Source organism: Haliotis cracherodii, unplaced genomic scaffold (genome assembly GCF_022045235.1).
Source record: "Haliotis cracherodii isolate W230 unplaced genomic scaffold, xgHalCrac1.p SCAF_5, whole genome shotgun sequence".
Classification (NCBI taxonomy): domain Eukaryota; kingdom Metazoa; phylum Mollusca; class Gastropoda; order Lepetellida; family Haliotidae; genus Haliotis; species Haliotis cracherodii.
In genome coordinates this window covers 11,286,708-11,407,452 of record NW_027266308.1, presented here as the reverse complement: position 1 = coordinate 11,407,452, position 120,745 = coordinate 11,286,708, and the positions used below count along the sequence as shown (strand labels likewise).

Here is a 120,745-nt window from a genome sequence, read left to right as displayed (position 1 = left end):
GGGTCATAAGAAATGATAGTGCTTTCTTTCGCGTTTTGTTTTTTCAGCGGGATTCATGCAAAAAATGCACCCTACCCCCTCTTATCCGACCCTCCCCGGGTACCCGCACTGAAGGTCTCAAGCGTTGGGAACAAGATGTCTGATTCGGAATTGTTTTACCGCAGCCCTGGGATAAAAATTATTTAGACCCGAGTACCCGAGTTACCCGTCCCAGCCCTAACTGTATCCCCAGGAGAGTTGGGCGTTGTTTATAATATCAATCACTTGTTTGTCCAGTCTCAATTACTTTTCAGGCCGTCGTGATAAAGATGGAATATTGCTGGCTAAGGCGTTAAACAACAAACAAAAGACACTCGCTCACTTTCGAGCCTGACCAGCCGATCCTGTTAGTCGCCTCTTACGACAAGTATAGCCTTTTATGGCATGTATATGGGTTGCTGAAGACCCCGGATCTTCATGGGTCTTACACTTTGGTACTAAAGTCGCCTTATTAACATATACCCACTCACTTATTCTTCAATAATTTCACCCCAAATAGCTACCTAGATGTTTTGACAAGTAAATGAGATTTTCTGCAGTTTATCCGCCATTATCATAAATAGGAGGGCCTGTATTATTGTTATCGTGAAATCGCGAACACTATCATTCATAAAAAACATACTTGAAGCCCCTCGCGAAATCAGTGTTATACCACGTCAAATAGTGACCTTTTTCTATGTCACCCAACGTGTATCATTCAACCAGGGACCGAGTCTATCCAATATATAGTCTTCTTTGATAGGCATTTAGAAGTTGGAGTACTAAGTAAGGATAAGAATTTATGGATGAACAACTTCTTTATTACAATTAAGAGCGACGTTTCGGTGTAGGTTCTAATACTTGCTTGATAACGGTGTTAGAACCTACACCGAAACGTCGCTCTTAATTGTAATAAAGAAGATGTTCATCCATAAATTCTTATCCTTACTCAATATATAGTCCTTGATTAAGCAACAACGCCTACAATTTACCCACAGGTCGTTACTTCATTCATAAAGAGATGTAGACCAGAGACCATAGGTATATGGTATATGGTAGACTAAACGAGGTTATCCACCCATACACGCCTGACTGCATGCGCCGGGGGTTCTTCTATTGTTGACCATAAGTCCCCCTTAATCTACCGCAGCTGCTTAAATTGTCACTTGCTACAGGAATAGTTTTACACAAGTGACAGGAAAAATGGGAATACAATTTTTGTATGACTACTTCTTGAAATGAATAATTGTTATAAATACACATCAGATAATAAGTTTGTACATCTACATTTTGAGATATCGTCTGTATATACTCACCGTCAAAAGAAACACGAAGCATAGAAACATATAGTGAGTGAGTTTGGTTTTACGAGCATTTAGCGATATTCCTGCAATATCACGGCGGGGGCACCAGAAATGGGCATCACGCATTGTACCCATGTCGGGAATGGAACCCGGATCTTCGGCGTCACGAGCGAATTTTTAACGCTTCAACCACTAGGCTACCCGACCGCCCCTGAAACATATTGAGAAGTATGTACGTTAAGAAGAGATGTTTCCAATGTGTACCAATAAATGACAAAACTAGCAATCAGTCAAGTATTACCACAGCGTGTCTTTATTCTTATCACGATATGCTGCACGTGATTTCCAAACTTTACACGCTAATCTGAACGAGGCAAAATGGTCATGGATCTATGACGTCACATGTGACGCGTTTATGGGCATCGGTTTTAAGCAACATGACAATATGTTCGTTTATGCATCGAACCAATCTAATATCTCTTGAATATGAGTAATTCTTTATATATTAACCAACAGGTGTGGTATTCGCGTTTCTTTTGGCGGTGAGTATAGTTCACGAGTTTGTATACACTCCGTTCCTTTTTGCGTGAAGTATTGACAATGTCTTGGAACACACACTCGCCGATATGAGAGCCTTGGAGATATAGAGGATGACTGACTTCACCCGCCTCTGTCTCTCCAGACGGACACCCCAAGTTAGCCTGTGTCAGTTCCTCGGGAACTTCCAAAATGCTACTCCTCTGGGTAAGGGCGGAGTTGCACCCGACTCGCCTAAAATCCGACTCGCCTAAAAAAATCTGACCCGACACGCATAATAATATTTTGGTATGCGTTTGGCAATATAACTTAGGTTAGGCCTTATGATCACAATTACTAGTATATTCATACACAAGTATGGAAATAATATTTTAAAAAACAACGTGTCATCGATAGAATTTGTCTTCTGTCATATTTACATCTGCACTTCATGTTGAGTCAGTGAGTCAGAGCCCAGTCGTTTACGCTATTGGGACCGAGACTACAACACTACCATTTAGGTTCATTATGTGTATAAAATGCATTACTATGTATTTCTGATAGTTACATACTTATTCTAAAATACAAAAACCGACAGTTGTTCGCTCAAAAAAAAATTAGGCGAGTCGGGTCAAAATCATTTTAGGCGAGTCGGATTTTAGGCCAGTTGGGTGTATCCTTAAGGGCGCTGTTACGAAGCCCTATTCACCACCTGCATGTAATAACATCTTGACAATACTCCACACTTTGGGCACATGGATGGTCAGTAAGTGGTCCAACTTAACCGGTCAGTGACCCCGATCATCCATAAAATGACCAGTTTGACAGCCCAGTTAGGCAAAATGCAAGATGTGTCTATCTATGGTGGCCGGGAGAGGACATCGCTTTCTCGCCTGCAATTATGGCCGCGAGAAAGCGATAACGCGAGATGAGAAAGCGATAACGCGAGACGAGAAAGCTATAACGCGAGACGAGAAAGCAATATGGCGAGGAGAGAAAGCAATAACGCAGACGAGAAATCAGTAGCACGAACTATATAGACTTGAAAGTGTTATCGCTCTATCGCTTTCTCGCGGCAAAGCGATGTCCCCTCTCGGTTACCATACCCATCTCTTAGGAGCTCGCCGAAACAGTAGATGTGTCATTGAGCAATTGGTATGACATCTCTTAACCCTCTAGAAATTCCTCCACATCTGGAACCAGCCACATTAAGTATCATATTACTATAACTAAGCAAGGTTTTCCCCAGTGCTTGACCATACCACACTGCTCGTGGCTAAAGCACAGAATCACATGCAGACTGAGGATGGAGAGGTCACTGTAATGGTATAAAAGTCATAGGGGATTTGGGTGGGGGTTGGGGTGGGGGGTGGGGGGAGAGGGTCCTTTTTAAAGATCATGGATTCGTCTGTGAAAATTATAAAAAAAAGGTAAATTACATCAAATATATAGTTGCTATATTAGTACATTTTGTATATTAACACTACAAACGACCATTTAAAGAATATTACAAAAGAATTTGGGGAAAAACATAGAAACATTTCAAAGTCGTGACATCCTGTTTATTGCGTCATTTTATATATTAAACACTACAAACGACCATTTAAAGAATATTACAATAAAAATAGGGAAACTGGCAAATCTAACAAATACTGTGTTGGAACCAGAGACTGTTAATATCCAAATAGACCACTGTGAAATAAGCCAGATTTTAACCCAAGAATGTTTTTTTTCACAGTTACGTTTATCCTTTAAAGTGAATTTGTTTTTCGCGCGCTTTTTAACGCCGGACTCAGCAATGTTGCTGATATACGTAGGCGGCCAGTAAATAATTGTGTCTGGAAACTCGGGATCAGATTATCCAGTGATAGATATAGTGAGCAACGAAATACGCCGTCGGGGTACGATGGCACAGAGCAGTAAAGATATACAGACATTTCTGGTAAACTTAGAGCTATAAAATATATAAAGATGATGTATAACTGAAATCACATCTGCATCTCTGCACTGACAACGCTAAAGCCCCATCTCACATTCACGAATCTGAACACTATTTAACGTTTTTCCTTAAATCGTGTTAGAACGATGAGTGAGTGAGTGAGTATGGTTTTATGCCGCTTTTAGCAATATTCCAGCAATATCACGGCAGGGGACACCAGAAATGGGCTTCACACAATGTACCCATGTCGGAAATCGAACCCGGATCTTCGGCGTGACGAGCGAACGCTTTAACCACTAGGCTACCCGACCGCCCCGCTATAGAACGATGAAGGTCGCGCACTCATTCGTGTTCATTCGTAGTCGTGGTCGGTCGCGCGCGGTCGTATGGACGTCGCAGGTCGGCTTAAATCCTGTTATAAAATTTTGCATTGCAAAGTTGAAAAGTCGTGTTCAGTCGTATGAGGGTCGTGTTTGGTTAAGAAATTTGCATAAACCACAAGGTCGAGCACGAATCAACACGATTTTTCAACTTTTCTTAAATCGTGTTCGCAATTTCTTAAATCGTGTATGTGAGATAGGGGCTTAACTCACTGTACAGGTGAGATTCAGAGTTGACCACGTGGTCTAATGGAGAGTGACAGGCACTTGAGCTCTGCACGGTCTAAATATGCGGTGTGGATGATATGCCTGTTTAGGGCCGGGATATCATATTACGTGATTTTGCCCAGGGGTAGACTCTTGTATAGTATTCGGTTAACTGGACATTATAATTAACTAGAACTGCCCAAAGGCCGATCTACTTTGGGAAAATAAATTGGTATATGTATGTATGCAGTTAAACCAAATATACGTCACAATTGATCGAATATTTGAAGATAGTCGCCTTTTACGGCAAGCATGGGTTGCTGAAGACCAATTTTACCCTGAATCTTCACGGGTCTAACGTATAAATATAGTAAATGTTCAATACATTTTGACCATGTGTGAGTAAATTTCAGTTTGTTTTCTTCATGGTTGATGTGCAAGTGTCAAATCGTGGTTAAAATTGAAGTATCGTATCGGTGTAAAAGATCTGACTGTTTATAAAATTCATACCTTACCATATCTCAAATTGTCGATCTATCAGAGGCGCACATAAAATCTTTTACATCACGTTTTCCAAGTAATCTTTCCTGAGCTGCTTTAAAAAGGAAACGCAGATCAGTCTCAACAAACACAAAACATTTCGAATAAAACCTCCTTGATATGCATATTTTAAGGCAAACATTTTTTGTGAAACGTGAAATACCAAAACCGAAAAGAATTGCCGGTCAAACATATTTTCGCAGCCGCGGATGAAACCATATGGCATGGAAAAAACAATGTCTGAAGGCATATGGTAACGATCAGCAGTCCATGTGAAGAGCGCTTCTGTCATATGCAAATAAGACATTTTGTTGTTTGCGTTTTTCGAGCTTTTTATAAACATTTTCTTGGTTCAAACCCAAGCATTCACACGAAGGTTTGTAAGTAAATAATTCCACATTGCAATAACGTTACCTAAAATACCTTTGTGTTTATTAATGTTAAAGGCTTGTACACAGTACTGAAGTATGTATATTTCCTTAACGACATTTTCCTATCTGAACGTGAGGGACAATTTCTATTACCTCATTTTAGCGCTAATTAATAATATTTTTCCTGTGTTTTTTCTATTACTTTGTGGTTACCCAATAAAACCATTATATTTTTTCCACTGGTCTAAAATATAATATAACTATTTTGTAGGCTGACATGAAGAAAACAACAAAGGCGTAATGTTTTTAATAATAAATCAAATGGTTACGGATGTATCCGCATCCAAACAGCACGAATCTACAAAAAAATAATTCTATCTTGACCGTTTGTATATTATTTCTGGTTCTCTCGCCTGTACCTGCTCAACACTGTGATGAATATTTAGGGTTTTTTGGAATGAAATAATTAAGGGACTCCATCAAAGCACCACTAGTAAAATAGCGCTTGGAAACAGTCCTAATATATTCGGGTTGCAAGACGTATTGTGATCAAGTGCCGGAAAATAATTATGAAATTTGCATAATCATTATCATTTGCATAATCATTGTCATGATTATTTGCATAATCATAAATATTGATAATAGCCACACACACTTTTCTGTTTTCTTCAACCAATAGTTTAATCCGTCATATCTAGAGACGCTGAAACAAATATTATCCAATACAGCCTATGCAAGTCTATAATATTTGGCAAGTCATGTCTCTTGGCTCATTTTTATTACATGTATTAAGATATTTTACGAACCTCTTTTTCTGTAAAATATGTTCATTTTTCATATGTTTAGAGACTAGATATAAGTCTACCAATAGTTTGATATATTTCTTTAAGTGCGAGATATTTTAAAAATATTTTTAGCCTTAACGTAACGACAATATCTATATATGATGTAATTTTGAGACTGCAGTATTATAGTGATCTCAGCACGTACACATTTCATTTAAGTTATATCTTTCAAATTCAGTCATAAATCCTGGTTTGCCCGGATTTTTATAACCGGAAGTCGCACATTTTGCAACAATGGCGGCAGTTTGGCGTGCCCAGGAACTGTCAATAGAAAATTGAAGATTAATTTCACCTTCAGGAGATAAATAGGGTTATGTGGTTGCAGAAAGATGTAGAATATTCCAAAGAAATATAGGAAGGTAAAATATCATTCTCCCAGTTCTTGATTTTCAAACCAACATTGACATGGTAGTTGAACTTCCGAGGATTTTCATCGGAGTCCGTCTTGGAATCAACGCATGTTGAGAACAGACGTGTTTACTAGTTTACAATTTATGTCAACTGTAGTCGATGTTTACATTCAAGAATAACGTCGTGTATCTAAGTCCATTATTAGCACGGAATTAATCAGGAGCATGGTAGATAGGACGTGTTCTAAGAAAATATTCTGAAAAGACATTCATCGGTGCCTTTTCTCTTGCAGTCTCTTGTATCTGTTAAATTGTGCATTCTCTCCATTTAGCTGCATTGGCAACCCATCGTTTACAACAGTGCAAGGGGGCGTGAATGTGTTGGTGTAACAGAAAATCATTCTTTCAACTTTGGCCAGCAACTGATGAGATACAAACCAAGTGGTAGGCCTACACATAGGATCATGTAACTAATAATAACAATAAAATGTTCGCCAAAAAATTCATTGACGAGGCAGCCCTTGGCCTCGTCTGCGAGTTCTTTTGTTACTATTATTAGTTACATGGTCCTGTGGCCTACATGGCGTGCATGCGTTTGGTTTCATAAGCTTCTTCATTGAACAGTTACTACAGCAGTCAGAACTTGACCAGAAAAATATGGAAAACATGATATATAAAGTGGATGAAAAACATTAATGGCTTGGTATGTACAATGCCATATTGAGTTTCATTGTTACCATGACTCAAACCATTAACATATTCTCAAAACCTGTGAAGATCCGGATTTGAATAGGTCTTCAGCAACCCATGGCGACTGCTTGTCGTAAGAGGCATGTCGTCAATCCCAATTGTGTTGGTCGATGCTCATGATAATAATCACTGGATTGTCTGGTCCAGACTTGATTATTTACAGACCGCCGTCATATAGCTGGAATATTTCTGAGTGCGGTGTTAAACAACAAACCAACCAACCAAATCCTCAAAACATTTGACTCCACCCATTCAACAATTAATGTTTAGTTACTTTTGTGATTTTGCAATATGAAGAACTGGTCATTTCTCATGTCAGGAACAAGAGAATGTCTGGGGTTGACTGAACCTGTATTATCCTGAAACGCATCATGATTATCATGATTATAGGTGTTGAAATTTTCTATTCAATAGAAGAAGCCAGCCACTACCAACACCATGAATGCAGAGTCCATGGTGACTTCTCCCACTGAGGAGAAGAAGCCATTTGATGAGAAGAAGTATGCCATCATCACGAAGGAAACGGTGAAGATGATGGCAGAAGCCGCAGGTCACGCTGACCTTCCTGATGCTGCTGCGGCCCTGCTTGGAGAGGATCTCAGCTACAGGCTGAGAGAAGTTACAATGGTAGCCACTTAAACTTCACTTGATGTAGTGTTGTTACATAGTCATAGTCAGTGTCTTTGTAATCTCATCATAATCAAAATGTGACAAAGCTTTGACTAAATATTTTGGATAATTCTATTATGAATCATACACAAGTATGCAGAATCGTTTCCTGATTGTCAATGTTAACAATCCATGTTAAATATAGCAAAAAATATTCCAACCCTCTAAGTCCGTTTTTTTTGTTAGGAATCCAAGCAGCTCCTAACAGGAATCTTTTAAGAGCCAAAAATGTGTTTTAAGGAGCCAACAGATATCTTAAACAAATGTTTTCGCCAGTTATGTTTATTTTTAGGAAGCCCAATTGCGAGCAGTAGATAAATTTAGGCTGCCAATCATAGACTGAAGTTACATTTGGCCACCAAAATGGTTGCTACTTAGAAGGCTGTATTCATTGCTTTTTTGTATATGGTCAAATTTGTGTTGATTGTTTTGTAGAATTGCACCCAGTTTATGCGACATGCAAAGAGGAAAAGAATGACAACAGATGACTTCAACAAAGCTCTACGCCAGAGTGATGTACAGGTGTGTAGAGAAAATACTTCTTTGAGTAAGCCCCAACTCATTTTCTCGTCCACTGTTTGGCTCAGAAGTAAAAATAATCTTGTTGCAATGTTTTAAAACTATCAAAGTGTTTGTTCTTTGTTGGTTTGTTGTTTAAATCTCCCCATGTGATCCTTTGATCATTGGGTTGAACCCCCACTTTTGCACCCTAATGATTATGATTAAGACCCTTGGTTGTCAGCACCAGGTCTGTGCTTATTGGTTTCATCAAAGTGGTAAACAGTGAAGACCCGCTTCAATTTAGGCATTCCTCCCACATGACAATGACAAAGCTGTCATATAACTGAAATGCTGTTTAAATTTGTGATAACCCCAACTTTCTCACATTATGTCTGTGCATATGGTCTACATATCTTTGCAATAAAGTGTGAGCTTCTATTTGTCTCAATGATCGATGTTTGGTCTTATTAGCAACCCATGCTTGCCGTGAGAGGCGACAAATGGGATCGGGTGGTCAGGCTTGCTGACCTAGTTGCTGCATGGTTGCAAGATGGTGGATCGATGCTCATGACATCAATCATTGGATTGTATGGCCCTGACTCGATTATTTACAGAGCACCCTCATATAGCTGGAATATTGCTGAGTGGGATGTTAAACAACAAACAAACAAACAATATGTGATATGTTATGATGCTACAAGTTTGCAACCATGTGTTTCTAATTTCAGCCTTTATTTGGTCATGGATCCATGGAACCTGCCAATTTTCGGCAAACCCGTGATGGGGAGCTTCACTTTGTAGAAGACATGGATGTCAATTTGGCCAATATTGCCTTTAACACTCACATTCCAAAACACATTGGAGAAACAACCATTAAAGGTATGCAAGAAAGACAATAATAATCAGTATCAGAAGACAAATGTTATGAACTGTTTTTAGGGTGTATTATTTTTTAAAATTATCCTATCTCAAACTATGCATACTTTCTTTCTTCTTCGATCCTATGTGGAAACTTGCTTGAACAAAGTTTTCAGTTTCTAAAAAAACAGTCCACCCAAACACATCTCAGCATCACCATGGTCACCACCAAAACAAATGGATCACACATATGGGACCAATGCATAGCGACCTACACGACCTGATCATGTGCTTATCCCTGCCACATCGTTCTCTTTCTCATCACCACACTGTGGAGATGTACCTACCTACACAGCGTAGTACCTCTACATCAAGGGAAATGAGTAAGAAGGATCCAGCCTGCTTAGAATGCTGAGGACCGACACGAGTTGTCAGGGCAGGTGCAGTACGGACAAGCGTTGCTCCGAATGCCGATATGTTATTGAGGAATCCTTTAATTTTTATCTGCACAAGTGTCATCGAAGTTCGAAATCTCGGGATTCTGAAAAGAAATCAAACGACACGCACAGTGTCAACTTCCAAGTTGAAGAAGGCCAGCAAACCAAGTGTCCTCTCCTCCATTACAATGGTTGTGTCTACGGAATCCTCCCTGTCCGTACTTTCGGTAGCTGAGGACGGTGTGTTGGACAGATTTTTTACATTGCTGTTAAACCTGGGAATACCTCCGGTCGATCCTTCAACCGCTCCCTTGTGTGTGTTACCGACTGCTGCTGATCGCTCCTCTTCACCTAAAGTTAATCATGTTCTTTCGGCGACAGTGACGACTAAGACACCGCTACTACTAATCATCAGTGTTCGTCTTCTAATACAGTTACTGGGAGTAAGGATCGGTCCTGCTCCTCACCCAATGCATCAACATTCCAAGGACGATCAATCCATTTTCGGTTCGGGTCCCTCCCTCCTCTTCGGCGCCAGCACCAACTGTGACTGTCCCGCTACCTGCCCAGCTGCTCCCTACCTCTTGGGACCATAGGGAACGGCCGACTGACCCAGCACTGAACTTTGAATCATTTCTGCAAGAAGTAACCACGGCTCTTCAACAACGTTCAGGCTTTTGGTGACAGTATGTCCGGTATGGACAGTTTAAGCACCGTTCCCCTCCCCCCTCCCCCCTCCCCCACTGTTGGCTCCTCTTGGCACAGCTGTTCCGGTTCTACTGATTGTGGCCCATCAAACCTCCGCCGAACTGGATTGCAGACCTGCTTCACCTTCATTATCGTACTTCGGCAGAGGATCTTTCGACGTGTTTCGCAGTTTCTTCGATGGGATCTACGAACACCACACTCCCCCCTCACCCAGCATGGAGGAATGCTCCAACATTGCCATTAGGATGCCCTGTTTAAAGCTCGTTAATAACAGCTCCCCTGGTCATCAAGGCGTCTTTTTGAGCACCGCGTACAGGAGGTGGCGAAAGATGTTTAGCGGGATACCCACCTTGAGACATTTGTCAACCATCTCCGTCTACAACGCCACCAATTGGAAGACCAAAATAAGAAAGGATGCCTGCGCCCGCAGTTTATTCCCGCTCAGTGGGACCTACGCAAGATTCTTGGACCCCATGTCACCAAAGGATATTAAAAGAGGATAGCTAAGACCATTTCGGAGGCTCACTGTTCTACCAAATAACTTTACGACCACAAGTGGGAGGCTTTTGAGGCCTATTGTCACGTTCGTGACATCTCACTCCCACCACTGCTTCTCCACAACTGATTGAAAATAACGTCCATCACTTAAGATCTACGCGGAGGCTCAAGGGATCTACTCCGGGACCTAGCTGCAATCAATTCCTTCATTGCTACTACCACGGAGGCGAAGGTTTCGACCATTGCTGAACTACTGTCACTCATCCAGTCCTACAAGTTGGCTGACCAGTCCTCCCATATCTGGTCTCCCACCTGGAATCTTTCATCATTTGTCCTTGGTCGAATATGATCCATTTGCAGACAAAGAGTTTGAGTTGATCACTTTCAAGACCTTTTTTCTACTGGCCCTTGCAACTGCTGCACGTGTTAGTGAGATCCATGCTCTGGATTCTGATTGTTAATAGAGTCCATTTCGAACGGTTAGAGAATTGAAAGGTTTTTCTGGCCCTTTGCTGGGATATCATGGCAAAGAACCAGCTTCCCTGACAACCAGATCAGTTGTTTACGAAGTTTCCCTACCACCATCTCTGCTCAATCATTCTATGGGTGTGCACCTTTGCTGGATTGCCTCCGCCTGTTTCATCCAATCCTCACCAGACCTGAGCAGTCACTTCTACCATGGCAACTGCCCTCTCTCTGCCATTATGGAAGGATATTTTGGTCAGACAGTCTTCGCTTGTCACTATCTCACAGATGTCATGGGCTTAAATCAGTTCGGTCCATTAGTCCTGGCACAGCAGCTGTCGACTGCACATCAGTGCAGATAACTGATTCGTGTACCTGCTCCTGTTCTCTCATACTACGCTCATGTATAAATCTTGAAACTTTAGCTCCTGTGTTAATAGTTCTTTGATTGTTGGCGTTCCTAGACCGAGTACTCAATTAGACGTTGGATTTGCTTTCTGTAGAGACTTAGGTCTTGAACATCGAAGTCGATGGTGTCCTGACCCTTTATTCTGCTCACCTCTGCCTTAGCATGTGTTGTCAGGTCCTGGCTCGGATATCCTCTTGTGGGTATTGTCAGGTGTTCCTCTTCTCGTCTAGGCATGCTTCAATCCCCTGGGCGTGATTGATAGCTTTGATGAAGCGTAAAAGAGATACAGAGTAGCCGCACTATGGTGTCCATAGGATATAGTGTTGAGTTCTGTCTTGTAGATTCGATTGACTGGTGACCCGTTCTGAATCCATCATAAGTCGTACAGTGCATCACTCGTTCTTTGCAGCTATGTGATCATTGGTGTAACAGTGTCAAATGTGAAAACCCATTCCTCATGTTATACGTGATGTATTGTTACGCCCGACTAGGGTATCAGGAATGTTTCACCAGCTTTGGTGTGTTGTCCCCGCTCATGAGTTATTGTTGTTTATGACACTAGGCTCTGTTTTAAATGTTTATTTATTTCACTGATTAGAACTCGCTTCCTCGTAATTGTCTCAAGAATGTAGGCTGATACAGGCAAGGGGGTCTGCGCCCGACCTTCCATCCGTGGGATCAATGCATAGTGTAAGATGGGCTAAGTTTAAAAATTAGGAAATTTTCCAATAAATTGAATATTTATATACTTATCCTATCTCACATGCTATATGCCCACCCAACCATCACAGCTCCTCATCACAGAGCAGAGCCTGTAAGCTCTGATGAAGGAGAATGATGTAGCAGTAAGCTCGTCATCAGGGCATGTAAGTTGCAATTACAATTACAGTGCGTGACCCATTTGTTTGGGTGGTGACTATGGTGGGGTGCATGCTGGGTGTTTTCAGGTGAATTGTTTTAAGAAGGTAGAAATTTTGTTCAAGCACGTTTCAACATAGGATCGAAGACGAAAGAAGAGATGCATAGTGTGAGATAGGATAAGTATATAAATATTCTATTTACTGGAACATTTCCAATACTTTAAAAAATTGTGTTATGCAAAATAAGATGCAATTAAGATTAGTCCTTTTTACAGTGAACAAATTCTAAACTACATCCATGATATTTGTCTATTCAGCTCACTGGCTTGTTGTGGAAGGAGTTCAGAAGACTGTCTCATCAAGTCAGCCTGTTGCGGGTAAGCAATGACTTAGGTTTGAATTCACTGGTGTAAGTCATTTCAGCCTATTTGATATGGGTGTTAACATCTAGGCTGGCATCACTGAAGCATTGCACTAATGTCTGGTTTCCTAACCTGCCAGTGTCACTGCCTTTTGATCTCTTGGAATGCTCAAGGTTATTTTCATCTCTCATCTCATTTCATCTCATATCTCATTTCATCTCTCATTAAATTTCATCTCATATTTCATTTCATCTCTCATCACATTTCATCTCTCATAACATTTCATCTCATATCTCATTTCATTTCTCATCTCATTCCATCTCTCATCTCATTTCATCTCTCATCACATTTCATCTCATATCTCATTTCAACTCATCACATTTCATCTCTTATCTCATTTCACTTATATCATGTGTACATCTCATTTCTTCCCTCATCACATTTCATCTCATCTCATTTCATCTCTCATCTCATTTCATCTCATATCTCATGTCATCTCTTATCTCATTTCATCTCATATCTCACTTCATTTCTCATCTCATTTCATCTCATATCTCACTTCATCTCTCATCTCATTTCATATCTCATTTCATTTCATATCTCATCTCATTTCATTCCCCATCTAGTCACCTCTCATCTCTATTCACCTCTCATCTCATTTCACCTCATCTCTATTCACCTCTCATCTCATTTCACCTCATCTCTATTCACCTCTCATCTCATTTCACCTCATCTCTATTCACCTCTCATCTCATTTCACCTCATCTCTATTCACCTCCCATCTCATTTCACCTCATCTCTATTCACCTCTCATCTCATTTCATCTCTCATCTCATTTCATCTCTCATCTCACTTCATCTCTCATCTCACATATCATTTAGTATCTTAGCTACACTGCCTACATATAGGGAGTAGTTAGACAACCGTTCTATCAAAATCTATCCTAGGTACATCAAGTAGATTGCAGCAATTATTTAGAAAACAACACTCTACACTAGCTCACACCTGTGCTTCCAAGCCCTTACGCACTGATTTGCTTTGGGAAACATGTGAAATCGAAAAGCTTGTGTCGTGGTTGATGGCGTTAGCAGCCATGTTTATGCAGAGTTGTGAACAGCACAATGTGTGAGAGAGAAATCAGTAATATTGTGTCATTAGAATTTGTGAAAATAAGAATTTAACAGTGGAGCATTCATAACCAAAACAGTGTCTTATGCAAATGTTTTTAGCTTTGTTGAGAATTGTTGAAAATTATAACCATATTATGTTATCTGACACATGTGCGATACTTGTTGGTTGTTATGAACATAACAAGCATGAAAGACTCATATTCCCTGCCAATATGACATGTCCGGTTGTGTGCAAGGCAAGAAATATTGTATGTTTTTCAAGATCTGCTCCGGAAACAAGCACTACTGCCAATTTCAGTCATTTTTCAGTAAACAATGTATTTTCTTTGATGTTGCAGGAAAGCTGAATGTGAAGAAGGAGCTCTCAGATGATTTGTTGAAATACTATGAGAACATGACCAAGGCTATCCTAGGCTGTGATGTCGACACAATGAAGGTAGGAGGGTCTATAAGTATTAGGAGAACATGACCAAGGCTATCTTAGGCTGTGATGTCGACACAATGAAGGTGGGAGGGTCTATAAGTATTAGGAGAACATGACCAAGGCTATCTTAGGCTGTGATGTCGACACAATGAAGGTGGGAGGGTCTATAAGTATTAGGAGAACATGACCAAGGCTATCCTAGGCTGTGATGTTGACACAATGAAGGTAGGAGGGTCTATAAGTATTAGGAGAACATGACCAAGGCTATCTTAGGCTGTGATGTCGACACAATGAAGGTAGGAGGGTCTATAAGTATTAGGAGAACATGACCAAGGCTATCCTAGCCTGTGATGTTGACACAATGAAGGTAGAAGGGTCTTAAAGTATTAGGAGAACATGACCAAGGCTATCCTAGGCTGTGATGTCGACGCAATGAAGGTACGAGGTTCTATAAGTATTAGGAGAACATGACCAAGGCTATCCTAGGCTGTCCTAATTCGGAACCAGTTCTCAGTGTAAACACATCTGCCACATGAAAGCGGTGCCGGACAACTATGTTTCACACTACGCACTGGCAGACTAGAACATTCACTTCATTTGTTGTTTGTTAGGCGCCGCGGGGCGGTCGGGTAGCCTAGTGGTTAAAGCGTTCGCTCGTCACGCCGAAGACCCGGGTTCGATTCCCGACATGGGTACAATGTGTGAAGCCCATTTCTGGTGTCCCCCGCCGTGATATTGCTGGAATATTGCTATAAAGCGGCGTAAAACCATACTCACTCACTCACTGTTAGGCGCCGCAATTCCCTGTGCAGAGTTGCCCCCCTTGGGACCAATTATTGTCGGTTGAATTCTTGTGTGCCACTATTTTGTTTCTAGGTTTGTCAGCACCATACCTATTCTCGTGGGTTTCACAAAAGTTGTAAGCCTGCATCACCTGCACCCACATTAATCGGACACGCTGTGATATAACTGGAATACTGTTCAAAGCAGCATTAAACCCAACTCACTCACTGGTGGACAGTGTTGGAGTGTGAACTGTATACTTTTAACTATGAAGTTGTCTTTTGTCGTCAATTGTATGTTTGTAATTATACAGAGCTCCAGATAAGCTTTTGGTGTTGTGGGTATTTTACCCATGCATTTTTAAATCATTGGGTATCAGTAATTCTATCTTGGTATTCAAATTTCTGTTACCCACTAGTTTTTACACATGTGGGTATTTAAGTTAAATATTTAAAAACACTATTCACCTAGTCCCTGCAAACTGGTGTCGTGTGGGTTCAAGAGCTTTGTAGGACTAAAAAATACCACGATACTTCTACAAGTAAGTGTGATGGCAAATGATCATGATGTAACTGTCATCGTGGTGTTTGGCAAGGTTGACGGAATGTTCGTTTATAATATCAAAATAAGTTGCTGATTTGTTAATCGAATACGCAGGGTTACTTCACAATATTTTGATGATATGCACAAGTTTTATTTTTGTAGCGTATCTGTAATGTTCGTTGCGTATTTGATACGCTTGGATTTTATTTTACTGCGAATTTCTGCATTTCTGATGCGTATTTTACGCAGATACACAGCTTGTCTGGAGCTCTGATTATAAATTTGATCTCATGGCCTGTATGTAGTATGGTTGTGTCATCATCCTACTTGACCCATGAACATCCGGGATAGAATAGGTCTTCAGCAACCCATGCTTGCCGTAAAAGGCAACTATGCATGTCGTAAGAGGCGACTAGCGGGATTGGGTGGTCATGCTCTCTGACTCGGTCGATGCATGTCATCATATCTCAATTGCGTGGATCTATGCTCATGTCAATCACTGGATTGCCTGGTCCAGACTCGATTATTTATTGACTGCCGTCATATAGCTGGAATATTGCTGAGTGCGGTGGCAAACAATCATCGTCCAGCTTGTCACGTTGTTCAGGTTCACTGAGGAATTGTGTGATGTTAGTAATTCAAAGGGCTGGGACAAAACACCAACTGTGTGATCCAATGCATATCACGATACCTTGGTCATCATCCTAAGTATTTGCTCTTATCTGGGGTGCGTAAGCCATCTTGTTCATAGACAGGATGGCCAAATACCTGGCCCATTGTGATCGATACTTGTATTGAGAAGTAAACAATCTGTTATCCGCTGATGCATCAGTGTATCGTCCCATTACTAGGAATTCACAGCTTGTTTTATTCCTTGTTTTATTCCCTGTTTTATTCCCTCTGTTGCAGACTGCACTCACAGATCTTCAGTCAAATCCAAACATAGTGCCTTTATTACCATATTTCGTCAACTTCGTCGCCAACGGGGTAAGTCAAGTGTGTCGGTTTCTGCATCACCCTCATACAGCATGCTTCATCACTGCATGTGATCATAGTGATTCACATCATTTATCATCCCCGCCACGAGGTGGAAAGGGGATACAGGAATTGATGCTGTCTGTCCATTCGTCACGATTTGTTTCTGGAGAAGAACTAAAAAAACATGGGAGATATCTTAACCAAACTTGGCATATAGATAGGTCTAGTGTTGAACTGGTGCTTTTTGACAGTTTGGGATTTTGAAAAATATTTTTTTCGAGTTTCCCTGGCAGCGACTTTGACTTTGACTGATAATGGCGGAAGTGCTCGTTTCAGGAGCAGATCTTGAAACTGTACAATATTTCTTGCCTTGCACAGAATTAGACAATCATATTGGCAGGGGATATGAGTATTTCATGCTTGTTTGGTGGGGAGTAGGCGAGTTGTATTAAACATTTGGCAGTGTTTCAAATTAAGGGGATCCTTGAGGTAGGGGTCTTTAGTATTTGAATCTAGAGACCCCCAGAATCTTTAACTTTTAACATATTCCTGTTACTGGAGGTTAACTTAGAAATCGGTTTTAACTGAAGTATATTTTGAAATTAGTAAATGACCACACAAGATCAATGAATAATCAATAAATTATATTTAAACTCACAATTTCAGGCTTACAATCAGACAGGCAATACCATGGGCTAAATATGTGGCAAAAGAAACAAGCCCTGAATTTCAATGTTAGTTTGGTTTGTGTGATACAGGTTGAAAATTGCATAAAATAAATCCCTCCAGTGTGACATAAAACAGCATTCATTTGCTATACTTTTTTGCAGGTGAAGACTGTAAGCCATGACTTATGTCAGCTGACCAAGTTACTCCATACTGTGAAGGCCCTCGTGCACAACCCCCACGTCTACCTGGAACCCCAGCCATATGTAAGTATACACCTAGAAATAGGAACAGGCTCTGTCCATGCCTGTCATATTTCTCTTCCGTACCATAACTCACAAACAGTTAAATATTTCTTCAGGAAATTTAGTATACACATCAAGCAAGCACTGAACTGGTGCCATTTGCTATTATGGAAATATCTTTAATATGTATATGTAGCGTTGCCAAGGCAACAACTTATACTTGGGTTCAAATAAGGGTCATTTATTGTCATTATCATTTATTTGTGAAACTTTGTATGTTTGGTATTTTTTTATTGATAATCAGCAATTAAAACTTATAATGATAACAGATTACAAAACCCTTAAAGGGAGCAAATTTGTACTAGTCCTCATGATACCATAAACATTAACAGCTGGGCAGTTTGGCAAGGACTATAGGACTAGTGCCAATATCGACCACTGGTTATGATGATGGAAAAGCTGTGTCTCTTGAACAGTTATGGGGCAATTCTTGAAGTGGGGACTGGGGTGTGTCTGTGTGCATGTGCCATCTGTTACGTATCATGATACCTTGCTCACGATCCGATACGTATCGCGATACTTGCATGTGCACTTATCTGTGGTGTGTAAGCCATCTCTTTCATAGACAGGATGGCCAAGCCTGGCACACTAATGATTAACAGTTGGCAGTGTCAGGTATGGCACAATGGATGAAAATATTTACATTTTCACTACTCATTTTCACTAGTACTTAGTGTTTAGTGTAACATTTATTCAAGAAAACATTAAAGATAAGAATGGATATTTTTACTTAGTGTGCGACTGTGATCAATACTTGTATCGAGAAGTAAAAAATCATGATCCACCAATACATTTTTACTTAGTGTGCAACCGTGGTCGATATTTGTTTTGAGAATTAAAAAATCGCGATCCACCCATACATTTTTACTCAGTGTGCAACCGTGATCGATACTTGTATCGAGAAGTAAAAAATCGCGATCCACCTATGCATCGGTGTATCGTTCCACCACTATTGCATGTAATGCATGTTTCTAGTTAGCTAAGCAACGGTTCCTCGTGTTTCAGCTAAATCTCCTGGTGCAAGCTGTGCTATACTGTGTCCTGGAGCCACTGGCCGCCTCTATCTACCCCCGCAATGACCACTGGCTACTCCGAGACTACGCTGCCAGGCTGCTGGCTCAGATTGTCACGTGAGTTGCCCCTCATTCCCCTGACATGGTCGTCAAGGAATAGACACACACGGGGTAGCTATGAAAATACAGGGATGCAGTGTGCTTGTACCACTAGTTTAACCATGTTAGCTGATATGTCTAAGACTTTAGAATATGTCTTCAACAACCAATGCTTGCCGTTATAAGCGACTATGCTTGTTTTGTTAGGAGGCTACTAACGAGATTGGGTGGTCAGGCTCGCTGACGTGGTTGATGCATGTCATCCTATCCTCATTGATGCTCATGATGTCAATCACTGGATTGTCTGGTCCAGACTCGATTATTTTCAGAGCGCTGTCATATAGGTTGAATATTGCTGAGTGTGGCGTTAAACAACAAACAAATAAAATCTGTTACTTTGTGGAACATCTGCACTTAATAATAATTCTCACGGAGACATAGCAGTTTACTTGATGTTGAATTACAATAGGCATTTCTAGGTAGGCCATGGGTTAAAATTCCCATGTGACTAACTTACATCTCACAGTTGAACATGCCTCAAAAGTATAGTTGATAGACTATAGAAGGTTAGAATAGTTTTTCTGGCATTTCACATTTAATATTGAGAATGAACACACAATGTCATTTAGAAAGTGGTCAAACGTGACAAATGTTATATTTGGGATAATACTATCTTAGTAAAGATCAGATTTTCGTACTTTCGTGGGTTAAGTCCAATCCGGGATTTGAACCCACTGTGAGGCACCTAATCGCCAGCACACAAAGTCAGCGATCTAACCCACTCAGCCACCGAGGCTTCCACAAACTGGTAGTCTAGATCACATACTTTGTGTACCCTTCTGACAAGTTTAAATTGGCACAGCTCCCATGGCGGAAAGCCAATGATATTGAGAATGTTTGGCATTTTAAGTGAAAAATGAATGTATTAATTATTCATCATTCTTGATATGTCCACATACTAACAGCACTATAGAATCTGGTATGGGAGCTGCATCGTAACACATGAGACACTGTAATGTAATTTCAATGTACTTGTGTTGGACTTGTGGTCAAGTCACAGGCTGTGAAGAGTTGCCTCCCTTAGCTGAGCTAGGAATTCCAGAATCACTACAGTGGTTGTCACCACAGTGTCAAACATTTAGAAACTGCATCATGTTTTACTCTTCTCCCTAATGAATGGGGGGGTGGGGGGGGGGGGGTCGGGTAGCCTAGTGGTTAAAGCGTTCGCTCGTCACGCCGAAGACCCGGGTTCGATTCCTGACATGGGTACTATATGTGAAGCCCATTTCGGGTGTCCCCCGCCGTGATATTGCTGGAATATTGCTAAAAGCGGCGTCAAACCATACTCACTCACTCACTCCCTAATGAATGTGATTAGGGCGGCACGCTCGGATGTAACCAGGATTTATCATCCCAAACTGGCTCCCACAGGCGATATCCTTGGGTGAGATCAAGCGATATCTACATTGTAGATATCACTGCAATGAAATTGCATCACTATGCTTTTCAGACCATTGTGACGTCATTGGTTACCATGATGTCACAATCAAATGACATCACTAATGGCTCTGCTACTGAAGCTGTTAGCAGTACGTTTTACACTTAAGACACTGTTTATTACTGTGTACAACTGTAAACGTTGGAGAAAGATGTTGGAAATAAAATTTCAAGTTGTTGAAATTAAATTTCACCCTTGTGTCTTTTGATATCAAATATATATCAACACTTGTCAAAAAAAGTTTAAAACTTTTATCTACTCGTGTAGACATGTTTGATAGCAAAAGACACTTGGGTGAGATTCTCCATTTATCACATGCAAAAACTGTGCATCGTATACATATTGCAATTAAAAATGGACGCACAGCATATTCAGGATGCGCCCACTTGATGCAACACCTTTGTGTGCATGTTTAGGAATGAATACTGCTATTTCATAATTTGAAACTTGTGCAGTGGAACTAAATATTTTTTAGCATGGTTTAACTTAAATGAAAACTGATCTAAATTTGAATGACTTATCTGTAAATTAAACTGTGGGAGATCTACAAGGAAGTAAATGTGATTACCTGTTGATAAGCCAAGAGGCCACGGGATCGGGTGGTCAGACTCGCAGAGTTAGTTGATGCATGTCATCGTATCCCAATTGCGTGGATCGACACTCATGATGTCAATCACTGGATTGTCTGGTCCAGACTCGATTATTTACAGAGCACTGTCATATAGCTGGGATATTGCTGAGTGCGGCATTAAACAACACACAAACAATATTTACATCACAAGTATCTTTCAGAATTAACAATTCATCAATTCGTTTCTAGCTGATTTAAGAAATTGACATTCAATGAAAAAATTATCTATTTTCTAAATAAGTCCTGTTTTGCTTGACAACGGTATAAGTATCTATACTGAAACGTCGCTTTTTACAGCAGTAAAGAAGTTGTTATCCATGAAATTGTGTCTACCTTGTCATCCGTCAAATTCTAAGTAATGCCTGTCACCCCCCCCCCCCCCCCCCCCCCCAAAGGTCATATTTTAACTCACTGTCACCATGCCTTAAATTTGTATGTATTATATTAATTTTCCTCAGACCATATGCGAATATAGTCACTACAGGTTATTAGAGAACAGTCTTGTGTACATGCCTCCACTGGCTGACACTCATCGATTCTACTTGCAGTCGCTGGTCGAGTCCTCTGAACCATCTACGTTACAACACAGAGAAGAACCTCAAGGAAACTCTTCATGACCTGACAAAGCCCCACTGCTCACATTACGGTGCTATCATGGGACTGCTGTCCCTAGGTTGTAAGGTGAGCACACCCTAGGATCTGAAACCAGCTTGGGAAAGCCATATTTTTTAAGACTAGTCCAGAGGACTAGTGTTAACCTTATTTCTCTCGTCCTCAGAGTTTGTAGCTAATCCTGCTTGAATGGGACAAAAATGTTTACCATGTTTCCTTTTTCACTCAGTTTTATTTAGTTCCAATTTGTAGCAATGTTTAATCATTGAGACTTCAGAGTTATATGCCACAAATTCTACTAGTCAATGAGGACTACCATCATTGGTTTTTGCTTTTCCTCGGTGCAATTTAATGGTCTTGAGTTGATAGACTTGCATGAATATCAAAGGCAGGAAACAATTACACAGCTGGGGGGTGTATTCCTGGAAGTCACAAGGCTTGGGGATGTATTCCTGGAAGTCACACAGTTGGGGGATGTATTCCTGGAAGTCACAAGGCTTGGGGATGTATTCCTGGAAGTCACACAGTTGGGGGATGTATTCCTGGAAGTCACAAGGCTTGGGGATGTATTCCTTGAAGTCACACAGTTGGGGGGTGTATTCCTAGAAGTCACAAGGCTTGGGGATGTATTCCTGGAAGTCACACAGTTGGGGGATGTATTCCTGGAAGTCACAAGGCTTGGGGATGTATTCCTGGAAGTCACACAGTTGGGGGATGTATTCCTGGAAGTCACACAGTTGGGGGATGTATTCCTGGAAGTCACAAGGCTTGGGGATGTATTCCTGGAAGTCACACAGTTGGGGGATGTATTCCTGGAAGTCACACAGTTGGGGGATGTATTCCTGGAAGTTACACAGTTGGGGGATGTATTCCTGGAAGTCACACAGTTGGGGGATGTATTCCTGGAAGTTACACAGTTGGGGGATGTATTCCTGGAAGTCACACAGTTGGGGGATGTATTCCTGGAAGTCACACAGTTGGGGGATGTATTCCTGGAAGTTACACAGTTGGGGGAGGGATGTATTCCGTGAAGTCACAAAGTTGGGGGAGGGATGAAAAATATCAACACTTGTCAACAAAAGTTTCAAACCTCAGTTTTAAAACTTTTATCAACTTATGTTGATGTAATTACATTAAGTAATACGTTACCACTGTTATACCGAGGCTGTTGTCTCCCACAACTGCTGCTATAGCAAAATCTACCACAGAGATCTCAATTACCTCATGCAGCACGTGCGTAGCCACCTAGCTGCCATGTGACACCCTTCACTCTTGTCTCCTTCGTCTGCTAAGCAAGATGTGGTTCCCTCCTGCTGAAGCGTTCATTGAATATTTGGTGATATTTATTATAGTTTATTCTCTAATAAACTGTGCTTTTATGGGGCGTTGCGGTAGCTACGCTTGGTTATAATTTTCCCGCCCTTTTTTCTATATACTTGGGTGGTTCGCGTATGCACGTTGTGTTTTACGTTTAACCTGTTCTTGTATGTTTTGGGGGTTAACATCACTTATTTCTTTATATAAAAGTTATATGTGTATGTTATATGTTCACATTGCTCGTTTATTTTCTTGTGACAATGCTCGTTTGTGAATCATTGTGGTGCGTGCGTTGTAACCATGTTTTGTTCTTTGTTTATAGAATACAAACAATGTCTGACATGGAACTGTCCCCAGTCTCCACCCCCTCTACCCCTGCTCCTCGGAGTTGCGCGGTGTGAAGAAAATTTTTGTCGTCCCGGGATCCTCACGATCGTTGCCCACGGTGCAGGGTTCCTTGCGGGGACACCCGGTGCACCCTGTGCGAAGGTCTGGGGCCTGCGGAGTTTGAGCGTTACCGACTGTACGTCCAGTCCGTCTCCACCCCTGTGGTGGCCGGTTCGTCCGGTCGGGGTCCCTGTGCGGGTACCACCCCCTCGGGTGCGGTGGCGGCTGCCGTGGTTACCGGTCCTTCCCCCAAACCGTTGCTTCCGCTATCGGTTAAGGACCGCGAGGCCATGATTTATGACCTCTTCGAGGACATGCCTAACCCCCTGCCGATACCGCGAGGAATCCACGGTTCCGTGGGTTCCTCCTAGGTGTACGACGAGACGTCCGACAAGGCTTTACCGGCATCAACCTTGCTGCGCGGGATTAAGCCTTCTTTGGAGAAGGCCTTCGCGGCTGCCTCCGGTTGGGGTCTCCCGTTACCTCCACTGTCGTGGAGAAAAGGGTCTTTCCCGGTACCTGACCTTGCCTTTCCCGAGGCTGGTCCTTCCGCGGAAGCCCATGTAGAGCGTTTGGGGGTTCGTGCCCCACCGGTTGCCATGGTACCACAAGGTACCTTGCAACAGCTGGACACCCTCGCTTGACACTCCATGCTGGCAATGTCTCACGGAGACACATACCTGGCTGCAGCGGCCAGTCTGGTCGAAGGTTTTCCTACGGACCGAGACCAGCGCATTTACAACTGCTTGCTCGGTTTAAATGCTTCCCTGGAGTACGTTGCCGGGGCTTCGGCCTTTATTTCCAGCACGTGCCATTTTCTTCGGCGCCAGTCGTATCTGGTTCCTTCAGGGTTGGACGCTGCCAATCAGGAGTTGCTCCTTTCGCAGCCTTGGTCTGCTCGGACCCTGTTTAATAACAAGATCCCTGGGGTTCTGAAGGAACAACAGGCCGCTGTGTCTGCCGAGGCCTCTCGGCACACACTGGATCTTGTGGGGTCCTTGCATAGGCGCCTGGGTGCCGCTCCGAAGCGGAGCGCGCCCCAGGATGCTTCGTCCGGCAGGCCTAAGGGGTCGGGTTCTTCTTCCTCTGGGAAGAAGCCCCGCTCTGAGGTTCTCAGCAGCCCTTTCGTGGGAAGAAGGGGAACTGGGGGAAGCCCAAGTCGTCTAAGGACGGCAAGGGCCCCTCCAGGTGACTCTCATTGGAGGGGTTCGTATGCCGACAGCGCCAACTTCGGTTGGCCCGTAGGCGAACCCGAGTCACTTGGCCCTGGACAGTTGCGCCTGCCGCAGCCTGTCAGGCCCCCCTCTCCTTCCCCAGTGGGAGCCAGACTCCAGACTTACTGGGAGAATTGGGAACAAGTGTTCGACGACCCGTGGGTGGTCAACACGATTCGGTACGGCTATCGGCTCGATCTCAAAGCAAATCTGGCGCTCACCGTTGCCCCGTCGGCAGGTTTCTATTCGGAAACCGATCTTCCCTTCCTCGCCAATGCCATCGGCAGGTTGGTGGAGAAGAGGGCAGTTCGGGAGTTAGCTCTACCAGAAATAACACCGGGGTTTTACTCCAGGATATTTCTCGTTCCCAAGAAGGACAGTGCCGAACTCAGAATGATTCACAACTTGAAATTGTTCAACGCACGCCGCCCAAGTTCAGAATGTTGACCTGAAAGCACTGATCATGCCGGCCGACTGGCTCGCTTCGATTGACCTGAAGGATGCTTATCTGCATGTTCCGATTCACCCGGATCATCACAAGTATCTCAGGTTTGTCTTTCAAGGCAGGCAGTATGAATGGGTTGTACTCCCATTCGGTCTTTCCTCCGCTCCCTGGCTGTTCACCCGGTTAACCACCCCCATAGTGGGGTTCCTCCACCGGAGGGTTGTCCGGTACTTTGCGTACCTGGCCGACTCGCTAGTTGCAAATCGAATGACGGACACCCTGTCACGCCATCTCGTTTTCGCACGTCGGCTCTTGGAGCAATTGGGGTGGATTATCAATCTCCCCAAGAGCGAGTTCACCCCTTCTCAGAACTTGCAGTTCATCGGAGGTCGGTTCAACACGGTGTCCCATCGCCTCTTTGTCCCCCCAGACCGGTGGAACAAGATTCAGGGGATGATTGCCAAAGTCTTAGCGGTGCAACAGACTGTTCACTTTTGGGAACAGCTGTTAGGGCTACTTGTATCAGCCCAGGACTGCACCGAACGGGGTCGTCTCCAACTCCGCCACGGAGGTGAACAGTGCGACCGTCGCCCTCCCGGATCGGCTCCGACCGCATCTGGAGTGGTGGACGGTCCTTTACAATGTCGTATCAGGAGTCTCTATGCGGCCCTACCGGGCCACGTTGAACCTGTATACAGACGCCTCTCTAGTGGGCTGGGGCGCCCATCTAGAGGGGGAGGTGAGCTCGGGGCTGTGGTGCGCAGACGAACTAGGTCTTCACATCAATTGTCTCGAGTTCAAGGCAGTGATCAACGCAGTCAATAACTGGAAGCATCGTCTCGTCGACGCCCGGCTCATGCTGGCGACCGACAACACGACGGTAGTGTCCTATATGAACAAACTGGGGGGAACCCACAGTCACTCGCTACTTGATCTCACGTTCGAGTTTTACGCTCTGGTGGACAGTGCCCCGTGCCAGATACACGCCCGTCACATCCCAGGTGTGCGGAACGTACTGGCCGATGCTCTATCGAAGCCTTGGGATCCAAGCCCCACAGAGTGGATGCTGAACCCAGTAGTGTTTCGTCCGATGGTCGACCTGTTCGCAACGCGGTTCAACAATCAACTCCCGTTGTTTGTATCACCAGTCCCGGACCCGAGGGCCATCGATCACGCAGTCGCCACTTCCACTTCCAGATAAGGTATCTGTGCAGGATATTGCTCGTTCATGTCTCACTTGCCAGAGACCTGGAAACTCTCCGGGGGTTCCATTGCCTACTATGTCTCGTCCGTTGCTACTGTACGGGACGTTGCTATGGGTACCAGTCTCTCCAAAGAGCCGGTGATACGGGGTATTATCAAGGGTTTCAAACAGCACGATCTTAAGAAGGGCCGCCTTCAGGCACCGGCCTGGGATCTTTCCTTGGTGTTGCAATCACTTACGGAAGCTCCGTATGAACCCTTGCATAGTGCTTCGTTCCGGCATGTGACTTGGAAAACAGCATTTCTCCTCTCCTTTGCCACGTGTATCCGAAATTCATGCACTCGATGTCGCCAAGGTACGATTCGATAGGGGTGACGAAGGAGCGGTCCGCCTGGGCCTGCTCATGGGCTTCGTCGCCAAAAATCAGAGAATCGGGCAAACGGAGAGAGAATTCACTGTAAGATCACTCAAAGAAATCTTACATCTTGCTGATACTGAGGACAGAGCGCTGTGTCCGGTTAGGGCCCTTAAGTATTATCTTAAGGCTTCGAATGAACGTAGACAAGGGCGTGACCGTCTGTTCATATCGTGTAACCCTAATCGCACGGTTGACATAACTCGCAACTCGATTGCGTTGTGGCTTCGTTCTGTCATCAATCTGGCGTACCGGTCTCGGGGGTTACCGGTAGCGGGGTCACACCCGCACGAGATCAGGGCGCTAGCGGCAACATTTGCCCTACACTCGAATATCTCTGTTCACAGAATATTACGAGGTTGTTACTGGCGTTCTGACTCGGTTTTTGCCAATCATTACCTCAGAAAGGTTTCTGATGAAGACGTGGGTGCACCATCTTGGGCCGCTGATCCCGGCACAAGCGGTCATCTAGGGGGTGTGTCCAGCACAATTCCAAACTCCACAGTCGTCAGTCCTTGCACGGTGGTCAATCTGGGTCGTCTCCAATGTTCCCACGCCGTGGGTACAGGAGTGGGGGTCCTGCAAACCAGCGCACTCACACCACAGGTGAGGCAGCTTTTTGTGTGTTTTATCCTTATTTGTATTTTGACAATTATGCATTTAATTGTCTGTCGTGTATTCCAACCTTGTGATACATGCTTACGAATACTGGAATTAGGTCACGCGCCTTATGCATACATTTAGTAGGCTTGCTCGGGGATATACCGTCTGAATGAAATTAATTTCCCTCTTTCGACTGTTTAACCTGATCTAAGATTTAGCTCACGCGGATACAGTGTTCTCATCCGCTGGGGCCGTTTGGAGTCACCAATCGTTTTGGCAATGACGATTGAGCCTTACGGTATGCGCATGACAGTGCTTTGGTATTCCTATAGGGTAACGCCTAGCTGGGTGCATGCGCATCGAGTGCTTCCGCCTTGGTGTTTACTTCCGCTGGTCGGAAGGAACGGTAGCAGTCAGGATTCGGGTTGTAGGTGCTCCCCACCGCCTACTGTGGTAGTCAGCCTCGGTATAACAGTGGTAACGTATTACTTAATGTAATTTGTAGAATTTTCCTATTCGGAATATTCTATAAGTAATACGTTACCACTGGGCTGCTGCCCGGCTCTCCGTCCCCCAAGCACTTGCTCTCGCAGGAGACGAGTGAAGGGTGTCACATGGCAGCTAGGTGGCTACGCACGTGCTGCATGAGGTAATTGAGATCTCTGTGGTAGATTTCGCTATAGCAGCAGTTGTGGGAGACAATAGCCTCGGTATAACAGTGGTAACGTATTACTTATAGAATATTCAGAATAGGAAAATTCTACAATTTGATATCAGAAGACAAGTGAGAGTGACTTCATATTTGTTCTGTTGAAGACTGAAACAATACCAGATTAATGTTAAAGCTGTTATATCTCAAATTCATATTTCTTTCCCAGCAAGTTGAGGAGATAATCGTGCCTCACTTGTCATCCTTCATGCCGCGGTTGTGTGCCACTATGGAGGACCTGTCTGTGGGCAACGCTATCAGCAGGGCTGATGCCTTCAAGGTGCATGGAGCACTGTTGGTACGTACACTAGGAATGACACAATACAGAAGGATATGATACAATACTGGTCTCAATATATCTCAATGCACTGGTCAGGATATGATACATATCTCAATACACTGGTCATAATGAGATATATATCTCAATACACTGGTCACGATATGATACATATCTCAATACACTTGTCACAATATGATACATATATCAATACACTGGTCACAATATGATACATATCTCAATACACTGGTCACGATATGATACATATCTCAATACACTGGTCATAATGAGATATATATCTCAATACACCGGTCACGATATGATACATATCTCAATACACTTGTCACAATATGATACATATCTCAATACACTTGTCACAATATGATACATATCTCAATACACTTGTCACAATATGATACATATCTCAATACACTGGTCATAATGAGATATATATCTCAATACACTGGTCACGATATGATACATATCTCAATACACTTGTCACAGTATGATACATATATCAATACACTTGTGAGGATATGATTCATATCTCAATACACTGGTCACGATATGATACATGTCTCAATACACTGGTCATAATGAGATATATATCTCAATACACTGGTCACGATATGATACATATCTCAATACACTTGTCACAATATGATACATATATCAATACACTTGTGAGGATATGATTCATATCTCAATACACTTGTCACGATATGATACATGTCTCAATACACTGGTCACAATATGATACATATATCAATACACTTGTCACAATATGATACATATATCAATACACTTGTCACAATATGATACATATATCAATACACTTGTGAGGATATGATACATATCTCAATACACTGTTCACGATATGATACATGTCTCAATACACTGGTCACAATATGATACATATATCAATACACTTGTCACAATATGATACATATATCAATACACTTGTCACAATATGATACATATCTCAATACACTTGTCAAGATATGATACATATCTCAATACACTGTTCACAATATGATACATATATCAATAGACTGTTCACAATATGATACATATATCAATACACTTGTCACGATATGATACATATCTCAATACAAATCTCAATACACTGATCACAAGGTAGCGGTAGAAATTGGCACTAGTCCTGTAGTCCTTGCCAAACTGCCCAATAGTTAAGGTATCTTAAGGGCTGGTAGAAATTTGCCCTTTCTAAGGGTTTTGCTATATGTTATCATTATAATGACAAGTGGACAAAAACTGTTTGCTGGATACTGAACAGATGATTTATTGAAACCTGCTGCATTTTAAGCTTCCATAATCCTTATTTAGATAATATTATTCTTTCATTATGAAAGTTAAAAATAATCATTTTGAATCGTCATGTATCGTCGGTGCTGTTCATATGTGTTGAGTATCATGTTGAAGGCCATGTACCGCATGCATTTTGAGTCATCCCAAAATATGTTATTGTTTGTTTGTTTGTTTGTTGTTAAAAGCCGTACTCAGCAATCTTCCAGCTATATGATGGCGGTCTGAAAAATAATCCAGTCTGGACCAGACAATCCAGTGATTGACATCATGATTTGGATACGATGACATGCATCAAAGAGGTCAGCGAGCCTGACTACTCGATCCTGTTAGTCGCCTCTTACCACAAGCATAGTTGCCTTTTATGGCAAGCATGGGTTGCTAAAGACCTATTCTAAGCCAGATCGTTACGTGTCCCAAAATTTGTTAACAGATGGTACTTGTTACCCTGCCTAGTGGTTGGCATTAAGGGAATAAAACAAAGACTGGTTGGCTCAGGAGTCTGTATGCACACCAATTTCGTTAAAATCAGATCTAAGTTCTTGCTGCCGCTAAACAAAGATCTGAGGACATCCCATTACGGGTCATGTCTGAACGACCTTTCACAAACTTTGACCGACCACTGAAATGACTAACAGGAAACATATGTTGACACAGTTCTCGATTAAAATTTTGAAAACTGAACAAACGAACACTCCGGAATGTCTAATATATGGGTGAGATTGTATGGCAGTGCTTCCCACGTACTGTGCAACACCCCCCTCCATTCAAGTGTTTATACCAGGAAGCGAGAGATAGACGATATGTTTGACGGAAATAGCCATACGCGATGTAACTGTCATTCGGAATACCCCGTGTTAACATTTTGGAGCTTGCATAATTAGAAAACACATTCCGACTGTCACTTTCACGATGTGGTAAGCAACGGTCTGATTGGTCGGATGAAAGGTTGTTCTGACGTGACCCATAGTGGGATGTCCTCAGATCGTTGTTTAGTGCAAGCAAGAACTAAGATCTGATTTTAATGAGATTGGTATGCACACATGTGCATGGATGTTGCTATGTAAGTGTAATCTTAAACACAATGTTTAACCCATTTTCACCTCTCAAGTCCTGAAGCTACTTACCCATAGTGACCCATGAAGATCCAGGGTAGAATAGGTCTTCAGCATCCATGCTTGCCGTACAAGGCTACTATGCTTGTCATAAGAGGCGACAAATGGGATCAGGTGGTCAGGCTAGCTGACTTGGTTGATTCATGTCGTTGATCCCAATTGTGTGGATCAATGCTCATGATATAAATCACTGGATTGTCTGGTCCAGTCTTGATTATTTACAGACCGCCTTCTTATAGCTGGAATATTGCTGAGTGCGGCGTAAAACAACAAACCAACCAACCAAGCAACCAACTTACCCATCATGTACTTCCTTTTCATTGTGCAACCTTTGTGATGGCTGAATGATTACTGAGCGTTACTTGACCCCATCAGTCACTCTCGTATATCTCAAGCCCTGTTGTTTTTTTCAATTTTCAGCTTGCTGCAGAGTTAGTGTTAAAGCGTAGAAACAACGACTTTGAAAAGCAATACTTCCAAGCTGATGCAGAAGACTCAGGTACTCTTGAAAACAGTGGCATGGAAAGTGTGGTGTGTAAAAAGACTCCTTGTGAAATATACAAAGAATTGTACGAGTACTTTGGGGACTCACTGTCCAGAAGGATGCCTGAACCGAAGCAGAGACACATGTTTAAGCCGGAGAAGAAGGAGGAGATGGTGAAGTTGTTCGAGGGGGAGGGGGCAAAAAGTGGGGAACAGCTCCTTGAGGATTTCATGGAACAGGTACGAATTCAACAGAAGCTGGAAAAGGAGAGAAGAGAGCGAGAGGAGAAGGAAAGACGTGAACGAGAGAAGATTGAAATGGAGAGAAGAGAGCGGGAACGGATTGAGAGAATGAAGCGAGAAGAGGAAGAACGAAGGCAGCGTGTGATACAGGAGAGGTTGAGGCGGGAGGAGGAGGAGAAACGGAGGAAGCTGTATGAGGAACAACAGCGAAGACAGGATGAAATGAGGAGAGTGTATGAGGAAAAACAGCGGAGGGAAATTGAGAAGCAGACCAGGTTGTACGAGGAATCGCAGCGAACTCAGTTTCCTGACACTCGGCGCAGGATTCCTCGACAACCTCCTGTGACTTACCCAAATGAAGATGAAGAAGATGATGATGACTTTTTGATGGAGGAGGAGGAGGAAGTGCATGGTGAGGCGGACAGTGAGTATAGTTTGAGTGGGGAGGAAGGTGGGTCAGGGAAAAGGGAGAAGTGGGATGAGGAGTCGGAGGAATCAGAGGAGAAGTCAGAAGAGGAGTCATTCGAGGAGCCTCAGACTATGGCAGTCACAAGCATCAGTGATCCAAATAAAGGAATCAAGTTGAAAATAAAAAGGCAGCCAGGACTAAAATTGCAAATTAAACGTGATAAAGTGTCAATCAGGGAAGAACCGGGTTATATGGAAAAACCTGTTGAAAAACATAAGGACAAAGAGTCTAAGCATAAACGCAAACGGAAGACTCAGAAGAGTCCCAAAGATCATGACCCATTTGAATTTACAAAAGCTGATCCCAATTATGCGACTAAGGTGACCTATACTCCCTCACATATATACTCCTCCCCTGGTGGTGAGAGCAGTGGCTCTGACAACCAGTTCAGAAAGTCAAAACTGACACTCAAACTCAAGGTGCCGTCTAAAGAATCAACATCAGAATAGTTCTTTTACCTGTATTTGTGGAAGTATTGTTATATATACATTGTTGTACATTTTGATAATGAACATGACGATAAATTTCTATAAAACATACGTTGGTGTTTTAATCCCATGTTATGTACTCTGAGACAGCATTCTTATGTTTATTTGCATATTTATTTTGTACAAGTTTGTTTTAAACCAACCGAGCACTGTTGGATAACACTTGTTCCACAAATCAATTTCAGCGCTATGACACCCATACTTTAACATAGTATTACAACAGCCAAAGCACTAAGATCGCTTTGCTGAAAAGGACTCTGGTGTTGAGGTTGATGTTGATTGTTGTTAAACGCCTCACTCTGCAATATTCCAGCTTTATGTTGGAGGTCTGTAAATAATCGAGTCTGGACCAGACAATCGAGTAATTGACATCGTAGGCATCAATCCATGCAATTGGGATAGGCAGCGAGCCTGACCACCCGATCATGTTGACAATCTTTTAGAAAGAGATTGATACAAGATGGTCCTTTTGGGATTTGGGCATGCAGTTAAGAGTTGATTTGAACCCATTAGTGTACAAGCAGGCAGGTGCAGATGGACTCGAATTAAGGTGTACAAGCAGGCAGGTGCAGATGGACTCGAATTAATGGTTTTCAAGGCTGGCAGGTGCAGATGGACTCGAATTAATGGTGTACAAGCAGGCAGGAGGAGATGGGCTCGAATTAATGGTGTACAAGCAGGCAGGTGCAGATGGACTCAAATTAATGGTTTTCAAGGCAGGCAGGGGCAGATGGACTCGAATAAATGGTGTACAAGCAGGCAGGTGGAGATGGACTCAAATTAATGGTTTTCAAGGCAGGCAGGGGCAGATGTGCTCAAATTAATGGTGTACAAGCAGGCAGGTGGAGATGGACTCGAATTAATGGTTTTCAAGGCAGGCAGGTGCAGATGGACTCGAATTAATGGTTTTCAAGGCAGGCAGGTGGAGATGGACTCAAATTAATGGTTTTCAAGGCAGGCAGGTGCAGATGGATTCGAATTAATGGTTTTCAAGGCAGGCAGGTGAAGATGGATTCGAATTAATGGTTTCAAGGCAGGCAGGTGCAGATGGACTCAAATTAATGGTGTACAAGCAGGCAGGTGGAGATGGACTTGACTCAGTGGTGAACTGGATAACTTAAGATCGGCCACCATTACTATTGCTCCTATATGTTCTCAGAAATATGTCAGTGTCCTTAGGCTTAAGTGCTTGGAAAATAATGAATTTACAATTGCCCTTGAAACTCTTCCATGTAAATTTTTACAGCGCTTGTTTTAGCGGTGTCATAACAACATCAAGATCTGTTAGGAGGGCCATTGTAGGAGAGAATGGAATCTATGCCACGGACCCATGAAGATCCTACTGCGTGGATCGATGCTCATGATGTCAATCACTGGAATGTCTTGTCCAGACTCGATTATGTACAGACAACTGTCATATAGCTGGAATATTGCTGAGTGCAACAAACAAACAAACTATGCCAGGGGACGTCGGTTAGTCAAGGGGATCAGTACATAGATGGCCTGGGTGTCACCTGAAGGATTGTGTGTCAGCCACTGACTTCATGCTGACGCCGACCGCCTCCGTGGTCTAGTGGTAGAGCGTCCGCCCGGAGAGCGGAAGGTCCGGGTTCGATCCACGACCGCGTCATACCAAAAGACGTTAAAAGATGGTTCTTGTTGTTACCCTGTCTGGCGCTCGGCATTAAGGGGTTAAAACAAGGACTGGTCTGTGTCTGAGTGGGGTATTCATGTTAAACTGCGGCTTGGTATCTCAGTGAGCTAGCACTATAAATCGGCATCAGTCCGGACTAGTACAAGCAGCCACACAAACACACACGTACATGCACGTCGCTATATAAGTGCAATAATCTTGGACGCGACGTTAAACCCAATTTCACCTCACCTCATGCTGACGCCCGTTGTTTTGCCTGTCTGATATATATTCGACAACAAATCATATCACTTTATTGAAAGAGACCAGTCGAGACAGACCGGAGCAAGGCGATGTCGTTTTTGTGTATTGGCAAAAAAGGGAAAAGTCACGCTTCAGATTAATTCTTTCAAACTGCCATACAACTCTAATGGTTAATGAAAATGTTCGGGCAGTTCACTTTAACTCAATCACACAATTCCAGAATTTGAAATTTTGAATTTGTTTGAATTGAAAATAAGAAACCTTAGAAAGCCTTGAGTTCATATTCAGCCCGATTACGTTTGAGTTTTATGCTTCCAAAGTTTGAAGAATACGAACAGGATTTCAGTAGCGATTGTTGTACAGCTGGAACTTTGCCGCCTGGGTAACGACATTCACTTCAAACTGTGCAGAAGTACTGACATTTCTATTCTCCAGAAAATGTCACGTTGCCGCAACTGAATTATATGTACACTGATGTATGAGAGAGTCTACGCCAAGGTACAAACCAACATTTTGCTGGTTTCACAAAGAAGACGTACATATATAGTCTGTCACACAGACCCTGACACAAAAGTAACCAATTCAGCCCATGCAAGTCTATAAAATTTGGCAATTATATCTGGATTACTGCAATATCTGAATATGAAGAAAGTTTCGGGGCTCTTTGGTTACTTTAAGTTACCTTTCTTTCTGTAAAATAGTACGTTTCAGAGACTTGATGTTAGTCTAGTACAGACGTTATTACTTCTATCAATGATCAAGTAGTTACTACTGTGTCCCTAACGAGGGTAATTTTAGAGGTGTTCCTTAATTACGCTGTATATATTACAATAGTACTTTGATATAATACACGGAATCGTCGAGGACGAGCAGTCATTGATTCAGAAGTTCATGAGTAACCAAAGACAATGTTCCGAACAGGAAGTAGACCTGGGCCCATTTGCACAAAGCGATCTTAGCGCTGTGACTATTGTAAGCCTATGTTAAAGTATAGGAGTTACGGTCATCTTAGCGCTATGACTCTTGTAAGCCTATGTTAAAGTATGGGAGTTACGATCATCTTAGCGCTAAGATCGCTTTGTGCAAGTGGGCCCTGAAGACTATCTGGTGTAAAAGAAAGCTTGGACAATTGCTCATCTATTATTCGTGAACTTCCAGCAAACATCCCTTGAGGGAAACTATGGTCACATGGTACCAGTTGAATGACTGTATGAATATGGTTTTTCTTCAGGAAAGCAATCGCGGGTCACCTCAGTTCTCGATATCGTGGAGTTTCCTGAAACCTTTCTCGCCGCAGTCGCCCAATCTTGGATGTTTTCGACAAGTGCAGAACTTGAGTTGGCGCAATATGGTTTAGTTGTTCCGTTTGAATGTCACTGTCTCACAGTCAAAGGTTCAGGGAGGCTCATTCGCCAGACATATTCGCGCATAATGTTAACAGCTGAATCAACTCAGCATTTGCCGGGGGATTCAAGAGTCAAGAAACGCTTAGCACCCGTGATGCAAATAAAGACTTGGCAAGACACCAGTTACGGCTACAGTTGTAGTGTGTAGCCCCATCCCCTTACGTGCATATCTACACACATGATCATGTATATTCAAATTTAAACTTCTGCATATTCTTTGTTGCTTAACGCCGCACTCAGCAGTATTCCAGCTATATGACGTCGATCCGTGAATAATCGAGTCTGGACCAGACAGTCAAGTAATTGACATCATGATCATCGATCACGCAATTGGGATACAATGACATGCATCAAACAAGTCATCGTGCCCGTTAGTCGCCTCTTACGACAAGCATGGGTTGGTGAAGACCTATTCTCCCCCTTGTCTCGTGTTTCTTCAAATATATTTGCAAATGTATGGTTATATATGCATGTATTGCAAGGATGCATTCATGCATCTGCAGACCGCCTCCGTGGTCTAATGGTAGAGCGTCCGCCCGGAGAGTTCGATCCCCGGCCGCGTCATACCAAAAGACGTTAAAAGATGGTATTTGTTGTTACACTGTCTGGCGCTCGGCATTAAAGGACTGATCAGCTCGGAGTCAGTATACTGTGTCTGAGTGGGGTACTCGTGTTAAACTGCGGCATGGTATCTCAGTGAGCTAGCACTATAAATCGACATCAGTCCGGACTAGTACAAGCAGCCACACAAACACACACACGTAAATGCACGTCGCTATATAAGTGCAATAATCTTGGACGCGACGTTAAACCCCATTTCACCTCACCTCATACATCTGCAAAATGTTATGCATGTTTAGTTGATGCATGTCATCGTATCCCATGCATAATAGATGCTAATAATGTCAATCACTGGATTGTCTGGTCCAGACTCGATTATTTCATACCGCCTTCATATAGCTGGAATATTGCTTAGCGCGGCATTAAACAACAAACAAAACAAACAATTTGCTGTCTCGTTTCTTATATTTTTCCAAGGAAATACACACACACACACACACACACACACACACACAAACACACACAAACACACCACCGACAATCTATGAGAGAAGCTGATCTTTCACTCGACACATGAAAAACATAAGGTAATTGGGTTTGAACAGCTGAAGTCTTATGTGTCCATTTTAAATGTCACGAAGCAGCATTCACGAGCCGCGTGATTGGCAGGTGCCCTTGTTATAACCTGCCTTGCCACTCTTCACCAGCATCCAGCTTCGGAATACCATTGTTTCTTGTAGTATTCCCATCGCGTGTCACGCTAATGCTGTTGGAGGAAAGCCCAGAGTGATGCAAGCTTTAGATGTTTATGACATCTGAAAACACCGACGAGTAGGGCATGGAGCTGACAAATAAAGAATCACATTCTGGGATAATTTCAGCTTCGAATCCACGACCAAAGGGTTCTTGAACGCCTAAGGGACCCAACCCACCATTTGCGGTGCCTAGAGTTTTCTTTTGTTTATTTGTTGTTTAACGCCGCACTCAGCAACATTTCAGTTACATATGACGGGGGCTTGTAAATAATTGAGTCTGGACCAGACAATCCAGTGAGTGATATTATGAGCAACGGTTCACGCCGTCGGGGTACGAAAACACGCCTCTAACGACCAGCATAGGTTGCTGTTGACTTATTCTACCCCGGAATCCTTACGGAGATACTTCATAGCAAGGGACAGGAATCGTATATATCTGTCTTCACGTACCATGCAACGTTGCATGCGAATGGTTTCAATAAAGGTTTAGGGTGAAATAAACTCGGCAGAAGAAACATGTTAAATATGTCATTTCTTATATCACATTATAGGGTGTTTCATGGCTCCGATAAACCAATCAACAAATTTTAGTTCCGACAGATAAGTCTTAACACGCTTCATACATATTGTCACTGACCCGTGAAGATCCGGGGTACGAGGGGCGTTCAGTAAGTTTTGCAACTTCAATATAAGACCAAGTCGCAGAATATCTTTTGCACTTTTATTTTTCAATATAATCTCCATTCAGCTCAATACACTTATTCCATTTGTCCTTCAAGCTTTTAATACCACTTTTATAGAAATCCGCAGATTGGCCCTCTAACCACACCTCTGTGGCAGCCTTTATGTCCTCGTCATCCTGGAAGCGTCTTCCACGGAGGGCAGATTTCATTTGCCGGAACAGGAAATAGTCACTGGGGGCTAAGTCTGGGCTTTAGGGTGGGTGATATAACTGTCTTTTGTCACTACGCGTCTCTTTCCACCTGCAACAAGACTTGTCCCTTTATCGATCAGTGTTATGTGCGAAAACACCACAAACCATTCAAATTTGAGTAACCATTTGTGACTAATGGTACTAATGGTCAAAGAGTTCCTCGTAAATATTTTTTTGGTAATAGGTGTATTTGGCAACATGTGTTATATTTGGGAAGACACCTTCTTAGAAAAGTACAAATTCTAGTACTTTTTTGGTGAAGTCCCATTCGGGATTCGAACCCATGCTCTCAGAGTAAGGCGCGTAATAGCTATCACAAAATGTCAAGCGACCAATCCACCAAAGCTTCCACAAAAACGGAAATCCGCCGATTGGTAATCTAGATCACGTAGTTTGTGTACCCCTCTGATACGTGTAAATTAGCGGTCACAATTGTTTCCACATACTGAAGAACATAAGTGCTTGTATATGGCAGCCGTGACAGACAATATCCCTGTAAACGTCCACAGCAAAGGCGGGTGTGGCACAAGTTGACTTTATAATTAGTTATGCCCATTTGCGCATAGTTTCTGTTTGTTTGTGGTTTAACGCCGTACTCAGCAATATTCCAGCAAAATGACGGCGGTCTGTAAATAATCGAGTCTGGACCAGACCATCCAGACGTTGACAACATGAACATCGATCCACGCAATTGGGATACGATGACGTGTATCAACCGTCAGCGAGCCTGACCACCCGATCCCGCTGGTCGCTTCTTACAACAAATACAGTCGCCTTTTACACCAAGCATGGGTTGCTGAAGACCTATTCTACCCCGGATCTTCGCGGTTTATGGCCATTCGTTTTGTCCCGGAGTGATACGAATGGACACTAATGGCCCCACACATCTATTTGATTTTGCTCGATAAACTATTGCATGCTTTTCCCAACAGCTTAGATTGGGATTTCCTGATGTGTTAGAGGGTACGTCTGGCACGATACATTTAAGGGCGGATTACTCAAACCTTGTGTTCATACGCTGTTCCTCACATAACTTGGCAGTCGTCAACACTCGCCCCTTTCCGTAACCTGCAAGAAAACGGTATTCGGCTTGTCCCGGAATAACACGAGTTGGTCACGAATGACCACTCGCCCCTTTCCGTAACCTGCAAGAAAACGGTATTCGGCTTGTCCCGGAATAACACGAGTTGGTCACGAATGATTACTTGGGAGAATGGAAGGGGTTATTACCACTGAGTGTTTCCCTATGGTTAATATCATCTATTAGGAATAAAACATATAGTATGCTCGCCATGCGATTGTATACATGCCATATTATTAATATACATGTATTTACATGCGTGGTATTTAAGATACGGAAACACGCTTGGCTTTTTGTCTCTATTCATCTCCATTATTTTATTTAGTGAAGTGAAATACATATATTAACAGGCTCTCAGCTTGATTAAGTCAGGTCTTTGAAAGGCATTTAGAAGTGATACACGTAAGGTCATTCACCTGATGAAGGAGTAAGCATATACTCCGAGTGAGTGAGTGAGTGAGTTGGGTTTAACGTCGCTTTTAACATTATTCCAGTTATATCACGGCGTGTCAGCTTAATGTGGGAGGAAAGCCCGAAGTGATGCAGGTCTCAGACGTTTACTACTTCGGTGAAACCCACGAGCACGGGTATGGTGCTGACAAACCTAGAAACATAATCGGGGCGAACCGAGATTCGAACCCACAATCATAGGTTTCTGGCGTGCCCAAGGGACGCAACTCTGAACAGCGAATCGCCTCGCCTTAGACGACTGGGCCACCTGTGCCCCCATATACTCCGAAACGTTGTGTTACTCATAATAAAGAAGTGGACATCCATATATTTTCTTCCTTTTGTAGTTTGTCTTACAGACACTGATACAAATATGTATCAAATACAGCCCTCGCAAGTCTATAATGTTTGGCAAGTCTAGATTACTGCAGTATCAGGAATCGTAAATGGGCTCTGCTTTCAGCAGATATTTTGTTTTACGATTATAGAAAGGGTAGGTCGTGTTTTGTTCACTTTTAATTATGGTTGAATGTTGAAACGCATGTTTCCTTTGACATTCTTATGTGTTTTGAATGTAATATAACTAAATTTAGATTTCAGTGTTTATAATTAGCAGTTGAAACTGAGAGAGAGGGGATTAAAACTTAAAACGTAGCATCGGAATTATTTCAGCCATATACCTACGTGAATATCGACAAGCACATTATATAGATACATCAATTCTATTTATAAAAAGGAATTAAACTGGAAGGTATACAAAGACGTCAGAGGCGCAAGTAGGCTAATTATAAGTGGAATCAAAACCAGTGTTAAGAGGTCGCGAAGCAGCCGGTTTTAGGGCATGCCCTCACAGAAATTAATAAAACTTAGATGCCCTTAAAAGCTATTTTTCTGCATTTTGGTACCGTTTATGCATCAAATATTAGTAATTTATATATTATAATTTGTTATGCAAAAGACGCGCACCCCAATTTTTTGAAAAAATAGGGGCTCTTAAAAGCTATTTCCTGCATTTTGGGACGATCTATGTTAGATTTTATTTGTAATAAATATTAGTAATTTATGTATTATAATTTTTAGTAGTAGTATATTTTTTTTTCTCACCTATGATGATAAATGAAATTTGAACATTAAATCGAATCGACAATATTTCTTTTTTTTATTTTACATGTTTATGTGCTGGTTATTTATATTTGTTATATGACTCGAGTCAACCTATCATAATGAAAGCATTGTGAGAGCGCGGTTTGCTTTCGTCACAAACCATCTTACTCTAAAAAGTGCGTAAAGAGTCCGATGTTCGAGTTAGACAATAACTATCATGTTCGACCGTGTAGAGTTTGAATTAATAATTTACTGCATGTATGGTAAATTTAGGCTTACTTATAAAATAATGTGCATTTTATCAGGTGTAAAATATCGTGCTTTTTTTCTTAGATGTAAGCAATTGCTGCTTCAATGGTAGTTTCGCCCCTGCTCACAAACTCATACGCATGGATCAATTTTGTCCATGTGAGCTACATAGGCTACGCTTGCATCATCGGGTTCTGCAATCTGCTGCACACGCTCATGGTCTACTCCTTTCTATCTCCCACAGTTAAAGAATTGCAGTGGTGGCTTTTCACAGTATGTTTCAACAACAAACATTAAACAACAGCCAGGCTTCACACGTTATTTGTTGGGCGCCGCCCTTGGCGTGTACGTGATGAACAGCATATAACGATGAACTGATATGATGCAACAGTGAACGACTCTCAATCCAGATTATCAGGAAGAATACGTATCATGATTCAAATGATTGACAGCTGCGGCGGCTGTGAACGTATTGCCATTCCTCTGGCCTCCATTCCTTCTCCAAGGCACATACATTCCACCGTGGACATAATAATACTACAATAATAACACCGATATCTGTATTTTAACCAACATATGTGCATTCATGTGCAGTTGGCAAACATATGTGACAGAGCTCATTTCTGATTGCTTGTAAATATTAGAGGCCGCATGTCCTCTGAAGGCAGGTCAATAACAATCACCTTAAGACATGGCTTAAGTCAGGACTACAATGATGAGGTGCAGCAAGGGTGTCTATTACAACCGTGGTTATTTTCCATCGATTGCGTACGGTGGTGATTCTTATAAATATCATCTTTATGATATGCCCATTTCACATTTGCCAAATTATTACCTTATATGCTTATGTTGATCCCTGTTTGCAATAATGTTATTATCAAATAATAAATTTAAAGTTGAACTTTGTCAATTATTTGTTTGCGGATTGTATATATTTTCACTATTTGAATTTAAATTGTTTCTAAATGCAAAATATGTTGTGATGTACAAGTCATGATACAGTCCAGATTATCAGCAATATCAGTGAGAAAACAATAAATGAAAATGGGTAAATGATTGCGCCTTGATTGACGTTGTACTAAAGATTGATTACTTTCTTTTATATCATTTACCCACCAATCCAAAATACTACCTCGTAAACCAGCTTGAAAATGTGATTGAAATTTGAATACAGATATCATGGAAATACTTATACAAATGTTAGAAAAATACCCTAAATTGATCTACATATAACTTTATAACGTATGTTTGCCTTTCGTCAACAATGGCATAACAGGGACCAATTTCCAAAGGGTTTAGAGATCCGCCGGTTCGTAATGAGCTGTTAAATATTAAACAGGATACTATCACAAAAATGAAAGCCGATTTAATGAAACAATTGACTTGCCTTTGCATGTGTTTGTGACGGGTGCCATCGGTGGTGGTGGGGGGGGGGGGGGGGGGGGGGGGACACTAACATTTATGCAAACACCTGGTATCTTCACTGTTTAAAAGTGATATATTCTGAATCGTACAATCGATTCTGCTTTTAAGAAGATGTCTTATGAATATGGAAAGGGACTTGTCGCTTGTATTTGTTATTGAATGCATCGTTTCGTTTCATAATTATTATTTTTTATACGGTCAGGGCCTGGTGTTCCTTAGAGGGATATACTGATTTTAGTGGTTTTATCTGTGAATATTTCAACAACAACAAAACGATCTCACCGAAGTGGTAAACGTCTCAGACCTGCATCACTTCGAGCTTTCCTCTAACATTAAGCTGACACGCCGAGATATAACTGGAATACTGTTAAAAGCGGCGTTAAACCCAACTCACTCACTCAAAAAAAATAGTCGTTTCATTAACTGGGCTTCCTGTTTTCATATAAAGAGAACGCACTGTCTTCGTTTTTTATGCAAAGTAAATATTCAGCTTATTTGCTTTGTCAATAAATGGAAAACAGATACCCCAAATGAGGGCAGTATGTTAACTGAGGAAGAAATCTCTAAAAATCACGAATCAGTAAGCCGACAATATTCCAGCAGCTCTGATGTCGCAATTCACGCCCTTTGAGATCAAATGAAGCATGCTCTCCAGGGAATTCATCAAAGAGCATCATACGACTCTTGCTCAAAAGGCGGTTGGTCAGAGTTGTTCCTGCAGTAATCAGGACCTTAGTACTTTCAAATAGTTTCATATTTTCAATATGTTTCATTTTGTCAAATGTTGGAATGTGGCCTGAATTGTTTAAAAGGAGAATTGACTTTCGAAATATAATCTGATTTTTGTTCCATAACTTCTCATTTTATTTCTTTTATCTTCCTTGTGTTTATAAAAATATTATAATGAATACTCATATATTTTTCTTTTTTTCGATTTTTGTAGTCCGCATTTTTTGCTGCTGCATTCACACATGAGTTCCGAACTTAACCAAGGTTTATAATTGAGTTTATTCATTGCTTTGGAGAAACTCATCATTTGAAAAATTATTATAATTTCACCAAAACATAATCAATCATTTCATCTACGTCAAGTTTTAAAAACATATCCACCGAAATCTCTCTATTTTAACACCATATATAGCTCTGAAATCACAGACTGTGGATTATTTAGGTCAAGTTATTGATGTTTTTACTTTATCTTTAAACAGCGTGTGGCGTTAAATGTCCTAAACTGAATTTTAATTAGTAAATATTCCTGATAACATTTTTACATCCATTTATCTTTTAAACACATTTACTTTACATGACTTTTCATGTTCCTGGTGTTTTCGTCTGTTGTCAAGGGCAAATATCGGACGTTTTGTTTTGAGCATAAAATAACCATGATTTTCTTTCAGCATGCCATGAAACAATAAACTTTAGAAATCAATTCCTGCGTCTCAGGCTGGTATTTTATAGCCGTACCGGTAGCAAGGTCTGCATTGACAGTCATCCAGATAGTGGAAACAGACGTGAGTGATCTTTCAGCAGACATCTAACACCGTCTGAAAGGGGAACATTATTTCACGTGCGCGTGTACGTGCAAATTCCTGCAGATGCATGCCGTCAGCCCACTCCCCCTTCCACATCCCCCCTTCTCTATCTTTATTTATATCTCGTAAAAGTGCATACTTATGTTTTGTAAATACAACATAGGCATATTTGGTTATATGGGCTGTTTCAGTAGAATCTCGTTAATTCGGAAACTACTTAAGTGGGATACTCCATTTTTCAGTACCAGTTAATCAGGACAGTTGGTAATCCTTTCGAATTTACTAAGTATTGTCCGGATTTAAGAGGTTTCATTGAATAGAGAGACAACTTCACGCATCCATGGGTGAGTGATTCAGTGAGTGGTTGTGTGAGTCGGCGAGTGAGTGGTTGGTTGAGTGGGTGATTGGATGAGTGAGTGGTTGAGTGGTTAAGTGAGTGGGTGATTGAATGAAAGGTACCCCATTCATGTATATCCTATGACGAGATGTGTAAAGTATTGCTTAAATATTTTGACAATGCCCAAGTGTCGTTTACCAAAAAATGTAATGATATGATGTGCTTGTATGATAACAATGTCGGATAAATTGGATTACAAAATTAAGCACTTGTCTCTGTAGGTTAGGTTTTGGAGATATATGGTTATTTCAAATGTATGGTAACAAAATGTATTATTTTCAATGTGTCAGCAACGTTTAAAGGACAATTTCCATCAAATCTGACACAGTGATTTACTTGTAATTTAAAGACCGTCCTATTAAGCAACATTTAAATGTTCTATACATTGTGAAAACTATTTGAACGTCACAACAAACAGCAAATTCAAAATTGCCCTTTCTCGTTTCCGTTTAAGTTGTCATGGCCTGGAAAATGAGCGTGGGCGTCACTCCAATAGACCTAGAAATTTAAGAAAATGTAATCTTCCATTTTCCATTTTTCTAGTGTGTCAGACTTTCAGTTAAGACAACTTTACGCCAACACAAAGCTTTATCTTTATCCTAATATCCATAAAGTTACACTTTGATGACATAGACAAACTCTGACATCATTACAAATCTAGCAACATATTTGTACTATGCACATATGGAAAGAACTGTACGGTTAACTGTAATACCGCCTGTACCATAACGTTCGTACACAAAGTCACGAGGCTCAAAAGTACTGAATTGACGGATTGAATTGAATTGAATTGAATTGAATGTGGGGAATCGAAACCGGCGTGACGAGCCAACGTTTTAACCATAGCCCACCGCCCCCATTTAACAAAGTACATGCTTGACATTGAAATCGAGTCCATTTTCTTACAAGTACTTACAAGAAATTAAGATATTTGATTGAATTTGTCTGCATTGGAATATGACACCTAGATAACGCGATAAAATGAAATCATGTTTATTTTTCCTCAAAATATTTGTTTGTAGCCTTACATGTATTGTCATCACTTGTTTGTCTTCTATGCCCAGTGAAAACTGTTTGAGAAGAAAATTCCCTGGAGTTGATATTTTATATTTACTCAATATACAGTTGGAATAGATTCGTTATCATATAGGATTCTTGGTTTGGGATCAATAAAGTGGTAAACTTCTAAGACGCGAAGGGGGCACGGGTGGCCCAGTCGTCTATGGCGCCGCGATTCGCTCTGCAGAGTTGCGTCCCTTGGGCACGCCAGAAACCTATGATTGTAGGTTCGAATCCCGGTTCGCCCCGATTATGTTTCTAGGTTTGTCAGCACCATACCCGTCCTCGTGGGTTTCACCGAAGTGGTAAACGTCTGAGACCTGCATCACTTCGGGCTTCCTCCCACATTAAGCTGACACGCCGTGATATAACTGGAATATTGTCAAAAGCGGCGTTAAACACAACTCACCCACTCTAAGACGCGAATGGCCTTCTGTTCTCCTCCCACATTATGCTGACACTCCATGATATGGCTGCAATACTATTGAAATTGGCGTTAAACCAAGTTTACTCACTCACCTACTCATCAAATAGTGCAATATTAGTATGTTACAAGTAAACATAGATACTGCATTAAACCAACATTTAAGGTGGAGATCAATATGTGATAGTGACGATACTAGGTGTTCGCGAAAAGGTCTGAGTATCCAGCCCCACAGTCACAAACACATGCAAAGGCAAGTCAACTGCTCACCCGAAAAGAAACACGGGAACATAAGGTATAGGACAAAATAGGGAAGTACATCGGACATCCTTTTTGTCACCGCCGAGCCAAATTTGTGAATGTTCACCCAGGTAGCGCTGCCTAGTCAAACCCTCCCAGAACTTTTTTCGGAGAATGTGAAGATTCACCAACACTGCAGCCTCCTTCTTCCCGCGTCGCTATATGGCTGAAATAATGCCGATGCGTCGTTAAATTTTAACTCCCTCCCCCCTCCCTCCGTCCCTCTTCTTCTTCTTCTTCTTCTTCTTCTTCTTCTAGAAGTGAGACTCGGTGACTTGGTTGATTGCATGTCATCGTTACCAGGCGCCGTGGTTCTTTACTCATAATATCAATCACTGGATTGTCTGATTGTACCTCCAGACCACCGCCACATAGCTGGAATATTGATGAGTGCCGCGTTAAACAATAAACACTGGTTTCCCCAGTGTTTAACGTCTACGACCTGCGTTATTTTGTCTTCTTTTCCAATAATAAGCTCAAGTTACTGCTGGATATAACTAGAATACATAACGGCATTAAACCCATGTCACCCACCCACAGCTGGTCACACAAGCAATTCATTGTACTGTCGCACAGGTGTCGATAACCTAATATAGGTCAATGTCAGTCCTACACTGGTACTTTTGTACGCGGATTTCTTCCATTAAAAACCGCTGTGAATCATTGAAAATAACAAATATCATCACGGTGGTCCGATCTACGTGATATATGCTCAACCTTCACATCACAGCTCGTGTCAAGGTGACCCCAGTCTCTTATGAAAAGGCGACTCTCGGAGCCGTCAGTTTGCTTCAGACAACGAAACAGAGAAGATGGCAGATATTCAGCTGAGCAAGTACCACGTGTCTAAGGACATCGGATTTCTCCTGGAACCTCTTCAGGTATTATTATTCCTGCAACTCTTTAGGTTTCTCTGAAGAGTCATTGCGTTTATTAAGCCACAAAATTATTTTTTATCAATAACCAAACCATTTTATAGTAACTGATGTGTACATTATGGTTATTGTTGGAACACTGTCACGAACAAAGATGTGTCAGTTTCATTTGTCAACTTTTATTATTTATTTCACATAATCTTAATTTTCTTTTAAGGATGTGCTGCCTGACTATTTCGAGCCCTGGAATCGCCTGGCGAAGTCTTTGCCAGAACTTGTAGCCAGTCACAAGTTCAGAGATGCCGTGAAAGAGGTGGGTTGCTTTCTTGTCAACTTCTTCGCGAACTTCTGGTATCATCACTGTTTGATAGTGATTCATAAAACAATCTTAGAGTCGGAATCGTACAATGGACTCTTCTTTAAACAGAGATTTTTGATTATTTTTTAAATGTGTTTGGTGCTTTTATTTAAATGTAAGAGATGTTGTATACACAGGGAACAGTTTTACCCCGAGCTCAATTATGGAGATTTACGGCGATATTATTCGTGAACGTCGCAATGTGCTTACACTAACACCCTGCTTAGCGCGAACTGTGGATAACTTCCAATGACTTCAAATTATTTTTGATTGTATATTTTGAATGTTTCTAGTTCAGTCCTGTTACTGACCTTTGCTTTGAGGAGATAAATACCCTCAATCGAAGTCAGTTTTCAGAAAATCAAATACGGAACAAGCACTCTACCGTTGTCTTGTATTACAGATGCCTTTGTTGGATCAGTCCAAGTTGGCCGGGTACCGTCAGAAGCGGTTGGCCCACCTGCAGCTGGTTCTCATTACATCCGGGTACCTGTGGCAGGAGGGGGAGGGTGGAGCAGTGCAGGTAGGGCTCCTTTAAATACATTTTAACATTTTCAAACTTAGTATCAGATACTATCATGGTTGGGGCGATGGGAGCAATGAGCTAAATCCTGGAGCTTTTGTAACCCCACATCTCCTTACTGGCACTTACTTTCTTAATGGAAAATTATTCTTACCCCTTTCGCGAACAGCTATCGTCATCACTGATTTTCAGCGATTCATTCATATGATTTTGCCTTTTACGTCTCATGGAATCTTGTTTCCTCGGAGAATCGAGACTTGGTATTCTCTGGCGTTGAAGTTAAATTTTTCATCACCTTTTGCGCTGTTTGGAATGTGTTTCGCCCGATATTCGAGACTGAATACACTTTGGCGTTGGCGTCTTGAAAACCATTTTGACCTTTATAAAGGAGACAAAAAACTGGTCAAATGGCAGTCCTAGGAAATCTGATTCAGGTCACTGAAAACCATCTTGTGTGTCTGCCATCTCATATTTTTATATACCAGTTTGGCGCTAACTGGTTACCGTAATTACACGAACCAGTGTCTCAGCGTTGCACGAGGCATTACAACATCTAGACTTCGGCTGCCAATTGACACTAGATGGCCCATTCGTCACCACTCGCCCCTTTCCGTAACCTGCAAGAAGACTTGTCCCGGAATAACACGAGTTGGTCACGAATGTAGATGGCCCTGCATAGTTCCCACTTAGAGCTTTGAATTGTCAGAATTTATGTTATGACTTGCATTCGTGTTGCAGAACTTTCATGATTACTCCAGATCTAGTCATACAACTCAGTTGGTAATTGTAACGGGGGACATGGGTGGCCCAGTCGTCTAAGGCGCCGCGTTACGCCCTGCAGAGTTGCGTCCCTTGGGCACGTTAGAAACCTATGATTGTAGGTTCGAATCCCGGTTCGCCCCGATTATGTTTCTAGGTTTGTCAGTATCATACCCCTGCTCGTGGGTTTCACCGAGAACTGGTGAACGTCTGAGATCTGCATCACTTCGGGCTCTCCTCCCACATTAAGCTGACACGCCGTGATATGGCTGGAGCACTGTTAAAAGTGGCGTTAAAACCCAACTCACTATCTGAACTTTGATGTGGATGATTTTAATGCCGGTCTTAATGAACATATATTCAAAAGGATAACTGCTACCGGTGGGGCACCATACGCTTACCTTTTCGCGAGCACACGTTATAATTACTTTTTGACGGTGACTTCTGATATAGTCGAAATGGAAAAATGGAGATTTCATTGCTGATAGAAATGGTTTTGTTGCTTTTATTTATGTATAATCTGAATTAAATGAATTAATCTTACCATTCATCTTAAATGTGGGAATAAATGATAGCGATGATATATTACATTATTTGGAATTGCTTGTCATGTAGATGTCACTCATATATAAGTATATGATGAGTTGTGTTTCCCATAAATCGTGTTGATAGTATGGCTATCGTCTACAGTGATACATCCCGATCATTGCGGGACATTACTTGTAGGGTGGCCCTGGATGTAAGGCGGTGTCATTGTCATATACAACTTGTATTTTTAGCTTGTATAGGAATGTGTTGCTATACCACAGTGATACATAACTTGTATATCTAGCGGCTATCTGAATGTGTTTCGGAACCATTTTGACATATTACTTGTATCTCTAGCGGCTACCTGAATGTGTTTCGGAACCATTTTGACATTATACTTGCATATCTAGCGGCTATCTGAATGTGTTTCGGAACCATTTTGACATATTACTTGTATATCTAGCGGCTATCTGAATGTGTTTCGGAACCATTTTGACATATTACTTGTACATCTAGCGGCTACCTGAATGTGTTTCGGAACCATTTTGACATATTACTTGTATATCTAGGGGCTACCTGAATGTGCCGTGGCACCATTTTGACAAATCACTTGTATATCTAGCAGCTATCTGAATGTGTTTCGGCACCATTTTGACATATTACTTGTATCTCTAGCGGCTATCTGAATGTGTTGCGGCACCATTTTGACATATTACTTGTATATCTAGCGTCCACCTGAATGTGTTTCGGCACCATTCTGACATATTACTTGCATATCTAGCGACTACTTGAATATGTTTCGGAACCATTTTGACATAGTACTTGTATATCTAGCGACTACCTGAATATGTTTCGGCACCATTTTGACATATTACTTGTATATCTAGCAACAACCTGAATTGGTTGTGGCACCATTTTGACATATTACTTGTATATCTAGCGACTACCTGAATGTGTTTCTGCACCATTTTGACATATTACTTGTATATCTAGCGTTCACCTGAATGTGCCGTGGCACCATTTTGACACATTACTTGTATATCTAGCGACTACTTGAATATGTTTCGGCACCATTTTGACATATTACTTGTATATCTAGCGACTACCTGAATGTGCCGTGGCACCATTTTGACACATTACTTGTATATCTAGCGACTACTTGAATATGTTTCGACACCATTTTGACATATTACTTGTATATCTAGCGACTACTTGAATATGTTTCGGCACCATTTTGACATATTACTTGTATATCTAGCGACTACTTGAATATGTTTCGGCACCATTTTGACATATTACTTGTATATCTAGCGACTACCTGAATGTGCCGTGGCACCATTTTGACACATTACTTGTATATCTAGCGACTACTTGAATATGTTTCGGCACCATTTTGACATATTACTTGTATATCTAGCAACAACCTGAATTGGTTGTGGCACCATTTTGACATATTACTTGTATATCTAGCGACTACCTGAATGTGTTTCTGCACCATTTTGACATATTACTTGTATATCTAGCGTTCACCTGAATGTGCCGTGGCACCATTTTGACACATTACTTGTATATCTAGCGACTACTTGAATATGTTTCGGCACCATTTTGACAGATTACTTGTATATCTAGCGACTACCTGAATGTGCCGTGGCACCATTTTGACACATTACTTGTATATCTAGCGACTACTTGAATATGTTTCGACACCATTTTGACATATTACTTGCATATCTAGCGACTACTTGAATATGTTTCGGCACCATTTTGACATAGTACTTGTATATCTAGCGACTACCTGAATATGTTTCGGCACCATTTTGACACATTACTTGTATATCTAGCAACAACCTGAATTGGTTGTGGCACCATTTTGACATATCACTTGTATATCTAGCGACTACCTGAATGTGTTTCGGAACCATTTTGACATATTACTTGTATATCTCTCGTTCACCTGAATGTGCCGTGGCACCATTTTGACATATTACTTGTATATCTAGCGACTACTTGAATATGTTTCGGCACCATTTTGACATATTACTTGTATATCTAGCGACTACCTGAATGTGCCGTGGCACCATTTTGACACATTACTTGTATATCTAGCGACTACTTGAATATGTTTCGACACCATTTTGACATATTACTTGCATATCTAGCGACTACTTGAATATATTTCGGCACCATTTTGACATATTACTTGTATATCTAGCGACTACCTGAATGTGCCGTGGCACCATTTTGACACATTACTTGTATATCTAGCGACTACTTGAATGTGTTTCGGCACCATTTTGACATATTACTTGTATATCTAGCGACTACCTGATTGTGCCGTGGCACCATTTTGACATATTACTTGTATATCTAGCGGCTACCTGAATGTGCCGTGGCACCATTTTGACATATTACTTGTATATCTAGCGACTACTTGAATATTTTTCGGCACCATTTTGACATATTACTTGTATATCTAGCGACTACCTGAATGTCCCGTGGCACCATTTTGACACATTACTTGTATATCTAGCGACTACTTGAATATGTTTCGGCACCGTTTTGACATATTACTTGTATACCTAGGGGCTACTTGAATATGTTTCGGCACCATTTTGACATATTACTTGTATATCTAGCGTCCACCTGAATTGGTTGTGGCACCATTTTGACATATTACTTGTATATCTAGCGACTACCTGAATGTGTTTCGGCACCATTTTGACATATTACTTGTATATCTAGCGTTCACCTGAATGTGCCGTGGCACCATTTTGACATATTACTCGTATATTTAGCGGCTACCTGAATATGTTTCGACATCATTTTGACACATTAATTGTATCTCTAGCGGCTACCTGAATGTGTTTCCAAGCCATTGTGGAACGTGTCCAACGACCTGGGCTTGAAGCCTGTCCTGACTTATGCCGACATTTGTCTCACTAACTGCAAGGTGAAGAACGGGTGAGTTGTACTTAGAGCGTTGGTGTGAGTGATCTGAGTTTTACGTCGCTTTGAAGTATATTTAAACTTAAAGCTAAAATGGATAGAATTATCATAAAAACGCCCGCATGTTATCAGAAATGAGCGGGCCACTGTAACTTGATAATGCCCTCATATTACTTGACGACGGGCCATTATCACGCCCGTTGTTAGGTGACGTCATAGGATAGGGATAGGTGACGTAACGTTCAATAGTGACGTCATCTGGTTTGTTCTATGACGTTTCAATACATGTATTTGTAAAAGTGGGTCAGTGACATTCGTGTTGATTGCAGTAAATGTTTCAAAATCGACATTGTTGTTTCTTTTTATTTGATAACAAATTCCATCCATTTTAGCTATAATAACGGTAACACTATTTTTCAGGGCATTATCATTTGCAGAAGCCCTCGGTCTTTTCAACTGCCCTCCTTCGTCGGGCAGTTAATGGAAGACCTCGGGCTTCTGCAAATGATAATGCCCTGAAAAATAGCGTTACCCTTATAATAATATGGGTGAAGTAATTAAGGCTGTTTGACGTTTGTCTGTTTCGTGAAACCAGCAAGCTGTTGTTGGCGCCCACGGGCCAAGGAGTCGAACCTAGAATAGTCACCCACGGTTTTGAGACCTCAGATGACATTGTTTCTGCTTCAAGTATCATCCTTCACCCTGTAATCCCAACATACAGAGAATTGTATATGTGTGTTCATATCATACTATTTTTACGACACAGATGTGTAAATTCCGGTATTTGACCCATGAAGATCCGGGGTAGAATAGGTCTCCAGCAACCCATGCTTGCCGTAAAAGGCGACTGTGCTTGTCGTAAGAGGCGACTAACGGGATCGGTTGGTCAGGCTCACTGACGTGGTTGATGCATTTCATAGTATCTCAATTGCATGGATCGATGCTCATGATATCAATCACTGGATTGTCTTGTCCAGACTCGATTATTTACAGACCGCCGTCATATAGCTGCAATATTGCCGAGTACGGCGTTAAACAACAAACCAACCAACAAACAAACATTCCGGTATTTAGACACTCCGGTAGATTCCGGTTTCGACAAATTGTGGTTCCGCTGCTATTGCGATTTGCTGTCCTTGTAGGTAAACACTTAAAGTCGTCTCTGTATGTAGACATCTTCTTCGGAAAACTTCTTCGGACACTCGCTATCTCTCGGGAAATACCGGAATTAAGACACTCGTGTCGTAAACCTAGTTTGACATGAACACGAACATAATATCCTCCACATACAGTTTTGACGATATGATAATTCTGCAATGTCAAGACGTTTCAGGGCTGCGTCTTGACCCTTCATCGGGTCAACAAGCACATGACGCATTTCTTGAAGGTCATGGCGAACAATATGGATGACAACGTCTGAAATTATGTTTCGGGGCATGGTACCTTTACCAAGCTTTCACCTGTGCCGAAACGTCGTCTTATGACATATAGATGTTGCCCCCATTCTGGTGTTTGTCCTTATATGACAACTGCACCATGCTAAAATATATATTCTCCGTTATTTTGTTGGACTGCTTATTTCGCCGTCGGCTTATATATTTTGACATACATTATGTGATTTTTTCCATCAAGACATCTACAGTATAATGTTGTAAGTATGGGGGACGCCCAGTGAAATCCTGATTAACGGGATCCTATTTAACGAGTCATGGGCACGGAGAATGCCACTTTGTAAACACGTAAGCGTTTCCAGCAGAAATTGGCCAGAATGTCAGGGTAACCGGATTAAGGGGGTCCGGACTTCTGAGGGTTCACTGTATTTATTTACCAAGAATTTGAATCCTGCGTGTCAGCTTATACCCTGTGTATCTCTATTTTATTATAATAGTGACATCGAGGTCATGTACAATCTCCCCGGGGGAGCCGGCACTGAGTGGTTCTTGAAGGTCTCCGGACTCGTGGAACTTGCTTTTGGCAAAAGTGGTCAGGTGAGCTAAAACAATGTATCATCACTACGTAAATACTTTAATTTGTATTTTTAGGTCAGGTCGCAGACTTTACTTGTACACCATGATAGTGTAGCCGAAGGTAGTCAAGGCGATCAGTCATAAGGTCCTCGGTGGTCATTTGTATTAGGATGTCCACTTCCACAAAGCTCACCTGGTTTCACCTGGATGACCATCTTCAGTTTATCAGCACCATGCCATTATCACTAAAGTGTACACGACCTGTATAACTTCGAGTCTTCCTTTACTTTAAAACTTTATAACTGCGCCAAACTGTGTTGCAAAACGAATATATTTCTTTACGTTTTTATGTACTTATAAGCATCAAGCATTTGTACACATGAGACGTATTTCAAAACTGACATACCGTTTTTATTAGTTTCAACAAAATCAGTAATGGCACTGTCGTTTCATTGGATTATCTGGTTCATCGATCACTTGATTGTCTGGTTTGTTTTCTGGCTGACGTCGCGTGGCTAGAGTACTGCTGTGCTGCGTCAGGCAATAAATACTTACTTTTTAATGCAAGTAAGGATAAGAATTTATGGATGAACAACTTCTTTTTTACAACTAAGAGTGACGTTTCGGTCTAGGTTCTAACACCGTTATCATCACTTGCTTGATAACGTTGTTAGAACCTACACCGAAACGTCGCTCCTGATTTTCGGTGGTCCATTTATATAATGTCCAATTCTATTTGCCCTTTACGCCAAGTGGAATCTGTTTCGACAGAACATCTAGGCTGGTTATTCTCTTGCATTGCCAATTTATCTTCCACCTCAAGCGGGCACGCGTGGTATAACTGAAGTATTTGTTAGCTGTTTGATTGGCGTTCTAGCATCTAGCTTCGTTTCGATTTGGATTTTTACACGTCATCAAGCTGAAATGCTTTATAACTTTGTAAAAACGTCGCTAAACAGGACCGAAATAATTTTCTGAGCGGCGTCCTACCACATTTTCCTCTTGTACCGTATGACCACTCTGAGATGTCTGGTTTCTGTGTTACAGGCAGTTCAGAATGTACTGGATGATGTTAAGGCTAACGACAAGGTCTGAGATGTCTGGTTTCTGTGTTACAGGCAGTTCAGAATGTGCTGGATGGTGTTAAGGCTAACGACAAGGTCTGAGATGTCTGGTTTCTGTGTTACAGGCAGTTCAGAATGTACTGGATGATGTTAAGGCTAACGACAAGGTCTGAGATGTCTGGTTTCTGTGTTACAGGCAGTTCAGAATGTACTGGATGATGTTAAGGCTAACGACAAGGTCTGAGATGTCTGGTTTCTGTGTTACAGGCAGTTCAGAATGTACTGGATGGTGTTAAGGCTAACGACAAGGTCTGATATGTCTGGTTTCTGTGTTACAGGCAGTTCAGAATGTGCTGGATGGTGTTAAGGCTAACGACAAGGTCTGAGATGTCTGGTTTCTGTGTTACAGGCAGTTCAGAATGTACTGGATGATGTTAAGGCTAACGACAAGGTCTGAGATGTCTGGTTTCTGTGTTACAGGCAGTTCAGAATGTACTGGATGATGTTAAGGCTAACGACAAGGTCTGAGATGTCTGGTTTCTGTGTTACAGGCAGTTCAGAATGTACTGGATGATGTTAAGGCTAACGACAAGGTCTGATATGTCTGGTTTCTGTGTTACAGGCAGTTCAGAATGTACTGGATGATGTTAAGGCTAACGACAAGGTCTGAGATGTCTGGTTTCTGTGTTACAGGCAGTTCAGAATGTACTGGATGGTGTTAAGGCTAACGACAAGGTCTGAGATGTCTGGTTTCTGTGTTACAGGCAGTTCAGAATGTACTGGATGATGTTAAGGCTAACGACAAGGTCTGAGGTGTCTGGTTTATGTGTTACAGGCAGTTCAGAATGTACTGGATGATGTTAAGGCTAACGACAAGGTCTGAGATGTCTGGTTTCTGTGTTACAGGCAGTTCAGAATGTACTGGATGATGTTAAGGCTAACGACAAGGTCTGAGGTGTCTGGTTTATGTGTTACAGGCAGTTCAGAATGTACTGGATGATGTTAAGGCTAACGACAAGGTCTGAGATGTCTGGTTTCTGTGTTACAGGCAGTTCAGAATGTACTGGATGATGTTAAGGCTAACGACAAGGTCTGAGGTGTCTGGTTTCTGTGTTACAGGCAGTTCAGAATGTACTGGATGATGTTAAGGCTAACGACAAGGTCTGAGATGTCTGGTTTCTGTGTTACAGGCAGTTCAGAATGTACTGGATGATGTTAAGGCTAACGACAAGGTCTGAGATGTCTGGTTTCTGTGTTACAGGCAGTTCAGAATGTTCTGGATGATGTTAAGGCTAACGACAAGGTCTGAGATGTCTGGTTTCTGTGTTACAGGCAGTTCAGAATGTACTGGATGATGTTAAGGCTAACGACAAGGTCTGAGATGTCTGGTTTCTGTGTTACAGGCAGTTCAGAATGTACTGGATGATGTTAAGGCTAACGACAAGGTCTGAGATGTCTGGTTTCTGTGTTACAGGCAGTTCAGAATGTACTGGATGATGTTAAGGCTAACGACAAGGTCTGAGGTGTCTGGTTTATGTGTTACAAGCAGTTCAGAATGTACTGGATGATGTTAAGGCTAACGACAAGGTCTGAGATGTCTGGTTTCTGTGTTACAGGCAGTTCAGAATGTACTGGATGATGTTAAGGCTAACGACAAGGTCTGAGATGTCTGGTTTCTGTGTTACAGGCAGTTCAGAATGTACTGGATGATGTTAAGGCTAACGACAAGGTCTGAGATGTCTGGTTTCTGTGTTACAGGCAGTTCAGAATGTACTGGATGATGTTAAGGCTAACGACAAGGTCTGAGATGTCTGGTTTCTGTGTTACAGGCAGTTCAGAATGTACTGGATGATGTTAAGGCTAACGACAAGGTCTGAGATGTCTGGTTTCTGTGTTACAGGCAGTTCAGAATGTGCTGGATGATGTTAAGGCTAACGACAAGGTCTGAGATGTCTGGTTTCTGTGTTACAGGCAGTTCAGAATGTACTGGATGGTGTTAAGGTTAACGACAAGGTCTGAGATGTCTGGTTTCTGTGTTACAGGCAGTTCAGAATGTACTGGATGATGTTAAGGCTAACGACAAGGTCTGAGATGTCTGGTTTCTGTGTTACAGGCAGTTCAGAATGTACTGGATGGTGTTAAGGTTAACGACAAGGTCTGAGATGTCTGGTTTCTGTGTTACAGGCAGTTCAGAATGTACTGGATGATGTTAAGGCTAACGACAAGGTCTGAGATGTCTGGTTTCTGTGTTACAGGCAGTTCAGAATGTACTGGATGATGTTAAGGCTAACGACAAGGTCTGAGATGTCTGGTTTCTGTGTTACAGGCAGTTCAGAATGTACTGGATGGTGTTAAGGCTAACGACAAGGTCTGAGATGTCTGGTTTCTGTGTTACAGGCAGTTCAGAATGTACTGGATGATGTTAAGGCTAACGACAAGGTCTGAGATGTCTGGTTTCTGTGTTACAGGCAGTTCAGAATGTACTGGATGGTGTTAAGGCTAACGACAAGGTCTGAGATGTCTGGTTTCTGTGTTACAGGCAGTTCAGAATGTACTGGATGATGTTAAGGCTAACGACAAGGCCTGAGATGTCTGGTTTCTGTGTTACAGGCAGTTCAGAATGTACTGGATGATGTTAAGGCTAACGACAAGGTCTGAGATGTCTGGTTTCTGTGTTACAGGCAGTTCAGAATGTACTGGATGATGTTAAGGCTAACGACAAGGTCTGAGATGTCTGGTTTCTGTGTTACAGGCAGTTCAGAATGTACTGGATGATGTTAAGGCTAACGACAAGGTCTGAGATGTCTGGTTTCTGTGTTACAGGCAGTTCAGAATGTACTGGATGATGTTAAGGCTAACGACAAGGCCTGAGATGTCTGGTTTCTGTGTTACAGGCAGTTCAGAATGTACTGGATGATGTTAAGGCTAACGACAAGGTCTGAGATGTCTGGTTTCTGTGTTACAGGCAGTTCAGAATGTACTGGATGATGTTAAGGCTAACGACAAGGTCTGAGATGTCTGGTTTCTGTGTTACAGGCAGTTCAGAATGTACTGGATGATGTTAAGGCTAACGACAAGGTCTGAGATGTCTGGTTTCTGTGTTACAGGCAGTTCAGAATGTACTGGATGGTGTTAAGGCTAACGACAAGGTCTGAGATGTCTGGTTTCTGTGTTACAGGCAGTTCAGAATGTACTGGGTGATGTTAAGGCTAACGACAAGGTCTGAGATGACTGGTTTCTGTGTTACAGGCAGTTCAGAATGTACTGGATGATGTTAAGGCTAACGACAAGGTCTGAGATGTCTGGTTTCTGTGTTACAGGCAGTTCAGAATGTACTGGATGGTGTTAAGGCTAACGACAAGGCCAAGATGGCATCTGGCTTTACTGACTTGACGGCTACAATTGGCAACATGCAGACTGCCTTGGCAAGGATGAACGGTGAGTTACCACCTCCACGAAAAGCCATTGTTACGATATAATGATGACGATGATGTCGACGACGACGATAATAATAATAATAATAATAATAATAATAATAATAATAATAAGAATATAAAACTAGACATTTATAGAACGCCCTTTCCAAACTTGTTCTCAAAAGTACTTTCAGTCATAGTCTTATGCAAACAGATAGGTTTTGAGCTGTGTGTTGAATGAGTATCGTTTAGTATTTAGTTAATACAATGAAAATGTAAAATACATCACGAGAATGGGAAAGGTGGACATCTTTGAACGTTTGGGCCGAGACATTAACCTCCCATCATATTTACAACGCTATTTTGCCTTTTAGCCCTATGGAATCTGTTACGTGGCGGATTGTCGAAACTGATTATTCTCCTGCGTGGATGTTTAAATATATTTACTTAAGTAAACTTTCCACAGTCGAAGGGATACGTTCATTTGTTTTGTGATTACGATATCATAAACTGACATTATTTATTAGACGTCTCAGCCAGTTACACAAAGCTTTCTTGGGCCAAGACTGTCATAATTTAAGTATATGCTAAGTATAGGTGTAACGACAGCCTGAGAAAGTTATGTGTGTCGCGGCTCTAGTCCGTTATTGTTATTTGAGGTAAGGTAAGGTGAAATAGAGTTTAACGTCGTGTCCAAGACCCTTTTACTCACACACCGATATGTATGCATCTTTCATCAGACGTCCGGGGGTTGAATAATACAGTTCAGTTAGTCAATATAACATGTCTTTCTTAGTTTGGTACGAGAATATTCTCTGTTAATGGCGTTGAAATAACTAAAAGACGGCAAAAAAACCAACCAAAGTACAAGTAGCAAGGTAAGAAATATTTGATAGTCCATAAAGGTTCATTTATCCAACAAAGCGGATCAATGGTAATTACAGGCAAGTTCATTTCCACGGCTTCGAGAAATGTACCGGCTTCAGTGTGACCAATATTTCGCTATATTGAGTTCACTGTAGTAAAAACTAACATTTATTTTCTCACAATTATTTTCAGAGAATTTGACGCCTGAGCATTTCTACAACGGTGTGCGACCATTCCTTAACGGGTAGGTGAACTTCCACCACAGCTTCTGAATAATAAAGATAAATATTTTGGCCCAAACACAGCCTAGTCATTAAAGCGTTTGCGCGTCACGCCGAAGGCCCGGTTTCAATTCCCGACATGGGTACAATGTGTGAAGCCCATTTCTGGTGTCCTCCGCCGTGATATTGCTAGAATATTGCTGAAAGCGGCGTAAAACCAAACTCACTCACTCACAGTATCTTAAGCGACATCATGGCATGGCTCGATCGTTTTATTTCCGTCTTCGCCATGCTTGTGGTTTTGCCTCAGAGGTCAATCCATGGTACCACCCAGTATATGTAGAGGGCGTCATGGACGAACAAAAGTCTTCGGAACGGGCCCGTATACAGCCTCAGACGTATCCAACAAACATAACCTTGTCCTTTTTGATAGATCCAACGAAAGGATTTAGATGATCAAATTCACTGTCACATTTGACACTAACATATGCATGGCAAATAATCGGACCTCGCTCACGAAATGTCACGCTTGCATCCCAAGTACCAAGTTGTAAGACTCCTCATTGTTCTCGGTGCCTTAGGTTTGGTACCTCCCAATCTGTTGAATGACATCGGGTGAGTACCCTGGTTTCTTGCAAGGAACACAGCCCTTCTGATAATCTGGGTAATGCAGAGTCTTCACATTCTCCGAAAAGTTCTTGGTGGGTTTGACTAGGCAGCTCTTCCTGGGAGAAGTCCCATTCGCTGTCTGGGCTGCGTGTAGTGGGGGGCAAGGGCCCCGAGCTGATGATGACCCTAACCAGCCTGACTGTGCCAGGATCACCCAAACCCTCTTTGCTGCATTTTTTATATTTATCTGTATCATAATTTACCTCCAGGTTTGGGGGACCAGCCAGTCCTATCAGTGGTGGACTTGTATATGAAGGGGTATCAGACAAGCCAGTGACGGTACGTAACATTTTGACCCATCTGGAACATTGCCTCAAATGATGAAAAAAATGACCAAATATTTCAGTGTTATGCTGTGCTGTTCTACGCCAAACATGAATACTTTGTACTAATGAATGCTTAATTTCCAGAAACTGTCACTTTAAGCATATATAGCATTTAATTTACACTTCTTTAGAGAAATCATTATTACATACGTGTGGCGTGTGAGCAAGTGGCCATCATGAATTATGAAGCAGTCTAGCTATGCAACTTGGTCCCGGACGAGAGTTGAAATGGGATTTAACGTCGCGTCCAAGATTATTGCACTTATATAGCGACGTACATGCACGTGTGTGTGTGTGTGTGTGGCTGCTTGTACTAGTCCGGACTTAAGCCGATTTTATAGTACTCGTCCACTGAGATGCCATGCCGCAGTTTAACATGAATACCACACTCAGACACAGTATATTGACTCCGAGCCGACCAGTCCCTGTTTTAGCCCCATAATGCTGAGCGTCAGACAGGGTAACAACAAGTACCATCGTTTAACGTCTTTTGGTATGACGCGTCCCTCCGGGCGGACGCTCTACCGCTAGACCACGGAGGCGGTCACTTGGTCCCGAAGGTCTGATAATTATGGGAAGGACAATGGTGATACCATTAATTGCGAATTATTGTTGATAAATGTGTGACTTTTCCCCACAATGATTTATTGTAGTCTGTTAGTATCTATGGCGTGTGTGTGATATTGAACATTCAGGGGCGGTCGGGTAGCCTAGTGGTTAAAGCGTTCGCTCGTCACGCCGAAGACCCAGGTTCGATTCCCGACATGGGTGCAATGTGTGAAGCCCATTTGTGGTGTCCCCTGCCGTGATTTTGCTGGAATATTGCTAAAAGCGGCGCAAAACCTCTCACTCACTAGTGAACATTCGAGCACCCGGGATGACGTCAGTCAAGATCCGACAGGATCCGGAGGCGTCCATGATTAATATCGCTATGGATAACGAAGAAGTTTCTTTTCTGACAGATGATCGGTGGAAGCGCAGCTCAGAGCAGTACCATGCAGGTCCTTGACGGACTCCTGGGCATAACACATTCCCCAGGTCAGTTGTGTCTCAACATCCATCAATGTGTCTCATTTAATAACCTGTGTCCCATAACGCATCTATGTTGTTGTGTTCCAAATCGGTAATTGGGATTTGTTTTGCCTTTGTGATCACTGTGAGTGAGTGAGTTAGTGAGTATGGTTTTACGCCGCTTTTAGCAATATTCCAGCAATATCACGGGGGGGGGGGGGGTTGGACACCAGAAATGGGCTTCACACATTGTACCCATGTCGGGAATCGAACCCGAGTCTTCGGCGTGACGAGCGAACGCTTTAACCACTAGGCTACCCGACCGCCTTTGTGATCACTTTGACGTATTTGAACAACCGATGTTAAAATTCCCACGAAATGCTGGCTGATTTGACGAATATGACTCGCAAGGTACCTCAAGTTGGTAAGATTGGTTATCACGTGCAGGTCGTAACAAAATAGGTAAATCATGATTTCTCACATACAGGCCGTAACAAAGTAGGTGTAGCATGAATTATCACATAAAAGTCGTAACAAAGTAGGCATGTCATGAGTTATCAGATACAGGTCGTAACGAAGAATGTATACGTAGGTATAACATGCGTTATCACGTAAGGATCGTAACAAAGTAGGTTTATTATAAGTCACTACAAACAGATCGTGAATAAGTAGGAATATTATGAGTTATATACGTTTCAGAATATTAAAATCAATGGTTCCTAAGACAGTTAAGTTAAGTTCATATTCTTTGACTGTTCCAGAAAAGCAGGCCTTCCTGGACGAAATCAGGAACTACATGCCCCCCTCCCACAAACAAATGCTGGCTGATTTGACGAATATGCCGCGCAAGGTACCTCAAGTTGGTAAGAAGTACTTTACTATATTGGCTATCTCTCCTGTAAAAAGTTTTTGAGTGGAACTATTTCTATGTACACTCATTACCTCTTTTTTTAAATTGCAGTGGCGGAAACCAAGGATGCCAATCTCACCAAAGCATTCAACGGCTGCGTTGCCGCTTTCGTCCAGTACCGTAGTTATCATATACAGGTCGTAACAAAGTAGGTATATCATGTGTTATCATATATAGGTCGTAACAAAGTAGGTATAACATTTGTTATCACATATAGGTCGTAACAAAGTAGGTAGATAATGTGTTATCACATATAGGTCGTAACAAAGTAGGTAGATCATGTGTTATCACATATATGTCGTAACGAAGTAGGTAGATCATGTGTTATCACATACAGGTCGTAACAAAGTAGGTAGATCATGTGTTATCACATATAGGTCGTAACAAAGTAGGTAGATCATGTGTTATCACATATAGGTCGTAACAAAGTAAGTAGATCATGTGTTATCACATACAGGTCGTAACAAAGTAGGTACATCATGTGTTATCACATATAGGTCGTAACAAAGTAGGTAGATCATGTGTTATCACATACAGGTCGTAACAAAGTAGGTAGATCATGTGTTATCACATATAGGTCGTAACGAAGTAGGTAGATCATGTGTTATCACATATAGGTCGTAACAAAGTAGGTAGATCATGTGTTATCATATACAGGTCGTAACAAAGTAGGTATATCACGTATTATCACATACAGATCGTAACAAAGTAGGTAGATCATGTGTTATCACATATAGGTCGTAATAAAGTAGGTAGATCATGTGTTATCATATACAGGTCGTAACAAAGTAGGTATATCATGTGTTATCACATACAGGTCTTAACAAAGTAGGTACATCATGTGTTATCACATACAGGTCGTAACAAAGTAGGTACATCATGTGTTATCACATACAGGTCGTAACAAAGTAGGTACATCATGTGTTATCATATACAGGTCGTAACAAAGTAGGTATGTTATGTGTTGTCACATACAGGTCGTAACAAAGTAGGCATACCGTGAGTTATCACATGCAGGTCGTAACAAAGTAGGTATATTATGCGTTATCATATACAGGTCGTAACAAAGTAGGCATATCCTAAGTCGTCTAAGGCGCCGCGATTCGCTGTGCAGAGTTGCGTCCCCTGGACACGCCAGATACCTATGAATTTGGGTTCGAATCCCGGTTCACCCCGATTATGTTTCTAGGTTTGTCAGTACCATACCCGTGCTCGTGGGTTTCACCGAAGTGGTAAACGTCTGAGACCTGCATCACTTCGGGCTTCCCACCCACATTAAGCTGACACGCCGTGATATAACTGGAATAATGTTAAAAGCGGCGTTAAACCCAACTCACTCACGTAACAAAGTAGGTATATCATAAGTTATCACATACATGTCGTAACAAAAAAGGTGTATCATGAGATATCACATACGGGTCGTAACGAAGTAGGTATAGCATGAGATATCACATACAGGTCGTAACAAAAAAGGTGTATCATGAGATATCACATACATGTCGTAACAAAAAAGGTGTATCATGAGATATCACATACAGGTCGTAACAAAATAGGTATATCATGATTTCTCAGATACAGGTCGTAACAAAGTAGGTGTAGCATGAATTATCCGATACAGGTCGTAACAAAGTAGGCATGTCATGAGTTATCAGATACAGGTCGTAAGAAAGTAGATATATCATGAGTTATCTAAGCAGTCGTGATTTTAGTAGGTATATCACGAGTAACATAAGCAGGTCGTTATAAAGTTGATTTACCGTGAGTTATCACACGCACGCACGCACGCACGCACGCACGCACGCACGCACGCACACATGTAGGTCGTAACGAAGTAGGTATATGTAGGTATAACATGCATTATCACGTAAGGGTCGTAACATAGTAGGTTTATTACAAGTGACTACAAACAGATCGTAAATAAGTATGAATATTATGAGTTATATATATTTAGGAATATTAAATCATCAGTTCCTAAGACAGGTAAGTTAAGTTCATAGCTCTGTCAGCTGGAAATGAAACGCTTACAAAAAATGATCAGATAGAAGCAACTCCTTCCAGTGTGTATTAAAGATGAAATTGTTCTCAGAATGAAGACACATGAGGTGTCATTGGAGAGACAGGGGCCCGATCCACGAAGCGTTCGTACCTCTACGATATTCGTAAGCCTATGATAAAGTATATTGCTACGATAGCTCGCAACGCCACGAACGCTTTGTGGATCGCACAACGCTAGGTGGAATTGAACACGGGTCTCCTGCGTTTTAACTACCCTGCCTCGATTTCAGTCTCTGGTTATCTCCCAAAACGAGGCTTTTATTACCGTGGTTTTTGGCGTCAAGTGGTTTTCTACCCTTATCTTTAGGAAAGGTGTAGACAAACAAATATCGAATTGTGCCGTGTGCAACTAGACAATCCAACTGTGACGTATTTAGATCACGTGTTACTAGGTCTTCCAGCCTTTGGCTCTCCCTCGATGTTTTTCTTTAACATGTTTTCCATGCCTGTAGGTACATCGTGACAGCATCAAAGTCAGACTCTCCCAAGAGTCTCGCTTATAAAGACACCGGTAAATCAGGTGAGGGATATATATATATTCTTGTCTTTATTATGTGTCAAATGTTATGGGGAATATTTTTATGAACGTTATCGGATGTTATATACAGTAAATAAATATAATGTTGAGTCATTGTCAATATTTCCGAGTTTTTGTCTAAAAACATGGAATAGGAACATAAAATGGGTTTATGGCTGCTTTTCACGAGTGGCGTATTTTAAAATATCTCCTTTTCACCCGTCACGAGATGAGAGAAACATGGTATTTCACATGGAATATCCTATTTTTGATATAGTTTTTGTGTAGTTGTCCTCATTACAAATGAAAAACCTTGAAATATAAATTCTGCCTTCCTACCTAACACACAGGACCGGTTATTGTTTGCCAAATCTTAAAAATATAAAAAGTGGTCAAGTAACAAAAATGGCGCTTTGCGGAACGACTATTCTTAATTGACGAGTTAAATGAGAAATTTACAGTTTATAGCGAAACATTTTCAAGAGAATAACGAAAGGTATAGAGCGATATTAACTCCATAAACGACCATCTGCCTTTAGTTAGCCTTGTCAATGTGGAACTAACGTAAAACAGAAGTCAACATTTTGTGTAGGGGCTAGACACTTACAATAAAGGGAGACAATTTGAGGGGAGGTCACTCTTGTATGACAATAGTTCCGTCAAAGTGTTGTGTTCACAGCAGTTAAATATCAATTGTGATATTCACTGCAATGAAAATATAACTTTCCTCAACTTCGGAAAACTTTTACACTGAAGTACGTAATAAATGGGGCAGGGGTGGCCCAGTCGTCTTAGACGCCGCGATTCGCTGTGCAGAGTTGCTTCCCTTGGGCACGCCAGAAACCTATGATTGTGGTTTCGAATCCCGGTTCGCCCCGATTATGTTTCTAGGTTTGTCAGCACCATACCCGTGCGCGTTGGTTTCACCGAAGTGGTAAACGTCTAAGACCTGCATCACTTCGGGCTTTCCTCCCATATTAAGCTGACACACCGTGATATAACTGAAAAACTGTTAAAAGCGGCGTTAAACCCAACCGACTCACTCATTCACTCACATAATAAATTGTCTTCTTTCAGATCTCATCCCTTTCCTGAAGGAAGTGCGGGATGACACGGAGAAGGTGCAGCAGTAAGGACTGTCCGGATGCTGACAGTGTGCTGGGCGTCTGGTAGGAGTTATAACACAACAGCATCCACAGCGTCACATTCAGGAACTTCATATTCTAATAATAAGAAATTCTTTGAAAAACATAGATAGTTTTCCACGTCTTGGTGTATTCCATGTATTTTACTGCTGTAAAAATAACATTTTATAAATTTGATAATTGCGTAATGTTAAGTAATGGTGGTCATTATTAATTTCTCTTTTAATAAAAAAACACCCATCTGCAGTTTCAGAACATTTGGTGAAGTATTTTCGGGTTTTACGTTGTTATATTTTTTTCAAATCGCCCACAACGGCCGACTACAGAGACTAACGTCTATATAACTCATATTAATCATCACCAATGATTTTTTTATCAAGACCTGGTTAAATCAGAGTAATTCACTAAATATTACATGTCTCTTGGAAACGTGATATACGATTCTATCCCAGGCTTTGGCCTTTGAATTAAGTTTTTGAGCTCTACACTCACTGGCACTGTTAAAAAACAAATAAACACTTGCACTTTTGAACTCAATATTGTGAGAGTGGAATGTGCTACGTTTAGATCAGGACACACTTACCCTTTTCGAAAACACCTGGTGTCACTAATTACTTTCAGTGATCAATTGATTTTCCTTATTATTTTGCCTTTTACGCCCTTTGGCAGATAATCGAGACTGGTGACTCCCTGGCATTGATGTTCTGAATCACCATTTTCAGCTTTTCTGGCCTCACTGGTGTTGGAAGACGGCAGCAGTAACAGCATCACTGGCCGCCACTCTGTTGTCTGTTTTGTCACACTAAGGACGCCATATTGGCGCTACCTTCCTAACGTAAGTGCGAGGACGCCAGAGTGCCATGGATTAAGTTCTGTATTAGTTCCTTGTGTTAGCAGGCATAATAGACCGTGTTTTGGAAGGCTGCAGCTCTTTCTGATGCCAATGCTGCTATAGAGCTTTTCATACGAAGAGTTGTGAAAACTGACAATGCATTGTGTAATAAAAGCTGGAAGTTATTTATTGTGTAATGCCTTTATTGATATGGTGTTTGAGCATGAGTTTGTTTGTTTGTTAGTTGTTAAACGCCGCACTAAGCAATATTCCAGCTATATGACGACGGTCTGTAAATAATCGAGTCTGGACAAGACAATCCAACTGACATCTTGAGCATCGATCAATGCAATTGGGATACGATGACATGTATCAAACCAAGTCAGCGAGCCTGACCACCCGATCCCGTTAGTTGCTCTTACGACAATATAGTCACCTTTTACGACAAGCATGGGTTTGACAACTATTTTCCACGTGGACAAGATAAAAAAAACTAGGTGACTGAAGGGTTTTGTTGTTGTCATTATTATGATCAGCGATAGAAACAAACATTTGTTTGTTTGTTGTTTAACGCCACACTCAGCAATATTCCAGCTATATGATGGCGGTCGGTAAATAATCGAATATACGAGGGCATGCATCAACCAAGTCAGTGAGCCTGACCACGCGATAGTCGCTTGTTTGAGCATTAGATAAATTATTATTTTGTAGTGGGGGAATTAGTGGGGTTTTTAACCGGCTATGGCATTATTACACACGTGAAACATGTCCAGAGACGTTTACTCCTTGATTTTGACAGACCAGTGTTCATAGTTAATATGAAACTGGAATTTGCCACAATCAGCGGATCCTGGAACGATATCTTAAAATAGTGACCGTACCATCTTCCCCAGGCAAGGGCGTTAACTGACTATAAAAGTCGAGTTTCTGCCCTGCCGAACTACGCAGGCATTTCGATCGTAGCGCCATGAGTGGCTATTACGAGTTATGTCCCTTTTATGTATGTCCTTCCTATTGACCAATCAGATTCCATCACTCATATCTCTTGCATTTGCTTCAAACAAAATGGCGGTGCCCAATCAAGACGGTCTGATCGATAATCAAAATCTTTATTGTAATAAAACGGGTCATACCCCGCGAAGTGCATCAAATCACGTGAGCACCTTGATCAATAACATGGAAAGATTTGGGAAATATCTGTCGACACCCACCTGACGGAACGTAATCTGTACGTTGAAATCCATGTTGTTTACGATTAGACTATGCATAGTCCAGCCAAAAGGAAACTCCGGAATCCCAGCCTAGTTTGGCAAGGGTGGAAACTGGACTTTAACAGATATTTTATCCACCACACCCACCCACACGCACGCACGCACGCATACCCTGACGCACAGACAGGCACACACATACTGAATCACACACACACACATACACACACTGAATCACACTCACACACACTGACGCACAGGCAGGCACACATACACTCACACACACACACACACACACACACAAACACACACACACACACACACACTGACTCTCTCTTTCAAACACACACACACACACACACACTGACTGTCTCACACACACACTGACACACACACACACACACACTGACACTCTCTCTCTCTCACACACACACACACTGACTCTCTCTCTCTCTCTCTCTCTCTCACACACACACACAAGGTTATTGGTCGGTTAAAATCTCAGAAGAAACTTGTAAACATCATCTACTACAAGGAATATTTTAAGATAGCTGAAGTGTGTGATGGACCAAGATGCGCTTTGAGCGGTATTTGAGGTATAATACGTGTGAGGTGTGAGGTGTGAGAAATCAAGTGACGTTGTTTGTTAACGGTGACATACGTGAATTATAGGGATTATTCGAACCGACGACTGGCGGAGCCGGGAGCGGTTGAGGTATGTAAATGTTCTCGACAACAAGCCATCAATTACTATGACGTTCGGATGGACACAATGTGTTAGACTATCTAAAGTAACCCATTAAATCAATCGGCGTGGAGAGCTGACTTCTCTGCGCCTGGTTCGACCATGTACGTGTACAATAGAGCACGTCCGAGGGTTTTTATTATGTATAAAAAAATTTAATTATAGGGTTTGATATTTAATATCAGGGTTTCAATCAATCAAAATTGTCATTTGATTTTACAATGGAACACATTGTGTTCAAATGCAAAATAAATTTCTAGCAAGAAACATTCATATGTTGCAATCTAAACGGAGGTTGTATTAATAAAATTACTGGGATATTATATGAAATATGAGTATTACATACAGCTGTAACAAAGCTGCCTGCGTACTAAGACAACCTCCATTTGTCCACAATTCCTGAAACGCGGAGGGTGAAGAATTGCATATTAAAGCACAAGAAGAAAAAGATTCTGCAATTCGCTGTGCAGAGTTGCGTCCCTTGGGCACGCCAGAAACCTATGATTGTTGGTTCGAATTCCGGTTCGCCCCGATTATGTTTCTAGGTTTGTCAGCACAATACCCGTGCTTGTGGGTTTCACTGAAGTGGTAAACGTCCGAGACATGCATCACTTTGGGCTTTCCTCCCACATTAAGCTGACACGCCGCGATATAACTGGAATACTGTTAAAAGCGGCGTCGAACCCAACTCACTCACTTGAATGCCCACGAGGTTTCTCAAAAGTGTTTATGTGTTTGTTATTTATTAATAACAGAAAAGAGATCAGATTTTGTGTAGATAAAGTTTTTGTCAACTTATACTCGTATATTTGATATGAACCCGTCAATGAGAACACATCTTCTAAAATATTCAGAAGATGAAAGCAAAATAATCTCATAAAAAACATATTTCTCAAACAATGGTTACAGAGTTCAAGTCCTTAAAAAGCTTTCAATATATTTTATGGTAGACATGTGGAGGACACCCCTCCTCTGTATCCGCTCATGATGTATGTTCCCTGTCTTTTCAGATGAACATTTAATTTGTGTTTCTGTCGGGTGCCACAAGTGGAGCAGGATATGCTTACTTTTTCCCGAACTGAGAATATCATCAATATTTGATAGTGATTCATAAACACATGTTTATGATATAGTCGGAATCGTACAATCGACACATATTATGGAATGTTTGCTTGTCGGTTCCAATAAGTAAATCTTTGCTATAATCACGTGACGATATAATTTCCTTGACATATATACTAGTATATATGATGAACTGATGAATATAGATACATTCAAATCAAGTCACCTTGATACGATCTAGCCCGTGAGAAGAATAAATTCCTATCAACACGAGAAGACAAACGTGTTAAAATGATGGCCATGGTCACGATACAATTTTTAAGTGTCCTTGAAAACATCCTATGACGCCCTAAGTCAAATAAGAAATATCTACATGTGCCTCAAAAGGAATGTGTGGATGACAACATTAATCAGGTTATATAGCAACTGTGTGCTATTAAGCTGTCATCCCCGTTTGGTCAAGGAATAAAATACGTTTATTAGGACATAAACATTCTGTGATTTTTCAATCTTGTGTGAATAATATGTTGATATGCGGCTGGCATTTTGTATGGGTGAGTGAGTGAGTGAGTTGGGTTTAACGCCGCTTTTAACAGTATTACAGTTATATCACGGCGTATTTTGTATGGTGATGACCTTTATGTCAGCTACAGCTGCGATACCAGATATTTTGTATGGTGATGACCTTTATGTCAGCTACAGCTGCGATACCAGATATTTTGTATGTGATGACCTTTATGTCAGCTACAGCTGCAATACCAGATATTTTGTATGGTGATTACCTTTATGTCAGCTACAGCTGCGATACCAGATATTTTGTATGGTGATGACCTTTATGTCAGCTACAGCTGCGATACCAGATATTTTGTATGGTGATGACCTTTATGTCAGCTACAGCTGCGATACCAGATATTTTGTATGGTGATGACGTTTATGTCAGCTACAGCTGCGATACCAGATATTTTGTATGGTGATGACCTTTATGTCAGCTACAGCTGCGATACCAGATATTTGAATGGTGATGACGTTTATGTCAGCTACAGCTGCGATACCAGATATTTTGTATGGTGATGACCTTTATGTCAGCTACAGCTGCGATACCAGATATTTTGTATGGTGATGACCTTTATGTCAGCTACAGCTGCGATACCAGATATTTTGTATGTGATGACCTTTATGTCAGCTACAGCTGCGATACCAGATATTTTGTATGGTGATGACCTTTATGTCAGCTACAGCTGCGATACCAGATATTTTGTATGGTGATGACCTTTATGTCAGCTACAGCTGCGATACCAGATATTTTGTATGGTGATGACCTTTATGTCAGCTACAGCTGCGATACCAGGTATTTTGTATGGTGATGACCTTTATGTCAGCTACAGCTGCGATACCAGGTATTTTGTATGTGATGACCTTTATGTCAGCTACAGCTGCGATACCAGATATTTTGTATGGTGATTACCTTTATGTCAGCTACAGCTGCGATACCAGATATTTTGTATGGTGATTACCTTTATGTCAGCTACAGCTGCGATACCAAATATTTTGTATGGTGATGACCTTTATGTCAGCTACAGCTGCGATACCATATATGTTGTATGGTGATCACCTTTATGTCAGCTACAGCTGCGAAAACAGATATGTTGTATGGTGATCACCTTTATGTCAGCTACAGCTGCGAAAACAGATATCTTGTATGGTGATGACCTTTATGTCAGCTACAGCTGCGATACCAGATATTTTGTATGGTGATGACCTTTATGTCAGCTACAGCTGCGATACCAGATATTTTGTATGGTGATGACCTTTATGTCAGCTACAGCTGCGATACCAGATATTTTGTATGGTGATGACCTTTATGTCAGCTACAGCTGCGATACCAGATATTTTGTATGGTGATGACCTTTATGTCAGTTACAGCTGCGATACCAGATATTTTGTATGGTGATGACCTTTATGTCAGCTACAGCTGCGATACCAGATATTTTGTATGGTGATGACCTTTATGTCAGCTACAGCTGCGATACCAGATATTTTGTATGGTGATGACCTTTATGTCAGCTACAGCTGCGATACCAGACTATGAGCCTCAATATATTTTTTTAAACATCTTGGCAGAATCTTTTTCAACAGTCTGAAGCATATTTATTTATCAAGAATTTCCTGGGACAATAAATCTTTTTGGCAACATCTGTGTGATGTAGATATGTTCTGTGTGATGTAGATGTGTTCTGTGTGATGTAGATATATTCTGTGTGATGTAGATGTGTTCTGTGTGATGTAGATATGTTCTGTGTGATGTAGATGTGTTCTGTGTGATGTAGATATATTCTGTGTGATGTAGATGAGTTCTGTGTGATGTAGATGAGTTCTGTGTGATGTAGATGTTTTCTGTGTGATGTAGATGAGTTCTGTGTGATGTATATGTGTTCTGTGTGATGTAGATATGTTCTGTGTGATGTAGATGTTTTCTGTGTGATGTAGATGAGTTCTGTGTGATGTAGATGTGTTCTGTGTGATGTAGATATGTTCTGTGTGATGTAGATGTTTTCTGTGTGATGTAGATGAGTTCTGTGTGATGTAGATGTGTTCTGTGTGATGTAGATATGTTCTGTGTGATGTAGATGTTTTCTGTGTGATGTAGATGAGTTCTGTGTGATGTAGATGTGTTCTGTGTGATGTAGATATGTTCTGTGTGATGTAGATGTTTTCTGTGTGATGTAGATGAGTTCTGTGTGATGTAGATGAGTTCTGTGTGATGTAGATGAGTTCTGTGTTCTATACATATGTTCTGTGTGATATAGATGTGTTCTGTGTGATGTAGATGTGTTTTGTGTGATGTAGATGTGTTCTGTATGATGTAGGTGTGTTCTGTGTTCTGTAGATGAGTTCTGTATGATGTAGATGTGTTCTGTGTGATGTAGATGTGTTCTGTGTGATGTAGGTGTTTTGTGTGATGTAGATGTGTTTTGTGTGATGTAGGTGTGTTCTGTGTGATATGTATGTCTTCTGTGTTATGTGGATGTGTTCTGTGTGATGTTGATGTGTTCTGTATGATGTAGATGTGTTCTGTGTGATGTAGGTGTGTTCTGTGTGATATACATGTGTTCTGTGTGATATACATGTGTTCTGTGTGATATACATGTGTTCTCCGTAATATAGATGTGTTCTGTGTGATATACATGTGTTCTGTGTGATATAGGTGTGTATTGTGTGATATACATGTGTTCCCCGTGATGTAGATATGTTCTGTGAGATGTAGGTGTTCTGTGTGATGTGTGTTCTTTGTGATATAGATGTAATCTATGCGAAAAAAACATGAGGTAAAATTACACAGTACAATCAGTACATTCCATTCTGCACATCTGTTAAAAACGTAAAACTGCAGGTCCAAGGTTATCGTAAATAAATCTTAATCACTTAATCCTGACACAAGATGACACGAGCAATGAAACATTAAAACATATTTAAATTTTAAACGAGATTTGCAGCGTTTGTTAAATAAATCCCTGTTTGTCACTGACTATGAAAAATATTACCCGCGTTAGATCAGACGCGTCATGAATATGTGACCTTGACCCGGTTCAAGGTGACCTAGCTTAATTTGCAATGTACAGCAATTTCCATTCACACGTATACCAGACAGCGGGACAGATAGTATGTCTGACTCTATACAACTAACTGACTACCACGTGTCCACAGAAACAGGATTTTTGTTGGAGAAGCCTCAGGTAATATATAGCCATACTGTTGCAAATACGTCTCGTTATCTTTGAATAGTAATTGCATGATTTTGTCACAGTAACTAATGATATGTTTTAATATTCTGAGGATTCTACGAAGGTTAGTGCTGTTTTATACTCGACTCACGCTCTTATGACTTGAGGAAATTGCCGCTGAAACATCACGTCCTTTGGTTGCGTTCGGCGAGGTGTTTTTTTAAGTGTTCCCGGACAACGTAGAACTAGCATAAAGCATTAAGCTTTTGTCGCGGCCCTCTTTGCACGTCAGTTCAGTTCCCAAATATATATTTTAATTATTGAATATCATATAAATATTATGACACTGAACCTCTTTTCAGAACTTAAGAAATTTTAACTGAAGTTTATTCTAATCTTCTCCAGGAATATTTACCAGACTACTTTGAGCCATGGAACCGCCTGGCGAAGTCTATGCCAGACCTGGTAACCAGGCACATGATGCGAGAGGCCGTGAGAGAGGTGGGTCAGTTTTAATGGAGTGGCCGTGGTTGTTGTTTTGTCATAAGCTCAGTAGCTGTGTCAAATATACAGGAGGTAATGATTGACTGACATACTAAAACTGCCGACCGCCTCCGTGGTAGAGCGTCCGCCCGGAGAGCCGGCCACGTCATACCAAAAGACGTTAAAAGATGGTACTTGTTGTTACCCTGTCTGGCGCTCAGCATTAAGGGGCTAAAACAAGGACTGGTCGGCTCGGAGTCAGTATACTGTGTCTGAGTGGGATATTCATATTAAACTGCGGCATAGTATCTCAGTGAGCTAGCACTATAAATCGGCATCAGTCCGGACTAGTACAAGCTGCCACACAAACACACACACGTACATGCACGTCGCTATATAAGTGCAATAATCTTGGACGCGACGCTAAAGACCATTTCACCTCACCTCACTAAAACTGCCCGCCCACACACAGACACTACTCCACCCCCAACCCCCAACCCCCCACACACATACACACACACACGCACCAACTGTGTTGCAAAACGAATATATGTCTTAAACGCGGAATCTCTGCACTCAGCAGACGGACCTCAAAATTAACAGATCGTACGTTTTTATTAGTTTCATCAAAATCAGTAGATGCACCAGTGTCATTGGATTGTCTGGTCTATCGCTCACTTGATTGCCTGGTTTGTTTACATTCCGCCGTCGCTTGGCAGGAGTACTGCTGTACAGCGCCAGGCTGTAAATACTTACTTTTTAATGAATGGCGCGTGTGAATGGCAGAACATGCTTTCCCTTACCGCGAACATCTTTCATCACACATTTTCGGGGGTCCATTCATATATTTGTAACAGCTGTTTTGCCCATTTTTCCCTTGTATTTCCGTTTCATATTTACAAATTATATTTTGAATAATATCGATCCACAGGACACGATACAAGGTCACGTACTGACCATTAGGAATTTCCAAATCTTACAGTTTCAAAAACGTTGGAAATAATTTTTTGACCAGCTGTTGCACGTACACTTGTTAACGTCGGACTATACCAGGACGAAGTACGCAAGTAGTTCTAAAATGAGTTAAATAGAATCATGTTTCGAAGTTCAACACGACACCTAACTATAAACTATCGGGCTAAAGCCAGGACATGTATACATAAAAATGTGATATTTTGCACATATTTCACCTTAATCTAGGGTTTTAAGTCCATAACATAGTGTTTTTCATCACGGGATCTGAAATGTTTTTGCTCATTTCTTAAAAGCTTTCGGCCAAAATAGTCCCCGTTATACCTCGCCCCGAAGGAGTTCCGGAAAACAATTGTGTGACATTCTGAAACAACTGTGTGATTTCATATCAATATAGATCCCTCATATTCAAGTTAAAAGCTTCACTGTCGTTGTTTCAGATGCCTCTGTTAGATCACTCCAAGTTGGCCGGGTACCGTCAGAAGCGGTTGGCGCACCTGCAGTTGGTTCTTATAACATCCGGGTACTTGTGGCAGGAGGGGGATGCAGGAGTAGTAGGGGTAGGCCACCTTTAAGTTGTTGTGACACTTAATATTTAGACGGGGCTGTCGGGTAGCCTTGTGGTTAAAGCATTCTCTCGTCACGCCGAAGACCCGGTTTCGATTCCCGTCATGGGTAAAGTGTGTAAAGCCCACTTCTAGTGTCCCCCGCCGTGATATGTACTTGTATGTCTAACGTCGACATGAAAGTGTTATTTTGTCATTATGACGTGGTACCTCTATGTCTAGCGTCTACATGAAAGTGTTATTTTGTCATTATGACGTGGTACCTCTATGTCTAGCGTCTACATGAAAGTGTTATTTTGTCATTATGACGTGGTACTTGCATGTCAGGCGTCTACATGAAAGTATTATTTTGTCATTATGACGTGGTACTTGTATGTCTAGCGTCTACATGAAAGTGTTATTTTGTCATTATGACGTGGTACCTCTATGTCTAGCGTCTACATGAAAGTGTTATTTTGTCATTATGACGTGGTACCTCTATGTCTAGCGTCTACATGAAAGTGTTATTTTGTCATTATGGCGTGGTACTTGTATGTCTAGCGTCTACATGAAAGTGTTGTTTTGTCATTATGACGTGGTACTTGTATGTCTAGCGTCAACATGAAAGTGTTTTTTGTCATTATGACGTGATACGTCTATGTCTAGCGTCTACCTGAATGTGTCGCAGTACCTCTGTGGCATGTTTCCAACACCCTGGGTCTGAAGCCGGTCATCAGCCACCCCGATGCGTGTCTGGCTAACTGGAAGTACACTAATGACCAAGGGTGAGTATTAAGACTAAGGCCAGAAGCTTTTATTAGCTCAACGACCAAAATAGTCCATCAATTATATTATAACAGTCATTCAGTCTTAATTCAAGTACTTAAGAGGTCCCTGGCCTATAGTACATGTGACAGAGATTTTAACTATTATTTACAGATTTGGTTCTATATAACAGTGCGTGGAATATGTACATGGCTAAGTTTTGCATTATTAATTTATTTAGACTGTTTAACAATTGTCGGAATTTCACAATATTTGGATCGTTAAAGTAGTATACAGGAATATATTTTTTCTCACAGTGGAGTACAATGGACATACAAGTATAAAGTGATAGTCATCCTCTATATCTTGCATATTACACATTTTACATAAACTTTCTGACCTTAGAGTTTTTAAGTATCTCCCACTCTCGATGCATAAATCATGTGATGAACATCGAAATCTTTATAGTGTGTAGTCACATTTAACCTTTCATCTTCACTAGCTTTTTGCTTCAGGGTAAGCGAGAGATGAGGTAACTCTGCGCGTGATTGGACAGAAAAGTCACTGGCAAGTTCAAACACTGCCGCAGACACAATCATATAATCTATTACACTTGCCCCATTTTGCCCACTGAATGTATAATCCCCAATTTCACGGTCGGTTCCTGATCTTCCGTTCATGTGACAGGCCGATGTGACAGGGAGTGACCGATGTGACATGGAGTGACCGATGTGACAGGGAGTGACCAATGTGACATGGAGTGACCGATGTGACAGGGAGTGACCGATGTGACAGGGAGTGACTGATGTGACAGGGAGTGACCGATGTGACAGGGAGTGATCGATGTGACATGGAGTGACCGATGTGACAGGGAGTGCCCGATGTGACAGGGAGTGACCAATGTGACAGGGAGTGACCGATGTGACAGGGAGTGACCGATGTGACAGGGAGTGACCGATGTGACATGGAGTGACCGATGTGACAGGGAGTGACCGATGTGACATGGAGTGACTGATGTGACATGGAGTGACCAATGTGACATAGACTGACCAATGTGACAGGGAGTGACTGATGTGACAGGGAGTGACTGATGTGACAGGGAGTGACCGATGTGACATGGAGTGATCGATGTGATAGGGAGTGACCGATGTGACAGGGAGTGACCGATGTGACAGGGAGAGACCGATGTGACATGGAGTGATCGATGTGACATAGAGTGACCAATGTGACAGGGAGTGATCGATGTGACAGGGAGTGACCGATGTGACAGGGAGTGACCGATGTGACAGGGAGTGACCGATGTGACAGGGAGTGATCGATGTGACGTCCACTTTATAATTACCAAATGAAAAAAACTCAGACAATATGTAAGTATTACATACTGTTGTTTTGGTATTTTTAGGCAACTTTATACCTTTGTGTCGCAGTTGAATGATTGAATGATTATATTGTCAACATCTCTACCCTGCCACACATATGTGATGCTGTCTGTAATATCACTCGTACCCCGGTATATTTGTGTTGGCTTCAGGGAGATCGAGGTTCTGTACGCAATTCCCGGGGGGTCAAGCAGCGCCTGGTTCTTCAAGGTTACCTGCTTCGTAGAGTTGGCGTTCGCGAAAAGTTTACCGGTAAGTCTGAGACTGTAGCATTATTATCCCCCGCCACGATGTGGAAGGGGGATGTAGGAATGGGTGTTGTCCGTCCGTCCGTCCGTCACTTTTCGTTTCCGGAGCCGAACTCAAAAACCATGAGAGATATCTTGAGCAAACTTTTCACATAAATAGGTCCAGTGGTGAACTGGTGCCTTTTGACACTCGGGATTTTTGACAAAATTATATTTCGAATTTCCATGGCATCGAGTTTGACCGGACATGTCATATTGGCGGGGGATATGAGTATTTCATGTTTGTTGATTTCTGTGAAGATGAGGCCATCGATAATTGAAATTACTCGTCAAACAAACCCGAGGGGATAAGGTCACTAAGTGACTGACCATTGGATAACCAAGCCTTGGATATGTTTGTTAAAAATATTGTGTTCCAGAAAAAAACGAGACAATTATTTTACCTCAGCTTTCACCAAAGTAAATATTGTTCGTTGTAACAACCCTCAGTTTCTTCATCACCAGTCTACACATTGGGCCGATTTGAGGTGTATCGACTATTTGTAACCAACGAATTTAGACACGGCGATCTTAGCCCTACGACTACCGTAAGCCTATGGGAGTTACGATCATCTTAGCGCTAAGATCGCTTTGTGGAACAGGGCCCAGTTCCAACATGAGGGAAAACAGCCGTTGTTCTGACCAATGAGCGGTCAGATTACATCACAGAAAACGGTAATATTTCTCAAGCACCATGTGAGTAGGCTTATCGTCATCTTCTCTGCACATTGATTCAGGAAACAGCAGAGTTCGTACAACATTCACGCACGGAGTTGAGGTAATTTGATCCTCGAGCAAAAGGGCTTCATTTCATGACTTACAATATGCATGTGTAATTTTCTTTAACCAATACAAAATGAACGAAATTACTCAAATGTCTTGACGTCAATGACTAAATGCCTTTCAAAGACTTGATACATGACCCTGCATATCGGCCGTATGTGTTCACGGGTGGTGGAGGAACGTGATGTATATAAAGTACTGACGATGGTCGTTTCACAGGATTGTATTTCCACGGAGCCATTACGTCTGTTACAGTCAGTCCAGAATGTGCTAGATGGCGTCATGGCAGATGACAATGTCAAGGTCACATCCGGGTTAGCAGGTCTGACGACTATGGTCGGGAACATGCAGTCTGCTTTGAGAAGGATGCATGGTAACCGTTTCTCCTCCTTCATCAACCCTCTGGTTGTAACAATACATTGTTTTGTATGGAATCCTAGAAGGAACATTGTCGTACAGGCACGTTGGGGCCCTTCCAAAAACAAGCGAAACGTGTCAAAATTAACCAAAGCGTGACATTACGTCAAATGGTTGATCTGTCGCGCCGTTGCAATGTCGCGCTTTGGTTAATTTTGACACCTTTTGCTTGTTATTTGAAGGGGAGAGCGAAAATGTCCCTTCTATGATGCCCTAGTCTCGCGATTCAGTATTGATCTCGCTCAAAAGGTCGTCCGACAACAGCAACACGTAAGCCTAATTCGTAAGCGTAGTCAATTAGAGTTTTCAAATTACAATAACCACCTTTGCGAGTTCTGTTACAAATTCCATTTGGCGCGGTTACATTTACAGGGAATCTATCTCTGCATTGAAAACACTGTCAGTTTATCTCCTAGATTCGTTATTATAGATGTATGCAAATATAACTCCAATAATTGAAGGATTACAAAGGTACGAATTTTGTAATGGGGTTTGAAAGGTATTCCAGAAAAGTTCAACATTCAAACCATCAAACATCCAAATTCGGATCTTTCCAAAGGTGAGGTGAGGTGAAATTGGGTTTAACGTCGCGTCGAAGATTATTGCACTCATATAGCGACGTGCATGCACGTGTGTGTGTGTGTGTGTGTGTTTGTGTGTTTGTGTGCGTGTGCGTGCGTGTGTGTGTGCGTGCGTGTGGCTGCTTGTACTAGTCCGGACTGATGCCGATTTATAGTGCTAGCTCACTGAGATACCATGCCACAGTTTAATATAAATATCCCACTCAGACACAGTATACTGACTCCGAGCCGACCAGTCCTTGTTTTAGCCCCTTAATGCTGAGCGCCAGACAGGGTAACAACAAGTACCATCTTTTAACGTCTTTTGGTATGACGCGGCCGGGGATCGAATCCCGGACCTTCCGCTCTCCGGGCGGACGCCCTACCACTAGACCACGGAGGCGGTCTCCTTTCGAAAGTATAAGGAGTTACCTTCATGCGTACATAAGTGATTTCCACGTTGAAACGCAGAGGTAACCATAGAAATGGGTACGAAATGTGTAAATTGTGGAATCAGAAAGACATTATGTATTTAAACCCACAGTTTTAGGTTTACAATAAAAGTGAAATTCAACGGGTCAAATAAGTGACAACATCAATAAGAAAACATGCCCAAGAATTAAACTGCACTCAAGCATGTTTAGAATTCGTCACTGTTGACTGACTTGAACGCGACCAGTCTCAGTTTTTGAAAGTAGAATAGAATCGGAAGCTGGAAGGGCTTGGGTATAAGAATTGCTCTTTTCAAGTAAATTAGAAACAAACAATGTCGAAAATACCTTTTATCTCTCTCTTCTCTCTGTTAGGTACAATCAGTATTTTGGAAACCCTCCTTACCAGAAACGTCTTGAACGATCAAGCCTGCCCTTTTCATGTACGCAAGGGCAGATAACTCTCATTCTAGCACAACATTCTGGAAAGTTCCCCTGTCTATTGTTGACTGCAGTTCAAAAATAGCCACGGCAGCCCTAGATATTTGTTACCAGTAGTTTAATTATTTACTGCTACTAACGTTTACTACAAATATATTGACAACAGTTTCTGTCACCATTAAAATTATTTACACACAACAATGTCAAGTATTGCCTTTCATTAATTATTTTCAGAACATTTATCAGCTGACACATTCTACAACACAGTGCGGCCATATCTTGGAGGGTATGTGTACTGGTATTGTTGACGTCATTGATTGAGTGAGTGTGTTGGGTTTAATGTCGCTTTCAGTAGTATTTCAGCTATATCACGGCGTGCCAGGTTAATTCGGGAGGAAAGTAGGTCAAAGGTGGCTACCACGTTTGTGAAACAATTGGGTACGGGTATAGTGCTAACTAACCAAGAATCATGCAAAGGGCGAATCTGGGTTTGAGGAGACAGACTGTATTGTTTAGAATTGCACTGGCCCCTATTTTATGGTCTGGGGTCGTCCCAATCTAGGTCGGGATATGGTAAGCGGTATGTGTGCCACACGGGTATTGTCTGTGTATGTAGGGTAATCATCAAAAAAACACATGACACAGCTTGGATTAAGCTGCTCAAACACCATCGTGTGTGCTAATCCTGATTTAGATGTATACGAGTCAAACGGCATGGCACCATGGCACCAAATTATCGCCAGTATGCCTATAGCGCTCAACGGATCAGTGCACTCTGAATTCATTCTCAGCTCCATTGGGAGTACACAGTCTAAGCTGCTCATGGGGACTAGAAGGTTAACAGTCACATAACCATGTCATCCTACCGGGTACCAATTTTCTGCTGGGTGAACGGATGCATATTTTAAACAAAGTCACCTGCCTTAGGAAATGTGCTTCAGTGTGGCTCAGCAACGAGTGAGTGAGTTAAGGTTAAAGTTTAACGTCACATCGGCAATATTTCAGCCATATCGTGACGATCCAACGAAGCACTAGAAACTAACAGGAGTCAAGCTTGCCGAACATGGTCACCCATCCACCTACTCTCCGCAACCAACGTTTTTAAGTTTGCCTGATTTGTGACGTGAGCAATGCACAGGTCACCCATTTGATGATTACCCGTATGTTTAATTTATTGTTCTTGTTTTTGTTGTTGTTTAACGCAGCACTTAGCAATATTTCAGTTACATGACGTTGGTCTGTAAATAATCGTGTCTGGACCAAACAATCCAGTGATCGATATTGTTAGCAACGATCCAGAAGTTGGGGTACGATGACGCATAAACAACCAAGTCACCGAGCCTGACCATCCGATCCATTTGGTCACCTCTTACGTTGGTTGGTTGGTTGGTTGGTTTGTTGTTTATCGCCGCACTCATCAATATTCCAGCTATATGACGGCGGTCTGTAAATAATCGAGTCTGGACCAGACAATCCAGTGATTAATATCATGAGCATCAATCCACGCAATTGGGATTGATGACATGCATCAACCAAGTCAGCGAGCCTGACAACCCGATCCCGTTAGTCGCCTTTTACGACAAGCATAGTCGCCTTCTACAGCAAGCATGGGTTGCTGAATACCTATTTACCCTTATTCTAATAATGATGACTCCCACAATAGAATCCGACCTCGACAATGTCGGACAAGTCCATTTTATGCACAGGTGGGTATTATCATAATTATATTTATCCATTTTTTTGGATGCGATCGTTCCGACATCGCGTGTATCTGTGTTTCCCAGCTTAAACTATGGGGAATAACTCACAAAACACTCCCCTCTCAAAATATTGTCCAATATACGATGTCATCAAGTTGCGAGTGCGTGTTCGAATCTAAAGAAATGACGTCATGATAGAACAATGTTTTATCGTGAGATAAACCACACTTCATTTTTTTGTCCTTTGCGATTTATCGCGAGGCTGTCGTGTATTTATGTAATATACATACAATCTACTTGTACACCATAAGGTTGTACATCATAAGTTGTATTGATGTATACATACAATGTACTTGTACACCATAAGGTTGTATATCATAAGTTGTATTGAGTTGTATTAACGTCGCGTTCAAGATTATTGCACTTATATAGCGACGTGCATGTACGTGTATGTGTTTGTGTGGCTGCTTGTGCTAGTCCGGACTGATGCCGATTTATAGTGCTAGCTCTCTGAGATACCATGCTGCAGTTTAACATGAATACCCCACTCAGACACAGCATACAGACTCCGAGCCGACCAGTCCTTGTTTTAGCCCCTTAATGCTGAGCGCCAGACAGGGTAACAACAAGTACAATCTTTTAACGTCTTTAGGTATGACGCGGTCGGGGATCGCACCCCGGACCTTCTGCTCTCCGGGCGGACACTCTACCACTAGACCACGGAGGCGGTCTAAGTTGTATTGATGTATACATACAATGTACTTGTACATCATAAGGTTGTATATGATAAGTTGTATTTGCAGATGGGGTGGATCGTCCAGCCCTCTCCCCGATGGGATTATTTATGAAGGTATATCAGAGGAGCCAGTTCAGGCAAGTAGCTGATCAGATCTTTAAATATATTCAGCAAGGAGACGTATTTAACAGGGGTATGTTGTGTACAAGCATAGCCGTTATCGTTGTCACTGCAAGTCCAACGGAGACGAGAAGATGAGACGAGAAGATGAGAGATGAAGTGATGGGATGAGATGCGACAAGACGAGGAGAGGAAATGGGATGAGACGAGATGAGATTAGATTGAGATGAGATGAGTCTTGCTGTTGTTTTTGCGGGTTCTGTTGATGACGAATCACTAAGATGAATCATTTTTACTGACAGGTTATTGGTGGGAGTGCAGCTCAGAGCACAACGCTTCAGCTCATTGACGTTCTCCTCGGAGTCACGCATAAGCCGGGTAAGTGGTGTCTCACTCTGTCATCTATGTGTTATTCTCATCAGGACGCACACTCCCATGGTACGTTGTGCTAAAACAGGCATCGAATTGTGTGACACTCATCGGGACACATATTCCCCAGGTACGTTGTGCTTAATCATACATCAATTTGTGTGACACTCTTCGGGACACATATTCTCCTGGTACGTTAACGTTGTGTTTAACCATGCATCAATTTGTGTGAGACTCTTCGGGACATATATTCTCCTATTGTTGTGCTAAAACAGGTCTCAAAGTGTGTGGCTCTCATCCGTACACACATTCCCCAGGTACGTTGTGTTTAACCAGGCATCAATTTGTGTGACACTCATCGGGACACATATTCCCCAGGTACGTTGTGCTTAACCAGGCATCAATTTGTGTGGCACTCATCGGGACATATATTCCCCAGGTACGTTGTGCTTAACCAGGCATCGATTTGTGTGGCAATCACTGGGACGCACATTCCACAGGTACGTTGTGCTTAACCATGCATCAATTTGTGTGGCAATCACTGGGACGCACATTCCACAGGTACGTTGTGCTTAACCATGCATCAATTTGTGTGGCAATCACTGGGACGCACATTCCCCAGATACGTTGTGCTTAACCATGCATCAATTTGTGTGGCAATCACTGGGACGCACATTCCCCAGATACGTTGTGCTTAACCATATATCAATTTGTGTGGCAATCACTGGGACGCACATTCCCCAGATACGTTGTGCTTAACACCTTATAACTTGACTAACTGATGAGTGTCAGAGGTCAGTGGGTGAAGGTGCATCCCGGTCAGTGCCACAAAAATTGTTTTTGTGGCACTGACCGGGATGCACATTCACCCACTGACCTCTGACACTCATCAGTTAGTCAAGTTATAAGGTGTTCGTTCCTTAGCAACCTGTAACATCTGTGTACGTTGTTGCTATTCATCATCTTAATGTTCCAGACAAACAGGCCTTCCTGGATGAGATGAGAGACTACATGCCTCCCGCCCACAAACAGCTGGTCCTTGATGTGATGGATATGCCACGGAAATTGACTTCTATGGGTAAGTTATTTGCAATATAGTTTATTGTTTGTTCCAAAATGGCACACAGTCGAGAACCCTTGTTTCCACATGCACAATTATGATAATAATTAGTTACGACCCAAAGCCACCTGTCTGACTTTTGCAGATGATGAAAGTAGGAGTAGTAGTAGTAGTAGTAGTAATAGACGACAACGACGACGTAGTAGTAGTAGTAGTAATAGACGACGACGTAGTTATTAGTAGTGATAGTAGTAGTAATAGACGACGACATAGTAGTAGTAATATATGACGTAGTAGTAGTAGTAGTAGTAATAGAAGACGTAGTAGTAGTAGTAGTAGTAGTAGTAGTAGTAATAGACGACGACGTAGTAGTAGTAGTAATAGACGACGACGTAGTAGTAGTAGTTGTGATAGTAGTAGTAATAGACGACGACGTAGTAGTAGTAATGTACGACGACTTAGTAGTAGTAGTAATAGACGACTTAGTAGTAGTAGTAATAGACGACGACGACGTAGTAGTAGTAGTAGTAGTAGTGGTAATAGACGACGACGTAGTAGTAGTAGTAATAGAGGACGACGACTACGTAGTAGTAGTAGTAGTAATAGACGACGACGACTACGTAGTAGTAGTAGTAGTAATAGAGGACGACGACGTAGTAGTAGTAGTAATAGACGACGACTACGTAGTAGTAGTAGTAGTAGTAGTAGTAGTAATAGACGACGACGTAGTAGTAGTAGTAGTAGTAGTAGTAATAGACGACGTAGTAGTAGTAGTAGTAGTAGTAATAGACGACGACGTAGTAGTAGTAGTAGTAGAAATAGACGACGACGTAGTAGTAGTAGTAGTAGCAGTAGTAATAGACGACGACGTAGTAGTAGTGATAGACGACGACGTAGAAGTAGTAGTAGTAGTAGTAATAGACGACGACGTAGTAGTAGCTGTAATAGACGACGACGTAGTAGTAGTAGTAATAGACGACGACGTAGTAGTAGTAGTAGTAGTAGTAGTAGTAGTAGTAGTAGTAGTAGTAATAGACGACGACGTAGTGGTAGTGGTAGTGGTAGTAAGAGTAGTAGTGAGTGAATATGGGTATACACCGCTTTTAGCAATATTCAATTTACATAATCCCCCATTTTGGGAATCAAACCCGGGTCTTCGGCGTGACGAGTGAACGCTTTAACCACTAGGCTATCCTACCGCCCCAGTTGTAGTAGTAGCAGTAGTAGTATAAGTAGTAGTAGTAGTAGTTGAACGATATTACAATGGAATATATACTGAATAGAAATTATTGGTAAATAGCTCTGATATGATGGTCATAAGTGTTCAAACCATTAAAGCATTTTAATTGTGACGTCACAATGTTTGCCTCATAATGCGTTAAAAGCAAAGCTATCTCCATCCATATAACATGCGGTAGAACTATTATTTAATCTTCAACATTCTTAATTTTAAACTAAATCAACGTCACAATTGAAGGTGCTATAAGCGAGAAGGAACATACGTTTTGTTCTTGGTGTGTTATCCAGGTAAATGTATAAAACATACATTGTTTGACCTTTACAGTGGCAGATTCGGGAGACACAGATCTAACAAAAGCTTACAACAAGTGTCTGACAGCTGTCACCCAGTTCCGCAGTTACCACATACAGGTCGTAACAAAGTAGGTATATGATGTGTTATCACATACAGGTCGTAACAAAGTAGGTATATGATGTGTTATCACATACAGGTCGTAACAAAGTAGGAATATAATCAGTTATCACATACAGGTCGTAACAAAGTAGGTAGATGATGTGTTATCACATACAGGTCGTAACAAAGTAGGTATATGATGTGTTATCACATACAGGTCGTAACAAAGTAGGTATATGATGTGTTATCACATACAGGACGAAACAAAGTAGGTATATGATGTGTTAATAGATACAGGTCGTAACAAAGTAGGTTTATGATGTGTTTTCACATACAGGTCGTAACAAAGTAGGTAGATGATGTGTTATCACATACAGGTCGTAACAAAGTAGGTAGATGATGTGTTATCACATACAGGACGAAACAAAGTAGGTATATGATGTGTTAATAGATACAGGTCGTAACAAAGTAGGTATATGATGTGTTATCACATACAGGTCGTAACAAAGTAGGTAGATGATGTGTTATCAGATACAGGTCGTAACAAAGTAGGAATATAATCAGTTATCACATACAGGTCGTAACAAAGTAGGTATATGATGTGTTATCACATACAGGTCGTAACAAAGTAGGTATATGATGTGTTATCACATACAGGACGAAACAAAGTAGGTATATGATGTGTTAATAGATACAGGTCGTAACAAAGTAGGTATATGATGTGTTATCACATACAGGTCGTAACAAAGTAGGTATATGATGTGTTATCACATACAGGTCGTAACAAAGTAGGTATATGATGTGTTATCACATACAGGACGAAACAAAGTAGGTATATGATGTGTTAATAGATACAGGTCGTAACAAAGTAGGTTTATGATGTGTTATCACATACAGGTCGTAACAAAGTAGGTAGATGATGTGTTATCACATACAGGTCGTAACAAAGTAGGTAGATGATGTGTTATCACATACAGGTCGTAACAAAGTAGGTAGATGATGTGTTATCACATACAGGTCGTAACAAAGTAGGTAGATGATGTGTTATCACATACAGGTCGTAACAAAGTAGGTAGATGATGTGTTATCACATACAGGTCGTAACAAAGTAGGTAGATGATGTGTTATCACATACAGGTCGTAACAAAGTAGGTAGATGATGTGTTATCACATACATGATGAAACAAAGTATAGGTTTATGATGTGTTAATAGATACAGGTCGTAACAAAGTAGGTAGATGATGTGTTATCACATACAGGTCGTAACAAAGTAGGTAAATCATGAGTTGGTAGGTGGTGAGTTATCACAGTGTTTAAGGCTTGGTACAGGAGCAGTGCATGTGACTGAACTTTGTGCATTGTATGACCACGAACAGACAGGTATTGATTGTCGTCTTACATGCATCTTAACTGCAGGTATATCGTGTCAGCTTCCAGGAGAACGAGTCATGAGAATAACTACCAGAGTCTAGCTAACAAAGGCACCGGTGGATCAGGTGAGATCATAACCCTACATATTTTGCGCCCTGAACAAGAACAGCAACAACAATAATGATAAACAGCAGACAAAACACACTTTTGGTGGCTGTTCTATATATCTGATATACTCTGGGTGGTCAGCCTAGTGGTCAACGAGGCGGCAACAAACCCACTTCACTCACTCACTCACTAACTCGACCTCACACAGGAGTCCCAGAGAACGTTGATAATTTATATTCATGATAACTTTGCGATAGTACTTAAACCTTAAACAATGCAACAGCTATTTTCCTATGATAATCAATTCGCCAAATCCACTGTGCACGGATTGGGTAAAAAAGAAATATTTATAAAAATATAGGTGGATAGTAAGCCTTCCTCGGACTGATTCAGTGACTTGGGACATATATACATGTACGTATGAACTGATTCAGTGACACAGGACATATATACATGTACGTGTGAACTGATTCAGTGACACGGGACATATATACATGTACGTATGAACTAATTCAGTGACACAGGACATATATACATGTACGTATGAACTGATTCAGTGACACAGGACATATATACATGTACGTGTGAACCGATTCAGTGACATAGGACATATATACATGTACGTGTGAACTGATTCAGTGACACAGGACATATATACATGTACGTGTGAACCGATTCAGTGACACAGGACATATATACATGTATGTATGAACTGATTCAGTGACACAGGACATATATACATGTACCTGTGAACTGATTCAGTGACACAGGACATATTCACATGTACGTGTGAACCGATTCAGTGACACAGGACATATATACATGTACGTATGAACTGATTCAGTGACACAGGACATATATACATGTATGTATGAACCGATTCAATGACACAGGACATATATACATGTACGTGTGAACCGAATCAGTTACACGGGACATAAAAACATGTACGTATGAACTGATTCAGTGACACAGGACATATATACATGTACGTATGAACTGATTCAGTGACACAGGACATATCTACATGTACGTGTGAACCAATTCAGTTATACCAGGACATATATACATGTACGTATGAACTGATTCCGTGACACAGGACATATCTACATGTACGTGTGAACCAATTCAGTTATACCAGGACATATATACATGTAAGTATGACCAGATTCAATGACACAGGACATATATACATGTACGTATGAACCGATTCAATGACACAGGACATATATACATGTACGTATGAACTGATCCAGTGACACAGGACATATATACATGTACGTATGAACTGATTCAGTGACACAGGACATATATACATGTACGTATGAACTGATTCAGCGACACAGGACATATTTACATGTACGTATGAACTGATTCAGTAACACGGGATATATATACATGTACGTATGAACTGATTCAGTGACACGGGATATATATACATGTACGTGTGAACTGATTCAGTGACACAGGACATATATACATGTACGTTTGAACTGATTCAGTGACACAGGACATATATACATGTACGTATAAACCGATTCAGTGACACAGGACATATATACATGTACGTATGAACTGATTCAGTGACACAGGACATATGTACATGTACGTATGAACCGATTCAGTGACACAGGACATATATACATGTATGTATGAACTGATTCATTGACACAGGACATAAATATATGTACGTATGAACTGAATCAGTGACACAGGACATATATACATGTACGTATGAACTGATTCAGTGACACAGGACATATATACATGTATGTATGAACTGATTCAGTGACACAGGACATATATACATGTACGTATACGTATGAGCTGATTCAGTGACACAGGACATATATACATGTACGTATGAACTGATTCAGTGACACAGGACATATATACATGTACGTGTGAAGATATTCAGTGACACAGGACATATATACATGTACGTATGAACTGATTCAGTGACACAGGACATATATACATGTACGTATGAACTGATTCAGTGACACAGGACATATATACATGTACGTGTGAACTGATTCAGTGACACAGGACATATATACATGTACGTATGAAGAATGTTTTTTCTGCTCAAGAACTAAAATGACTCTTTTCAGATCTTCTGCCTTTCCTGAAGGCCCTGAGAGACGACACTGAGAGGAAAAGAACCAATAGTGACAGCAGTTTGACAGCAGAGTTCCAACAGTGTTAGTCAATCTTCCCGAGGCAAGGGCATAAAAAGTCCAGTTTCCACCCATGCCGAACTTGGCTGGAATTTCTTAGCTATATCATAGCGGAGTTATGTCCCTTTAATGCCCTTCCTATTGACCAATCAGATTCTACCTCTCACATCACTTGCATTTGCTTCAAACAAAATGGCAGTGCCCAGTCAACACGATCTGATCGATAATCAAGATCTATATTATAATAAACGGGTGTTACATCGAGAAGTGCATCAGATCACCTAGCACCTTGATTTAAAACACCCGTCGACGCTGAGTTGACCGTACACACACTTTGCAAATCCTGCAGTCGACCGTAATCTGCACGTTGAAATCCATATTTACGAACCGGATGTCTAGTTCGTTACGCGATTTTCATTGAACTATACATAAGCTCATTAGTCCAGCTAAACTGTTTCAGCCTAGTTCGGCAAGGGTGGAAACTGGACTTATATAGTCAGGAAACTCCCTTGCCTCGGGAAGATGGTGAAAGTCAATCTCATTATAATCAGAAGATACGATACCTCTCTGTGTTAAGATTTATAGACACCCTATGGAAGGTAGCAACAGATGAACCCTTATAAAACTTTGACCTCCCAAACAAAAAGAAGGCTGCGTTCTTTCGCCAAGCAGACGTCATCTGTCTGTCCGTCCGATTTCTCTCTTAATTACCTGCCACATAACACAAATATACCCTCAACAGTCTCACGACCGCCTCCGTGGTCTAGTGGTAGAGCGTCCGCCCTGATAGCGGAAGGCTCGGGGTTCGCGTCGTACCAAAAGACGTTAAAAGATGGTACTTGTTGTTACCCTGTCTGGCGCTCGGCATTAAGGGGATAAAACAAGGACTGGTCGGCTCGGAGTCAATATACTGTGTCTGAGTGGGGTATTCATGTTAAACTGCGGCATGGTATCTCAGTGAGCTAGCACTTTAAATCGGCATCAGTCCACAAACACACACACGTACATGCACGTCGCTATATAAGTGCATTAATCTTGGACGCGACGTTAAACCCCATTTCACCTCACCTCACCTGAACAATCTTACAGTTAGGGTGACGCCATGGCACTCAGAAACGACAGGATGTGTAAAATATCCTCAATGTAACAACGTGGCTTTATTTGTTTGCATTCTGAACTAATCAATTATATTCTTTTTCGAGATGCAGAATAATATATGCTTCTCTCACTTGCACAGAGACTTTAGAAGCCACGACGCTGAGTCAAGCGATTGCTATTCGAGAGTAATTAAATTCTTACAAATATTGCCCGGTACAAATGCATCATTACGTTATTTAATGCAGGTATAAATGCTACTCAGTGATTTGTGATAATAAAGACGACAAAGACATACCATAATCATAAGAAATCTCAAATCATAATCATAAGAAAGCAGAGTCCACTGCACGATTTCGACTATATCATAAGCATGTGTTCATGAATCACTATCAAATAAAAATGATGTCAGGTGTTCGTGAAATGGTTTAGCGTGTGCTGCCCACGGTTGACATCCGCCACAAACACATGCAAAGGCAAGTCAATTGTTCACACAGCCACAAGATGCCCATCAATTTCAACTCGGGTTCATGACGCTAAATGGCATGGATTGGCAGCCATATTGGCTTTAATTTTTTCCAGGCTCGAAAAGGGGTCCTTTTGATAAAAGATTCTACAACACTGAGCCATGTTTCCGAAACAGGAAATGATAAATAAATAATCATTTTGGCGATATGTTATCAGCAAGTCAATTTTAAACAAATAATAATTTCGGCTATAAGTTTGACCAAAAAATGGCCTACAGTGATAGGATTTCCTCGAACATCAAGTTGTATAGTCCTATAAATAGAAATACCTCCCGTCATCACTGCTTACTACTGTACGTATGTTCATATGTTTATCATTATGTCTGAATGCTCTTGTGGATGTCTTTATACTATGATGTGTAAGTTGCCGTTTATTGCATAATAAACAAATACAAATATGTATGAATGTTTTCTTTTACAAATGCAATTGATATTAGTATTCTTATAAGAAATCCATACCACTAGGTATATCATAATCATGTATTGAGGTGAGGTGAAATTGGGTTTAACGTCGCGTCCAAGATTATTGCACTTATATAGCGACGTGCATGCACGTGTTTGCGTGGCTGCTTGTACTAGACTGATGCCGATTTATAGTGCTAGCTCACTGAGATACCATGCCGCAGTTTAACATGAATACCCCACTCAGACACAGTATACTGACTCCGAGCCGACCAGTCCTTGTTTTATCCCCTTAATGCCGACCGCCAGACAGGGTAACAACAAGTACCATCTTTTAACGTCTTTTGGTATGACGCGGCCGGGGATCGAACCCCGGACCTTCCGCTCTCCAGGCGGACGCTCTACCACAAGACCACGGAGGCGGCTGTATTTATGAATCTCTATGCAATATGGCAAAGGAAAGCGTATTCCTCCCCAATGGCGGCACCCGGGGTCCAAAGGCAAGTCAAATCTTCACCTGAACAAACACGGAACATATGGTGCTAGTGAAAATAGGGAATTGTATCAAGTCTTCGACATACTCAACATGATCTCCAATATGCAACGACCGCCTCCGTGGTCTAGTGGTAGAGCGTCCGCCCGGAGAGCGGAAGGTCCGGGGTTGCATCCCCGACGGCGTCATACCAAAAGACGTTAGAAGATGGTACTTGTTGTTACCCTGTCTGGCGCTCGGCATTAAGGGGCTAAGACAAGGTCGGCTCGGAGTCAGTATACTGTTTCTGAGTGGGGTATTCATGTTAAAACTGCGGCTTGTATCTCAGTGAGCTAGCACTATAAATCGGCATCAGTCCGGACTAGTACAAGCAGCCACATAAACACACACACGTACATGCACGTCGCTATATAAGTGCAATAATCTTGAACGCGACGTTAAGCCCCATTTCACCTCACATCTAATATGCAACACCGCTTGCACAAAGCGCAGATGTATTGTGAGTCTCAATGTGGATGGATGAGGACTCGTTACTCCATATCTCCACATGTGACACAAAGTGCCAAAATTCGCAAAGATAGATAACGAAGCTACTCAGAAACCATCGGTTAGAACTCATAACAATTTACTATGATAAACTATGATAAGGATACAAAAAGTTGAGTTGGGCACAGGTTTACAGAGTTACGTCCCTTAGGTGTGGCAGGACCGCCTTCATGGTCTCGTGGATAGAGCGTCTGCCCGGGAAGCGGAAGGTCGGAGGTTTGATCCCCGGCCGCATCAATCCAAAGATGTTAAAGATGATATTTGTGAGTTGTATACAACCGATAGTGATCCATATACACCCGATAATGATGCATATACACCCGATGATGATTCATATACACCCGATGATGTTCCATATACACCCGATGATGATCCATATACACCCGATAATGATCCATATACACCCGATGATGATCCATATACACCCGATGATGATCCATATACACCCGATGATGATCCATATATACCCGATGATGATCCATATATACCCGATAGCACGATGGCGTATACACCATACAGATCATTTTTACAACTCAAACTGGCTACAAATCGATGGAAAATATTAGAAAAAATCACAAATTTCTTTATCTGCAATACTTAACTCCAAATAGCATGTACATTATTCTATCATATAATGGGTAGGGTTCTCGGCAGGATAAAGCCAACGGATAAAAACGATATCCGTTGGGGTCATATGCGGATAGAGATGCAAATATCAAAGGTCAAGTAGGACTACTTTCACTGTTTATAAACAAACATGGCGTCGCCCTCGTCATTCGGCGATCGAGTCAGAATTAACCATCGGGAATCTGGATAAACTACAGGGATAATTGCTATCATTATCTAAAGAACAGTATAATATACTGAAAATCAGTGTCTATCTGTGACGTAGCTAAGGCATTTTATACGTTTTTGCAACTTTGGTGATATAAATTTCGAAACAATTTTGCGAGGGAACGAGGCCTAGCCAAGCGGGATCAGTATCCATATCTGTGCTTGTAGACCTCTGCGGCTTGAAACCATCTCCACAAATCAATTGGATTTTGCCGAAATATGTTTGAATTGTCACCTTGTTTCGTTTCTAATCCAAGATATTTACCATCCCCAAACACACTCGCGTGATAACCTCTATTCATCCAAAGTTGACCATGATGAAGAGTCGCCGTCTGACGTCCTGCCTGTGTGTAAGTGACAGAGCGGGTTTGCACACCCCAGGAACATTGGCCACTCGGTCCATGTGTGAGTTCTGTCGCGTGATTACAATCAACATGTACCATTTCGTATTAGACCCGTGAAGATCCGGGATAGAATAGGCCTTCAGCGACCCATCCTTGCCGCAATAGGCGACTATGCTTGTGGTAAGAGGCGACTAACGGGATCGGGTGGTCGCGATCGCTGACTTGGTTGATGCATGTCATCTTATCCCAATTGCGTGGATCGATGCTCATGATGTCAATCACTGGATTGTCTGGTCTGGTCCAGATTATTTACAGACCGCCGTCATATAGCTGGAATGTTGCTGACTGAGGCGTTAAACAACAATCAAATAGATATTTCGACCGTTGTTCCCCATCAACAATAAACATGGCTGCTGTCTCCTTAAACTTCACCCCTGAGTTTTGTCTTCCGTCGTTCACCCTAAACCCTGCAGTACCAACCGAGTTCGAAACCCGCCATTGCGATGTGCTCATGCTTAGCTTTTTGATGCATTATACCAATGGCTTGTCATTTCAGAGTTGTACCGTTAATCTTAACATGTTATTTGTCACTGTCCAATGGTTTGGGTGTGAATGAAAAATACATCGTTCCTTTGATATCCATATCTTTGTAGGTTGGCACTTGTAAGTGCAGCACAAGATTCGCTTCAAACTCAAGCTCCACTGATCCGAGTACTGAAGCACGGCGATTGACATTGTAGTGAGTGAGTGAGTTGGGTTTAACACCGCATTTAACAGTATTCCAGTTATATCTCGGCGTGTCAGCTTAATGTGGGAGGAAAGTGATGCAGGTCTCAGACGTTTACCACTTCGGTGAAACCTACGAGCCCGGGTATGGTGCTGACAAACCTAGAAACATAATTGGGGCGAACCGGGATTCGAACCCACAATCATAGGTTTCTGGCGTGCCCAAGGGACGCAACTCTGCACAGCGAATTGCGGCGCCTTAGACGACTGGGCCACCCGTGCCTCATTGACATTGCAGAACGCCTATCATGTTATGCTGGAAAGGGCTGTTGGTGCTAGGGGCATTTATTATATACTTCGGTGTGAAAGGCTGAGTTTTCCGAAGCTGAGAAAAGTTATATTTTCGTTGCAGTGAACATAACAATTGATATTTCACTGCTGTCGAAATAACACTTTGACGGAACTATTGTCATACAAGAGTGACCTCTCCTTAAATTGTCTCCCTTTATCGTAAGTGTCTGGCTCGTTCACAAACTGTTAACTTCCTTTTTATGTTAGTTCCACATTGACAAGGCAAAATTATGACACATGGTCATTTATGGAGTTAATATCGCTTTATGGCCTTTGATATTCTGTTAAAAATGTTCCGTTATAAACTGTAAATTTCTCACTTACCTCGTCAATCGAGACCGTTCGTTTCGCAAAGCGCCATGTTTGTTACTTGACCAGAGTGATTTCTTTCGCTTCCAACAGCGGTCTCTAAGTTTTCAAGAATATTTTTTGTTAAAGTTGATTTTGTATATAATCATATCTATGTGTATGATACAGAATTTTCGCGACCGTTAATATATTTGGTTACTTTTGTTTATATGTTTTATGATTTGGCAAACACGAAACTACTTTTTTCAGTCGCAAATAGAAGGGGTCCCTGTGTGTTTTGTGGGGAGGGTTTCCGTTTGAAGGTTTTACATTTGTATGAAATAATTTAATTATCCGGTAGACAACAACGCAAAGGGTATATAATAAAATAGGATATTTCATGTGTCGCGACACATGAAATATCCTCTATATATCTAACAAGTTAACGCCACGACAGGTCTGCTGCAATTTCAACACATCAGAGTAACAGGTCATCGGGGCAACATGCTGTTTGGCGTCTGCTCGGGTCTAGAGAAATATGAGAATATATTGTTCACGTCCAAACTTTGACCCACCTCTCTCACGGCGTCTCTCATCATGTGCCTGGTTACCAGGTCTGGCATAGACTTCGCCAGGCGGTCCCATGGCTCAAAGTAGTGTGGTAAATATTCCTGAAGTACAATGAAACAATGTTTAGTGTGAAAGTGTAAAGCCATAATTAAACTGGACGCACATGTTTCAAGGGTAATCTTCGGGAATAACACATTCCGTGACATTCGTGACCAACTCGTGTTATTCCGGCACAGGCCGAATAGCGACTCGTGCCCCTCCCGTGGCCATTTTTGCGACCGGGTTCCGTCTTAGCGCAAACGGGCATACCTAAAACAATTGTCAATTCGTTGCGGAATGGTTCACTTACATTTTCCCATATATTATATATATTTCAGATGCAATTTAAAGCACATCGGGACGTGCGGAATTGTACAGTTTGATTGAACACATTTAACTGTGTAACGAGTCTTCTTGCAGGTTACGGAAAGAGGCGAGTGATGCCGAATGATTCCGTGAAACATTCGTCACCACTCGTCCATTTCCGTAACTCTGCAAGAAGACTCGTCCCCCTATCGATGAATGCTATGTGCGAAAATACAACAAACCAATCAGAATGCGCGTATGATTTCAAGTTCTTCGTCAAAGAATCCCACAGAAATATTTTTTGGATTTTACATATGTCTTGCATCTAAAAAAACCCCAAGACACAGTTAAATGTGTTCAATCATACTGACTGTATAATTCCGCACGTCCCGATGTGCCTAAAATTGCATTTGAAATATATGTAATATATGGGGAAATAAACTGACGTCCAAAAGAAACTTTACCAGAGTTTGAAATCACTCTTGCTCAAAAACAACAAAACATACATGCATGAAGTAAAGTGTATTGAGAAGATCAATATATCAACATAATCAACCCTGAAAATGACAAGCATACCGCGACTGAGAATGACGTCAGAGCCCCCCAAAGTTGGGTGTGGTACAAACTCGAGCTTTCAGAATCATGGACAATAGGCAGAGTACATAAACAATCGCTCACGTTCATAACAAGTCATTAGTAGCGCGTGTGACCACCAAGTGCCTCAATACACGCAAAAACTCTTCGACGCACAGAAAATGTCAGTCGTCTGATGAGGTCACGTGGGATTTGACGCCATTCTTCTTGGAGGGCCAAGATCAGTTCTTGCCGGTTGGCTGGAGAGTGTGGTCGTTGTCGAACGCGACGATCCATCAAGTCCCAGAGGTGTTCTATGGGTGGACATGTCGGGTGAGCTTGCAGGCCACGGCAGGGCGTTGACGTTGTTGTCTGCGAGGAAGTCAGTGACAATTCTGGCTGTATGGGCTCTGGCGTTGTCATGCTGATAAATGACACCACGTGGCTGCTGTTGGAGAAATGGTAGGATAACTGGACAAAGAATGTTATCCATGTAACGCTGAGCTGTCAAGTTTCCGTCAAAAATGACCAGCGGTGTCCGCTCCTGCCCACAGATCCCTCCCCACACCATGGCACTCCCTCCACCATATGGTACGACCTCCTGCACGCAACACGCCGCCGTTCGTTCACTCCTTCGGCGGTAAACTCGTTGTCTTCCATCAGCCGTAAACATACAGAATTGACTTTCGTCAGTGAAGATAACCCTCTGCCAGTCACGGCGTTGCCAACGTCGTACAGTCCGGGCCCATCTCAATCGCAGACGACGATGTTGCGCTGTCAATACCTGTCCTCTGTATGGTCTAAAAGCCCTGATTCCAGCCCTGAGTCTCCTGGCCACTGTCTGTCGACTAAACCTGTGACATGTGATTTGTCGCCGATGACGTCACTGCCAGGAAGCGATTTCGGAGGTGCAAGGTACACAAGTACCGGCCATCACGGGGCGTGGTCACCCTGGGTCTGCCTGTTCTTGGCCTGTCAGCGGTCCGCCCTGCCTGTCTGTGACGTTGCATCAAGTTGGTAACGGCAACGCGGGAGCAACCGAAGGTTCGTGCAATATGGGCGCGGGTGGCTCCCATCTGTATCATACCCAATGCTCGTTCACGTTGTTCGACTGTGAGTCGTGGCATTTCCTTTGTGTGTTTTTTTTTATCCCTGTGGATGTCTGACTTGCCGTTGCAATCGTTTTATACCCTTACCCGCACGTGCATTTGCAGTTGTCCGTGGTGCACGTGTTTTGCACTTTTTCGCGTGTTATCTCGCAAACATGTAACAGACGATTAACATTTTCTGCATACACTATTGTTGTTTTTAGGTTATGTGTTTTAGATAGACTTCATCGAAAAAAAAATACTTTGTCTGAAATTTATATTCAGTAGGTAAAGTTTCTTTTTGACGTTAGTTTATATGTGAACCATTACGCAACGAGTTGACAATTGTTTTAGGTATGCTCGTTTGCGCTTAGACGGAACCCGGTCGCAAAAATGGCCACGAGAGGGACACGAGTCGCTATTCGGCTTGTCCCGGAATAACACGAGTTGGTCGCGAATGAAAAGTAACAATGTGTGCATTTAACTTCTGCTTTTTTCGCGTTTCAACCAATACAGCACCACCATCTACTGTCACAATACAACTTTGTCAAGGAAAAACAAAACAGAAAAAGTTTGCACTCATTGCTTTGAATAGTTGTTTGTTTCATCATTGCAAGAACTTACAACGACGCTTCATTTGTTCCGAAAACACAAAACCATCATTCCGAACGCAACCGCAAAAGCTATTGATCGAGCAAGTGATATCTCTGTGTGTTTGTGGTACACAGTGGAACCTGTGTGTTTGGTACTGTATACACGATAGCATATGCACATATGTATTTCCTCGGGCTTGTCTGAACGAAACCCAGTCTTGTTTGACCAGTAATATTCCTTCAAACATATGGACATTGTCATGGCACGGTACACAATCAATCAGGCAATATTAGTCGACTACAGGATCTGAATGCAGAGGCGAGTCAACAGATTCAGGTCAACCGGGTTTACAATACGTGTCATTTCGATATGTCATGTGACGTCGATTTCCACGTTACCCTCTCATCGTCACGTGACCTTAGCTGTTGTAAATACAGCGACAATATCCTTTCCAAGTCTAGTAGAATTCTCTGCATAAAGCAGAATCGATTGTACCATTCCGACTATATCATGAGAATGTGTTTATGAATAACTATCAAACAGTAATGATACCAGGTGTTGGCAAAAAAATGAGCGTATCCTGCCCCACCGGTGGTATCCGTCACAAACACATGCAAAGGCAATCAATTGTTCGCCTGAAGAAACAAGGGAACATATGGTACAAGTTAAATTAGGGAATTGCATCGGATATATTTTCTGTCACTGATGCGTCAAATTTGGAAATGTCTTAATCAAACAACGTCTGAGCAAGAATCGTTTGAGGCTCTTTGAAATCTTGGAAGAGTGAGTGAGTTGGGTTTTACGCCGCTTTTAACAGTATTCCAGTTATATCGCGGCGTGTCAGCTTAATGTGGGAGGAAAGCCCGAAGTGGTGCAGGTCTCAGACGTTTACCACTTCGGTGAAACCCACGAGCACGGGTATGCAGACCAACCTAGAAACATAATCGGGACGAACCGGGATTCGAACCCACAATCATAGGTTTCCGAAGTGCCCAAGGTACGCAACCCTGCACAGCGAATCGTGGCGCCTTAGATATGCTCGATTGTATCTAAAAAATAGCGAAATGTAAACACTGAAGGGTGAAGCTGCAGGAATATTGCTCGACCTAAAGGGAAAGTTGACTATTGGAAAGTTGAAGTCATCCCTTTTGCCATACAATCTCTTGGAGAGTGTTTTGTCACTCTGAATCTATATACATAGATCTAAATATGAAACAGATGTAGCGTTCTGACTGGTCTCCTATATTTCTAGTTCAGGTGGGTAAATCAGTGGAAGGGAATTGGCTATTTAATTGTTACTGAACGATACCAGATCATCGATATACCGGAAGCTTAAGTTAAACTTCTTGGTCAAATTACCTTGTTTTGACTTTGCAAATCCGAACTGAAATTCCAATTCATACGCATAAAGAAACAGATCCGCAAGAAGGGGAGAACAATTGGTGCCCATGGGGATACCCACGTCTTGCCTAAATGTCTTACCCCCAGATTTTACGTAGATGTTATCAATGAGCAAGTCCAGCATCTCATATATTGTTTTATCAGTAAACTTCAGATAGCATTTGCTTTCATTCTTCACGGGGGCGGTCGGGTAGCCTAGTGGTTAAAGCGTTCGCTCGTCATGCCGAAGACCCGGGTTCGATTCCCGACATGGGTTCAATGTGTGAAGCCCATTACTGGTGTCCCCCGCCGTAATATTGCTGGAATATTGCTAAAAGCGGCGTAAAACCATACTCATTCACTCATTTTTCACAAATTGCCCAAGCCTCTGAATATAGCCTCTGAATATAGAATATAACTGTATCTGTGTTCACGTTTTGTAACAAAAGCTCCGTGGATCAATGAATGAAGTTTTTCCTTAAGTTTGTTATGTGGGATAGTTGTGTTCGAAGTTGAAAAATCAAATGTTTTGACAGAATGGAACTTGGTTCTTTTCTATGATTGCAAAAAGTCAATGAAATCTTTTTGGTTTTTGAGAATCAACATGGTATTAATTCCACTTGTCTCAAATACTTTCTGTGAACATAAAGAAAGTCCTTCCTTGATTGTATTAAGGATTGTGGTTAGTCTTTGAGACAGGGATTTAGTGGTACATTTGCTAAACCCAGCAATATATCTCTCGTTGTGCGGATCTTTATGGAGCTTTGGAATCCAGTACAAAAGAGGAATGGACATGTCTTCAGGTTTTAGAGTCGTCAAAAGCTGACAGTTCTGATTTATGGGTTTGGTAGATTAATTCCTCAGTTAACAGTCATTAGTCTTTAATGTAGCATTATTTGATATGTCATTTATACCAAGTTCTTTGCTAAAAACAATAATGTAGTGATGCTTACATATAATGGTAATGTTAGGCCTTGTCATTTGGAACAACTACAAACTTACACGTATGCTATGCTATGCTATGCTATGCTATGCTATGCTATGCTATGCTATGCTATGCTATGCTATGCTATGCTATGCTATGCTATGCTATGCTATGCTATGCTAAACACCATACTATACTAAACACCATAGTAACACGAAATATGGTTGCATTTGTGATAATAGAATCTGTTCCTAAAAAAACATATATCGCAAGACATATCTTACTCAGTCCAGACATCACATGCAAATCAATTGTTTCATAGCAGTTCACAATCCGTATTCCGTTAGCAAAAACAGGACAGTTTTAGAGTCTACTAACCGGAAGTGTTCGCTGACGCGGAAGTAAACAAGACCATGCTCGTGCGTTGACTCGCTGTTGTGACATGACAGCACCTAAACCCAGATCTAGTCTCATTTGTTTTGTCCAGAGGTCACTTTGAGTTTTGGATAGTAAGTATACATAACAAAACAATCATCTCATACGTACTGTCTGTACACCGATCGGCGCATCATATGAAAATAATGATGTTGGCAATTATTTGGCATTAGCTCTCCCTTCGGAGAGGAGAAATTTGTAGCCTGAATGACTGCATGGTGATAAGGTGTACAACAATTCGTGGACGATCTTATTTTAGGTTAACTCTCGAAACAATTGTTGCGTCAGAGTGACGATTTCATTCATGAAAGCAACGTAAAGTGTAATAAATCAGATGCTCTGTTAGAAGCAAACCTTTACAGTGATATTGTATGTTGGTATGTGTAACGCGGTTACCAGCAATATAATGTAATAAATGAGACAAAGAGGATTGTGGATGTAAATAGGGCGCGTTGTGGATGGGGCCGACGGGACAGTATCACTCTATACGTGAGCAGCATAGTTGTGGCCCTCCACCGTGGCATGGCAGACGGGTATAATAATGGGATCTTTGTACTCCCAATGTATCATTTCACCCTTAATTTGCAAGGGTTGAACATGCTTATTCAAATGCCAGAACTAGAATTTAAGATGGTATACAAGAATTTGATTTGTTCTTTCAGATCATTTCTCACCGACTTCTAACTCTTCCAATCACAGAATCCCATTCTGTAGGATTCTGAACCATGGCACAAGCCGCGAGGGGTGAACAGAAGAGTGGGTGGAAGAACAAGGCCACACCTGTAAGACACCTGTGCTGTTTACTGTCCCCAGTATTTTTCTCTTCCTTACACCAGATACCCGTGAAGATTCCGGGGTAGAATAGGTCTTCAGCAACCCATGCTTGCCGTAAAAGGCGACTATGCTTGTCGTAAAAGGCGACTAACGGGATCGGGTGGTCAGGCTCGCTGACTTGGTTGATGCATGTCATTGATCCCAATGGCGTGGATCGATGCTCATGATATCAATCACTGGATTGTCTGGTCCAGACTCGATTACTTACAGGCCGCCGTCATATAGCTGGAATATTGCTGAGTGCGGCGTTAAACAACAAACAAACCTTACACCAGAAACAGCCATAGAGGCGTTTATTTTATTCCCCCCCCCCCCCCCCCCCCCCCCCCAATTATTATTTTTTTTTTGGGGGGGGGAGGGGGAAAGGAAGAGAAGAAGTAGTTGAGAGTGGGGGTATTAATATGTAGGGGACACACACTCATGTATTAGTCTTCATGACTTTGATGTCTCTCTGTTCTGTCCAGGTCAATATTCAGCCCCCAGCCTGAAGCAATTGTCATTAAAAATTCCTAAATTGGAATTAAAGAATTGCCAAGTTATGTTATTTCACTGGCAACTATTTCGCAAGGGAAATAACTGACTATAAAAGTCCAATTTCCACTATTGCCAAACTAGGTTGGAATTAGGGAGTTATATATTTTGGCTGGACTAATGTGACTAAGCATACTCGTAGTCCAATCAAAATCGCGTTTTGAAATCAACATCCTGTTTGTAAACTGCTGTGCAGATTTCCGTTGATTGCCGAATTTGCAAAGCATATGTACCGTCAACTTAGCGTCAACTGATATTTTCCAAATCATTTCATGCTTCTAATCATGGTGCTCACATGATTTGATGCGCTTTGCAAAGTAAGACCTGTTTTGTTACAATTTAGATCTTGATTATCGATAAGATCGTCTTCACTGGGCGCCACTATTTTGTTTGTATCAAATTCAAGTGATATAAAGAGGTGGTATCTGATTAGTCAATAGGAGGGACATAGAAGGACATAACTCGTAATATCCAGTGGTGGCGCTACGGTCTAGCCCAGAAATTCCATCCTTGTTCAGCGAGGGTCGTAACTGGACAATTACCGTCAGTTAACTCCCTTGCCTCAGGAAGATGTCTGACAACAGGACCTCTAAACAAGAAGAGGCTTTAATGTTTAGTTTTACATTTTTGCAATAAATGAAATATTAAAATACCCCTGAATTAAAGTCAAAAAAGGAAATAATTTTTTTTCCCATTTTGTCTGTGACGTGGTAATGTTGTCTTGGAATGTAGCAGTGAGGACAATGCAAGCAAAGTTTTGTTTCTGACATTTGCAGCATGATTCCCATGAAGTCCAGCTGTCCAAGTGTCTGTCTTGGGTGTTGAGACATGGCGTGAACTCTGTTGGCCTCACATTCCTGCCAGGTGGGTGGACACTTAGAGTCATGCCAGCTTACGTCTTATTGATGTCACTCGTGAACAATGACCAACAAGGTGATGCAGCTATGAAAACAAAGTGTTGCAGCTATGATGCCCCAGTATCTGTGATACAGCAGTAACTATTATCCGCCTTTATCTGTAATAAAACAGTGACTATAATCTACCAGTAACTATAATCTAGCTGTAACTATAATCTACCAGTGACTATAATCCACCAGTAACTATAATCCACCAGTTACTATAATCTACCAGTAACTATACTCCACCAGTAACTATAATCTACCAGTGACTATAATCCATCAGTGACTATAATCTACCAGTGACTATGCTCCACCAGTAACTATACTCCACCAGTTACTATAATCCAGCAGTAACTATAATCTACCAGTAACTATAATCTACCAGTAGCTATACTCCACCAGTAACTATGCTCCACCAGTAACTATAATCTACCAGTGACTACAATCTACCAGTAACTATAATCCACCAGTAACTATAATCTACCAGTAACTATACTCCACCAGTGACAATAATCTACCAGTGACTATAATCCACCAGTTACTATAAACCATAAGTAACTATAGTCCACCAGTAACTATAATCTCCCAGTAACTATATTCCACCAGTGACTATAATCTACCAGTTACTATAATCCACCAGTGACTATAATCAACCAGTTACTATAATCCATCAGTTACTATACTCCTCCAGTTACTATTACTATAACTATAATAAAAAATATCACACTATATTATGTTATTCTCAGATTTTTCAAATGTTTAGCATTAGACCAAAAATTAAGATAAATTAATTACTGCGGCTCCAGCCCAGCACCCCTCACTTCCAAGTCCCCCTCACACGATCTGGTTGTCCCCCAAGTAGCGACATGGGAGGAATATAATGCTGCATGTGTTTCCTTCCTTTGCGTCTTGATGGAATACTCCACACTCCTTGTTTAACATTTATGTTTCATTTGAATCATGATGAAGCCCATCCATCAGCATTTAATTGTCAACTATGTTCAAAGATGCCTCAAACGGGTTGTTTAACAAGCATTAAAAAAATATTTAATTGTCCCACTTATGAAAATTTTGGAACATGTAATGATTCATGGATCATGGCTTTGATGCTCTGCCTGCAGGTGGCTTTCTGTATGTATCGGACGTGCTCAAACTTCCCAGGTTTTCCAAGTTCACGCTGGAGGAGGTGCGGAGTGTGGTTGCTAACAACGACAAACAGAGATTTGCTCTAGAAACTGACCCAGATAACGGACAGTTAAAGATACGTGCCAATCAGGGACATTCCGTTCAAGTGAGTAGATATAATTTACAATTTATGACCATATATGGGCACCATAAACTAATTTGCATCCTCGTTTATCCAGTGTATAATATCCCTATTCCGTTATGGTAAACGCCCTGGAAATATTCCCTGCAATAGCATCATTATGAAGCCCTTGTATGATGTAAAACACATCCAGTCATGCTATGAGCGAGCGAGAGCACTTCTGTGTTACGTTTGGAGAGAAAAGACAGAGGCATCTTCCTGAGTTGAGAGTGTCCTATTAGCCTATATCAAAGCCTAGTTTCTACCCTTGCCACCCCGCGTAGATTACGAGTCTGCCCCTTGTAATGAAAATCGTTGGGAGGGGGGGGGCAAAAAGATTAAAAGATATATTCATGTCAACAAAGACAGTCAGTGGTAAATCACGGGGGGGGGGGTAAAAAGATTAAAAGATATGTTCATGTCAACAAAGACAGTCAGTGGTAAATCATGGGGGGGGTAAAAAGATTAAAAGATATATTCATGTCAACAAAGACAGTCAGCGGTAAATCACTTTCATACAAAGGTGTACCAGTCGGGGATGTTAATTTGGTGAAATGTTTGGACTATTGATATGTGCGATTGTCCAGTCATATTTAGCACAGGAAAGTGGGCTTGAAGTGGCTAGGGTGGAAACAAGATTTTGATAGAAAGGCTAGTGGACGCTCTTGCCTCGGGAAGATAAGATAAAGGTGGCGACATCAGTTCCGAAACAAAGCCATGACGGTGAATCATGGTTCAAGGCTATTGATCATGATAGAATGGAGATATAATACAGTGTATTAGCAAGGAGAGAATTGTCTTTTTTGACCGAAACACCCTTAAGTAGAAGTTAGTTGGATCATTAAGTATGTTAAATATTATTACTGAATGCAATAGGTACAGAAGTATTAGCTTTCCAAGCTACCTTCTATTTAATGTAATTCAAATTTATTTGGAAATTTCAATAATGATAACCGTCATCATCTAAAAAAAAATCAGTTAAAATTGTCAGGAAACAATATTTTCTATGAAGTGTCAGGGGGATATTGGAATGGGTGCTGTCCACCCATCCTTCCATCCGTCCGTCCGTCATACTTCATTTCCGGAGCAGAAGGCAAAAACCATGAGAGATATCTAAACTAAACTTGGCACATAGATAGGTCTAGTAGTGAACTGGTGCCTTTTGATAGTTTGGGTTTAAAAAAAAAAAATGAAAATGGATTGCAACTGCCTTGCACACAACCGGACATGTCATATTGGCAGGGGATATGAGTATTTCATGCTTGTTTTGTATCATATTTTGTTGGTATTCTTGATGATTGGCAACATGCATTGTTACCTGTAGGTTGATGATCTTCAGCTGACTCCACTCACAGACAGCAGTGAGTACCCGCTGATCATCCACGGGACCTACCTACAGGCCTGGAGGAGCATTAAGTCCCAGGTAACTCGTTATGTTTCGGGTAACGTCAAGATAACTTATCAAAAGTTATGGGTTAGTCCTTGGTAACTCATGAAGTCTCAGGGAGATGAGTGAGTGAGTGAGTTGGGTTTAACACCACTTTTTTTGTACAGTAATCCAGTTAAATCAATGCATGTCATCTTAATGTGTGAGAAAAGCCCTAAGTGATGCAGGTCTAAGACGTTTGTCAGTTTGGTGAAACCCACGAGCACGGGTATGGTGCTGACAGACCTAGAAATATATATATATGGGATTTGGACTCACAATCATAGGATTCTGGCATGCTCAAGGGAAACAACTCTGCACGGTGAATTGTGGCTCTTAAGATGACTATGGTCACTTGTAGTCACTCACTCAGTCTCACGGTACTCATTAAGTTTCAGGTGAGTCCTAGGTTACTCATTAGGTTTCAGGTGAGTCCTAGGTTACTCATTAGGTTTCAGGTGAGTCCTAGGTAACTCATTAGGTTTCAGGTGTGGCCTAAGTAACTCAACAGGTTTCAGGCGAGTCCCAGGTTACTCATGAGGTTTCAGGTGAGTCTTAGGGAACTCTTTAGGTTTCAGGTGAGTCCCAGGTAACTCATGAGGTTTCAGGTAAGTCCCAGGTAACTCATGAGGTTTCAGGTGAGTCCTAATAAGTCATGAACATAATATTTAGTCTTGTGAGTTCAGGATGAGTTCTATGTAATTCATTAAGTCTCTATTCCTACCTGTCTTTATTTCAAGGGATTAAGAAAGATGAAGAGGAATCATATTCACTTTGCTGTTGGGGAGCCAGGGGAAGATGGAGTCATGAGTGGTGAGTTGTCTGCACACTGCAGTACAAAGTTAGAAATTGAGTAATTCTGAATGTGAATTATCCCAGTGTGTTCACTGAGGATGGAGGTGTCACAATCAGCCATTGCTTCGGAGTGCCATGTAGGGGTTTCCAGCACCTCATGCTTGTGTTAAGGGGGATTTCCAACTAAAACCAAATCAGTAAATGACCACACAAGACCAATAAATCATCCATTAAATATATTCAAACAAATTCTTTAGGTTTGCAATCCAAGCAGAAAATGTCCTAGGTCATTTAAGCATGATTAGTGGCAGCACCATTAAGTAGCTGGCCCTAGAATGAATGTAACGGCACTCGAGAATTTCAGAATTTTGTCACAGTCCAGCGCTTTGAAACAAGCCTGTCTCCATTCTTGAATACAGAGGAGTTATGGAACCTCCAGGAACTGGGTATCCAATCCACTCTAGGCTAGTAGACAAAAAGTCAGGTTGAAAAAGGCCTCAAATCACCCTTGTGTCGCTCGTATGAGGTACACCCAGCCTTCTAGAACTGTCCCAGCCAAAACTTCTCAAATGATCAAGTCTGTCATGTTTGTAAACAACAAGGAGCAGATAACTCCAAATTCCCCTGGTTGTGAAGGGGACATTTTAATCAGTTATTTGCTGCCAGTAACAATCACTGCAGATATATTAACATTTTCTATTCCCACATTACATTTGTCATCAGTCACCTGAACCATACATATTGGACCCTGAAGCCTTGTATCTGGACTGCTACTGTATGTACTAGGTCAGAACTGGATGATCTCTAAACCTCGTCTGTTGCAGGCATGCGGACATCCTGCGATGTGATGATCTATGTTGATGTAGCGAAGGCTCTGGCAGGTGGGTAGATACAGGTGATGATCTGTGTTGATGTAGCCAAGGCTCTGGCAGGTGGGTAGATACAGGTGATGATCTGTGTTGATGTAGTGAGGGCTCTGGCAGGTGGGTAGATACATGTGATGAACTGTGTTGATGTAGCGAGGGCTCTGGCAGGTGGGTAGATACAGGTGATGATCTGTGTTGATGTAGCCAAGGCTCTGGCAGGTGTGTAGATACAGGTGATGATCTGTGTTGATGTAGCGAGGTCTCTGGCAGGTGGGTAGATATAGGTGATGATCTTTGTTGATGAAGTGAGGTCTCTGGCAGGGAGGTAGATATAGGTGATGATCTGTGTTGATGTAGTGAGGGCTCTGGCAGGTAGGTAGATACAGATGATGATCTGTGTTGATGTAGCGAGGGCTCTGGCAGGTGGGTAGATACAGGTGATGATCTGTGTTGATGTAGCGAAGGCTCTGGCAGATGGGTAGATACAGGTGATGATCTGTGTTGATGTAGCGAGGGCTCTGGCAGGTGGGTAGATACAGGTGATGATCTGTGTTGATGTAGAGAGGGCTCTGGCAGGTAGGTAGATACAGGTAATGATCTGTGTTGATGTAGTGAGGGCTCTGGCAGGTGAGTAGATACAGGTGATGATCTGTGTTGATGTAGAGAGGGCCCGGGCAGGTGGGTAGATACAGGTAATGATCTGTGTTGATGTAGCGAAGGCTCTGGCAGATGGGTAGATACAGGTGATGATCTGTGTTGATGTAGTGAGGGCTCTGGCAGGGAGGTAGATACAGGTGATGATCTGTGTTGATGTAGTGAGGGCTCTGGCAGGTAGGTAGATACAGGTGAGTATCTGTGTTGATGTAGCAAGGTCTCTGGCAGGTGGGTAGATATAGGTGATGATCTGTGTTGATGTAGTGAGGTCTCTGGCAGGTGGGTAGTTACAAATGATGATCTGTGTTGATGTGGCAAGTGCTCTGGCAGGTGGGTAGATATAGGATGATCTATGTTGATGTAGCGAAAGCTCTGGCAGGTGGGTAGATACAGGTGATGATCTGTGTTGATGTAGTGGGGGCTCTGGCAGGTGGGTAGATACAGGTGATGATCTGTGTTGATGTAGAGAGGGCTCTGGCAGGTGGGTAGATACAGGTGATGATCTGTGTTGATGTAGAGAGGGCTCTGGCAGGTGGGTAGATACAGGTGATGATCTGTGTTGATGTAGAGAGGGCTCTGGCAGGTGGGTAGATACAGGTGATGATCTGTGTTGATGTAGAGAGGGCTCTGGCAGGTGGGTAGATACAGGTGATGTACTGTGTTGATGTAGTGAGGGCTCTGGCAGGTGGGTAGTTACAAATGATGATCTGTGTTGATGTGGCAAGTGCTCTGGCAGGTGGGTAGATACTGGATGATCTATGTTGATGTAGCGAAAGCTCTGGCAGGTTGGTAGATACAGGTGATGATCTGTGTTGATGTAGCGAAGGCTCTGGCAGGTGGGTAGATACAGGTGATGATCTGTGTTGATGTAGCGAGGGCTCTGGCAGGTGGGTAGATACAGGTGATGATCTGTGTTGATGTAGCGAGGGCTCTGGCAGGTAGGTAGATACAGGTGATGATCTGTGTTGATGTAGTGAGGGCTCTGGCAGGTGGGTAGATACAGGTGATGATCTGTGTTGATGTAGTGAGGGCTCTGGCAGGTGGGTAGATACAGGTGATGATCTGTGTTGATGTAGCGAGGGCTCTGGCAGGTAGGTAGATACAGGTGATGATCTGTGTTGATGTAGTGAGGGCTCTGGCAGGTGGGTAGATACAGGTGATGATCTGTGTTGATGTAGAGAGGGCTCTGGCAGGTGGGTAGATACAGGTGATGATCTGTGTTGATGTAGAGAGGGCTCTGGCAGGTGGGTAGATACAGGTGATGTACTGTGTTGATGTAGTGAGGGCTCTGGCAGGTGAGTAGATACAGGTGATGATCTGTGTTGATGTAGCGAGGGCTCTGGCAGGTGGGTAGATACAGGTGATGATCTGTGTTGATGTTGCGAGGTCTCTGGCAGGGAGGTAGATACAGGTGATGATCTATGTTGATGTAGTGTGGGCTCTGGCAGGTGGTTAGATACAGGTGATGATCTGTGTTGATGTAGTGAGGTCTCTGGCAGGTGAGTAGATACAGGTGATGATCTATGTTGATATAGTGAGTGCTCTGGCAGGTGGGTAGATACAGGTGATAATCTGTGTTGATGTAAGCAAGGGCTCTGGCAGGTGGGTAGATACAGGTGATGATCTGTGTTGATGTAGAGAGGGCTCTGGCAGGTGGTTAGATACAGGTGATGATCTGTGTTGATGTAGCGAGGTCTCTGGCAGGTGGGTAGATGTAGGTGATGATCTGTGTTGATGTAGCGAGGGCTCTGGCAGGTGGGTAGATACAGGTGATGATCTGTGTTGATGTAGAGAGGGCTCTGGCAGGTTGGTAGATACAGGTGATGATCTGTGTTGATATAGCAAGGGCTCTGGCAGGTGGGTAGATACAGGTGATGATCTGTGTTGACATTTGTGTTTATTGTTTCTGGGTATAATTTTTTATTTTGACATTTAATTTTTGAAACTGTCACTGTTCTACTTTCACATATTTCTACATCTATATATCAGTGAAAACAATATACTATCAGAGACAGCAGTGTTTTATGTCTTTCACAGCCGGTGTCAAGTTTTTCAAGTCTGCAAACAATGTGATATTGAGTCCAGGCACAGATGATGGAGTTATCCCCCCTTGTTTCTTCAGCCGCGTCATAGACAGAAGTACAGGTTTGTTTGTCTGTTTGTTTGTTTGTTTGTTTGTTTGTTTGTTTGTTGTTAAACGCCACACTCAGCAATGTTCCAGCTATATGATGGCTGTTTGTAAATAAGTGAGTCTGCACCAGACAATCCAGTGATTGACATAATGAGCATCGATCTATGCAATTGGGATACGATGACATGCATCAACCAAGTCAGCGAGTCTCACCACCTGATATTGTTAGTCGACTCTTACGAAAATCATAGTCGCCTTTTACGGCAAGCATGGGTTGCTGAAGACTTATTGTACCCCGGATCTCCACGGGTCAGAAGTTCATGTATTGTCACACACAGAAGAACCATCTTCCTTAGGCAAGGGCATTAACTGACTATAAAAGTCCAGTTTTTACCCTTGCAAAACCTGGCTGGACTAACGAGTCTATGCATAGTCCAATCAAAATTGTGTAACGAACTAGATATCCGGTTCGTAAACAATATTGATTCCATCATGCAGATTTCGGTCGACTGGAGGATTTACAAAGCCTGTGTACCATCTACTGGGTGTTGACAGATATTTTGCAAATCTTTTCAAACTTTTTATCAAAGAGCTCAAGTAATTTGATGCACTTCGCAGAGTAAGACCCATTTTAAATATGAGAGATGGAATCTGATTGGTCAGTAGGAGGGACATAGAAGGGGCATAAGTCATAATAGCCACTGGTGGCGCTTCGATCGAGTCTGGAAATTCCAACCTAGTTCAACAAAGGTGGAAACTGGACTTATATAGTCAGTTACTGCCCTTGCCTCGGGAAGATGAGAATTATAGGTATTGTCACTCACAAAGACATTCTCACAAAGACATTCTGTATTTGGTTGATCTAACTCGTCTGAATCTAAGACAAAACCCAATACTAATTTCTTACCACATTTGTTTCAGGAGCTGAGTTGCCTCTTGGAGACGATGCTGACCCAGGTGCACACAGTGGCAAGGTTGGCGCTGTCACTGCAGATGATGTTGCTGATGAAATGGAGATGTCTCGCAAACAGAGGAGGAAGAAAAAGAAGCACAAGAAGAGTGAAACAGACTGAAATAAACAACTACATCCCACCTAGTTACTACCAGTTTATATGACTGCAGTGTTCCTGTTTACCGGTAATTACCAGTTTTTTACCGGTAGAATTAGGCTTGGACCGGTAATTCAGGTGACTGCCAGTCCCTCTGGACCGGCAAATGAAGTCATATAAATCTTTGTTGTTGAACAAAACATTGGCGATATTCATATAAGTAAATTTTTTCGAACAAAGTCAGCTTGTCTGTTACCATCAGGGTTTCCCCTTGGCTATTTTCATTGCAAGGAAATAACATTTTCCTTTGCTTCGAGGTTAAATATCCATTTGTAGTAACTTTGTCATGAAATATTTTTAAAAAAGGAGAAAATTGTGACTGAAGTTAGTGTGAATGATGTATAGATCTAAATAAGTTACTTCAGAGAGGAAGTCTTTGCACTGAACATGATGTTGAAAGAATTAAAACCAGGTAATTTTCATACATTTTTTTATTTGTTGAAAATTGGGACTGGCAAAAATTATGGGGGAGACTGGTAATTATTAGAGCTGCCAGTCCACTAGAACTGTCAGTTTCAAAAGCCAACAGGAACACTGTGACTACACGGTGCCTACGATAATGTTTTCTCAGGAATCTAATAAAATGGAAACTTTAAACCATGAATATTTTTATGGTCACATGTTATTGTTTTCATCCATCAGAAAATTGTTTTATGTAAATACAAAGACATGAGTTATTCAACCAGCGAAGCTACAGTTTGAATATGCAATAAATCTTGTTATCTCATGGTATTATATTAGTTCTGATTTTGATGTATTTCTGTCTTATTTTTAGATCATTTGTTATGCTGCCATAGTTATAGCATTACATGGATTGTTATTTTTGCTCACGCAACAATATATTTTCTTTAATAAAATCCATTTAATTCATCTTGTGTTGGAATTTAAAACCAACCAATGTTGAGTTGACATTGAGGTCTTCATGTTGATCTACAGCCCACATTACATCCTGTCCATGTAACTGATGTTACATGACCGCCTCCGTGGTCTAGTGGTAGAGCGTTCGCCCAGAGAGAGGAAGGTCCGCAGTTCGATCCCCGGCTGCGTCATGCTAAAAAGATGTTAAAAGATAGTGCTTGTTAGCCTGTGTGCCGCTCGGCATTAAGGGGCTAAAACAAGGACTGGCCGGCTCAGAGTCGGTATACTGTGTCTGGAAGGGTATTAATGTAGAAACTGCGGCATGGTATCTCAGTAGGCTAGCACTATAAATTTGGCATCAGTCGGGACTAGTACAAGCAGACATACACACACATGTTATATTAGGTAGCTATGCATAAGTCACAATTCCAAAGAACAATGATGTGTGGTTTATGTCATGATAAGACATTGTTCTAGTAACTTGATGACATCGAATATTGTAAGACATTATTTTGAGAGGGGAGTGTCTTGTGAGTTCTTCCCCATAGATGTAACTGGGGTACCCAGTTTAATGTGATGGTCAAATGATCATATCCAAAAGCGTGAGAGGTATCACAATCGCCATTTGGGGAAAAGGTACAGGTAATCAACGTGAGGATTGTGAGAATAAGCGGGAAGTACCCGCCTGTGCATAAAATGGCCTGGTCCTAAATTCCATTCTGTGGAGGGTATCATCATTATTAAAATACGGGTAATATTTTTGAAGCTTATACATTTTATCATCATCCTTAAAAAGGCTGTGCATAGTGTTGATATCTCATTTAAGAAATAAATCAATTGTGGTTGTTGTTTATTGAACAGTAAAACACTGCAGGGAGAGCTAACACCTTGGGGCTGTTTTGTTGTATGATAAACAGCCCCGACCTGTTTATTTCGTAAGCATATTGCAATATGAACCCCTGCCACGAAGTGGGGTGGGGCAATATAGGAACAGTTTGTCCAACCGTCAGTCCATCCACTTCTCAAAGGGGACAAGTTTTCTCCAAAACTATTTAAGTTAGCAAAATATGTAATTTTTATGCGCTCATATTAATGGTCATCTTAAATGAGTTAAAACATTGGTATCTTAAATTAATTTTTATAGAGTTATGTCCCTTCATCTGTGCTTTTCAACTTTGTGCATACTGCGTGAAATGGGGACACATTTTCTCAGAAACCACTGAATTTACATGGATGAAACATTGGATGCTTATCTAAGTGATACTTGTCCAGACTGAGTTTGAAAATTGGTGCTATAAATTATTTTGTAAGGAGTTATGGCCCTTGCTCCATGCTTTTCAACTTAGTTCATGATGTCTGCAATAAGGTCAAATTTTCTCAGAGACTACTAATGTTACATAAATGAATCTTTGCATAATATCTGTGAGATACTTGTCAAGACTTAGAAAATTGGTCCTGAAATATTATTTTTTCGACAGTTACTTCCCTTGCTACATGTTTATAGCTCCTTGAGCAATGTTATTTTACAAAGTACATAGTGCCTGCAAGATGCAATAAATATTTTTTTCAGACAAGCGGCCTTTTGGTGTGTATTAATTTCACATTTAATTATTTTTTTAATGATGACATGAAGCGACCATTGTACCTTTCTCTTAAGTCTTTTTGGACTCTTTATTTTATAGCTGATATTCATTACTATATGAACAAACAAAATTCTAATGTGCCCCATTATGGGGGATGATTATGATGTTTTCTTGTTGTTTAGTCTTATGTAAGATTTCATGATTTGTTCTCACAATAATAGGAGGCAATAGGTTTGTCAGCACCATTCCCGTGTTCCTGGGTTTCACCGAAGTGGTAAACGTCCGAGACCTGCATCACTTCGGGCTTTCCTCCCACATTAAGCTGACACACTGTGATATAACTGGAATACTGTTAAAAGCGGCGTTGAACCCAACTCACTCACTCACTCTCATAATAATGTTAGCACAAGTTCATTTTCAAGCGTCTTCCTAACACAAGGGAGTTAACTGACTATAAAAGTCCAGTTTCGACCCTCGACGAACTTGTTGGACAAACTGGTCTATGCTCAGTCCAATCAAAATCGAACTAGACATCCGGTTCGTAAACACACACTGATTTCAACATGCAGATTTCGGTCGGCTGCAGGATTTACAAAGCATGTACAATGTCAACTGGGTATCAACAGTTATTTTGCAAATCTGTTCATGATCTTAATCAAGGTGCTCAAGTGATTTGATGCTCTTAGCGGGCTAAGACCCGTTTTATTACAATACAGATCTTGATTATAGGTCTCGATTTCGTTTGAAGCAAATGCAAGCGACATGAGAGATGGAATCTGATTGGTCAATAGAAGGGACATAGAAGGGACATAACTCGTAACAGGCACTGGTGTTGCTGCGATCGGGACTGGAAATTCCAGCTTTTCCTGTTGCATTTGAAGAGATTTGAAAATGAATAAAACGAAAAATGAATGTGCAGTGAATCAATGTCCGCCAGCTTGATCCTGCGGCACACGTTTCCTATCTGAATGATAGAAATATCTTGTTTTACGGCATGTTGCCAGAATAATGGTGAAATCTTGTGGAACAGTGGTGTGTTTGTGTTGGACAGATGTCAGAAGTGGAGAAGTGTTATTTCTTAGACACCTGTGGGTAGGAAACCCATTTGAGATAACTGGTATCAAACGTGTGAGATCAAATTCCGGCCCAGTGATTGGCTACTCCATGGTGATGACCTGAGGTAAGATTATGACGGACTACTTTCCTGATCGTAAGTCATTGATAAGTTGCCCGTACTTCAGTCGAATGTCAACCTACATCTGTGTTGAACGATATGGTTTTATATACATGTATCCCCGTGAACGAACACTGTGCTCGGAAAATTGTACTTGTTGAAATGTAAACAAAGCAAAATTCAGATTTTACACTCTCCTATTTTGAGAGATCAATTCGTCTAATTGGTGCATACATTGGCTAACGCGTTTGAGAATATTCGTGGGAAGAGTTTCGTAGCCCGAATTATGGAATAAAAATATATACATTACAATGATCAGGTAAATTAAACAGAAATCGTAAAAGTTTCCGTGCCGTGTGACGCCATGGCTGGTGCAGTCACGCACAACGACGACGGTAGTTTTCTGCATTTCTGACAAATTCTCTTGGTTACATTGGAAAACTTAAAAACACATAACAGTGCGCAGATTGTCTGACTGTTGTCTGATTGTTTCTCATTACTTACATGACATATTTATGTATAAACCCTCCCCACAATCAACGAATACCCTCCTCTGAAAATCCCGCGTTCTGTTGTCAGTGAACACGCCATTTTGCAAAACGTTTTTAGCTTTAGATGTAGGGTCGCATTATTTATGAGTAGTAAGCAGTGCGTCGGATGACGTCACTCATGTCCGTTGTGTTGTGTATTAATGCGCCACTGCGATCATGAGAACAGACAAAATGCATCGATTCGATGCCAAAAAGCATTCGTCACCACTCGCCCCTTTCCGTAACCTGCAAGAAGTTCTCCGTCAAAGAATCCCTCAGAAATAATTTTTGATTTTACATGTCTTGCATCTAAAAATATACCAAAGACACAGTTAAATGTGTTCAATCATACTGTATAATTCGGCACGTCCCGGTGTGAACCATTACGCAACGAGTTGACAATTGTTTTATGTATGCCCGTTTGCGCAAAGACGGAACCCGGTCGCAAAAATGGCCAGGAGAGGGGCGCGAGTTGCTATTCGGCTTGTCCCGGAAGAACACGAGTTGGTCACGAATGGCCAAAAAGGTGCGATTTTTAGGTGTGTAGGAAACAGATTACTGCACTCGTGCCTGTCAGATACCGTTTATATTACAACTCGGTTTTTTTCAAACCGTTTGTCTGTTTGACAGACACTCGTGAAGTAATCTTTATTTATCATTCAAAACTGGCTCCCACAGGAAATATCGCTTGGAGGAAATCAGGTGATATCTACACTGTAGATATCGCAGCAATTAAACTGTATCGCAATGCTTTGCAGACCATTTTGACGTCATTGGTGACCATGACGTCTCAATCAAATGACATCACTAATGGCTCTGCTACAGAAGCTGTTAGCAGTACTTTTTGTCTAAAACTGAAAAAGTTATTAGATGATAAAGAAATCTCTCCCTCGGAGTTTTTTCGTGTTGTTATATTTGATATCAAAAGACACTTGGGTGAGAGTCTCTATACATGGCAGGCATGTTGGAACACAAGGGATTATATTGATCCAATGTGACAATTCTGCCTGGCTACAGTGGGCGTTCTCTCACCAGAAATGAAATTGCTTTTAAAAAAAAACATTCAACATGTTCAACATTTTCTTGGCATCCGGCATACTACTTAATTTGTCTTGGCATCAGAACTAAGGACTCTCGAGTCACATCAGTGTACACAGCTGGTACAAGTAAATTCGACTGGTATTTCACATAGAATGCATGACCATGCATATCCACAAGCTCAGGGTTGAATAATATTGATTCGCTACAGTAATTATTTGCAATGTAAAAGGACGAAAATTAAATTTCACTTTAAAATTGGCATTCGCGATCCAGATCAACATTTCACGACATCCAGGATACTGCACTGCAGCATCCAGAATACCACGTGACAGGGCTAGCATCCTCAACACTACAGGCATAACACTCGAATCATACTTCAAATAAAATTTCACTTCGACCTTATAGGTGCAATGGGGCAGCCTAGTGGTTAAAGTGTTCGCTCGTCACGTCGAAGACCCGGGTTCGATTCCCCACATGGGTACAATGTGTGTAGCCCATTTTTGGGTCCGCCCGCTGTCATATTGCTGGAATATTGCTCAAAGCGGCGCAAAACAATACTCACTCGCTCGACCATTTTCTAACAGTATATTCCCGCAACATGCAAGCCACATATTTTCAGCAATAAAGGCTCAAGGTCCACAATACAATAACATGACATATTTATAATATCCTGCATAAAAGATTGATCTATGTGTTCAGATTGTCAATATAGCATGGTGGTGGGGTACCCAAATGAATACAATGTGTGAAGTCCATTTCTGGTGTCCCCCGCCGTGATATTTTTGCTAGAAAATTGTTTACAAAGGTGTGAAACCACACTCACTCACTCACTTAGATATAGGACGTCTCTGTGAAGATTTCATGTGGTCGAGTTAGTACCACATAAATAAACTTGCATACAAGCCTTACAGTTGATTAGAACGTGTGATTTGAGCAGCGCAGGCCAGTTTGAATGCTTCCGCCTTAAATAATCAAATAAAGTACTGTTCTTAGGAACACCGGATCATTGACTGGTCAAGTGTTTCCAATGCTATGCGGAGGCGAGCTTGGGTACATGCTTGTACAATGATCTCGCTCAGTGCAGATCCGGGGTAGAATAGGACTTCAGCAACCTATGCTTGTCGTAAGAGGCGACTAACGGGGACGGGTGGTCAGGCTCGCTGACTTGGTTGATGCTTGTCATCGAATCCCAATTTCGGGATCGATGTTCATGATGTCAATCACTGGATTGTCTGGTCCAGACTCGATTATTTACAGACCGCCGTCATACAGCTGGTATATTGTTGAGAGCGGCGTTAAACAACAAACAAACACACATTAAGCTGATGTCATTCACAAACCAGGGAGGCTGCACGCACTAGTGCCCTTCAATATCCGCTGTGCGACACATGGTGCGCTTCATTCAGAGAGTGAGTGAGTGAGTTGGGTTTGCCACAGCATGTACAGCATTTCAGTTATTTAACGGCATGCTTCATTCATCAATACCTGGGGGTGTGGCGATTATGCTTGTCGTAAGATGCGACTAACGGGATCGGGTGGTCTGACTCGCTGATTTCGTTGATGCATGTCATCGATCCCAATTGCGTGGATCGATGCTCATGATATTAATCACTGGATTGTCTGGTTATTTATTTACAGACCGCCGTCATATAGCTGGAATATTGCTGAATGCGGCGTTAAACAACAAACCAACCAACCATGGCTTGGCTGATTCAATGCAGAGCTCCAGATAAGCTTTGGTGTAGTGGGTATTTTACCCATGCATTTTAAAATCATTGGGTATCAGTAATTCTATTTGGGTATTCAAATTTCTGTTACTCACTATTTTTTACACATGTGGGTATTTAAGTTGAATATTTAAAAACACTATTCATCTAGTCCCTGCAAACCGGTGTCGTGTGGGTTCGAGAGCTTTGTAGGACTAAAAAATACCACGATACTTCCCCAAGAAAGTGTGATGACAAATGATCATGATGTAACTGTCATCGTGGAGTTTGGCAAGGTTGACGGAATGCCCGTTTATAATTTCAAAATAAGTTGCTGATTTGCGAATCAAACACGCAGGGTTACTTCACAATTTTTTTATGATACGCACAAGTTTTATTTTTGTAGCGTATCTGTAATGTTCGTTGCGTATTTGATACGCTTGGATTTTATTTTACTGCGTATTTCTGCATTTCTGATGCGTATTTTACGCAGATACGCAGCTTATCTGGAGCTCTGTGTCCTTGTACCTTTACGGCGTTAACTGACTATAAAAATCCAGTCTCATCTCTTGCTGAACTTGGCTGTAATTTCAGGGCTCTATCGTTTCGCAACCGAGTCAATTCCCTCTATGTCCCTTCTATTGACCAATCAGATTCCACCTCTCATATGACTCGTGAAGATTCCGGGGTAGAATAGGTCTTCAGCAACCTATGCTTGCCGTAAAAGGTGTCTATGCTTGTCGTAAAAGGCGACTAACGGGATCGGGTGGTCAGTCTCGCTGACTTGGTTGATGCATGTCATCGATTCCAATTGCGTGGATCGATGTTCATGATATCAATCACTGGATTGTCTGGTCCAGACTCGATTATTTACAGACCGCCGTCATATAACTGGAATATTGCTGAGTGCGGCGTTAAACAACAAACGAACAACCAACCAACAACCACCTCTCACATACTTTCATTTGCTTCAAACGAAATGGGGCGCGCAATCAAGACGATCTGATCGCTAATCAAAATCTATATTGTGATAAAACTGGTCTTAATTCGCGATGTGCATCAAATCACGTGAATACTTTTAAAAACATGAAAAGATTTGGAAAATATCTGTTCACAACGAGTTGGCGGTGCACATACTTTGTAAATCCTGCAATCAACCGAAATCTGCACGGCAGTTTACGAACCGGATGTCGATTTCGTTACGCGATTTTGATTGGACTATGCATAGACTCGTTAGTCCAGCCAAAATGTTACTCCATGATACCGGCCTAGTTCGGCAAGGGTGGAAACTGGATTTTTATAGTCAGTCAACTCCCTTTCCTTGGGAAGATGAGCTCGGAACTGTTGACTTGCATTTAACCCACAACCACCCTTTGCCACGTATATTGACAACCTGAATACATGACAGTCCTCACCCCCTTTTCATACAGCCCCTCCTCTTGTAATGGTTGACTGACATATCGGAAACAGATAATCATATTCTGAGCTACGAACCGCTCAATTATCCTTCACCGATATCCTCATGACCAAAACAATTACAACCAAGGAGTGAGTGAGTTGGGTTTAACGCCGATTTTAACATTATTCCAGTTATATTACGGTGTGTCAGCTTAATGTGGGAGGAAAGCCCAAGTGATGCAGGTCTCAGACGTTTACCACTTCGGTGGAACCCACCAGCACGGGCATGGTGCTGACAAACCTAGAAACATATTTGGGGCGAACCGGGATTCGAACCCACAATCACAGGTTTCTGGCTTGTCCAGGGTACGCAACTCTGCACAG

At 41.7% G+C, this 120,745-nt stretch overlaps 4 protein-coding genes across 4 annotated transcripts; all 4 read left to right on the top strand.

Moving 5' to 3' along the window:
• The first annotated feature begins 6,359 nt into the window (after positions 1 to 6,359).
• On the top strand, positions 6,360 to 32,383 carry LOC139442480 (TAF6-like RNA polymerase II p300/CBP-associated factor-associated factor 65 kDa subunit 6L). Its single transcript, XM_071223290.1, has 12 exons — positions 6,360 to 6,479; positions 7,635 to 7,847; positions 8,325 to 8,411; positions 9,119 to 9,269; positions 12,943 to 13,002; positions 14,456 to 14,553; positions 16,777 to 16,854; positions 17,676 to 17,777; positions 18,822 to 18,946; positions 21,606 to 21,738; positions 28,133 to 28,261; positions 31,102 to 32,383. The coding sequence occupies exons 2-12, from the start codon at positions 7,659 to 7,661 to the stop codon at positions 32,323 to 32,325; spliced, it is 2,376 nt and encodes a 791-aa protein (XP_071079391.1). The 5' UTR covers positions 6,360 to 6,479; positions 7,635 to 7,658; the 3' UTR covers positions 32,326 to 32,383.
• Positions 32,384 to 46,715: 14,332 nt separating this feature from the next.
• Positions 46,716 to 66,113, top strand: LOC139442871 (myoglobin). Its single transcript, XM_071223775.1, has 13 exons — positions 46,716 to 46,819; positions 47,031 to 47,126; positions 47,575 to 47,694; positions 51,830 to 51,942; positions 53,816 to 53,915; positions 58,279 to 58,396; positions 59,434 to 59,485; positions 60,341 to 60,410; positions 61,420 to 61,495; positions 62,230 to 62,331; positions 62,430 to 62,526; positions 64,886 to 64,953; positions 66,028 to 66,113. Exons 1-13 carry the CDS (start codon positions 46,751 to 46,753, stop codon positions 66,081 to 66,083), a joined length of 1,137 nt encoding a protein of 378 aa, XP_071079876.1. The 5' UTR covers positions 46,716 to 46,750; the 3' UTR covers positions 66,084 to 66,113.
• Positions 66,114 to 73,597: 7,484 nt separating this feature from the next.
• Positions 73,598 to 90,478, top strand: LOC139443234 (myoglobin-like). Its single transcript, XM_071224206.1, has 13 exons — positions 73,598 to 73,676; positions 74,070 to 74,165; positions 75,560 to 75,679; positions 76,331 to 76,449; positions 77,961 to 78,060; positions 79,134 to 79,251; positions 80,962 to 81,013; positions 83,231 to 83,300; positions 83,586 to 83,661; positions 84,629 to 84,730; positions 86,277 to 86,373; positions 87,762 to 87,841; positions 89,939 to 90,478. Exons 1-13 carry the CDS (start codon positions 73,605 to 73,607, stop codon positions 90,031 to 90,033), a joined length of 1,197 nt encoding a protein of 398 aa, XP_071080307.1. The 5' UTR covers positions 73,598 to 73,604; the 3' UTR covers positions 90,034 to 90,478.
• An 11,008-nt stretch (positions 90,479 to 101,486) lies between these two features.
• LOC139443498 (tRNA 2'-phosphotransferase 1-like) lies at positions 101,487 to 112,360 on the top strand. The gene is made up of 9 exons (XM_071224484.1): positions 101,487 to 101,594; positions 102,183 to 102,302; positions 103,662 to 103,749; positions 104,906 to 105,075; positions 106,415 to 106,513; positions 107,257 to 107,329; positions 108,136 to 108,192; positions 110,869 to 110,976; positions 111,884 to 112,360. The coding sequence occupies exons 2-9, from the start codon at positions 102,246 to 102,248 to the stop codon at positions 112,033 to 112,035; spliced, it is 804 nt and encodes a 267-aa protein (XP_071080585.1). The 5' UTR covers positions 101,487 to 101,594; positions 102,183 to 102,245; the 3' UTR covers positions 112,036 to 112,360.
• Positions 112,361 to 120,745: the final 8,385 nt, after the last annotated feature.

Bases quoted from the DNA above. Each gene is read 5' to 3' on its own strand.
- LOC139442480 (XM_071223290.1), top strand. From the start codon at position 7,659: ATGAATGCAGAGTCCATGGTGACTTCTCCCACTGAGGAGAAGAAGCCA. The intron at 17,778-18,821 runs GTAAGTATACAC...CTCGTGTTTCAG, and splicing joins ACCTGGAACCCCAGCCATAT to CTAAATCTCCTGGTGCAAGC. The intron at 21,739-28,132 runs GTGAGCACACCC...TTTCTTTCCCAG, and splicing joins TGCTGTCCCTAGGTTGTAAG to CAAGTTGAGGAGATAATCGT.
- LOC139442871 (XM_071223775.1), top strand. From the start codon at position 46,751: ATGGCAGATATTCAGCTGAGCAAGTACCACGTGTCTAAGGACATCGGA. The intron at 47,127-47,574 runs GTGGGTTGCTTT...CTTGTATTACAG, and splicing joins TCAGAGATGCCGTGAAAGAG to ATGCCTTTGTTGGATCAGTC. The intron at 58,397-59,433 runs GTGAGTTACCAC...AATTATTTTCAG, and splicing joins TGCCTTGGCAAGGATGAACG to AGAATTTGACGCCTGAGCAT.
- LOC139443234 (XM_071224206.1), top strand. From the start codon at position 73,605: ATGTCTGACTCTATACAACTAACTGACTACCACGTGTCCACAGAAACA. The intron at 73,677-74,069 runs GTAATATATAGC...AATCTTCTCCAG, and splicing joins TTTTGTTGGAGAAGCCTCAG to GAATATTTACCAGACTACTT. The intron at 76,450-77,960 runs GTGAGTATTAAG...TGTTGGCTTCAG, and splicing joins AAGTACACTAATGACCAAGG to GGAGATCGAGGTTCTGTACG.
- LOC139443498 (XM_071224484.1), top strand. From the start codon at position 102,246: ATGGCACAAGCCGCGAGGGGTGAACAGAAGAGTGGGTGGAAGAACAAG. The intron at 102,303-103,661 runs GTAAGACACCTG...TGACATTTGCAG, and splicing joins GGAAGAACAAGGCCACACCT to CATGATTCCCATGAAGTCCA. The intron at 108,193-110,868 runs GTGGGTAGATAC...TGTCTTTCACAG, and splicing joins TGTAGCGAAGGCTCTGGCAG to CCGGTGTCAAGTTTTTCAAG.